The sequence below is a fragment of the Pteropus alecto genome, unplaced genomic scaffold (genome assembly GCF_000325575.1).
Source record: "Pteropus alecto unplaced genomic scaffold, ASM32557v1 scaffold206, whole genome shotgun sequence".
Taxonomy (NCBI): domain Eukaryota; kingdom Metazoa; phylum Chordata; class Mammalia; order Chiroptera; family Pteropodidae; genus Pteropus; species Pteropus alecto.
This window is the reverse complement of record NW_006438906.1, coordinates 3,256,218-3,365,156: the sequence shown is the minus strand read 5'-3', so window position 1 is coordinate 3,365,156 and position 108,939 is coordinate 3,256,218. Positions and strand designations below refer to the sequence as shown.

The following is a 108,939-nucleotide window of genomic DNA, read 5'->3' as shown; positions in this document are numbered from 1 at the left end:
GAGTTTCAAAAATTTTATTGCTTATCGTAAATTATTTTAAACTTGTTGAACTGACATAAATTACATCAAGATCACAGAATAGAAAATGTGAACCAAAATGATTGGTATGATTGCCACCATGAGCCTTTTCATTTTCTTTAATTGCTTTCAAAGTATCAAATGAACATTTAAATTCTAAATCATTAAACAGAGGAATTCTGTATTTCTATGGGCCAAAATTCTATTCTCCACCACTCTCCAATCTCCAGGAAAACTCTCTGCATTGGCCACTTTCAGTGTTTCAAACATGCCCATCTAGTAATTTTTCACTCAGCTGTTGCACATGGACTTTAGAATTTCTACAAACCCTTGTCCATCTATCTACTTCATACCTCCTAATTCACTTGCAACCTGCTGATTCCATCTTATCTGGCATATTTTTTGGTTCCATCTCTTGTGCCATGAGATTGGTATTGGCAGAATCCAAACCAAGTGCTTCTTCATTGCAAGAGAGCCTTGTTTGTCAAGGGGAGCATGAGAGGCAGAGGGCTAGGGAATGAAACAACAATCATTCCTTCACTCATCAAGTAACTTTCCCAAAGACACACAACTAATAAGCATCAGACTCAAAACCAGTGCCTTTAACACCATTTACCTTGAGGTCCAACCTTGGGACACAGGCAAGAACAGAGTGCTTCATGGTTTCTTCCGTACTCGAGCTGCAAGAAGACTTAAGCGGGGTAGGGCGTCATGCCATTTTCGGCTAAAAGAGGAGTTAATTCTCTCCAGCTTCAAAACATGCCCAACCTGAAAATCTGCTCCCTCGCTCAGAGCTAAAGGTTTGTTCCCATCAGCCACACCCACCCATCTAACCTTTCAAAGGTAGTAGAGGGATAGGGCTGGGGACACAAGAAGGATAATAGTTTGTCAGTTTATTTTTCTTTCCTTTCCCAGTGTTTTGTAGCTAAGATATCTTTTTGGAGACCCCAGAAAGTGGTCAAGGAGGAAATGGATCTTTGCCTATACAAGTCACAAAGTAGTATTAAATTTCTGAATAACATTTCTTCAAATGAGGCACAGTAATATTCCAAAAAGAAATTCTAGGATCCCATGTTAGCTTCACCCTAATATAATTTTTACTAAACTGGTTCACTTCCCATCAAGTCAGTTTTTGACAGGTTTTTCTCCAAGTGCATCCTTCTTGGTTTTCCCCACTAGGAGAAGTAAGAGCCATGCTCCAATAGACTCATCAGCCCAGGAAAGTTTTGTTGTTTGTTTGTTTGTTTTATCGCGGAGGTAGCTTTTGTAGATTTCTCCTACAAATAACATACAGATCACACATTAACCAAACAGGGTCTGTCTGGGACTCCAAAATCCATTAGGAATCACCCTTTCCATGGATTTCTTTTTTTAAATACCCTTTATCCAATCCAATGAATCCTTTTATTCCTTCTGGATTTACTGAAGGAAAAAAAGTGACAGATCAGCCTTAGCCAATCATGTTAATGTCCCTTAATATGACATGCGATATCTGAGCTTTTGTGATCATGTAATCATATGTTTCTTTTGATTTTCATTCTTCTCTCCAATGAATGGAAATGGTATGACTCGGTATTTGTATCCCTTCTGCCACAGTGCATACAGATTCTTCAGACATCCGATCTTAATTTGAGAGTCTCCTAAATTGCATATATTTTATAGGAAGAAGCCTAGTATGTGTAAAATAACTGCATGAGAAGTCAGAATGCCTGTTTTAGAATTCTTACTCTCACTTTGGGGCCTGTTATTTAATCTAGATAAAATGAAGATAATAACACCTAATTTATAAGCTTGTAAATCTTAAATAAATGCATGTAAAGTATCTGGCCTTCAACAAACTTCAGTTTATTGAAACTTTTTCATTACTAAACTCAAATGTATACTTGCTTTGATGAAGCTATGGCCAAAACTGTACCATAAAATTCTAAATTAGAAGTATTTTCCCAGGAGTCATGTTTAGGTGACAGATAGATGAGTCAATGAATAAATCGTCTGGCTGATCCCATTCATAACTTTCATGTTGACTCCACATGCCCCTCCATCAACCACCCTGTTTCTTTGCTCCCTTTATAGCAAAATTCCTCTAAAGACTTGTCTGCACTCTATCTTCTATTTTTCCTTGGTGCCTTTTATCAGTTTGGGAACATTTTTGGCCATTATGTAATTAAATGTTGCTACCTCCCCTTCTATATCTCCTCCATCTTGACCATGTGTAAAGGCTTCTGATCTGTGATCTTTCTCTGAAGCGGGTTTTTCCCAAGCTCTAGACTGGGATGGGGGAATCTTTCAAACTTGCAGGGCTTGTGGAAACAGATTGGTGGATCCTACCTCTAGTTTCTGATTCAGAAGATCTGGAGTGGAGCCCAGGAATTCGCATTTTTCAAAAGAATCTGCATTTCTAATGAGTTCCCAGGTGAAGCCAATCTGACTGTTCTAAGGACCACATTCTGAGAATCACTGGAAGGAGTTCAGGACCCTGTCACACCCACACAAGCTAAATTCCCCCACCTAGCTTCGTTAATAACACAGGTATTGTTTTGATAGCTTATCTTCTGACTCAACTGTTTTATTTCCGAAATTATTCAGAATCCACGCAAGAAAGAGAAGTGCTATTTACTGAACCCCTTAAAAGCCCAACAGCTGACACATGACTTAGGTACTGTTCGATGTTATTAGTGACCTGTGTTTATCCTTATGGATGAGGCATAAACTGCTCTCCAAAAGTCATCCGAGTCAACCACAGAAGTAGCTATAGATAATGTTAATGCAAGTCTAAACTCCTCTAAGGATATTATACTGTTGAGCAAATATCAAAACAAATATTAGAAAAGCAATTTGTATTATTTAGATTTCTCTTATTAACAAGACGTTAAAGTTCTCATTCTATAAACATTTATTGAACTCTACTACTTCACACAACTGGGGAATTTTAGGGCATTAATTAAATAGCATACTTTTCCCCAGCCAGAGTTCTGAGTCAATTGAAAAATAGCAAATTAGTTTGCTCAGGCTTCTGTAATTATAAGACATATGAAAAAGCAGGAAAATATGACAGTCAATAGAAGCAGACTCACATATGAACACAATGTTAGAATTAGCAGACAAGGACTTTAAAATAACAAGAGTAGATATGTTAAAAGATTGGGCAGAAAAGATGAATAACATGCAGGGAGAGAATTTCATCTCAAAAATGGAAGCTACAGAAAAGATGCAAAAGGAAAAGTTAGGACTAAAATATACAATATTAGAAATAAAGATTTCATTAATTAGGCTTGATAGTAGACTTGACGGAGTAGAGGAAAGATCAGTCAGTTTCAATACAAATTATCTAAGCTGAAATGTAATGAGAAAAATTAGTGAAAAAAGCAAACAAAGCCTCTGAGACTTGTAGGTCATAATCAAATCATATAATAAACCTGTAATTGGAGTCCAAGAAGAGAGGAGGGATGGGGCAGAAGAAATACTTAAAGGGACAATGGCTAAGAATTTTCCAAAATTAATGAGGAAAAAGTATAGAGTTATATGTATAATGGAAATGGAGATGATGAACTAGAACATTAAATGTCATGTAAGTGCCTGATTTTAAGCTTTTGATTCCCAAGGCATTCATTTCAAAGACATCTATCTTAAATAAACATATTACCTGCTATATGATACAGTTACTAGTAAAATAATTCAAATTAGGATCTAGGCTGCCCCATCCATGAAGTTTCCCTTTTAGAAAGCCCTCGGTAACCTAGATAGCTGACCACTTGAGTGGCCCTACTTCTCCCTTCCTGCACCCTGATTTTGGTTCTTATGCTTTAAATTTACCAGTAAAAAGTGAACTCTTGAAACCCTAGACACCCATCCTGTGGACCCTATAAAGGCAGAGCCCCAGATCCATGCTCTCTCCCTCTCTCTCTACCTCTGCCTTTGCTACATGGCCCTTAGGCCTGCTGTGTACTCTCTAGGACCAATGAGTAATAAACCTTGTTCTTCTAAGGTCCCTGTTGGTTTCTTGCTGAAGTACATTTGTGATCATAGCAAGAACGCCAAGGGCCAGCCCAGCCACAGGTGGCAATGGGAGAATGCCTGCAGCATTCCCTGTGAGGCAAGTGCCTCAGGCATTCTTACCTGAGAATGTCACTACCAATAGGCTCTGACAGCACAACACTAAAACGCAAAACCAAAATCAAGCTGAGTAACCCAAAAGGAGACAGAAAACAAACAGAGGAACAGAGAACACACGGGACAAAAGGAAAACAAATAGCAGTGGTAGACTTAAACTCAAACACATTAATAATTACATTGAATGTAAAAGCTAAATACTCCACTTAAAAGATAAAAATGAACAGACTGGGTTTTCAGAAATGCACCAAACTACTACTAGACTATATTATCATAAACACACCAATCCCATTTTTAGGTATTTACTAAAGAGAAATGAAAATGTATGTCCACGAGCAAATAACCCAAATGTCCACCAATAGAAGGGATAAAAAAAATTGTAGTATAATCATACAATGAAGTACTACTCAGCAATAAGAAAGGATTGAACTACTGGTACATGTGCCAATGTGGATGAATCAAAAACATTACGCTGAGTAAAGGAAGCCAAACTCAAAAAGTACATACTATATGATTTTTTTTATATGAAGTTCTAGCAGAGGCAAGTGTAATCTATTATGATAGAATTGAGAGCCTACTACCTTTGGGGGTGAGTAGGAATTGACTGTGACGAGTACGAAGGAACTCCCTGAGGTGATGTAAACGTTGTGTGGTTTGATATGGATGTGGGTTGCATGTGAGGTTGTGTGTGTGTATGCATTTGTCAAAATGTGTTAAGTTGTGAGATTAAGATTTGTGTATTTAACTCAAGGAGGAATATTCCTCATTTAAGAAAATTTAAGGGCAAAATATATTATAATGAACAAATATCAGGTTTTTAAATAAAAATATTTAAATAAAACTGAACCTTTTATTTAATTTAACAAGTCTGTGCTTGGTACTTTTATGTCAGGGAGGGAGAGTGGCTTTTTTTTTTTTTTTTAATCAATGCCTTTTTAAAAACTGGTATGGGCATATGGGTTATTGGTATGTTCTGATTTTTATTTCTGAAATTTCATAATTTGCATATTCTAGAAAAACCATCCATTGAAAGGAGAACAATATTTGCTGCTTTAAATCACAAAGCAGGTATTTCACACTCTGTGTTTCTCAGAGTAAATCCCTAATTCCGTTATGTTTTCACAACCAAGTAGGAACTGTGGAGGGTCTAATACTAGATTTCCATGGCTTGTCAATAGGCTCAAGAGTTTTCTTAAAATCAGATGATTTCTGGTTGGTTATGTATTGGTTAACCACACATAAGCTGACCATCATATCAGTTTGTCTCAGACAGTCCTAATTTTCACCTATGGTCCTACAATAATTATTAATAGAGCCCCTTTTGTTCTCAAATATGTCCCGGTTTGGGTGAGTATAAAGGAGAAATCTTAGATTTCTTGGTTTTACAGCTTCATCATAGTAGGCAGAAAAAATAGATACTATGACTTATGCCTGGAAATGACTACTACTTACAGAGACTGGATACTATGCCACTACATTTAGTACTGGAATCCCTGGGAGAAATGGATATTAAGAAGTTTCGAAAAATACTTGGTGAGAAAGAAATGCACTTCGAATAAGACCTGGGAACTGGGACTGCTACTGTCGCAGATGTTTACCTTTGCAAGAAAGCAAAAGGTCTCAAACATCCTTGAGGGAAGAGAATGAAGCCATTGATGGATTATGCTACATATTTTTTTCAAATTTTACATTATCGTCAATAATGTTGCAGTCAACATCTCAGGATACTTGCCTCATATTTTAGAAAAGGAAATTTCCCTCTAATTTACTGAGTTTGGGTTGTTGAAAGAATTCAGACTCAGAAGGGGATTTTATAGCAAATCAAAGAAGAAAGATCACATCTTTGAAGGAGATCCCTTTGATCATGGGTCATGGGGATGGTGGTGGACAATCACTGTGGCATATCATAGATCCACTGGAAGGTACTCTGAACCAAATTTTCACTTAAAAAATAACACTGAATTGAGGGATTCTAAGATGACAGTTGATAGCGTAATTTTTTTAATGTCCCCAAACCGTTCCCTAAAAATAGCAACTAGGATGGCAAAACAAAAATACCTACAACAAAACTAGGTGACAAGGTATTCAAAATATGGGTAGATGGGTACAATGTACTGACACGTAAAAGAACCCCGTGGTATTTGCATCTGTGTAGTAGGAAGCAAATGGAAGGCAACCAGGCTTCTGATGGCTCTGAGAACAGAAAAACCCCCAAATCACCAACAGGTACTTACTGGAAAGTGAAATGGACTATCTGAAAAAGACACCAGGAACTGGGTGGAGTTCTTCAGGATTCAATTTGTGGGTGAATACAGGGGAAATGCTATGTAAGGTCACCATTGCTAGAGTAGGCTTGACCCTTTATCTCTTGAAATTGACAACATGCAGCTTCTTTTAAAGACAAATGTCAGCACTGAACAGAATCAGCCGAGAATAAAATACCAGTGGAACAAGGGAGGGTATAGGGGTGTGTGGTGAGGTAAATAATGGCCCCCCACAATATTCAGGTCTTAATGCTTGGAAAGGAATCTGTAAATGATACCTTACATAGCAAAAGGATGTAAATGATTATCCTGGATTATTCAATGTCCCTTAATGCAATCACAAGTGTCCTTGTAAAAGGGAGATTTGACTATGTGAGAAGGCCATGTGTGGGAAGCAGAGTCAAAGAGAAGATGACATGACACTGGCTTTGAAGATGAAGGGGTCATGAGCCTGGTGATTAAACATAATTTCCACCAGCTTCAACTCTCAATCATGCAAGCAGGCAATCTAACTTCATTCCATGTTGTAGTTGGTGCAAAAGGATCGACTGTAGTCAATGGTGTTTCTGGGAGTTGTCCAGAATACATATTTTGCTTGCTTTCAACTGTTTTTGTTTCCTTTTGTCTGCTAAGTTTTGTTGCAGGATTTTCGAAATATGTTCCCCACCACTTGGTTTGGGGAAACATTTATACCCCTACCTAAAACAGTGTTTTGTTTCCCTCATAAACTACCTTTTGTGGTCATGAGTAAGAACACCCACGGCCTCAGATGAATGACTCCTGGCTCTCTTTGCTTGATTGACTCTTTAGAATCCCACCACGGGCTGTGACTTCTCACTTCCCCTTTCCCATGCAACCATCTCCAAGAGGCAAAAGGTAAGTATCTACCATGTATGAGGCATTGTTGAAAATAAATTCTTTATATTCTGTGCTTTCCACATAGGATCTTATTTAATCTTCTCTTTCATGCTCTTCAGTGGGTACTATTATTATCATCCCCATGCTATGATGAGAATTTTCTAGGCATAGATTCTGCCCTCTAGTGCAGTGCTAAGGCATGGTCTGAAGACCAGCAGTGAGGCCTTACCTGGGAGCTCATTGGAAATGCAAAATCATAGGCCTCACCCTAGACTAACTGAATCGGGATTTGAGAAGGGGCAGGACTTCATGTTAACAAGCCCTGAGGTAATTCTAACAGAATTAAATTTGAAAAGTTCTGCTTCAGGGGCTCTCAGTCTAGTAGATGAGTGTGGAAAAACTCGAAAACAAATGTTCACAATTTAATCTGCTAAAAGCAATGCTAATGTCTCCTTACTAGAATAAAAGAGGTACTAATTCACATCACAGCTTTGGTGACTTTCTCATTCTCCTTCCTCGCCCTTCTTCATTTCCTCCTTCTTTTCACTTGTGTGCTGTTCAGAAACCCAGGTAGGAGTCAATTGACATTTGTGAGACACAGGCAGGGATATAAAACTGTTTTCCCACCCAATGAGTTGGAAGGGAGGGGAGATTAGTTTGCACAGATGTGTGTCAGTAAAGCTCCCAGGAAGCAGAGTATGCTTTGTCAGCATAAAGCTTCACAAAGATAGGTATCAGCCTCACCTGGAAGGCTTGTGAAAACACAGATGAGCTCCACCCTTAGACTTTTTAATTGAGTAGGTCTGGGGTGGGACCTGAGAACTTGTGTTTCTAACAAGTTCCCAGGTGAGGCTGAGGCTGAGGCTGAGGCTGAGGCTGAGGCTGCTGCTCTAGGGAGCACACTCTGAGAACCACTGACTACACAAAGTAATAGATATAGAGGCAGGAGCTTGAGTTAGGGAACCGGAGGGAGCCTCCTAGAGGAGAAATGCATGAACTTATGGATATTTAGGGCAATTGCTTTACTTCTGGGTTTGTGTATCATGCAACATAATTTGTGGCATTTTTTCTTGATAGCTCTCCCCACCACCCTCCCCAATAAACCTATTTTTGGTTCCTACTTCAAAAAGTTATCAGACTTCAGCTGACTTTGGCTTACTTTAAAAAGAACTGAGCTGCCAAGAGGGTGGGTTTCATTTTCAGATGGTAGGAGTTGGAGAAAAGTGAGAGTTCACAGAGAAGCTTCTATTTAAAAATTAGATTTTAGCAATTAGAGTCAAAGAGGTAAGTTCTAGTATAACGAAGATGGGTGATGTAAGGAGGGGAAAAACTAATATAAAACTTAAGGACTCAAGCGGAAAAAGAATTATCTAGAAATGGGGTGGGGTATTACTGAAGACTCTGAAATAGTCCTAATGTTTTTAGTAAAACATAATATTTAAGACTATGGCAACTCAGTAATATTGAAATAAAAATGTTGAGTGAATCTCCTGTAGGCCAGAGGGAGAGAACTCCATTCATGTCCTGTCTATAACTTGCTTTTTTTTTTTTTTTCCGCCTTCAAATGACCCAAATGCCTGGAAGGGAAACACAGAGAATTGGTTGTAGCAGTTCTTGAAGCCATTGCTATTAAATAATGTAGAAACATATAAGTATGGAAGTCAATAACATGGCAATATGTGAATTTTGCCTGAAGACCAGTAGTGATGCCCTCCTCTCAATTGCCGAGGAACTATGCAGCAGACAACCAGACAACCGTCCCAGAGTCTCCTATGCCTGCTCCTGTGACCTTTTGTGCATTCTGAAGAAGCAGCAGATGCTGCTTCCTAGGATCAAATGCCATGATGGTTAATTATGGGTCAACTTGGCCACAGGGTGCCCAGACATTTGGTCAAACATTATTCTGGATTTATCTGTGAAGGTGTTTCTGGATGAGACTAACATTTGAGTAGACTCAATAAGCAGATTGAGCTTCACCAGTGAGCTTCACCAGTCAGTTGAAGGCCTATTCAGGCCTATTCTATTCAGAATAAAAAGGCTACCCCCAGCCCCGGTCCCATAAGTTAGGGGGGAACTCTTGCTGCCTGACTGCCTTCGACTAACTGAAATATTGGTTCTTTCTGAGTCTCGATCCTACTGGAACTACACCATCGCCTCTCCTGGTTCTCCAGCTTGCCAACTGCAGATCTTGGGACTTGTCAGGTTCCATAATCACATGAGCTACTAATTCCATAAAATACACACACACACACACACACACACACACACACACACACACACACACACACACACACACTTCTACATCCTACTGGTTCTGTTTCTTTGGAAAATCCTGACTGATAAAACCACAGATGGTCCCCACCACAGCATAGCTTGGCTATAGATGTCTTCTCAGAGGGCACCTGGTGAGGAGACCAGTGAGAGGAAGGTGATTTGAGCTCACCAATTTTAAGGTGACCCTCTGTTTTGAGGATGGACTGGACTTAGAACAAAATCTGAGCCTTGTCTTCAGCATATTAGTGCTCATTCAGCTTAATCCTCACTTTAGGCTAGGCTGAGACTAGATCAGCTAAACTTTAACAGTACAGATCAATGGTTGGGTCCCCCAGTTTATATTTTTGCCAGTTTCCTCTAGAACAGTGGTTCTCAAGCTTGGCTATACATTAGAATCACCTAGATGGTTCCTAGAAATTTCATTACCTTAACCAAACTGCAAATCAAGTAAAACAGAATCTCTAAAGGGGAGAGTTGAACATCAATATTTAAAGACCCATGGATGAGTCCAATGTACAGCCAAGGTTAAACCTCTGAGTCCAGAACACTCCAAATTTGCTAGAAACTAAATATTATCTAAATTACAGTTATGAGTCGCAATATTCCTTTGGCTGTAGTGTATAAATCTATTTGACAAATTGGGTTCAGAAGATAATAAATGTTTTATAACTGATCATTCTTCATGACTGAAGGCCATGTCATTATGTAGATTAAAGTTTATAAACATCTTGATGACATCTTATTTCTTAATCCAAACCTAAAATATTGGTAGTATTACGACCACTTCTAAGCTGGTAAAACTGAAGCTTGGGAATGTTGTGACTTGCAAAATTCACACACTAGTAAATGGTGAAGCTAGAATTAGATCTCAGTGTTAGTGGATCCAAATTCATGGTCATCTCTCCTCTTGACCTATCTATCAATATAGTAAAATAGTATGTTCCTCTGTGATCCGAGAAATCACTACTTTTACTTTACACTAAACCCTGGATGCCTAGCGGGAGGCATGTAATAAGATAATGTAAAATATGACGATTCTCAGAATTAATGGGTTATTGGCAAGTTAGTAATCTGAACCTCAATTTAAAGTAACTTAAATAAAATTAATGAAATAGACATGTTCAAAATACTCATTGAAATTCTACAATCATAAAACAATTATTCAATTGCTGCTTTTTTCCTACATTTATTCCTTCTTGAGAATTTGTCATGTCAATGTCACATCTTATTTAAACATAAATTGCTTCCCCTATCTTGATAACCTATAATTTCATTATGCTTTCTTATCGATCATCAGCGAATATGAAATCAGTCCTCACATAAGTGTTCGCCATCTTTTTTTATCATTATATCTTTCTGTCCTTTCCCTCTTATTCTGTAGACTTTCCTAGGAGTCGGGAGAGTATCCCATTTATCCCTGTGACTTCAGGAGTATAGAAAAGTGATCTCATTTCATATCAAACCTAAAATCTTAAAAAAAAAAAAAAGATGATTTCACAGATGATGAACTTGAGGTTAGCCAGGAAAAGTAACTTTATTACTTCAATATTTAGCTAGTAAGTGGCAGAGCAAGAACTCAAGTGCAGCTTCATGTAGTTCTAATGACCAGGCAGCCTCTACCACTTACCCTTTGGAGATGACCCCTCAAACCTACATTTCTCTGATTTTCCCCTGGATATCCTATTACCTTAAGGACTTGCTTCTAGCCCAGACTGAGAGCATCGACTCACACAATTTAATAACCCGATGGGCTGTCCTAGAATGTAACCCTCAGACTGAATTCCTCCATCGATAGTTTTTTGTTTTCTATTGCCAAGTATGGTACCAATCTTGGATGAGGTACCATATAGTAGACCACATTATGGTATATACAACATTGCTTCTAGGTGCTACTTGGAGGGTTTGGTGGGTGGGACCCCTCTGAATTAGTTGTTGTGAATACCACAGTAGGTAGCTAAGCTATAGTGACCAGCGTTGCAAGTTTGGCCAGAAACTATACTTGTTTTTACCTGTTCAGTGGTCTTATAAGAATCCTGGTGTACTTGACTGTCTAAGAAACCAGGTAATTGGTTAAAGCTCTCCCACCATTGACCAAGGTGAGACATGCCTGGTCTGGATCATGGTACAGTTCTTCCTGCTTTGGAAGCTAGCCATATGGCTATGTTCTGGTCCACATAAGGAGAAGCGGGGAGGGAGCAGAGGCACCAGCTAGATACAGCTCTACTGCTCTGTTTTCTCTCTGACTGTCTAAAAACTATGAACTCTGACTCCTCCTGGAGTTGGGTAGATGAACACCTCCAACCCCAAATGTATTTGACCTATGGAATTCTCTAGGAATATTAGGCCATTTCACCCACTGGGAACCAATCCACTGGCCTCAGATAACTACTGTCTCAAGAACAACTCTAGTGTAAGAAGACATCATGGATGATTATGCTCTGCTGGGAATCTCAATATACATAGAGTTCTGTGCCCTGGAGGCTGAGGTAGGGCTATGAAGAAATGTTCATCTCCACAAGTCACCCAATCTTTGCCATCTAACCATTTGAAAATCAACATACGCCTAGTTAGCTGGAATTTCTGAAATATTATTGCCAATAGCAATGCCTCTGTGCTTGGTGGTCCCAGGCTAACTACAAAATAACACCTTACATGGAGCATTCAGGGAGTATGACTTCTGCTTCAAGGAGTGTGACTGTTTCAGAAATTTGAGTTTTGGCTAAGAATATTTTTTGCCTCTCTGAGCTGGATTCCCAAGGCATCAGAGAGTTTACTTTTTTTTTAAAAAAAAGTAATATTAATGTGTAATTTATATACCATAAATTTCACTCATTTTAAGGATACTTTTCCATTTTTAATAAACTTAGAGTTATGAAACCACCACTATAATACAAGTTTAGAACATTTTCGCCACCTCAAAAACATCCCTCATGACCATTTGCAGTCACTCCCCCATTCTTACCCCCAACTACCCCAAATTCTTTTTAAAAAACAGCTTTATTGAGATTTAACTCATGTTATAAAATTCATCCATTTAAAGGGTACAATTCAATGACTATAGTATATTTAAAGCAACCATCACTGCAATCAATTTTAGAACATTTTCATTACCTCCAAAAAGAACCTCATACCCCTTAGCAATCACCCCACCCCCCATCCTTTATGTCCCCTGGTCCTACACAATCGATAATCTACTTTCTGTCTTTTTAGATCTGCCTATTCTAAATAGTTCATGTTCACTGAATCATATAATATGCAGTCTTTTGTATCTGGCTTATTTCACTTAGCTTAATATGTTCAAAGCACATCTATGTTGTAGTATGTATCAGTACTTCATTTTTTTAACTGCTAAATAATCTTCCATTGTATGTATATATACCATATTTTATTTACCCATTCATCAGTTAATAGACATTTGGGTTATTTCCACATTACACTATTATGAATAATACTGTTATGAACATTCATGTACATGTTTTGTATAGACATAAGTTTCACTTAGGTATATACTAGGAGTGGAATATTTGAGTCATATGGTTGCTTTACACTTAGCCTTTTGAGAAGCTGCTAGACTGTTTGCAAAGCAGATGTACCATTTTACATCCCCACAAGCAATGTATTAGGGTTCCAATTTCTCAATATCCTTGCCAACACTTGTTACCGTCAATCTCTTTTATTGGTATAAAGTGGCATCTCATTGTGGGTTTGATCTGCATTTTACTGATGGCTAATGATGTTAAGTATCTTTTAGTGTGCTTACTGGCCATTTGTGTATCTTCTCTGGAGAACTGTGTATTCAGATACTTTGCCCATTTTTAATTGAGTTGTCTTTTTATTATTGAGTTCTAATAGTTCTTTGTATACTCTACATACAAATTCTGTATCAGATATATGACTTAACAAAATTTTTCTTCCATTCTTTGCATTATCTTTTTTATTGTATTCGAAGCTTCTACCACTGCTGTGGCACCTCACTTCATACTGGCTCATGTTGTAACTAGTTGTTAACAAATAACTCTCTCCCTTGAAATCAGAAGATAATTGAGGGCCATGCCTTTATTTGGTATACCCTTAGAAACCTAGATTGTCCTCTGCACACATAGAGTATAATTGGGATTTGAGGCCTGAATTCTAGGTTATTACCTGAAGTATTTCAAACATCATCACTATAGCCAGAAATTTTATTTTCCAAGTAAAAGCAACACGGCTACCTTGTATCTGGATAAAATAAATGGGTGAACACAATTGATTCCATCCATTCACAATTGTTCCCTTTAATAAGGAAAAATAGCATTGTTACAACAGTCAGCACTTTATAAATAAGTCCTATTCCAAAAATTCATTTGTAGGGCAGTTATTGTAATGCTGAACATATTTTCACCTAGTACTAACATGATAACAATGATTCCACCAAGAACATCATAGGTCAAAAGAGCCCCTTGTGATCTGGACTGGCCTGGGAATTTAAGCATCATCCATTATGTTATTTCTATGGGAAAATGTGATGTAGCATTGGGCGGCAGCATAAACACACATCGCCTTCCTGTGTAAATCCATTAGCAAACTTCAGCAAACCTGAAGTTAAAAAAGGGTTTGGAGGTATAAGGAGTATTTCTTAAAAACTCCAATAAATACTAGTTATTCCTAAGGATGGGAAATGTAATCTTGAGTTTGGGATCTTATTAAAATACCAATCTCAAGAAACAATGAACATTTGAATATTCTGATCTATCAAAATGATGGTCATGAAAATTATACAGTTACATGGGCACATGTTTGTAAGTGGAAAAATGTAGGATTCCATATATTAAATAGTACTCCCCCGACACACACACATACCCAGCAAAGGAAAACAACAACAAAAAATTCTGACTGAGGGAAAAAAAATAATTGGAAGCAAAAAGACCAAAATGCTAACAATAACTACGTTTGGGCAGAATGACTTTTTTTCTGCTTTTTTATCTTCTGAATTGCTTCTAATTTGCTTAGATTTATTTTTACAATAAAAGACCAGAATAACTTATCTTCCTAAATCATAATTTCTGTGAGAAAAGGGATGTTTGTCTTGTATACTGAGATATTGTCACTGCATAGTAGAATACCTGGTACAAAAAAAAAAAAGGCACTTAATATTTGTTGAGTTATATAAATTTCAGAACTGAAAAATATATAGAGTTTGGAATACAGTGATGGACCTGACAACAAAAGAGGTAATTTTTCTTCTTTATAGTTTTCTCATATGAAGTAGAGGCCGGCACCATGTGAAGACTCAAGGAATCATATAATTTTTGGAAGTCTATGTTGCAGAGAAAGATTCCACAACATGAATGCAATCTGCCATTACCTGAACAAAAAGAATGTGCTGAAATGTAAGTTCCATACAAAAATCCTAAGAAATAGGCATTTCATATCTTGCTCAGTCTACTTTCTACTTGAATTTCCAGAAAGGGTGAGCAAATAATGAAAGAAGAGAGGTGCTACAAATACCTTGCAAACATCTTTTCAGTTGTCTGTAACATTGTGTGTATAGAAGGATGTGTCTCATAGCTTAGATTCTTATAGAACCTAGAAGTTACGGTGCTTCTTCAAATTCTTTAGAATAATTCCAAATATTCTAACATTCATGTACTGATATTATATTATAATGTTAACTCTAAATTTCATATGTTGGGATATCTGCAGCAATCCTAGTTCTTGAATGTCCCTAAAGAGAAGAAGGCTAGAGCAATACTGGAAAAGTTACTAATCATAGTTTGTAACAGATGATTATTTCCCTCCTCCATACTTACTAATATATTTATCTGGATTATTTTCAAATTATTGTAGTAATTAGTTTTTAAGAAAGGTTATTAGGTTTCATTTTGGATTCTTCTTTAGCTACTGCATTCCAGTTTTGAATGAATCATGTTCTGAATCTTAATTTCATGTTCTATATTCCCACTTAATATAAATGAACCTAAATCTCATTTGTTTGTACTCAAGCATATTTTAAGAATAACTAGCACAGAACTATGGAAATATACCATTCTATAAATAACAACAGTCTTCTTGTGATCTTCCACATTTGTTTGAGCTGCTCAAACATTTTTTTTTAACTTTAACAGCTCTCCAAGGACTTCAGATGTTTAGAGACTGCAGGTTTAAGTAGCATTTCAAATTTTTTTTCTAAAAGGTAAACGTGATTATTTATAGCTTTCAAAAAGTCATGTCTAAAGGATAAAGAGAGACATTTATAAGATTATGTCTCATGCAAGTACCTATATTTTCGGTTCAATATGGTTTAGAATAAAAGTGGTTTTATATTTCATGTCAGGGCTTACAATCAAAAAAAAGGAGTGAAGTCTAGTCTGAATTCGTGAAAAAAACTATGCATTAAAAATTGTATAAATGCAGTTACCATTACTTTTAAGTCCTGGAACTTGACTTACCAAGTGATAAGAAAAGAACAGAAACCTAGATTGAAGAACAATTGGAATTATGTATAAATAACATATTGTTTTTGATATGTAAATGGTACCTCTAAAATGTTTGAAATAATTTGTTCTCTTAAGCAGATGAACGGTGTTAGCAAGATTTAGGAAACATATTTCTTACCTTAGAGATCAGATTGCTAGCACTTGAATCAGTGAGGCTTCACTGTACATTTATCTGCATGTTAATGTATTTTTGGCATTTATTCTTATGTCCTTTCATGTATGTGTGTTCTGCCTTCCACATTAAACTGGGAAATCATTGGGGGCAGAGATTTGTCTTGTCTTCTGGACGCCAAGTATTTGCAAAAAAAAATCAAAACATTTGTTATCAAACGTTATCAAATCAAAACAAAAAAAGAAACAAAAGAATTTCTTGGTATCAAATATCCAGCCAGTATTCAAATTTGCTCAATAGTTTCAAATTGTTCATGATGTTAAGATCAATTAGGATCTAAGTCAGTTACGACAATTAGTATCTAAAATTTATCTCCTTCATAAATTGTTTCCGAGTATCTCTTTATTCTTTCAATTTCTTTTCCACTTCATTAATTCCATTTTTTTTTTTTTTTTTTTTTACTAACCAACCCAGAGCCAATATCCCTAACCACCACCTCTTTTGTAGGATTCTCACACTCTAGGTCATAAGACTTAATATAAATTTCCAAGCAGCTAAAAGGCTGCTTTTTAGGCAACTGAAATGATTTATTTTTCATCTACACTGAAAAGTACAGTACAGAAGCTGAAGCATAAGTAAAGTACAGAAGCTGAAGCATAAGTGCCCTTACAGTTTTGTAAACTCAAGTTACTGAAATAGTTTTTTGAAGAGATGGGAATATAATATAAAGGTCTTTTTCCTCAAAGATGTTTAAAAAATAGGATAAGCAGCCATGAATCTCAAAGTGCGACAAAAGTGAAGTACTGGAACTTCACTTTCAATACTAGATAAATAGCCTTCTAGACAATGCAGTCGAGTGGTACTAAATAACGGAGATATCAAAAATTTGAGAAAAAGAACTACATTACGTAATTTTACAATTCACTAAGCTCTCATTCTCACAACCTGTAAGTGATGTGAAGTCACTGTTTTATGAACGAGGACACTGGGATTTAGCATGTCCAGGAGACTTGCTCAAGATCCCTTAGCTAGACTTGCTGTTAAATATGGAGGACTGAACAAAGGTATAACCTCCATAAAACAAAAGTGAAAAGGCGCATGCTCACAAGCACAAAAGGAATGAATGAAGAAAAAACAAACAATAACTTTGAAGATAAGAAGCAGATGGGTGGGAATGAACACTTGGCAGACCCAGGAAACTTGGATCAAAGGCCAGTCAGTGGTGGGGAAAGACAAGAAACCACCCATTTTTGTACCACAGAACCACCCAGATGAGCCCAGGAACTGATGCAACCAGCTACCTCTGAAGGTAGAGGTTAGAGTAAGGCTAAAACAGGAGCATATGTTTAAGAAGCACCAAGACCTAACATCTCCTCCCCAATTCCATACGGCTGTGGTTGCCTCTTTTAATTCTCAGTAGATTGGAAACTGTACAAGAGAACTCCTGGAAGGAGAGGCTAGCATGGGGTAGGGTAAGGATACTGGAACAGATGAGGGAAGGGAATATATTATAAAAAGGGGAGATTAAATCAAATGTTATAATGGTTGTTGATACTCTCCTTCTCCCATCTCTCAGCCTTCTCCCTCCACTTCAAGTGGCTGTTCAGCTGGCAGATTTTTAGAGCAAAGTTGCTAAATTGCTCAGATCTGGAAGAGCCTTTCATACACATAGTTTATGTGAATGACACCCCTGGAGTTGTACAGTGCCCAGCTTACATGGATCAAAAGCACCTTCTCTGAGAAATTGGACCAGCCCAAGACACAAGACCCAAAGGTAATGATGTCAGAGATTTACCAACTGAATAGTCCAGTTGGTAAATATTAATATTGAAGGCAACATCTGACAAGCCCCTACTAGAAACACAGAACCTTAGATCCACCCTTTGAAACTCTATGCTTCAATATAAACTTCTAGCCAAGAATCACCAGACTGAAGAAGTCTCTAATATGAAAAATAGACACTGAAATAATTAGGAAAAAAAAACTTAGAGGAAATAAAGTATGCAGGGAAACGAGAAAATGATTATTAATGCTATCAGAAATATGAGAAGATAATGCGTATGCAGAAACCAAAAGGTATTCTATTATGATTAGAAACATTCATGGAATAAAAAAAAACCTTGTAAATCAAAAAGTGTGATAGCTAAAATGAAAACTTGATAGAAAGTTTAGGATATAAAGCTGAAAAACTCCCAGGAAAACAAAACAAAACAAATTTTATTTTTTTTTAAGTAATCTTTTTTAAATACAGTAAAATCGTTTAAAAATTAAGGGACCAGTTCAAGAAATCTGACATCTGAATAGTACTATTTTTAGAATCTTAAGACAAAGGAAAAAAAGGAAGCTACAATAAAATATAACTTAAGAAAATTCACTAGAACTGAATAATGTGTATTTTCACATTTAAAGGATCCACTTAATGCCCAGCAAAATGATGAAAATAAAGAAAATAGATTCATACTTTAGTACATTATGAAATGTCAGTGCTTTAGGATCCTATCTGATTATTAACCAAAAAAGTTAAAAATAGGTAAAGATAAAAATACATAAACTGGTGAGCCCCTCAAAGTTTTAAATACTCTAAATTAACCTTAGATCAAGGAGGAATTTACCGGAGACGAAATCAAGAAATCAACGGAAATAGGAATATGTTGTAAACAAAACCTACAGGAGGAAGCTTCATCTCTCAAATGTCCTCATTATTAAATATAGACAATGAAAGTTAAAGGGACCAACTACTCATCTTATGAAATTAGGAAAAGACTACCGAAGGAGCTCAGAAGACAGTAATATGATAAAATAAAGAATAATTTTTTTTAAATTAGAAAACATACAAAAAGAACAACAAAATAAAAAGCTGGATTTGGGGAAAAATACAAATGAAAAAAATTGTATAAGTTAGATAAACTTTTTACAAGCCTGATAAGGGGAAAAAATTGACAAGATTAGAAATTATGAAGGAGAAATAACCACAGATATGAGATTTTTTAAAATCCTGAGTAGAAAAATACTTGTATGTCTGATGGTTGCATGATAATTTTTATTAATATGAAATATATTAATAATCCATTATGAAAATAAAAATAGAATATAAAACAATATGTACAATGAGGATCCACTTCATAACAATATAGATGGACCTAGAGATTATTATGCTGAGCAAAATAAATCAAAGATAAATATCATATAATTTCACTTAGATGCAGAATCTAAGAAACAAAAAGAATAAACTAATTGAAAACTGACTCACAAATACAGAGGACAATCTGGTGACTGCCAGAGGGGAGGGATGTTGGGTGCCTGGGAAAAAGAGGTGAAGGGTTAAAGAAGCACAAATTAGTAGTTGAGAGATGGTCATGGGGATAGGGATAGGGCGTAGGGAATATAGTCAGCAGTAATGTAATGGCTACGTGTACAGCCAGATGGGTGACAGAGTAATTGGGGGGATTGTTTCATAAACTATATAAATGTCTAACCAATGTACTATATACTTGAAATTAATAATAAAATAAAATAAAATGCACATAAAAACAATATGCCCAGAAGGACCCACTTTTAATTTTAATAAATAAAACAAAATAAAAGCATATGTGTATATTAATAGAAAAATGAATAAAGGTCTTGAATATACTTGAACAAAGGTTTTCTCTTAGCCTAGAATTATGGGTGATTTTTATATTTTGACTTACATGCATGGGTAATTTTTTATATTGGTTTTATAATAAATATACCTACAGGTTATTGTAGTAAAAGTTTAATAAACATTAAAAAAGAATTTAGGTCACTGAACAGTAGTAATTGAAAGAATAAAGAAATACTGAGAAACGATTTATGAATAAGATAAGGTAAGATAATTCTAAATTTCCCAATTTACTTTGCAGTTTCTGCACCAACATGTTTTATTTTGTAGCAACATATTTGTTGCAATGTTTCGTATTACTCATTGCTGAGACTATGGTAATACAGCAGAGCAAAGATCATTTTCTCCTCCAGGGAGATAAAGCCATGAGGGACAGACATTTGGCCATCAATTTCTTTCCTAAAGAAAACTTTTATTATGAAAAAATAAACATATTCTCTCTACAAAAGTAGAGAGAATAATATAATGAACTCTTACATCCATCACCATCTTCCTCAGTTATCAACAAATCTTATTCTATCCGTTTACCTCCAACCCCACTGGATGATTTTGAAGAAAATACCAGATATCACTTATAAATATTTCAGTATGGATCTCTTAAAAAAAATAGATTGTTTTAAAAAAAAAAACACATTACTACGATACCATTATACTACCAAAAACTAATTTCTTAACATCAAATATCCAGCCAGTAATCAAATTTGCTCAATAGTTTCAAATTGTTTATGGTGTTAAGATCAATTAGGATCTAAATCAGTTAGGTCACTTAGTATCTAAAATTTATCTCATTCATAAATTGTTTCTCAGTATTTCTTTATTCTTTCAATTTCTTCTCTACTTCATTAATTTCATATTTTATCTGCAATTGGTTGATAATGTCTGTTATGCTCACTTCCCTTTTGATAGAAGTTTAAGTTTCAATATGTTTTAGACAACTTATTAATGGAATGTAAGAAATCTACATATGTAGTTAATCTTTTTTTAGTAAAAAAATATATTTTTGATAGGTACCAGAAAACTGCTTGAAAATCACTCATAAAAAAGAATTTTAAAAAGATTTTTTACAAAGAAAACAATGTTATAAGTTGTGTTAAAGGGATAAGTGGGAGTTAACATCTCTCTTAGCTTCAGTGAACCACTCTCCTGGTTTTTCTCCTGCTTGTGTATTCTCATTCTTTCACTGGGTCCTCTTCCTTTACCTGATTTCTAAAGTTTTGGGTTCCTCAGGACTCAGTTTTGAGTCCACTTCTCTCTTGACACCATTTTCTTATGGAATGTCAATAATGCCCATGGTTACAAATGGCATCTTTGTTGATAAACTTGACTAAAAAATACCTTCACATAGCAAATGGAAACAAAACAACCAAAAAGGAAGTAAAAAGACAAATGACACACTGGCTTAAAGAAACTGCATCTTAAATCACAAAAAATTAATACACAGAGTTTCTTAAAAGTAAAAAATAACCAATAATCCTATAGAAAAATGGGTTAGAGATAAGAGCAGACAAATCACAGGAAAAGACGCAAATTATCCTTTAAAAAAGTTTTTCAAAAAACAAATGATCTAATCAAAAAATAAGCAGAGGACCTGAACAGACGCTTCTCTCTAGAGGACATACAAATGGCCAACAAATATATGAAAATATGCTCAACATTGCTAGCTATTGGGGAAATGCAAATCAAAACCACGATGAGATACCATCTCACACCTGTTAGAATAGCTATAATCAACAGCATAAGTAATAAATGTTAGAGAGGATGCGGAGGAATAGGAACCCCTATACACTGCTGGTGAGACTGCAAATTGGTACAGCATAGAGGTTCCTCAAAAAACTAAGAATTGATCTACCATATAATCCAGCAATTCCTCTACCTGGTATTTGCCCCAAAGACTTGAAAACTAATATCCAAAAAGATATTTGCACACCGATGTTCATAGCAGCATTATTCACAGGGGCCAGGACATGGAAGCAACTGAAGTGTCCTATGATAGATGATTGGCTAAAGAAGCTGTGGTACATATATACAATGGAATATTACTCAGCCATAAGAAGAGACGAAATACTGCTATTTGCCGTAACATGGATGGACCTTGAGATAATCATGCTAAGCGAAATAAGCCAGACAGAAAAAGTTGAAACTCATATGCTATCACTTATATGTGGGATATAAACCTAAAAGCAACAAATGAGCAGGATAGACAGAGACTCATGGACATGGACTAGAGGCTAGTGGTTACTAGTGGGGCGAGGGAGGAGGGAGAAGTACACAGGGTAAAGGGGGTTAAATATAGGGTTTAGGGGGAGGGTGAAGTGTGTAAAGGGGATGAAATATATGGTAGCTGAAGGAAACTGGACTTTGGGTGGTAAACACACAATAGAATATACAGATGTCAAATGATAATGTACACTTGAAAATTATATAATTGTATTAACCAAAGTTACCCCAATAAACTTAATTTAAAAAAAAGATGTTCTACCTCATTTATTCATGATAAGAGAATACACATTAAAACTACACAATGATACCATTTTTATCACTTACCAGGTTGGCAAAATTCCAAAACTTGGACCACATACTGTATTGATGAAGTTATAGGAAAGTGAGCACTCATATGTTGCTGGTGGAAATATGAAATAGGAACAAAGTTATAAAAGGGAATTTACCAATAGCAAAAATACATATGCATGTATACTTAGACACCAAATTCTGCTTTTAAGAATTTAGCCCAAAGATCACAGGCAAAACTATGAAAAGGCACATGCACACAGCTATTCATGGTAGCACTATTTATAATGGTAAGCCTTGAAAACAACCTAAATGTCCATCAACAGCAGACTGGTTGAATAAATTATGGTACACTCACTCAGTGGAGTAGGGTGAATAACTTAAAATGGTCAATTCAGAACACAGCCATACAAGGGGAAAAAAGATATGTAATAAATATACACGTCTTATTACTTTAACCAAAAATGAAAAATAGATGTTTATTTGAAATTACATATTGTATATTTAATTGTTATTTAAATGCAGTTATTTAAACAATAGAAATAGTTAACAGTGATAATTATTAGTAAAAGCAACTAATGAAAAATATGTGTGAGAAAAATATAACTATATTTATAATGATATATTATGAACAGTGTACAGAGGACAATTATATATTGTCTTCTAATACAGGAGTTTAACTTTTTTATAACTTTACTGGATTACTGCGTATTCTTAAGACACACATGTAAGATTTTTTTAAAAGATAATGTAAAAACATTGAAGTAAATTGAAATTACCTATACTTAATAAAAAAAAAAATGGTTCTTTCCATCACATGATACAGTAGGATATCTTCCTATTTCCTTTTCTGAAAGCATTTCTCTGAACTGTCTGCAGCTTTTAGGATATACTTAATTTCTTTATGTAGTGGTAAAACTGAATACAGTCAAATGTAAAATTCACTTCGACAGCTGGTTTTATCAAACCCATGTTACAGTAGTTTCTGGTGTCAGTACTGTATGATGACAACAAGCTAAATTTCCTCTCAAGTGTTTAAGCATGGAATACTTAAAATTTTACTAGTCAAGATTTAGACTCCTGTAAATTAGTTTCCAGCTCTTCAAAAGTATCCATCAACTATGTATCTATACAGGCTTGTTTAGGGAGACCAACTATTTGTCAATCAATTCCTGTGCATTCATTTATTCATCAGGTAGTCTATCTAATGTCTAAAATGTCCATCATTTTCAACACTATGAAGCATATAGGATGTCAGACATTAAACTCTCTTTCTCAAGGAAAAGGGTTTCTATAGCAGGTTATTAGAATTTGTGAAAATTCCAATTTTAAATAAATTACAATTTTAGTAAAAAAATTAATAAAAACCTGCTTCACTTGACTGCCTTATTCAAGTGATTTCTTTCTTCCTTCTTCCCTTTCTTCTTTTTTCTTCATCTTTTTCTCCTTTTGCTATATTGGTTTCTGTCATAATCTACACATAATACTTAATACCTTAGACACAGTCATTCCATCCTTTTCTAGATTTTGTAAAGATTATCAAATGGTTTTCGAGAAACAATATAAATTTCTGTTGTAATTCTTTTCCACATTGTCATTAGTGTATTTAGTGAGTACCTACCATATGCCAATCACTGCCCTAAATGCTGGGGATACAGGTTCAATCGAAATAGTTCCTGCTCTTAGGAAAATTATTTTGTGAGACATAAAGATGTATTTTTTATATTTTTAAAATTAATGTTATTGAGGTTTGACTTGCAAACAATAAAATGCACACATTGTAAGTGTATATTTCAATAAAACGTTATGAATGTACTCACCCATATAACTATCACCATAAACAAGATACAGAACATTTCCATCCTTAGATCACCTAGCTCTATCCTTCCTTGACTCCCCACTCCAGCCTCCAGCAGTCACTATTTTCTAGCAGTGCAGTTTAGATTTGTCTTTTTTAGTTCCATATAAATAAAATCATACTTTCAATCACACTTTTCCTCTGCTCAACAGAACTTTTTTGAGACTCGTGGTTTTGCATACCAAGTAGTTCATCCTTGTTCATTGAAAATTACTTTTCATTATATTATATGGATATGCTCCAAGTTCTTTACCTATTCACCAGCTGAACATTTGGGTTGTTCCCAGTTTTTGACAATTAACAACAAAGCTATTGGACGTGGTTCCATAGCATAGCAGTTAGCACATCCGCTTTACATGCAGAAGGTCCTGGGTTTGTGCCCCAGTGGAGCCACGGTCCATGGTCTTTGGCCATGCCACCCTGAAACAAGCCCCATGTCTGATCGCGAAAGCTAAGCAGGGTGGGGCCTGGTTAGTACTTTGATGGGAGACCACCTAGGAAGACCTGGTGCTGTAGGCATAAATAATAATAAATAATTTTTAAAAATCTATGAAAATTAATGTACACTTTAATTCCTAAGGAAACACCTAGAAGTAAAATTGCTGGATCATATAAATGCATTATTAACTTTACAGTAAAAGACAAGTTGTTTACCAAAGTGGTTGGAACCATTTTGCATTCCCATCAGAAATACGAGAGGTCCAGGTGCTTCACATCCTAGTCAACATTTGGTATCCTCTTTTAAATTTTAATGGGTATGTAATGGTAAAGATGCATTTCTTACCTGCGCCAGTCTACTTAGTAACTCCACTTTAAAACTAATCGTTTTATTAATAATTTTTTTTTAAAATCTAAAACATTTAAGAGTTTGGTAGAAAATGGCTGGTTTGACAATGCAGATAATTTGTTTCTAACTTTTTCTCACGAAATCCCCACGCACTCTCCAGTAAACATAAATCTGGTGTTAGGCAGCTCTAGATAGGTAGAGAGCTCTAGGAGCCTGGCTCTTCATTCAGGACTATAACTTCTAGAGTCTACACTTACTTCCATTGTTTCCTTGAACCCTCACGTCACATTTCTAAGAATTTCCCAGGGAGCCGCGCGGGGCGGGCTCTACAATCCCCGAGGCTCCGCCCCTTACTGGGATCCGCCCACTACCCCAGGACGCGGCCCGAGTCTGCAAAAGGAAGAGAGCTTCCGGTCTCGCGATTGGCTTTCCTCCCGCGAGAAGAAAAGACGGCTGCCATCGGCCCAACGTTGGCGGAGGCGAGGGAAGGGGTGTGGCCGGGGAGTGTGAGTCCCCCGGAGTGAGGGAGAGGGGGCGGGGTCGCGCGCGCACCGGGCGTACGCATGCGCGCACGCTGCCGGTCGGACTGAGCTGATAGGGGAGGGGGCGGCGGCGGCGGCTAAGGAGGCGTCGTTTTTTCCGTGGTTTGGAAGGTGCGTGGCGGCGCGGTTGGCCATGGGAGAAGTGGGTAGGGACCGCCCGTGTGGAGCCATTGATACTCCCTCTTTTCTGGCTCTGAAGGCTTCAGCCCCCCGCGCGTGTGGCGGACCCTAGGGACGTCAGGTCACCCTGCGGCCCCGGCCCTCCTGCCGCGCTTCAGGTAGGAGCCTCGGGCTCCTGAGTGCCCTCTGCCCGCCAAGGCCCTCGCCTTGACCGATGTTACCGGGGCGACGACCCGCACCCAGCGTGCCCACCCTCTCGCTCGACAACAGTCTTGTCCTTGCTTTCGCGCCCTGTGGAGCCGGGAACAGGGCCGGGTCGGTCGGCCAGGGTGGGACCCCGCCTCAGGTGCGCTCCGGCTCTGGGCCTGGCGGGTGGGACCCTGCAGTGCGCTCCCGCACGCCGTGCCCCTCGGCGAGGCTGTGCTGGGGTCCTGCCCAGTCTGAGACAGGTTGGCCCAGCAAGCTCCTGGCAGGTGAGGGACCACTTTGACTTGAGTAGTTGGCTGCATGGAGTACTGAAGAGTGCCTTGGTCACTTGTGGCCTCTGTTGAAAGTTGGAATCTCTGGAGTTGGTTTTGTTTGGGCCAGTGGTGAGGTGTTTTGTCATTTTTCTTAAATAGTGGGATGGCAGACTCTTTATGAGCTCTAATGGGTGGTGGGCTAAATAAGTAAATAAGCAGCAGTAGTGTTACATTAAAGTGAGATTTAATTGCAGTAAGGTATGTTTTTCCAGTACGAGCCTCAGACTCGGAAGAGTTCTGCTTAAACAGTTCAGTAAGATTTTCATCCAGCGCTTGAACACACTTGGTTTGCAAATACCCTTGCCCTGAAATGTACATCCTCTATTTTACACCAGTATTAATTTTATAGGCATAATGGTTATGAAAGCTTCTGTAGAAGACGATGATTCAGGATGGGAGCTCAGTATACCAGAAAAGATGGAAAAAAGTAATACAAACTGGGTGGACATAACCCAAGATTTTGAAGAAGCTTGTCGAGGTGAGTTTGAATATTTGGATTAGGAGTTCAAAGTCTGGGAAAAGATAAAATAAAATCTTGATTGTGATTTCTGAACTGTCTCAATAAATTAAATCAATAGGTAAGTGTGGTTTATTGAGTTTATTAACCATATTTATTCATTCTCTACCCTCTAATTTTAACTTTCATTTAAAGCCAGGATATATGAAATATAGCATTAAATACAAATGTTGAGGCAATTTCTTCTATTAAATTTTCCAACTTTAAAGATTAGAGAGTACATAGCAATAATTTTAAATTGTGGAACCAGGAATTCTGTTGACCTAAAGATGGTTATATTATTGTATATTTAGGATTCGAAAATGATCAGATTATGCGACTCTGCTTGAGATCCTCTAGTGGCTTCTTGTTGCACATGGAATAAAGTCCAAACTTATTCTCCAAGTCCTTTATGATCTAGTTTCTGCCTACCACTCAGACTTCATTTTCTTACCACTGACCCACTAGGCTCCCTGTGTTCCTCACGAGTCCTTCCTATCTCATTAAACACTCCAAGGTGCATATTTTGTTTACTCTATCTTAAATTGCTTTGCCCCTAGGTCTTCACAAAGCTCTCTCCTTCCTGACCATTTAAATGTTACCTCTCCAGAGAGGACTTGTCAGAACAACCAGTCTAAACAGAGTCACCCCCTCATTTTCTTCTTTTTAACTCCAGTTCAGTTGAATCACCCTGCTTATTTTCTTCATAGCACTTATCTATTGTCAGAAATCATCATTTTCAATTATTTCTTTTTTATTGTCAGTTTCACCCACTGAAATGTAAGCTTTGAGTGCAGAGATCTTATCAGTTACCTTAGCATGCAGAACATTTCCTGGCACATAGTAAGTGTGATAAATGATTGGAGAAATGAACACGTTTGTTGGTTTGAGGTGAGAGTCTTAGCAAGGGGGAGATTGAAGAGGAAGGAACAAATGATAGAGTGAGAGCTTGAACTTTTAGAGAGGATGGGATCAAGAACATGATAAAGAAATTAACTCAGGGGAAAAGAATAGGGACATACTGAGACTGGAGAAACAGGTTAGGATGGTGAAGATACAAGTATATTTTTAAGTAGATAGGGAAAAATGGTGGAGGGATTCTACCTTGATGGCTTCTATTTTCTTAGTGAACAAGAAGGTTAGGTCTTTGGTGATGGTGAGGTACAGTATATTTAGACTAGTGCTGTTAAGGAGCGGAATAAAGACTTGGAGCAGCTTCAAGTGGAAAGAGCCAGTTGAAGGAAAGCAGAATGATAAATCATGTGCCTATCCTTCTATTCTTTTAAAGTACATGTCCAATTAAAGTATGCCTAAGTGAGATAGTGGAAGAAACATCAGTCTGGGAGTTGGGTGACTGCCCATTTTATGTCTGTTTAAGAGAGAGAGAAAGAAGTATAAGTTGCAGTGTAGTTTTTGTGCTCAGAGATCTTAGACTATTAAGTGGATCATACCTATCATCTTGCCCTGATTTTAAGTGATCTGTATGAGAAGGCTGTCATTATGAACCTAAATAAGAAAGGTTTTATGGCTTGAGTTAGGCCTTAAAGAATGGTCGAGTTTCTCTTAAGTAAATGTGAGACAATTATTCTAGACCGAGATGAACCATCAGAGCCAGAATAAATTCATTGAGAGTTGTATATTTGAGGAACAGTGAATACTTCTTCCTTCTCCATGGAAAAAGTTTAGAGTAGGAGATAGGATTTAATCTCTGCTTCATTGTGGATTGAGAGAGGCTGGCATGTCATTTTGTTGTCAACATCAAACAATCCTATTAACTTCCATAATTAGCACTTGCACTGTTTCAGGTGGCACAAATGTGGAGTATACTTCTTGAGATTAAAAAGTGGATATAGAATTTTTCCTTTACGTGTAGATTTAGGACTAAAGGATTTTGGCAGCTCTTGAACTTGTGGTTATTAATAATTTGTTTTCCTCTGTTGAAATAATCAGATTCATTGCCTAGATTATAGTTTAGGTTTCTGTTCTAGCAACTTTCTGAAAACTAAATTTAAAATAGAACTCATTGCATCTTTTTCTTTAACTATTACAGTGGTTTCTCTTCAGTGACAGTGTAATGGCATTTGGGTAGACTTTAGTGATTTGGTGCAGGTATGGTAAAATAATCTGCATATGGATGGCAATATTTTTTCATACACATTTCTATTTATTCTTTTAGTGGCTCTTCAAAGTACTCTGGATCAAATTCTGATTTTTATCATTTATTTTCTACTATGCAGATGGCACACATTCCCCTCCACGCTTCCTATAACCAAGTTTTTTTCTTTGCAAATTATTTTGAATGTGTGGCGCCATCACTGTTATTTTGCCTGATATGTAATATATCATTTATCTAAAGGACACCTCTGAACTTTGCTTCTCTAGGAAACCTTGCTTAATTAAAACCATCTCATTTTGCTCCTGTAAAATAGTCTCTGTGCTTCATATTCCATTTGGTTGTCTATATTTAGGTACTTCCTGAATTACTAACCCACAGTTTAGAATTTTCATTTAAACATAAATGATCATAAAATATACACAGCTCCTTCTTCCACCTGCCAGATTCCCTTCTTCCACATGCTCCCAGGATAGCCAACAACCCCTCCTAAACACCATTAAGTGTCTAGAACTCAGAGGTGATCCAAGGTCAGCTAGCACTGCTTCCATTATTTTTAAGCTCTAGTCAAGGAGGATATGGACCCTTCCTCTTATCGCATTTTCTTCTCTAATGGCTTAGTTCATTCTTCCTTAGTCAGTCTTTATTACAGGTACCATTGTTTAAGACCCCCATATACATCCAGTTTCTTCAGCTCTTACCCAGTACTTTTGGAAAACTTTTATTCTCTTCCTTCTTTTGAAATCTAGGTTGCTTAAGCTTCTTATTTCTCTTCCTTTCTCTTTTGTCTTCTCTCACCCAGAACTTTTATATATATTAATACAAATATATATATTTGTTTTAAGAATAAATGAATATTATAAGGCCATGTTTCTTCAAACCAGAAAATATCTGGATCTTGGACTTTAGAAATTTGAGAATCACTGCATTACATTAAATGCTGTCATTTTGGGTGACTTCTTGGAATCAGCATAATGATGACCACAGCTTGGGCACTCAAATTGTAGCAATACTTGATTATAACGTTATTATCCAGTTAGTTTTAGAACATGTTTCTGTAATCTTTTTAAAAGATTATCATTGAACTGATTACATAACATTTAACAATTATAGAAGAAGTATAGATTCTTGATAAAACTTTAATGGACTTTTGGTCTTTCATCCCCATCCATGAACACCATTTTTAGAATCATTGTTTTAGGAATTTTCTGTTAGCGCTTTATTCTGAGAAGAGAAAGATGGACAGAAATTGTCCTGGCGAAAGATCTGGGCAACTTGAAAAGTATTTTAAGTGATTATGGTTTTAGAAGTGAAAAGTGTTTCCTTCGTTCCCTGCTGTCAAGAATATTTTCAGTGGTGGGCATGGATTGGGTAGGCAGCTGGTAATTGTGGATCACTGGTGGTAATTTTGGATACGCTGTTAATTGTGGATCACTTTAGATCTATGGTTTTCCACCGGGAGTGATCTTGACCCTCAAGGGACATTTGCCAATGTCTTGAGATGTGTTTGGTTGTCACAGCGAAGGTAGGGAGAGCTACTGGCATCTAGTGGGTACACACCCTAAGGATTCTGCTAATCATCTGATGCACAGGATAGCCCTTATGAAAAAATTATTTTGTTCAAATGTCAGTAGTGCTGCTAGTTCATTTAGATTACTTGTAGAATGTTTAGTTAGCATTTAATGTCTGTGACCCTGGATTCCTCAGGAATGGAACATACAGATGTTGGATGTCTTAACACCTCTAACAACTAGCATTAACATAGAGCAAGCAGTAGAAGGGAATGGGACCTTTGATGTACTTTGAGAGCTCTTCTGCATTGTCAAGTTCAACTTACCAGGTTTTCCCCGAATCTCGTATTGTGTATTCTGCTTTATGTTAGGAGTTTTGGTCAATAGAGAAGGTATCCTCAGAAGTCACCACTTTCCTCCTTTCAGCTGGTTATTTTGCTATTCATGATTCTAGATAGTATGCTTTTATTGCTACTTCTTGATTCCCCCCACTGCCAATTTAGGCATTATCTATGGACTTTCCCTCCAGTTACACTATGGATATACAGATTTTATTCATAGTTGAGCCCACGAGTAAAACTTATTACCTTACCCTTCCTGCACAATTCTTCTGTTTTACACAACTTTTTTTTTACCCAAAAGCTATGTACTTATCATTAATTTTAACTTAGACTTTTTACAAGTTGTCCAAATCTCAAGATATTCATACACATCAGACATTCTATCATAATTATCTCCATTATTATCCTGGCTGCTTAATTTACTCCAATATGGATGTGTTTAGCTCTTTGTACCTAGTGTTATCCTGAGATCTTTTTTCATCATCAGCCTGGGGTTTCTGTTTTCCTCATTGTTTTGACTAGATATCTTTTTTATCTTCCTGAGTAAAGTACATGGGAGATACAATTTGTAGAGGCCCTGGATGTCTGAAAGCGTCTTTATCCTCCCATTTTATTGATAATACATTTTGGTATTTGAGAATTTTAGGACCTTGCCCATCGATGTATTGTTCTGATGTTACTATTAAGAAGCTTGATGACATTCCGATTCCTGAGCTTTCATATGTAACCTTTTATTATCTTCTGTGTGTCCTCCATGTCCAGAATTTTCACAGTGGTTTGCTTTGTTGACAATTCTGGAGCCCTTACACTTTATCTGATCTCCAGTTCTGGGAAACCGTCTTGAATTACTCTACTTCCTCTTTGTTTTCTCTGTATTCTCCTTATAGAGTGTCTTGTTTTGGGGTTATTGAACCTCCTAGGCTGATCTTCTGTGTTTTTCCCCCCTTGTTTTTACTTGCCTTTTTCCATCAAAAGTGCTATGGACTGAATGTTTGGGTCCCCTAAAATCATATATTGAAACCTAATGCCCAGTGTGATGGTTTTAAGTGAGGCCTTTGGTAGATGCTTATGTCATGAAAGTGGAGCTCATGTGAATGAGATTAGTGGTCCTATGAAAGAGATGCCGCAGAGCTCCCTAGTTCCTGCCACCATGTGAGGTTACAACAAAAAGTTGGTTGTCTAGGAAGTGGGCCTTCACCAGACACTGAGTCTGCTAGCAACTTGATCTTGGACTTTCCAGCATCCAGAACCATAAGAAAAAAGTTCATTGATCATAGGCCACCCACTTTATGATATTTTTGTTAGCAGCCTGAATGGACTAAGACTCAACTTTGTCTTCCAAAACTTCTACTGAATTTTCCATTTCTGCTGTAATGTTTTTAATTTCTAAGATTTTTTTCCTCTGAATATTCCTTTTGAAAAAAAAGTAAAGGGTCCTGTTTTTGTTTTCAGAGTTGCACTGTTTTATCTATTTAAGGATAATAGTTCTTTTGAGTTTTTGTTTCCCCATATAGTGTCTTTCCTCCAACTTGCTATTTTGTTTATTTTCTTTGGTTTCTATCTTTACTATTTGGACATTACTTCAGATATCTATGAATCCTTTGTTGCCAGAGTGTAGGGGACAAAAAGCTGATTGGAAGCCCTGAATTTTTGAGTTGGACTCCTCGACTATGAATGTCACTGTCAGGTGATCTGACTTGGCTTTTGTATTGGAGATCTTCTGATGTCAGTTATTTAGCACTGTCTTCTTGGAATGATATATTCTATAGAGAATATTTGTTTCATCTCCTGCCTTGAGATTGAAGATCTAATTGTCTGCCTGTGATATAACAAGCAGGAGAGGAAGTCTAGGGTTTTCAGAACATACTCACTTAATGCTCTCTCTTTCCAATACTGTACCCTGGCCTTCAAATAACCTTATGTGCCTGAGACTTTTTGTTTTATCGTAATCAGAGAAAGCCTTCAATATTATATAGGGTGAAGGAGGAGCAGTTATCCCTGCTTTGTAAATTAGGGCAGGGCTGAGTCCTCCATATTTTAGTCCCCCTTTGTCCCCACTTTCAAAGGTAAAGTGGTAAATCGGGTTGGTTTTTGGCTTTCTCTGCTGCTGGATTTATTTTTCTTGGATTTGCTAAGAAACTATTTGCCTTTCAGTTTCCAAGTTTCCTAGTTTTGTTGTATTATTTTTGCACGTGTTTTTCCTCTTTGGGGTTTACACCTTTCTTTCAAAACATTTTTTTTCTAGTTATTTTAATGAGATTTCAGGAGGGAATTAAAAGTAGGAGCACCTTTACCCAGGGGTAAACTAATTGATCTGTTTAAATATCACTATTATAATGGTGTTGGACTTCAGCTTTATTACAGATTCAGTAGAGCAAGGATCCCTAACTCCCGGGCCGTAGACTGGTACTGGTTGCGTGGCCTTTTAGGAACCAGGCCGCACAGCAGGAAGTGAGCGGCAGGCGAGCTGAGCGAAGCTTCATCTGTATTTGCAGCCTCTCCCCATCGCAAGCATCATCACCTCAGCTCCACTTCAGGTCATCATGCATTAGATTCTCATAGGAGCACTGGTCCCTGGTGCCAAAAGGTTGGGGACCACTGCAATAGAGCCTTCATAGGGACCGAAGCTGGGAACTTAACCATTATTTATAATCTTATATGTCGAAATCTATCGAAAGTTCTATAACACCAGTTTACAAATAACCTCATTTATAAGATGGTAAAATGTGTTTGCATTGTTGCATAGTTGCATGTTTTCTCTGTCCTGTTAGATGACATTTCTTCAGAAGAATGATCATAGTCTTCAAATGCTTAGCACTGCTGCATTCTCAAGCTCCAGTCACAAGTTATGATTCAGTGTTCATTTCCAAGGCAAAGGAAGGATGTTCTCAGATGCCATGAAATTCTATAATTGAAAAATTAAGTTAAATTTTCTCTCACAGCGTATCTATCCACAGCTTATATTATTAGAGGATAAAATAAAAAGGTGGTTTATTGTCAAGATTTTTAAAAAAATTATGAGTCAACTTTTTCTTGTATATATAATTTTTTCCTTTGCTCTGAGTGGTTTAAGCTATATACTATTGTACCTACTTAGAAATTTACATAAAAGTAGAAGTAACTTTATTCAAAATTATTGTTTTAATTTAGTTCAGTGGTTTGGTGTGGTCTGTGATCCCTGGGATCCCCAAGACTTTCATGGGGTGTGCTAGGTCAAAACTGTTTTCATGGTAATAAGACATAAACTTATTTTGACTCATTCTTTTGTTAGTGTACAGTGGAATTTTCAATATTGCATGATGTGTGATGATGTCATTGCTCTGACTGCTAATGATAAATATAAAACATCCTTCTCACTAAATTTTTTTGAAAACTGCTGCCCACTTGGATAAGACCCAAGTAACTTATGTCTGTAGTGCTATCTATACAAGATCATGATTCTATATCCAGTTATTGATTATGCAGTGAGAGTACTGGTACTCTGCTTAGTGAGTAAATTTTAAAGTTTACTGCTTATAGTAAACTAGTGAATGATCTGATAACTAAGGGACCGAAGAAGAGTCATCTAGTTCAACCCTTCATTTTATAGATGAGGAAACCAAGATTTCTAGGTCTGTGGAGTGTTTTTATTTTTAAGTTTGGTGTAGCTCTTTGGTACCCAAATCTATCCTGAGAATATGATAAATTATTACAGCAGTTCTCAGAATTTTTTGGTCTCAGGACCCCATTATGTTAAAAATCACACTCTTCATTATTGTTTGTGTAATACATATGTTCACTATATTAGAATTTAAAACAAATTTAAAAAACACTTATTCACTTGAAAATGTTAATAAACTCATTGCATGTTAACATTTTTACAATGAAAAATATATTTAAAAAAAAAAAACCTTAGAACTTAGTGGAGTTGTTTTATATTTTTGAAAATCTCTTTAATGTTGACATAGTATAGGGCACCTGAATTCCACGTCTGCTTCTGTATTCAGTCTGTTCCTGCATGTTATTTTGGTTGAAGTATATGAAGTAATTCTGACCTCAGTAAATATGTAGTTGAAAAGTGGATGAAACTTTTCAGATAATTAAGAATATTCTTTGATACTACACTAAAACTTTACATGCAATTTCTTAAAGATTAGTTATAATGTGGAGTTGGAAGCCATATCAGTGGACTTTTCATGCTCTGTTACATTGGTCTATCTTAAACTTTGAATGGATCTTTTATCAATGCCTAATTTTATAACGTGTTGCCAGTTGCAAAATATAAGTATTAGAAAGCTGTCAGGCTCACAGTTGGCAGATACATGTTTTCCAAAATCTCAGTTTTTTCTTGAAACCTCAAATTTTATCATTGGCAACGTTGTCAGTTTTTTTTTCCTTAAAGCGACAAACATTTATGTTTAAGAAAATGCCATATTCTCTAGTATAAGTAACTATAGTTTGTCAGTTGTTCTTTCAAGTAAAAATGGTGATAATTGTGCAAAAGCTTTTCCTCAGGACAGCCTCTTACTCTGGTATGCAGTGGAAGTTAATGTATACTTCCCATTTGTCAAATAGAATATTAAAAAGACATATACTCAAAGATTGAGATTTAATAAGATAAATCAGAGCCAGCACTAAGGTGAAACAAATAAGGCACCTAGAGTACAAAATTTAAAGAAACACTATCTGAAAGCAAGTGCCTCCTTAAATTTTGTACTGTGGATTCCTCAGTTGCTCACCCTAGTGCTGCCTCTGAGATTAATAATTTTTACATTCATCAAGGACTTCTTAGGTGAAATTTTAAAAATATTTTTGTCTTTTTTAACTGCAAATGTGTGGAGTTGAAGAATATACTATTTAGCATGAGGCCACTGTCTTGATTTGTGCTGAAGCTACAGCAGGTTTTTCCTCTTTACATTATTGCTTTTGCATTATCAGTGCAAATGTCAACACAATGAAAAAGACAAAGAATGTTTTAGTCTTACTACAAACATAATTTTAAAGTCTCAGACTCCGGGGTTCCCAAACCATCTTTGAGAATTGCAGTATATTCTGTTATGCTTTAATGTAGTATTTTGACCTATTCTTCTCATTGATTTATCTGTTTTGGTACATGGAACTGTTAAAAATGATTGTTATTTAACTTATGATTAGCTAGGATGATGGGTAAAGTTCTGGAAACTGCTTTTTATACCTTCCACAGGATTTGACCATTAATGTCTAAGCTACTTGAAATGTTAAAGTAGTGCTTTTCACCTTATCTTCATATTGAAATTACCTGGACTGCTTTAAAACCTTTGCATAGATCCCACGCCTTAGAATTTAGTTGATTTGGGATGCTGCTTCGACTTTGAAAATTTTAAGTTTCCCAGTTAATATTAATATGCAGCCAAGGTTGAGAACTGCTTTGTAGGAGGTGAACACTGCTTTGATTAGCTGTTTACGCATGTTTTATATATTATCGAAATAAAATATAATTTAAAAAAATAGTTTTGATACTGTATCTGGAACAAAAAGATTAGATTATGACACCAAGTGGTTTACAAACAGCTTGAGAAGTAGCAATCAATTCTATGGAAAAGTTTATTTAGAGGAAAATTTACTAGTGATTTTTTTTTTTTTATTTAAATGAAGTTGGTAATTCTGATTGGATCATGTGGCCCATGATGGGCCACTTGTTAATTCTCAAAAGTTCAATATGTGGTTAGTATCTAAATATTCACTGTGTAGAACAGGGGTCCACAACCCTTGGGCTGCAGACTGGTACTGGTCCGTGGCTTGTTAGGAAGTGGGCCACACAGCAGGAGGTGAGCTGAGCCTTGAAGCTTCATCTGTATTTGCAGCCCGTTCCCAGCACTAGCATCACCGCCGCAGCTCCACCTCAGATCATCAGGCACTAGCTTCTCGGGAGCTCCAGTTCCTGGTGCCAAAAAGGTTGGGGACCGGCAGTAGAAGGTATTATATTAGAAATTGAGTAGAAATAATATAACCGTTTCTTAAAAAATGAAGTTAGAAGGAATGCAAGCATATTTTTCAGGTGCTAATATTTTGTTTCATTTTTTCTTAACATTAAAAATTAAATGCAGATATTGTATTGTTCAAAGGATTTTTCTCTTTGTTTCTTTTAGAATTAAAGTTGGGAGAACTGCTTCATGATAAGCTGTAAGTATTTCTGTCCTTTGAAATAGTGTGGTGTGATATTTCCATCTGTTTTTTCTCATGTGCAGTAGTGTTGCTTGAAGTCTGATTATTTCACCTTTCAAAGCTGTAAAAAATAATAGTACTTATAAATATATTTTTAACCTTGGTGAGCAGTTTTGGGGCCAGTGACCCTAGTTGTGATATGAAATGTTTGTTTGTGACTTATGGTCCTTTCCTTGAGGGTAAATATACAGGATGTGGAATTCTTAAAGAAAAGATATCTGTAGTATGTCATATGTGATAGGCTGGTTGATGACCAGAGATAGGTGACTAAGCACCTGGGTTAAAGTAGATTGAGAATCCCTGGGAAGATAAAATAAAGGGAAGTGCTTAATTATATTTTTACTCCCATTGATAGCTTCAGTTCCCATACTGCTATACTCAGGCTCAGTTTTCAGGGTTAGGAATATGAAATTTTAAATTAGCAGACAGGATTGGACATTTGGGGTGGGGGAGTAGAACCTGAAATTTAGTTCTTCTCAAACTTTAGTGTGCATCAGAATCATCTGAAGGATTTTTTAAAATGCAGATTGCTAGGCCTAACCCCTTATTTAGTAGGTCTGATGTGAGACCTCAGAAGTTGCATTTTTAACAAGTTCCCAAGTGAGATTGATGCTGCTGATCCAGGTATCACACTTTCAGAACCATCCTTTTGATGCCGAGGCATTTTTAGGAAGGATATAATGAAATCACAAGCTAATGCAGGAAAGCTATGAGAGAGCACAGTTAAAAAGACCTAGCCCTCTTTTATTTCCCCAAGGTTTTAGTTTCAGCCCAGAGAATAGCAGCCTACCCTGACCATCTATTAAAGTTCTATCTTTCCAATTCATATCTTCTTTAGCTATCTTTTCTCCCTGGCATGTACAGTCTTCTGACATACTGTGTAACTTACTTACCCTTATGGCTTATTGTCTCTTTCCTTCCACTAGAACATAAGCTTCATGAAGCAGGCAAATTTGTTTTGCTTACTCATGTATCCCAAGTACCTAGCATATAGTAGGCACTCAGTAAGTATTTGTTGAATGAATTAAATAGCTACCTACAAACTTACTTTTAGGCTTTTCTTCTTCCTCTCTCATTTCTTGAGGCATATCTCAGTTAATGGTACACTTAATCTGTCCACTGTGTCGCAACTATCTGCTTTTATGGCTAATAAGCCACAAATACCAGACCATCAGGATTTCTGCATTACTTTCCATCATGTACTTGCCAAAACTTTGGGCATTGTAGAGTGTAATGTGGTAGATTGTTGGATTTTCACAATATAAAGAAAATGAAAAAATCTAAAAGTTACATTTGATAATGATTATTCTGAGCATGACTTTCTGAATATTAAATAGAGAAACTTAAAGACGGCAAAGTACAATCTATTATAGATCAGTTAATCCCCTTTGTCCAAAAATTTCTAACACACAACCTTGTTGAAGGTAGCACCAAAATCTTTTGTTTTCCACAATGCATGTAAAATAATTTCAGTCACAAGTACATGGAAAAATTGTTAAGTTAAAAGAAAGTTATTTAATTGAAGTAGAAGTGTTAGCAAGTTGGAAGGACTTACAGAGAATACTGTAGTTATTTGAAATATGATTTTATACCATTGTGGGAATCTGGATAAGCTGACTAATTCAGAAACAATTTGTGAGGTCCATTTTTTTATTTGCAGGTTTGGTCTTTTTGAAGCCATGTCTGCCATTGAAATGATGGATCCCAAGATGGATGCTGGCATGATTGGAAATCAAGTTAATCGAAAAGTTCTCAATTTTGAACAAGCTATCAAGGTAGTCAGCATTGTGCTTTTTGTGTTTTCTTTTATCATTTGTTATTTATATTATAACATTCTGATTAATAATGGAAATCAAACTTAATACATTAACTTAAAGTTTAGTTATTTTCTGTCTATGGCCATGCCATCCTGAACAAGCCCAATCCCGTCTGATCTCGGAAGCTAACCAGGGTTGGGCCTGGTTAGTACTTGGATGGGAGACCACCTAGAAAGACTAGGTGCTTTAGGCGTAAAAAATAAATAAGGGATTGTAAGCTGACAAGGTCTTTGCAATCTGTGAGGTCAACCAAGAGTTGCCTCACCTAAAAAAGAAATAAAAAAATAAAGTTTAGTTATTTTCTAAAAGTATCTCAGGTATATAAACAAGAATTAGTTATAACCTTTACATATCTCTTTCTATTGAAATCTGAAAATTTATTATATTAGGTCTTCATGAAAAGGTTGCTCTAAATTTGTGTGTGTGTGTACATTTTTAAAATTGGATTTTGAAAACATTTAAGTATGTATTCAAATACCAGGGAAATTAGATATATTCAGATACCAGTATAATTGGCTTAGGGATTAAATTTTATGTATTAATATATTAAGTATGCTTGTAGTAGCGAATTTGAAATTTGCTCATTGAGAATTGATTTAGAAATTCATTGAAAGTTGCCAGAGTTTAATTTTGCCTATTTTATGAAGAAAGATTTGCTAAGTAAATGGATATTGTAAACAAAATTTACAAGTAGTATAGTTACTCAAGGGAAGTATTTTTTTTAAATGTTTATTTTATTCTTTGTAAATTTCTGTTCTTTAAAATGATTCATATTCATTCTTAAAACTAATTCACACTGTGCTTTTAAAATACCTGTTGGTTTGGCTTTTCATTTCTTTATAAAAGCCTTTATTCTGTTCAAATGAGAGGCTTTGATTTTTTCTTAAGATACACTATTTTTAAGAATACAGATTTAATTTGGCATCTTAGTTTTATCAGATGACGAGATAGAGATTTCCTGGAATTGCTGTTTTTAAATATTTAATTTTTGAAAGCCAAAATTCTACTGTAGATAGGTTCACTATAACATTTGCAAAATGCTACTCTACATAAATTTTTTAAAACTTTTGCTTATATGTCATATTTCCCCTTCTTTTTAGGATGGCACCATTAAAATTAAAGACCTCACTTTGCCTGAATTGATAGGGATAATGGATACATGTTTTTGCTGTTTGGTAAGAGTTAAAATAACACTGTTGGTTAATTTAAAAATTATGACTTATATGTGAATTTTTAAATTTAAAAGTATACACTCCAATGTTGAGTATGATACATATATAATGCTTAGCCTAGTAAAATTAGTGGGCCAAGTTATGCTATAGGAAACAGCGTTATATCTTCTCATCTGGGTGATTGTAGGTTCTCATTTTCTGGGTAAGGGGGTTATTTTCTTCCTAGTGAAGATAATAATATGGCCATCACTCTCAGTTCCCACTTCATTCTCAAGATACCAGGGAAACAAATCTGTAATTGGAAGTTTCCATAAATAAGCATAGAATTGAAACAAAGAATTTTGGATTGCCTTTGGAGAGATATTTTTCTTAATCTAGGGTAGATTGTAGTAAACTGGCCATCTTTTTGAAAATGAAGAAAACTTTTTAGTGCTTTCTGTGCGGTAGATAGGTTGTCTTCCGTATGCAGTGTTGGTTAATTGAGGGAAAATACTCATTTGTATTGCCTTTTTTTTCTTTTTTGCTTTTTTCCTGACTGCCCCTTTCTTTTTAAACTTTTAAATCATTGTCCTTAAAAATATGTAAAATTTATTCATTTAATCATTTAGTAAGCATTGATTGCTAGTATATTTGAAGTACTCTATTAGGGATTTTACGTGTATATTTTTCATTTAGTTCTTAAATCAGCTCTATTCGATATATGGTATCTTATCATTTGTCTAGGATTACATTGCTAGGAACGGGCATAGCCAGAATCCTAATCCTGATCCTTCTTCCTCCAAAGTTTCAAAGATATTGTTATTACACTTTAGCAGTTTACAGTCCTAGTAGAATAGGACAAACAGAGGCTAGAGGGAGGATTTTTGCCAAAGCTGAAGAACCATTGTATGAGACTCTAGAGATTGTATCTGAGAATTTGGCCTTTAATAGACACATAGTTTTTAGTCTAGAAAGTCTTCTGCACGCTGGTTATACAAAACACATACCTTAATTGTAGTAATTTTTATGTGCATTTCTCATTTTGTAATTCTTGCTCTATTGCAGAATTCTTGGACTTAGTATAAAATGTAACTATATAAATTTGGGCAAAATTATTTGCACCCTCAGATTTTTCTTTTTTTTTTTTTTAATATGTAAAAGTTGAAAGATACCTCTCTCCTCGAGGTGTTAGGAAAAATGAGATAAGATATGTGAAAATACTTAGCATAGCACTTGGGACATAATTACTCAATTTTGGCTGCTATAGATATTCTCAGGTTTTAGCACATGGTACCTGGCCTGTTGTAGCTACTCAATAAAATAGTGTTGAATGATTATTTTCATGTTTTAGCAAGATTCCTCTGGTTGAGAGTATTAAAGATGGGAGGCGATAAAATCATTGTATAGTTTCTTGCAGTAATCTAAGTGAGATGTGTTGCTCTTCACTGGGTTGGTGGTAGTGAAGATAAAAAATAGAGTTGAATGAATGGCTGGGATGTCTAGTTAGTTCTGAAATTGTAAATTCCGTAGTTGATGGATTTTTTTTGACCACATGTAGAATTGATTCCTTTTGGATGCTATATAAGGAGGTACTCTAATTTCATTAGTCTCCAAATATATTATAAACTGAATTATGTATATGAATGCTTCCCATATTTATATCTTTCAGCTAATCTTATTTAAGGTATATGATTCTTGAAAGACTTTTGTCAATGAAAGTGAATTCTAATTTTGTCTTTCCTGACCTTTCCTTTAATCACTTTTTAAATCTTATGCTTACTATTATATTTATTTGGGTCTGTGGCACTCTGGTTTTGACTGTTGGATCAGTTGAGACTTTGCAGACTCTCTGTCACCTTAAACATATACATTCTTTTATTTCTTTTCTAGATAACATGGTTAGAAGGCCACTCTTTGGCACAGACAGTATTTACATGCCTTTACATTCATAACCCAGACTTTATAGAAGATCCTGCCATGAAAGCTTTTGCTCTGGGTATCTTGAAAATCTGTGACATAGCAAGGGAAAAAGTAAATAAAGCTGCTGTTTTTGAAGAGGTAAGATTTTGTAATATAAGAATTCTTGAAGCTCATTGGCCGCCTAATTATTCACTGTGATGGTACATATTTTTGTAACATATATAGTTAAAAACAGTTTTTAAAACATGCTATTGCTATTTACAAATACATTGGCTAAAGTAATCTAGTTCTCTTCAAGAAAGAACCTTCATCTTAGTGTATGTTCTTTCTGTCAGTATTATTCATTAGGTATCCATTATGTGCAGAGTACTTTGTTCTGGATATTGTAGGGCTACACAAAGAAAATAAGTGCCAGCCTCTGCCTTCAAGTCTCTTATAAAGCACAGAGTGCTTTACTTTCAGTCTTTGGATAAGAGAGAGCTAAGGAAAACAAAGGTATGAAGAATAGTTAGGGTATAAACATTTTTTTCCAGTTAATACTAAGCACCTCACCTTAAGGAAGTGTTGTGAACTTTAGACATAAAGATTTTTTCTTCTTATAGAAAATAAAGTTTCAGATACAGATAAGTGATTATTTAATTCTTTCCTTTGTTGAAACTGATTTTTTGTTAACATTGGTGTTGATCCAAAGTAGATATCTTAAGCTCCTACAGTGGTCCAGTATATAAGTATGTAAAGTTTTTCTAAATTAATGTTACGTATCCGATAATAATAAATACCTAACATGATTTTCCACATTTAAATGTATGGCTTGTGAGTTGTTTATGAAAAACTGTTTACTTATATACACTTGTTGGTTATTTAGCTGCATATTTGAATTGATATAGATGTCATGGAAAATCTAATCCATTGGGTAGAATTTTTTAAAAGATTAGTTTAAGTTAATAAGTTAATAGTTTAAGTTAAGAGAAACAAATTACTTTAGATACTTAGATTCTCAAAGTACACCCAAAAGACATCAAAAATCAGGCAGAGAAAAAATTCATTTAACAATAGTACTGGAACAATTGATTAGCATCCTTGAAAATTAACTTATCGTTTTACATCTGCTTTAGTCCCTTTGGGTTGCTATAACAGAATACCATATACTAATTGGCTTATAAACAACAGAAATTTATTTCTCAGTGTTCTGGAGGCTAAGTCACCCAAGATCAAGGCACTGGTGCTTCAGTGTCTGGTGAGGGCCCGCTTCCTGCTTCATAGACGGCCATCTTTGTACTGTGTCCACACTTGGCAGAAGTGGGAAGAGAACTCTCAGGGGTCCCTTTTAAAAGCAGAGATCTCTGCCTTTATGACTCAATCAATCACCTCCCCAAACCCCACATACAAATACTATCACATTGGGCTTTAGGACTTAACATATGAATTTTGGGCGGACACAAACATTGTTTATAACATAAAAATAAATTCCCAAAAGGTGAAAAATTTTAAATATAAAATGTTTTTTTAAAAATCAGAAGACAGTTCACTGAAAATAAAATGGCTTTCAAACATAAGATGCTTAGCCTTAAGAGAAATGCAACTTAAAAGTGTAAGACACCATTTTTTATCCATCATTGACAAAGGTTAGAAATTTTTTATAATATCATGTTGAGGAGAATGAGAAAACAGGCACTCCTCATATGCTGTGTGGATTTATCATATGAATAGTCATTGTTTCCCTCTAAACTTCTCCAATTTTCCAGATAAGTTTGTCTCAGATTTATAATTAGAAAAAATTTTTGATTACCTAGTAAAAATCCTTAAGAGATCTAGTAATGAATAAATGAGAATGACTTATAATAAATCATTTCTTTGTTTGAAATGGATGCTTCTGAAGTTCCTAAGTGCTAATATATTTTGTTCTCATATATATGTCTGCTTTGTTTTAACTCCTGAACTAGATACACTTTCAGCTACCTAAAGATGTTTCTTAATTTCTTAATATCTGCTCACACATGCAAAATGGGAAACACAATTCCCCCATCAAACCACTTTTCCTCTTGCATTCTGTATCTTGCAAAATCGTATCTAGAGTGTTTCCTTTGATGACCTTTTGTTTTTAAAGACTCCTGCATCCAGGTTCTTTTATTTTTACCTTGCAAATACCTTGAATCTGGGCAGTGTTTTTTCTTCTCTCATTTTTCCTGCTTTAGTTCCTGCCTTCGTCAGTTTTAGGTTTAGGCAGAACTCTTCTTTCTGGCCCAGGCTTTACCTCTAGTCCATTCCCCACTTGACACCAGTTACCTTCTTAAAAATAGGTTATCTGGTCACATTCGATTTTGCTATTTGAACATTTTCCCTGGGGTATGTGTTTTAATAAAAGTAATAATACTTTTACATAGTATAAAAATCAAATAGTTCATAAGACTTATAATGAAAAATTATAATTCTCTTTCCTTATCCATTCCATAATAATATTTAATTCTTTTGGTTTTTTTCCTACTATTTCCTTTCATATTTCTGGATACTAGGCTTATATTCTGATTTCTGGATTTAAGGATTTAACAGTTTTCAGTTATCAGCACACCTTTAGCATGTATTTAGCATTTATATATTATCCCCTCCCTTACCCCAAATAGTAATTCAGTTTTTGGTTAAATCATTATTCATTGCTGACATTATTGTGATTATATAAATATTAATGACAAATGAGCCAAAGTAGTGTGCGCTTACATTTTCTTTCTCCTACAAATTTTTGTTTTTCTCCTTCTGGCATATTATTTTTTTAGCTGATCCTGAGTGTGTGATTCTCTTTCATCCTCTCATGCTTGTGCACAGGATGTTCCTTGTGGCTCTTATGCCTTTTCTCTTTTACTTACCTTTTTATGGCAAAGTCTTACTTATCTTTAAACTTGGATCATACTCTCTTGACTTGCCTAGACAGACTTCACTTTTCTTCTCTGCCCGCCCTTAGCACATTCTTCTGTTACAGTTGGTGTCTGTACATACTGATTTGCATGGAACAGTTCTCCTTGGTACCTTTTGTCCTGGTGTGATTATTAATAGCATCCTCTTCTTCTCTCAATAGTATCCAATTTGAATAATAATAGTATGGTCCACCCCTTCTCCTATCATTATCCTTGAACATGGATGTGATGTTTAAAGATACTGCTTCATCTTGTAAACATTAAGTGACAAACATGAAAATTGAGGACAATCCAAGCTTAGGGTGATGGAGCTGAAAAAAAGTTACATATATTCTAATGTTCATGTTATTTGGCATGGTATAAGTCTCTGTCACTTAAGTCACTGGAGCTGTTTGCAACCAAACATTTCTAATACAAAAATAAATAAACTAATTGAAACAGTTCTGGTTGGCCTGGTAGAGGGTAAACACTTTTCCATTTGCTGTGTACCATTCTAAGTATTTTTTATAATACCTATTCTTTATGTATACATATACATTATGTACACAATACATAATGTATATTTTATTTAACATGGTGGAATTATATAAACCAGCAGTCCCCAGCCTTTTTGGCACCAGGGACTGGTGCTCCTATGAGAATCTAATGCTGATGATCTGAGGTGCAGCTGAGGTGGTGATGCTAGCTCTGGGGAGCAGCTGCAAACAGATGAAGCTTCGCTTGCTGTTCTGCTGCTTACCTCTTGCTGTGTGGTACCAGTCTGTGTCCCAGGGGTTCAGGACCGCTGATTTTTTTTTCCTATGGACAATAGAAAATAGATTTCTGTACATACTGATACATACAGGTAGATCCACCTCATTGTTTTTATTGGCGGCATAGCATCATGTTAACAGTACAGGTTTTGAATAATTAGTTCCAGCAAGAATTATCAAAGGTTGCTAAACTAGTACACAAAATAACTTTGGCCGGTTGTACTTTTCTAAAATGTCAGGGCATGAGAGGCAAGGACAGAAGACGTGCTCTAGATTAATGAGACATGAATTTCCTGATTTGTTAATTATACTGTGGTTTTATAAGAGAATGATTTTTATTTTTAGGAAATCACATTGAAGTGTTTAGAGGTAAAAGAGGCATCAAGGTCAGCAACTTATTCTCAAATGTTTCCAAAAAAAATATAGAGAATAATAATGGAAATATAAAATGTTGTTTGGGAAATCTGGCAAAGGGAATATGGGACTTCTTTTTACTATCTTTGTAATCTGAAATTTTTGGAAAATAAAACTTAAGAAAATACAACCTCTACGAATTAAGGCCACCTAAGTTTGTGTTCTGTCACTAGCTTTCTACTTTTTGAGAATTTAACTTTTTATGCCTCAGTTTCCTCACTTATAAAACATAATTGATAATAGTACCCACTTCAAAGCATTCAAAGGTTAACGAAGTTAATAGAAGTAAAATGTTTAGAACAGTGCTTGGCACATGGTAAACATTTAATAAATGTTAGCTATTGTTATTAGTAGTATTTTATCTATGGTAAGTTACAAGCCACTTACTAATGGACATTTAAATTGTTTTAGGTCTTAATCTGAATTATCTATATGTGTATTTTACCCCGTACCCTAAGTATGTTACCCAGTGTTTTGTCTGTAGATGGTACTTGGATTTTGGTTGAGCGAATCATTTCAGGAGCTTTTGAAATCTTTATGCAAAGTATTCTATCTGTAAAATGAATTTTTAAAGTAATAATGTACTGCAACCACTTTTGCAATTAAGTTTTAGAAGAGGTTGAAAAAATTTATTAGAATATTACATTATTAGAACAATCAAGATTACTGCTCTGGTAGAATCACATTCAATACTGGTATTGGATATTCTGTTACACAGTAAAGATTGTAAATATTTTACCATTCTAAATTTCCTTCTAAGGTTGCATTGTTTTAAATACTATGTTTTATAGAACTCTAAATATCTCTGAAAACTTTCTGCAATTATATCTTGGCAGTATTGTAAAAACATCATAAAGACAATAAAGAACATGAGCTTTACCTGCCAAGATATTTTACTTCTCTCACTGGATAATAGACTCTATAATGGCAGCGATTGTATTTTACCATTGTATCTCTGGTTATCTAGCCCATACCAGCCACCATCGGGTACTCAGAAAATGGTTTAGGAATGAGTGAATAAATGAAGAAAATATTTTCCCTAGTAATCAACTCACCTCCAAAATCTTGATTTCAAGCATACTCCCCTTTGATCGCTACCACTTACTTTCTTGTTTATTAACTCTGATTCCCCTACTCCCACTCTTCTTCAAGTTCCCTGGAGACCTCCAGTTTATACAAGTTGCTGCTTTATTTTTCTCTGCTATTTTTGTGTCCTCGTTTCTCTGATTCTGTACTGAAATCACTCTTTTTCAGACACTCTTAACTCCCTTGCCCCTCTCATTCCATCATGATGAATCTCATCTGGCAAAACCCCAACCATCTGTCTGCTCACTACTTGCACCCAAACAGCAGAAGGCTGCTAGAGAAAACCCACATCTGTGTGTCTGTTCTCACTTTAATTTTAGGACTGCAAATCTAAGATGGGCACTCAACACTAGAGACAGTCTTATTCTATAACACTTCTGTAGTGAATTTGCTTTTTCAGTCTCTAAGGTGACTTTTTTTTTACTTCTCAAACCTCAGTGGCAGCCCTTCTATCAACTTGCTTTGTACCTTAATGAAATGTTAGATGGAATCAGATGTAATTAGAAGTACCACATCTTCTCACTGTCACAAATGCTAGCCTGTGTTAGTACCTATGTGCTCTGCCTTCTGTCTTGTTAAAGTGAAAGTATTCCTGTGATAGTCTAAGCTCAGCCCCTCCACTTGTGTTCTAGATTCTGTTCCCTCTTGCCTGCTGTAGTTATGAATCCTGTTTTTGTATTGCATTACTAGTGTCTCCTTCATGGCTAGATTATTTTTATTGGCATAAAAACATGCTTTAGTATCAATTTAAAGAAAACAGTAGCTTTCCTTGAATTTACAGTCTCATTTCTTTGTATTTACAGTCTCATTTCTCTTCTATTCTACACAAAAATAAGCTGTTAATGTTTACTTATTTTACTTTGTCTTTCTGTCTCTTCTCACCTACTTGGATATTTTCCAACTGGACATTCTTTTCTGCTACTACACAGAAACTGGTCTTAACAAGGTCATCAATGATATCCATCTTACTAGATCCATTGTTTTCACCCCTCCCTCTTCAACCTATCAACATAAGTTGACCCAGAAGATCACTCTTTGACATACTTTCTTCAACTTGTCTTCCTGATACAGCAGTCTCTTGGATTTCTTTCTTCCTTACTGGTTAGTCCCATTTCCTGTGCTTGTTTCTCTAGATACTAGAGTACTCCTGGGCTTTCTCCCTTCTCTATACCTTCTCCTTCAGTTGATTTCCTCTGGTTTGGTGTCTTTTAATACTCTGATGAAGCCCAAATTTATATCTCTAGTTCTGATTCCTCCCCTGACTTCCAGACTCAAGCAAGTGCCTTCCTGAAATCTTCATTTGGATGACAAAAGAAATTGCAAACTTTATATAGCCAAAATTGAACTTCATCTCTGCCTTTAATCTTGCTCCTCCCAAAGTCTGGCCCATCTCAGTAAATGATACCATCATTTACCAGTTGCTCAGACTGAAAAATGATCCTTGATTGTACAGTTTACTTCATACCCCCATATTCTGTTCCTTAGCACATCCTGTTGGCTTTACCTTTTAAATATCCTGATTTCAATATCTTCTCACTTTTAATTATAATGTCGATCTAAGTCACTATAAGCTCCTGCTGGGACTATTGGATGGTATCCAGTATCTGTTTTCACTTTGATTTTTGTCTTCTTTAAGTCTACAAAGTTTCAAGAGTGATCTTTCATGGTAGCATCTGTTTACGTAACTCCTCTGCTTGCTTCAGTCCTCCGATGGCTTAGATTAAGTTCTTGTTACTGAGGCTTGTATTTATTACACAGACCTGTGATATTCTCCCAGATAAGTGTTTTCCCTTAGACCCCTCTTGAAAACACAGTTCACCGGTAGGGCTCATAGGTGTCTTCCCAGTGTTGGCCTACTTAATTTTTTAAAAAATTGGTAACATTTAGAAATTGGAGAATTTTATGTTAAATTAAGTTTTGTTCTGAAAAATTAGACCTTGCCACATTATTCCTGCATTCATTCATGGCCAAAATTGGGTAAGTAGTAGCTGACTTCTTTAGATGAAGTATTATTCCTGCATTCATTCATGGCCAAAGTTAGGTAAGTAGTAGCTGACTTCTTTAGGTGAGGTATTATTCCTGCATTCATTCATGGCCAAAATTAGGTAAGTAGTAGCTGACTTCTTTAGATGAAGTATATGTTCTTCAGTTTGTCACAGTGTCTCCCACTCCCCAAGGTATTTTGTAACCAGCCTGATGTACTTAGGAAGGTTACCAGCTGTTTACATTTATGGCCCCTGCCTTACAGTAAGTCATTATTTCTTCAGCAAGTATATTGTGAACAGTACTTTGTGCAAAGCACTGTTCTAAGCTCTGGAGAAAAAGTAGTGAATAAAGCAAAGCCCTGATCTCATGGATTACGCATTCTTTGGGACAAATAGTCAATGTGTAAGTAAACAAATACATATATAATGTGAGGTGATGATAAGTTCTATGAAGAAAAGTAAAATGGGAGGGGATAGAAAGTGTTGGAGGGTGCTATTTTAGAGAGAATGCACAGAGGAAACCTCTATATGAGGAATTGATATTGGAACAGAGTGGAGCTTTGTAAATCTTTTGAAGAAAATCATTTTGGGTAGGGGGTCAGCCAGTACAGAGGTACTGAGAAGAGAATGTTTGATGTATTCAAAGGCTACAAGAAGGCCTGTGTGACTGCAGTGCAGTGAACATGGAAAAGAGTGGCAGGTAGGAAATGAGGTTGGAGAGAGAGACCAGAGCCACATGCTGGAGGGCTTTAGAAGCCATGGTGGGATTTTGGATTTTTACTGTGAGGAAGGAAAGTAGGTTTTGAGTAGGAAGTAATGTGAAATGACTTATTTTAAAACAACCTCTTTGACATTGGTAGCCACCTATAATTTAGTGGGGGACCTGTCTAGAGACGGTATAGAAGTGAGAGATGATGATGACTTGAACTAGAGACAGCTGTGAAAGGAGCGAGATATGATTAGATTAGAAATGGAAGAGAGAGCCTACAGGGTTTTTTGATGGATTTGATAGGGGCTGTGGGAAAATGAGAGGGCTTGCAGTGCAGGTTTTCAGCTTGAGTAACTGGATAGATGGAGGTGTCATTTATAAGCGTGATAAACACTCAGAGATTTCCTTTTTTCAGGCATGTAAAATTTGAGAATCCTATTTGAAGTTCAAGTAGAGATAGGGTATATTACCTAAAAGATAAGCTTATAGCTCTGTAACCCAACCTAAGATTTCCCAATCCTCTGAGTCATGTAATACCATTGAGTTTTTTGAAACCAGAGACATAATGTTTGTTTGTTTTTCTTTCTTTTTGTAAGATACTAGTACCTGGCATGAATTGCATAGTCGCTGATATTTTTCTTAAGAATTCAGAAATTTTGCTAGTTTCTATCATTGCTGAAAATACCTTTTATTCCATTATATTAGGCTTTTATGTACATTTTTGTGAGAATTGTGATGACGGAAACACTCTAGTAGAGCTTCTGATTCCTTAATCAGACCAACCAGATGATATTAGATGCATAGTCTTCAAGTGAGTCAACAAGTCACTTAATTTGTTAATGTCTCAGCAGGGTTTTAAATGATTTTGGGGAGTGGGAATCCATGCGTAAGTGGGAATTATTACCATGTGGTAATGTCATAAGCATTAGCTTTATTTTGCAAGTGAACATATTCAATGCAAGTATATTTAAGTCACCTCAGGACAAGCAGTTGAAATTAGAATACAGTGTTTTAAGAGTACACCAACAAGGTAATGACCTTCCATTACTGTTTTCTTATTAGCAAATAATGATTTTGTAAGAGAAATGTTATGAAAGGTTTTGCCACTACTTAAGGGCCTAATTATTCTTTTTCTGTATAGGAAGATTTTCAGTCAATGACTTATGGATTTAAAATGGCAAACAGTGTGACTGATCTTCGAGTTACAGGTAAACCATTTATAAAGATAACTCACAAGTTTAATGTTTGGATTTGTTTTCTTTTAACCTCATCGTCTCTCTTTCTAGGCATGTTAAAAGATGTGGAAGATGACATGCAAAGAAGAGTAAAGGTATATATTTTCCCTTTTCTTTGGTAAAGAGTTTTTGTTTTCTATGTGTTGGGTTAACTTTAGCTAATTACAAATAGCTAATGTTGGTAGGTCCATCAACTTTATATATGCTGTGCCTTTTTAGTAATGACTTTGAAGATTGCTAGAGGAGTTTCTGATAAGTTAAAGTCACTTTCAGTATTCAAAATTTACAGTTAATTTTTTAATTTTTGGCCATTGTTTTAGAATTTTCATATGCTATTTTAAGAGTAGCATAATATGTAAAGTTTTAAGCTACACAAAGGTAAGGACTATCTTCTTCACCTGGCGTCTTTAATAACTAGTACTATGTCTACAACACAGTAGAAGAGCTTAGTTAATAGCGGTATCCCAAATCTGTGAAAGCCTTCTATGAATGACTTCCTTCAGCCAGATGACCCTGACGATTTGGTTCTCATGGAGATTACACAAGAGAGAAAGTTAATATTTCCACTGTTTTTAAAAAACATATAGCACAGCATGATTGTCAGAGCACTTTTACATTATTGTCTTATTTGATATTTACAATTATTCATGGAATTAGGCAATACAGTGCACACAATGCCCCACTTTTACATGAGGAAAAGACAGCTTAAAGGACTTTAGTAACCTGTATGAGTCTTACTGAAGGACATGCCACTAGTAAGTGGCAGCTCCAGGGCTAGAACTTGAATCGTCCACCAGATCTTCCTGTGCTACTGCCCTGGAACTTCACCATAGTCAACCATCTAGTACTCATGTATTAAGATGTTTTGTAGTGTACTGCAAAACAGATTAGTATTTACTATGTGACTTTATTTTTATGACATGGTGTTGTAAAAGTTACTATTTGTTTCTAACAGGGCTAGTTTTGAAAGCATCAGGAATTTCAATTAATAGATTAGTTTTAAAAAATGACCATGTTCCGTGTGCTACTATTTGTTATTTCACTGTTTTGCTTTTGCTGTTTTTAAAACCTTATATAAAAATTTATATAAAAATGGACTTTCTGTATATATTATTAATAGGAATATAAATACTAAATACAACTTTTTTCCCCTTCACAAATGTTTTTTTTTAAAAATAGCTCTTACATATATTTAATAAATTTAGTGCTTCACCTTGTTATACTCTAACATTTCAACAGGTTTGTGTTTGTTTTAATTCGCCTTTTTTAAAATTTTAGAGTACTCGAAGTCGACAAGGAGAAGAAAGAGATCCAGAAGTTGAACTAGAAGTAATTGAACTTATTTTCTGGTAGATAATATCAGAGAAGTCTACCTCTTAATGTTGTAGTTTTATGAACTGCGTTATAATTTATGGAAGCCCTTTTTAAGGTATTTCTTTAAAAATTGGACATTGCAAGGGATTTTATTTCCCTTGTATTTATTTTGATAGAATGATAATACGCCTCTTTCAAATACATGATTTCAAAGCTGAATCTCCAGTATTCCTGTGAGGTAGGAAGAAAAAATGGCTTTTTACAGATGATACATCAGAGCTTGGCAAAACTCAAGAACTTGAACAGTATCAAAAGTTGCCCAACGTTGAGATCCAAAATTTTCTGACTCTGTTTAAAGTACTTTTTTAACAGTCCTTTTTAAAAATGATAATTAAATTAGTTTTGAGATAATAGTGTAATGTTTTTGTTAGGAGAAAAATCAGTCCTGGTGATATAGAAGCTTTACTTTATATTTCTATTTTAGTAGAATAGGCTTGTTATGTTTTCTGTAGCTCATTTTCAGGCATTTAAAAGTCTATAAGTGAAGGTGTTTGTAATGTAGTAAGTTATTAACAGAGATTTAGGACTCAAATACCTTGAAAATGAAATTCCTTTGACAGACTTCGCATCTTTTAACTTCGAGTTCTTTTTTATTTTTTAGCACCAACAGTGTTTAGCGGTATTCAGCAGAGTGAAATTTACTCGAGTGTTACTGACAGTGCTTATAGCCTTTACTAAGAAAGAGGTAAGGGTATTTACTATAATCTCTCTATTTTAGTGGAGGTTTTTTGGTGTGGAATGCTTTACTGAAGTAGTTCTGAAACTTTCCATTGAAATGTGCCTGATCGCACATATATAGCACTCAACATTTGATGTCTTTACATCAACATAGCCCTGATGATTTTTTCAAAGTCACATGAATTTTATATTCTCCATAATATATGCAGGTGTGTTGTTGATATAAAAATAATATTTTTTATTAGTGGATAAAATAAAAGAAGGTGAAATTGCTTGCGGGTAGTCATATTTTGTGAATTGAAAAGGAGAAAGTAAAAATAAGACTCTTAGGACATTTTCTTTCTTTAATTAATTGTTAGATTTGTGTAGACCCAAGAGCAAGCCCTTGATGGTGAATATTTTTTTCCTTTGTGTATATTTGTATTAACTCTATTACGGATTAATTTGTGAATAGTTAGTAAGTGGTAAGTAAAGATCCAGTCTTCATCATTGATCTAACTTCTGTAATACTGTTTTTTTCTTTTTTTTTTTTTTTTAATTTCACCTTGATGAATGACAAATGTTGAAATTTTTCAGTTGGCTGCATCTCTCTCTCTTTTTTTTTTTATACAAAAGATTAACAGAACAAACTGGAAATGTTTCCCATTGGTTTTTAATGACTTCTACAAAATATAGATATGGGTGAAAAAATAATTTCTATCCTAACAGGATCTGTTCATCCTGTATTAAGTGAATAGTTTGTGAAAACCAGTGTCATTACAATAAGCATTTAATTTCATTATTGTTTATAGGACTTTCCTATTTAATGTATATCTTTCAGTGAAAGAATATGTAAGAATGTTTTTGGTGATTTATTTGCTAGACCAGTGCAGTTGCAGAAGCTCAAAAATTGATGGTTCAAGCAGCAGATCTTCTTTCTGCCATTCATAATTCATTGCATCATGGCATCCAGGCTCAGAATGATACTACAAAAGGAGGTAATTATCTGTTTTGCTCCTACTCTTTTTTCATTCTTTCCCATCTACAGTGTATAGGATCTGGTTCTAAAATTTCATTTAATTCAATCAATCTGGACCTTGGAATGTTTTGCTCCATAGAGTATAGAGTATATAGAGTATTTATGCCCCCTTATTTTAAATTTTTTTGTAGAACAAAACAATACTACAGAACATGGCCCTCTCTTGAGTCTTGCTGTTTGGGCTCGGAATATTTACCTTGTCTTGTGATCGATCATGCTGTAATGTCAGCAGTACATTCTTTTTAAGTCACCTCTCCCCTTTACTTTTTTGAGAGATCATTACCTCCGTTAGTCTTCCTTGACTCAAAGCAGGCCTAGATATTCCCTCTTTGGCCTCACTGTACTCACACACACCTCTGTTACAACAGAATTGATACTTTTAGGCTAGAGACTGTTTTATTTGTATATCTGTATAGTGCTTGGCACATTGTTGATGTTCAGTAGATTTTATTTATGAAATATGCCTTAAAAGGAATAGTGTGCTTCTGTTGTAAAAGTTGCAACTGATTTAGCATTTTAGATAATGTGTAACAATTTTGATTATGCATAAAACTCATTAAAATGAGATATTTATACTTTTATAATTAGTTTTTCCCAGTTGTTGGTATCGTGACCAGGAAGGCCAGTTTTTACTGATTCACTGCTTTCCTTTTCCACCCCACCCCCGTCCTTTTAGGGACAGCAGTTATGTTCCCCTTCCCATGAATTTTTTTCTTACTCAAATGTTAGATAGTGGAACAGTGCAAAAGTCATTTGGTTTAAGAAATTCGTATTATAATCTTTATGTATCTAATAATTATACTGAATTTATTAATTCATTAACATTTTTTCATTTTCCCCAGGAGGGGGAATGTGTATATGAGATGACTGACTAAGGTGGCATTCTGTAACCATGGGACATGAAAAAAAAAAGATTGTTAATGCATAGCACACTATCTAGTACATGTTTACAAAGAAGTGTAACATGTCTGCAGCTCTTCAATAACTTAAAATACTAGTGCAAGGATACTTTTGTGAAAACCATTCTATAATAAGTTATTTCAAAGTAATTTGTTGGGTTATGTGTCAGGAAGATACTAATAATGTAAAACGAGTCTTCTTGATGACTGGATCTGATTCTCCTTTTTGCTGTATCCTGAATACTGTGGGCTGTTCTGGTCTATAACTAAGGATAATAATTGCCGTAGGATCGTTAGTTAGTTGTCCATATGGTTTGTGGCTTCTCTATACTTCAGACTAGTCATTGCTAAAAAAAAAAAAAAAAAAATTATTGCCTATGTATATATTTCCCACCATTTCTCTGGTTTTATGGTTTGCTCACAAGTAAGCTTCAGGAAGATGGTTTGCATAAAGTTAACTTGAAGAAATTTTTTTTTAAATGTAATCTTATGAATAAGCAAGTAAAGTTTTAAATTTAAGAGGTACTCTATGCTTACTTTTCTGTTTAATATCTTTAGCTGGCTTAATTTAACTTTGTAATTATCTTTTAAGCATGAAGCTAAACAGTTCTATAATTTTAAAAATAATGCCTTCCCAATGTCTGTTCTAAGAAAAATGATGTCAAAACAATAATGTGGATTAGTTTTCATCTCAGATTACTCATTTTGCCTTCTTAATGTTATTAGAACTCCAACTGGTGACAAATTGGCTATTTAAAGTTTGAAATCACTGAGCATTCATTTTAGCTTCTCATCGAAAGGTTTATAATCAGTAGGACTTGGTGGAAAAGCCTTTGTTTTCACAGAACTCTTAGGGGTTTTTTAATCCTCTAGGTTAAAATCTTACTACTGTATAGTCAAGGGTGGAAATCTCTATCCTCAAAGAAGGAACAAAACAGGCAAGCAAACCGCATACATTAAAAAAATGAGAAAAATCAGTGCACATATAAAACAAAATATAAGATGTTATACAAAAAGAAAAAATATATTCTTTGAGATGCAAAATATAAGAGCAGAAATATTAAAAATAAATAGAACACATAGAACAGAAAGTTGAGGAAATCTTACAGAAAGTAAAGTAAAAAATGAAAAGATGGAAAATAAGGGGGAAAAAAGATCAGAATATTACAGGATCAGTCCAGAAGGTCCACTGTCCAATAAGGATAAATAAAGTAAATGAAGGATAAACTAATAAAAGTTATTCCAGAAATAGAGATCAGAAAGTAGAAGCAGTAGATTTATGAAAATCTCCTGGAATTGAATAATGCAAATATTTAGAGTGAAAGAGCCAATAAAGAGCTGCCCAGCACAATCATCGTGAAATTTCTGATTAGTGGGGAAAAACACAAGGTCCTAAGAGATTTGAAAGACAAAAACAAATTACATACACAGAATCAAGACAGAATGTCATTAGACTTCTCAACAACACTAATGGAAACTAGAAATCAATGGAGCAAAGAAGCAAGTTGAAGAAGTCATACTTCCCAATTTCAAAACTTACTACAAAGCTACGGTAATCAAGACAGTATGGGACTGACATAGAAATAGGCATAGATCCATGGAATAGATTTAAGAATTCAAAAACTATCCCATTTATAGTCATCTTAAACCTAATAATACTTTATTTGGAAAAAATTCTATGCAAATGTGATTAAGTACAGATTGATCTTTTGATGAGATAATCTTGGACTATCTGGTTGGGCCCTAAATACCATCCTAAATGTCCTTAAAAGAAAGGCAGAGGGAAATTAGACACATTAGGCCATTGTTCACTAAAAGTAACTGGGGATGAGACTCAACCAATATGGTGACATAGGAGGCTCCTCAGCTCTCTTCCTCCCATGGACACAGTGAATATATAGCTACATATGGAGTATTTCCTTCTGAAAGAGATCCAGAAACTAGCTGATCATCTCCTACATGTTATCAAAATAGCTAGGAAAAGGCTGAGGCATACTCTTGCCATAAACTCTCACACCTGATAAGTGCCATAAAACCAGGAGAGAACCCCCAACTCCCAGCTTCTACCTCGGGAGTGAGAATTTGTACCCCATAGCTAGTGCCCCAACTTTTAAGACTCCTATAGAGACAGGCTCCCAGAATTCCTAGCTTTGAAAGTCAGCAGGGTTTGCGTCCATGAGATCCATAAGGCTATAACAATCAACGAAGCAATTCTTAATGGACTCTTGAGCACTTGCCATGGCTATGCAGAGGTGAGTGCAAAGGGAGCAGGCAAAATTGTCCCTCTACCAGTCTACCCCTAAAAGAGGTTCATCTGTATGTTTTAAAAGCTACTGCCTGAGGGCCAAGCTTCTTACTTGGTACTAGGAGCTGGATGAGATCTTCCTCAGAGACTGGGAAAGCCAGCGGGCATCTTTCTCTCCTCCACTTTGTTGCAATATAAAACCCAGTTGCCAGTATCTCCCAGGAAGGAGCTTGTACACACAGCTTGCGCGCAAGCTTTTGCAGCTGTCACCCAAGGGACAATCTTCCAGATCACCTGGCTCTAATAGCCAGCAGGTCTTGCATTTAAGAGTCCCACAGGACTGTATCAAACAGCCAGTTAACAGGTGTTGGAGCACCCTTATCCTACAGATATACACCCAGGCCCAGCACAGAGGGTTTAAGTAAAAATGCCTATCTCCTAGTTTCTCCCTGGGAGGGCCCTAACTGTATACTTCCCCAGCTTCTACCTGAGAGTCTGGCCTCTAATTGGCCTGCATCTATGTGCTGACTTTGGGACACTGATGGGTCTTGGCACACTCTTAACTACTAGGAGCCACTAAGAATAGAGGAGGAGGCATGGACAGTCCAAAAGTTTGAGAGGCAACTAGCAACTTGGGCTAAGCTGAAAACAGGAAAGTATAAAACCGCTAAAGGTAAATGTATACTGTCATCCCTCAGTATCAGCAGGGGATTGGTTCCAGGACGCTCTGTGGACACTCAAGTCCCTTATATAAGATAGTGTAGAGCAATACATACAGTTGGCCGTCCACATCTGTGGATTCCCAACTTCAGATTGAAAATATTGTTTTTGATCCATAGTTAGTTGAATCTGTGGATGCAAAACCTTTTGGATACTGAGGGCTGACTAGTTTAATTTAGAATAGTCTAATGTTGTAATGGTAGTGGGTAAAGCACTTATAACTCTTGTATGAAGGTAAAAAGACAAAAATATTTTAAAAAGCTAATTACAATAATTTTAATGGATACACAACATAAAAAGATGCAAATTACGACATCAGAAGCAAAATGGAGGTAGCTTTCGTATGTGTTTGAAGTTATTATCAGCTTAAAATAGACTATTATAAATGTAGTTTATGCAAAACCTCATGGTAACCACAAAGCAAAATCCTGTAATAGATATACAAAAATAAAGAGAAAAGAACCAAAGTGTAGCATTAGAGAAAATCATCAAATAAGGAAGAGCAAGAGAAGAAAAGAACAAAGGAATTATAAAAGTTATAAAACAACCAGAAAACACTAAAGCGACAATGATAATTCCATATTATCAATACTTATTTTAAATGTAACTGAACTAAATTCTCCAATCAAAAGACAGAGTGTAGCTAAAGGTTTGTCAATTTTGTTTTATCTTTTTGATAAGCCAACTCTTTCACTGATCTTTTTTGTTGTTTTTCTGGTCTCTATTTCATTTATTTCCCTTCTGATCTTTATTATTTTCTTTCTTCTGCTAACTTTGGGCTTAATTTGTTTCTTTTGTGTAGTGCCTTGAGGTATAAATTTAGGTTATTTGAGATCTCTCTAATTTCTTAATACAAGCTTTTATTGCTATAAACTTCCCTCTCAGAAGTGCTTTTGAAGCATCCTGTAGGTTTTGGTATGTTGTGTTTCCATTCTCATTTGGTTTGAGATATTTTTTGATTTCTCTTCTGATTTATTTTTTTACCTAATGGTTATTCAGAAGTGTGTTGTTTCCACATACTTAGAGAATTTCCGTTTTTCTCTTGTTGATTTCTAATTTTATACCATTATCGTCAGAGAAGATAGCTGTTAGGATTTCATTTTTAAAAAATTTGTTAAGACTTGTTTTGTGTGCTATGATAATCATCTGTCCACTTGAAAAGAATGTGCATTCTGCTGCTATTGAACGGAATGTTCTGTATATGTCTTTAGGTCTATCTGGTCTAACGTGTAATTTAATTCATTGTTTCCTTGTTTGTTTTCAGTCTGGGTGATTTATCCATCTTTGAAAGTGGAATATTGAAGTCTCTTCCTATTATTGCACTCTATATCCTCCTTCATATTTGTTAATATCTGCTTTATATATTTAGGTGCTCCTATGTTGGGTACATAAATATTTACAATTGTTATATGCTCTTGATGAATTGACTCCTTTAATCATTTGATAATGAACTTGCCTCTTGTTTTAATGTCTGTGTTTTAAAGTCTGATTTAAGTGTAGCTGCCCCTGCTTTCTTTTGGTTCCCATTTGATGGATGACTGGATAAAGAAAATATCACATATATACAATAGGATATTATTCAGCCTTAAAAAAGGAAATTCTGTCACTTATGACAATATAGATGAACCTAGAGGGCATTATGCTGAGAAAAATAAGCCAGACAGAGAATGATGAATATTGCATATTATCACTTATATATGAAATAAAAAAAAAAAAAACTGTTGCTCAGGACTGGGGAGAAATAGGGAGAGTTTGGTAAAAGCTATAGGATGAATAAGATCTGCAGATGTAATGTATAACATGGTGACTGTATTTGAGAACATTATTGTATAATTGAAATTTACTATGAGAGTAGAACTTAAATGTTCTACTTAAACCCAAGTGGGGGAGTGGAGTAAAATATGTCAGGTGATGTATATATAAATAATCTCAGTGAGGGGAATCCTGTCACAATTTATACATACATCACATCAGATTGTACACTTTAAATATCTTACAATTTTATTGTGAATCATACTTCAGTAAGGCTGGAAAGAATACAAAAATAAAAGGAAGTAATAGCACATCTTGGAGAAATTGGTGATTCCAGGACAAGGGCAGGGAAAGATATAAGATGAGCCTGAAACAGCTCATCATGCCAAAGGTTAGTCAATGTTCAAAGAATGACAGGGACATATAAATTGTACACAGAAAACAGCTGGAAGCAATATTCACACAGGCCAAGTTGGGGACAACTGGAGCATTAAAGCAAATAATTCTTATAGATCATAACCTATTGAATAGAAGAAGTCATTACATACCAATGTAAGTAAATGCATTAATGGAATTTGGTGATGATGATGGGCATGTTTAGGTTTTCCCTCCCTTGCCCGTCCCCAAATATTTATTAACTACGAAGGGAAAATGAGTGACTACAATGAAGAACCCTGTCAGACACCAACTTAATCAAGTGATCAAAGTTAACATTACCAGTAGTGAGTTAAATTATCGCTTTGCTGATAGGGTGCAATGAGAGGAATATAACATTACTTCTGTCATAGTCCAAAAATTAATATTCTGAATCTAATCATGAAGAAATAAGACAAACTCACAAAATTACTGGCATGTTAGTCTTCAGAGTTATCAAGGTCATGGAAGCCAAGGAAAGACTGAAATAATGCTCCAGATTGAAGGTCACTAAGAAACAATGAAGTTAAATTAAATGCAACTATGATTCTAATGTGGATGTGAAGAATATTATTGGAATAGTTTGTAGAACTTGAATGAGATCTGAAAATTAGATGATAGTAATCAGTCAATGTTAGTTTCCTAATTCTGATTGTAATATTATGAATATATGAGTATGTCTGTAGCAGCAGCATTCTCAACATATTTGAGGGTGACTCAGTATTGACTATGCTTGCATCATTTACTGTAAGTTTAAGATTGTTTCAAATGAAAAAAGTTCACCTTAAAAAAACAATGCAAAACAAATCAGCATATATTATGTGTTGATGTTTTGGTTCAAAAAAGGAATTTATGTGACTGGATGAACTATGATATATTCATACAATGAAATACTTTTCAGTAATAGAAACCAATGAAGTACTGATATACTGAACATAATACATAAATCTTGGAAAAATTATGCTGAAGGAAATCAGATATAAAAGATTACAAACTGTATGATTTCTTTTTGTATAAAAGTAGGAAAGACTATATTTAGAGAAAGCAGTTCCATGGTTGTTGGGCATGTTTAGGGTCACAGGGAACTTGTTGTGGAAATAGAAATGTTGTATACGTTGACTATGGTGGTAGTTACATTATTTTTCAAAATAATGAACTATAAGCTTAATATTTGCATTGCATTATTTGTAAATTATACCTCAATAATGTTGAAAAAGGGATGTATGTACACGTGAAAGAAAACTAGTAGTGGTTAGTTCTCGAGATTAACTGGAGTCACAAGTGGGCAGGAAAATGCTTTTCATTGGATACCCTTTTTTTTAGTTTGAAACATTTTAATCATTTGCATGTATACCTATTCAAAAATATACACCAAAAAATTTCTAAATATGTGGATGTGCATATGTTATACCTTAAGTTATTCTGACCGGTAATTAGGATAGAATATTTATTGAAGCCCCGTACCTTTTGATTTTAACAGTTATATTTTAATGCCTTTTTAAACATTTTTTTATTGTGATGAAATAGACATAACATAAAATTTGCCATTTTAACCATTTTTAAGTGCAAAATTCAGTGCCATTAAGTACATTCACGTTGTCATACAACTGTTACCACTATCCATCTCCAGATCCTTTCATCTTCCCAAACTGAAACTCTCCATTTCCTGCTCTCCCCCAGCCAGTGGTAACCACTCTTCTATGTTCTGTCCATAGGAATTTTAATATTCTAGTTACCTCATACAGTTGGAATCATATAATATTTGTCCTTTTGTGTCTGACTTAGTTCATGTAGCATAAGTACAATATTGTATAAAAGGAAATCAAGTATCCAAAAAGTACAGAATAACATAACAAAACCTCAACAGCATTGTTTTCTAGAACTTCTTGCAACTTCAGAGATCCAGAACTCATTTCAATAAGTCTAACTGTAAATTGCATATGTAATTTGGGAGAGATGTGTTGTCTAAAAGTGTCTGCTTTGTTTTAACTCCTGAACTAGATACACTTTCAGCTACCTAAAGATGTTTCTTAATTTCTTAATATCTGCTCACACATGCAAAATGGGAAACACAATTCCCCCATCAAACCACTTTTTCTCTTGCATTCTGTATCTTGCAAAATCGTATCTAGAGTGTTACCCATTTTTCATTAATATTTACTTCTTTCCATGGTAATACAGATTTTCATGAGTGGCTAGTCTCTGTTTTCTACTTATAGTTTAAAACCTAGAAATATATGTATTAAGAATAAAAGAATATTCCTGGGTAATAATTTCAGATGCATATTAAAATGCTTAAGGAAAAATAAGGTTAACATACTATGTAAGTATTTAGATTACTGTGTGTTTATCAGTTTAGCCCCAGATATATTCATGTTGGTATGGTAAAGCTTCTTACAGTGTTGCCACTACTACTATAATTCTAAATGAAGTGTTATAAATCAGAAATTCAGACTTTTATTATAGTGGCCACAGTCTTTCATTTTATTTTGAGCATGCATATCTTGTCATTCAGCACACATATCCAGTGCCTGTTTAGGTGTTTGGGACACAAGCCAGTTCCTGCTTTCAAAAGAATCTGAGAGAGAGGAACAAATGATATAACTCCACACAGACAGTGCAATAACGTAATTATGAAGAAGTAGGAGAGGACCTAGGATGAGAGGGAATTTAAGCTGTATCAAGTCTCCCAGGCTAAGAACAAAAGGGTAGTTTTTACAGGTAGAATAGTTTGCATAGAAGAGGATAAAAGAGTATGCTTGTAAGTTACTGTGCTTGCTTATAGCTTATAGTGTTTAGGGAATATTAAAAGATGATTTAAAAAAAAAAAAAGACAAAACTATGACTCACACAAATATAACATGTGTTAAGGATTTTATTAAACTCATTCAGTGACCAGACATCAAAAATTTTAAAATGTACAAATTGTTATGGAGTATTGGAATGTTGAAATAAATGGTTAGTGGAGGCAAAACTATCTTTTTCTATAGAGTGAGGAGGAAGTCCATTGAATCTATGCCAGGCAAGACAGAATTGCTTGTCTCTCAATTATTTATAATTTATAGATTTTTTAAATAGCTCCCATAGGATCAGTCTGACAGTACATAGTTTTTCATTGAAGTACATTTTTTTCTATAGAAGTGGAAGAAAATTGTAAAGCATCTTTCAATGCCCCACTGGAGAATTTGTATGATATATAATAGGGACTCAACAAATCTTTGGATTAGTGGAGTGAAATCAGGTTGTAATTTAGATAAAACAATTGAGGTGGCAATATTCAGGATTAATTTAACAAGAGAGCAGTCAGTGCAGGTAAACCAGGTAGGCTTTGCAGTAAGAATGAAGAGGAGGAACAGATTGGATAGATGGTAGGAAGTGGAAAACTTAAGACTTATGGACCAATTAAATAAAGCAAATGGGGAGGTGAGAAGAGACAGGCAGGTTTCTGGCTTAAGCATTCGTAAGGACAGTGGGTCATTTTACAGACAAAGGGCCTATAGGAGCAAAAGCAATGTTTGGGAAAGATTTAAGGTAGTTTTGGATATTTGTGCCTTTTGAGGTGATGTAGAATACCAAAGTGGAAGTGTTTTTCATTATGTAGTCAGAAATAATAGGTTTGGAACTCAGAGAAGAAAGGTTATGGATTTTAATCTGGAAATCTCTAGCTAAATTAGAATTTGTATGAAAATAAATAACTTCAATCAGAGAGAACTTTAATACGGAGAAGAGGAAGAAGGCCATGATCCTCACTAGTAATAGGATGTATGTCTCAGGAGCATTATTGTAATTTGATTAAGTATCAGTCTTGCTTTTAATTCTTAATAATGAGACCTGCTCAGCTTTAATTTTTCTTTCATTGACATCCAAATTTTTTTTTTAATTCTTGGTTTGTAGCCTGTTTATAATTCAGCAAGAGAACTTTGAGTCCAAGATTTTTAATCATTTTACATTTCAGGGATATATTTCTTCATTTTAGATTTCCAGTTAAGAAAGACTGATTTGGAGCTTTGCAATAGTGTGAAAAGTGAGATCACCAGCAGAGAATGAGAACTCACCCTTAGGTCTCTCGTAATATTTTATTTTGATTGTGAATTTCTGTAATTAAATTTTAGTACCAAATGACTTCCAGACTCATGGGGGCGGAATGGAGACTTTCCTCCTCTGATGTTTTGCATTATTATGTAGCTAAATCTGAATTGATTCTTCTCCTCAGTAATTGAAAGGAAGATAGTGTGTTCCCATTTTACCTTTCTTCACAATCTCATGGTAATGCAGCATTTCCCCTCGCCTTTTTTTTTTGAGGAACTATGTTAACCCTATTTTATCCCGTTCTTGGCTTGGAGTTATTTTGAGGTAGAAGCTCTTTGTCAGCACTACCACCACCATGCAGATAGGAAGTACAATTTTAGGTTATTAAATCTGCTTATCTCATTTTAAAATGTGTGTATATATTTTATTATATATTGTAAATTATAAAATCCATTTAGAGAATATTGTGATTAGATATTTGAAACTGACCTTTTTATATTTAGTAGTACTCGAGGTTTAAAATTCAGAGGAACATTGAAAATCTCTTTTTTTTCTTTTTAGATCATCCAATTATGATGGGTTTTGAGCCCCTTGTTAACCAGAGGCTACTTCCACCCACCTTCCCTCGCTATGCAAAAATAATTAAAAGGGAAGAAATGGTCAACTATTTTGCAAGATTAATAGATAGAATAAAAACTGTGTGTGAGGTGGTCAATTTAACAAATTTACATTGTATCCTGGTAAGTAGAAGTCTCTATTCTGGAATATAACTATTCATTTTAGAGATTAAGAAATTTAAGTTTAGAGTGGTTAGATAATTCACTAAGTTTTACACATCCAGGGAGTTTCAACCCTGGATTCTATCTTCAAAACCTTTTATGTAAGTATGTACATGTGTATAAATTTTCATGCAAAAATTAGATCATGGTGTTTGGTAACCTTTTTCTTTAATTATTACTTTCTATATCATGAACATCTTTTTATGTCAACAAATACATATATTTCTGTATTATTTTAATGGCTACATCGTATTCCATTGTAAGACCTTTCATATTGAACTACATTTAGGTCATTTTCAGTATTTTATTGTTATAAACAATACTAAGGTAAACAAATGTCTTTATACATAAATCTTTATATCAGAGTAAATTCCTAAACAGTGGAGTTGCTGGGTAAAAGAGTATATACATTTTTAAGTTGGCATATTTTGAATTAATCTTTATGGGTTAAAATATAGAAAAAGTATAGGCTTATTTTGGGAATATTAAAACATTCAGAGATAGAGTTTTGTTCATTGGTAAGGTTATAGTGACATAAGGTTAGTAGGAAGTTAGAGAATATGCAAAATAATACTGTTAATATTTAGACATAGTACACTAATTTATTTTGTATGGCTCTGTATAGATATCCATTTGATTTGTTCCTCCTGCATGCTGAGGTATACAATTTCTAGCCCCATGTCATTTCCTCTGTGAAGTTTTCCTTGTTTCAGGGTTTTTCTGTAACTATGTTCTTTGAGATGACAAATTAACCAATTTATATTCATAGAACTGAGCAACAGCCTCTGGGATATAGTTGATGGTCAGTGAAGATTTGTGCTTTTGTTCTCTGTCTTGTGATAACTTTATTTTCCCTTCCACTAATTCTTTGCTTTAAAACCCAGCTTAAGTCTTCGTTCCTTAGTGAAACTTTAAATGATTATGACTTTATTACTTCCTTTTGTTTACTTTCTTTTTAGTAGTTTGTCCTATTCTGTCATAAGAATCATAGTATCTAAAGGTAGAAAAGATCACAGTCATAAGCTAGTTCATTTCACAATTCACTGTATAGCTAACACAAACTAAGGTTTAGAGGGCTTATAACTAAATTAGATTATTGGTTAGTGGCATATCAGGATAATGAATAGAGATTTTCTTACACCTCTGCTGTATCTGCTTTTCTGATCTTTGTTACATGGATATATATTTGTGTTCACCAGATTAATCGTAGGATTTTAGAAAAAGAGATCAATGTGAACTGGAATTAGAAAGTATGATACAACAGTTGGAATTTGATAATCTGGCAAAAGATTACGGATTGCCTTGTCAGAGGCATGAATGCATGACATACCATAAGAGAGGGGGCTGGTGGAGCCAGTCCTGGACTACTGGCATTGGACATGGGAAGACCATAGTAGGAGAAAAGTCTGGATCCCTGGAAGACTTGGGACAGAGGAATAGGTAGTAGTAGGAGGAGAATGTGGCAGAGGCCAAGAGTAGAGGAAACAGTTAAAGTTAAGGAGAATAAGAGACCAAATAGTCTGGTAGATCTGCATAAGAAACCTGTTATTAGGGTAAAATGCCAGATTATAGAGAATGCTGACGTGTCAATAAAATAAAGCATCCAAGTGAAAAATTAGGAAAGGACATGAGCAGACAGGTTGAAAAAGAAATATGAAAAATGTTTAACCTTACTAATAACTAAAATGCAATTTGTAACAACTAGATTGAAAAGTGTAGTAGTATTTATGTTGATAAAGGGAAATAGTCATTCTCCTATACTCCAGTGGCTCCTGTACTTTGACCCAGCAACTCCCCTTCTAGATAGAGATTTAGGATAAGAAAATAATCTGAGATATATGCAGAGGCACTAAAACCTTTTTTAGTTACATCATCCTTTGTAATATTGAAAAACTGGAAACAGTTTATATGCCCAATGGTGACACTATCTTTTCTATGGTATGTGTCAAATAGTCATTAAGAGCATGTTATAGAAAAATATTGACATGGGAAAATGTTTATAAATGTCAAGCTGTGTTTAAAAATATGTGATCCATTTATACATTGTTGCATACAGAAAAAATTGTTAGAGATAGAGCCAAATTCAGTTTTAAAAAAGATGGGAAAATATTAATTATGACTATTTCTAAATGGTAGAATGCTGGATGATAGTTTACTCTTTGCATTTTTCTACATTTTAAAAAATTTTTGGTATTTGGCATATAGGGAAAAAATATAATGGTAAGTTATAGGGTAGAGAAATTAGTGAAGGGAAACTTGTGGATTAGGAACCCAGAAGATGACACTTTTGACAGCTGTGGAGTAGCTGAGTTTAGAGGAAGTAAATAATGGACTTCATAGAATATACCATGTTAGCGATGTGTACTAGCAATAGAAATGTAGTACGAACTGTGGGAGTGAATGTACATACATTCATCAGTTCACCCAACATCTTTGAGTGTTTTTTTTATGCTAAGCACTATTGGCTATGGCAAGTATACAATGATAAGCTAAAGCTTATCTATCTATGCTGCTGTAGGGCTTACACTTTAGTGTGAGATAGAAACTAATCAAATAATAACACTGATTATAGAATTAAAAACCAAAGTAAGTGATATGAAGGAAAGGAACATACGTAATCAAGGAACTGACCTAGGTGATCAAAGAAGGCTTTCTTAGGGAAGTAAAGGTAAAGCTGAGATTTGAAGTTTAGATAGACATTCATTGAGATGGTGAGGAGGAGGCCGTTCCAGATGAAGGAAGTTGAATGCCCCTCCATGATACATTTGAGAAACTAAAAGAAAAGTATCAGAGTAGATCATACTGTGATGGTGATGGGGGATTTGGTGAGGCTAAAAAGGTGTAAGGCAGGTCAAACAGGTCCATTTAAGCCACATTAAGGATTTTAGTCTTTATCATAGGGCAAAGGAAAACCATTAGAGTTATGTAAGATCAGTATGGATAGAGTAGTGACGTAATTGGGTTAAGAATTTGCAAAGATGTGGCTGCATTATTGAAAAAAGAGTAGAAGAGGACCAGAATAAACACAGGGAACAAATTAAGAAATCATTATTATAGTTTAAGGGAAAGAAGATGACAACTTGGACTAGAAGGATGGCAGGGAGATGATGAGGTAGTCAGGAGAGCTATGTGTGAGCTAAAATTGGTAGAATATTGATGGTGTTTTAAATATAGGGCATTAGAGGAGCTCTCAGGAAGGTCTCCATGCTACTGACAGATTTGGCACTGTTCACTGAAATGAGGAAATTCTCAAAAGGGACCTTTGAGAGTCAGTTGAGTCGTAGGAAGTAGTTTGAGGTGTGTTTGAAATGTTTAAGTAGATAATAGAATAGATATTGGCTATATGGATAGAGTTTAGAGCTCTGTGCTAGAATTATTATTTTAGAATTATTACAGTATAGATAGTAATTGAAGCATGAGTGTGGATAAAACTACAAGGAAAAAAAGATATATAGATTAAGGAAGGAAGGTAGTCTAGAACTAAACTGTGAACCTACAGAAGAAAAGGCCAAAGAGGAAGCAACTCCTGAAAGTCAATTAAAAGGTTTTTCAGGAAAGAAGTCATGTCACATGCTGCTGTGAGAGGTCAAATGAAAGAGATGAATAGAGGTCCAAAACTAATGTTCATTGGATTTAGTGATGGGAGATAATGGTGACTAGAACAAAGAGCCAGGTAGTGGGCAGTGAAGATGAGTGGGAGTTGAGTAAATAGAGACAGGGGGTGTAGCTAACTCCTTTAGAAAGTTTGGCGGAGAAGGCAGTGGTTGAGAGGGAAATGTGGGATCATGTGACAGTCTTTTTTTTTTTTTAAATGGGAGAAACTTGGCTGTTTAAATGTAAATGGGAACAATCTGCTAGAGGGAAAACTTTACTATCTGGGGGAGCAAAGGATGGATAATTGACAATGTATAATAATCTTGAAAAAGCAGGAAGGAATGGAGTCCTTGGTACAAGTTAGAGGACTTCTGTGGTTAAAGTAGGCAAGGAAAAGATCTGGTACAGATGTAGGGTACAGTAAGAGGTTGAGAGGCTGAAGTTGAGGAATTTCCTGTTGGATAGATGAGTTTTAAATTTCTTTGTAATGTGGAATGGGAGAACATATCTCTGGTAGAGAATATTTATTTTGAGCAGTGTGTGTAAGGTGTAACAGTTAATTTTAAAAAAAGAATTGATTAGCGAAACTTGGTAAAATTTGGCAGAATACCCATTTAAATTTAGGATCATGAGTCTGAGGAATAAGTGTAGAAAGAAGCAGACAGGGGATATCCATACTTTAAATTTGGGATGATGAAGAGCCAATAAAGAGCTAGAATGAGTGGTCATAAATAAAGTAATTGTAACTGAAAATTACAAGGTTTGTCTCCTCTAAAGAGGAGAGGACTTAAAACATTGTATATGGCTATTCAAAATGATGAAGAAACTTGAAATGATAACTCAAAGAGTTAATAGTTTGAGGAGAAAAAGAAAACCTTTAAAAAAATAGGTGGGACTTCAGTGAACATATTTTAACAGCCCTTGAAAAACATGTTTTTTCTCCATTCTTCTCACTACACCTCCTACCACTCTATGTCCCCACCACTGCTTTCCACTCCCACTCTCTCTTCCTCAGTCATCTCCTTCCCACTTTCACCCCTCTAATTTAAGGATATTACATATAAAAGGACCAGGATTTTTTCATGTCCGGCAATAGTATTGCCTTTCTTGGATGGAGTTGGGTGGCAGAGAGGTTCCTCTTGAATACCAGATCTGAGTCATTGATGAGAACTGTACTGAGGGGAATCCTTAGGCTACAATCGAGAGCTCAGTGGAAAAAAGTGCTGCCTATAATTGTTGAGGGATGTTTTCCACGGTGATAGACACTTGGGCAACAACTGTCTCTGTTTCTAGGAGAGTTGTAGAGTGTATATATTTTATTCTCACTGCCAGCCTATAGCAGTGCCACAGGTGTTTCCAAACTCTGATACCTGTCTTTACCCAACAAATATTAATATACATACATTCTTACTTAACTATAAAATTTGGAAAATGCAGAATATGAAAATGATAACTACTGTCTTACAATATACATGTTAACGTTTCAGAATATCTTTTTTTCTTATCTGTGTATAAACCCATATATAGTTTTCTAAGCATATCTTGATGTTTGCCAGTTTGAACAGTTGGTAATATGAATCCAGTTGGCCTGATTACTTGGTATTTCTGTGAAGTAGGAAGTAAACTCTTACGTTAGTAAATTATTGATACTGTTATTTTCATGGTGTATTAATATAATATGGGTATCCACACAGTACAATTATTGATCAGCTTGTTTTAAAAAAAATTGATGCTCTAAAATTATCCATTGTTCCATTGGTACAATTAGATAATTCATGTAGAAATGATCTTTAGCTATTTGTCATATTCTGACTCTGGTAGTGTATAATTCCCAGAGAGTCTAGTAAAAATTACACTCTATATGCAGACATTTTCAGCTTTTATTTAATCTATTAATGACATTACTTATTCTCTGTGTCTCTCAGGATTTTTTTTGTGAGTTTAGTGAACAGTCACCTTGCGTTCTTTCAAGATCCCTTTTACAAGTAAGTTCAACTTCATATTAAAAATACTTCTTCAAATATTGAGTTATATGTTGACATTGTTTTATTGAGATGGTTTTAAAGTGTATTCTGCAGTTAATGTTATATTTTATTAATAGAAGTATTGACTTAGATTGTTAGACGTTCGTCAAAATTATATCCTGGGCCAAATATTTGGAAATTAACACATGTGAAAAGAATACATGGATCAAAGAGGAAGCCTGCAATTAGAATGAAAATATTACATATCAGAATCTGTGGGATACAGTTAAATCAGAACTTAGAGGGAAATTTATAGCCTTAAAATGTTTATATGAAAAAAAAGATCTGAAATTAATAATTTACGTTTCCACTTTAAAATACCAGGAAAAGAGGAGCAGGTTAAACTCAAAACAAGAGAAGGAAGGAAATAACAAAAATAAAAGCAGAAATTAGTAAAATAGGAAACAGATAAACTATAGAGAGAAAATCGATGCAACCAAAAGCCACTTCTTTGAAATTGATGAACCTTTAACCAGACAGAGCAAGAAAAAAAGTGAGAAGTGAATATCAAGAATATCAAGAATGAAAGAGAGGATGTCACTATAGATCTTACACACATTAAAAGGATAATGTGGGAATATTATAAACAATTCTATGTCCATAAATTTAAAAACTTAGATGAAATAGACCAGTTCCTTAGAGGACACTACCAAACTCACTCAAGAAGAAATAGATAACTTGACTAATCCTATATCTATTAAAGAAATTGAATTAATCATTAAAAACCTCCCAACAAAGAAAATTCTAGGCCATATCTACACAGTCTCTTCCTGAAAATGGAAGAAGCAAGAACACTCATATGAGGCCAACGTTACCTCAGTAGCAAAAGCAAGGACATAACAAGCATAGAAAACAATAGACCAATATCCCTTTTGAATACAGGCACAAAAGTCTTATTTTCAGATTGAACCCAGCAATATATTTTAAAATATCATGACCCAAGTGGGTTTTATTTCAGGAATTTAAAGCTGGTTCAACATTTGAAAATTAGTGTAATTCATCTCAATAGCTTCTCAATAGAATCTCAGTAGATTCAGGAAAAGCATTTGACAAAAGTCAGCATCCATTCATGATTTAAAAACTCTCAGCAAAACTAGGAATAGATGAGAACTTAACCTGATAAAGGACATGTATAAAAAACCCTACAGTCTGCATCATACTTAATAATGAAAGATTAAATCCTTTCCTCAGATTGGTAAGAAAGCAAGAATGTCCACTCTCATCACTTCGTTCTTACTCAGTGTAGTACTAGAACTCTTAGCCTGTGATAAAAGGCAGAAAAAAGAAAAGGCATACATTTGAAGATAAAGGAGGAAATATTTTCTACTTACAAACCACATGATTTTCTGTGTAGAGCACCAAGAAATCTATAAAGTTCCTAGACTGATGGATGAGTTTAACAAGATCTTAGGACGTGTGGCCAGTATACAAAAAGCAATTGTATTTCTACATACTTGAACAATAGGAAATCAGAATTTGAAAAACAGAACTATTTGCAATAATATCAAAATGAAATGCTTAGATGTAAATCTAACACCTGTTTGTAGGACCTTTGTGCTTCAAAACTACGAAATACTGATGAAATCAAAGAAGACCTAAATAAATCAAGAGATATACCTTGTTCATGGATTGGAAGAATTGATATTTTTAAGATGTTCTCCCCAATATTGATCTATAGATTCAAAGCAATCTCAATCAAAATTATAGCAGGAATTTTTATAGATGTCAACAAGCTGATTCTAAAATTTATATGGAAAGGCAAAGGAACTAGAACAGCCAAACAATTTTGTTGAAAAAAAAAAGGACAAAGTTAGGAACTCAATCATGCTAACCTGACTGCAAGATAGGTATGGTATTGGTAAAATGATGAATGTATGGATCAGTGGAACCAAGGGGAAAGTCCAGAAAAGTCCTGTTTTTAAATTAGTCCTAATATAGTTTTATATTATACAGTCCTTTATTAATTGACTGATGTTAATCATTTGATCAGTAATTAATATTGTCAATTTTTGACAAAGCACAAAGGCAAACCAATGGAGAAATAAATGGTAGTCTTTTTCAATAGATGATGCAAGAACAATTGGACAGGCATATGCAAAAAGGAAAAGTTGACTCAGAATACATCATAAACCTAAATGTAAAATGTAAAACTATAAAACTTTTAGAAGAAAGAATAGGAGAAAATCTTTGTGACTTTGGAAAAGGCAGAGAATTCTTAGGTGTGACATCAAAAGCACAATCCTTAAAAAAATGATAAATTGATAAATTTAAAACTTTAATTCTGTGGCATACACTTAAGAAAATGAAAAGAAACTACGCAGTGGGCGAAAGCATTTGCAAATCGTGTCTGACAAAAGACTTGAATCTAGAACATATAAAGAACTCTATAAATATAATTTAAAAAACCCATAAAATCCAATTTTTAAAATGGACAAAAAATTTGAACACTTTGATATGAAAAAATATTCAGCATTATTAGTAATAGGGAAATGCCAGTGAAAACCACAATGAAATAATACTATACACCTTTCAGAATATCTTAAGTACAAAATACCAAGTGCTTGTAAGGATGCAATACTGATGAAAATGTGAAGTGCTACAGCCACTTTGGAAAACAATTTGGCAGATTCTTATAAAATTAAATCTACAAATCCTACCCTTGTTTACCTAAGAGATGTAGAATCTGATGTTCTCCTGAAAAACCCATATGTGAATATTTATAGCTGTTTGGTTTATGATCATCAAAAACTGGAAAAAACTCAGATGTGTTAGGAAATCAAGTAAGGTATAATGTACTAAGGTTAACAACCCCTGAGGTTGTTAAGGGGAGAAAATTAAATGCAAGTTATTAAATAATTATTTTAAATTTAATACTGTATGTATTAATCATTTATTTTTTCCAAGTTTGGAAAGTTTGTATGCGTTACAAAGTGTTCATTAGTGATAAAAATTGTTGACTGGCTTAATATTTATAACTACTTAATATTTCATAACTCAGGGAGCTCTACCTTATATATTAGTTCACTTGACATAGAATAGTCAGTTCATTTTGACTAGTTCAATATTACTTTTGGGAGATTTTTTTCCTGCACATTTTTTATTCTGCATAAGAATACACCTTAAATAGGGATTAATAAGTAATACCCATTGTGGAGGCAGTGATTTATAAAAATTTTCCACCAACTTTGTATATTTTAATCTCTTTTTATTCTGTGGTATTTATAAGAGGTATGCTCATGTCACACGGTATGGCAGCTATACGTACAATATGTCAGGATCATGACAGCATTACTAATATATAACTTTTGTTTTAAGACCACTTTCCTGGTGGATAACAAAAAAGTCTTTGGAACTCATCTCATGCAAGACATGGTGAAAGATGCACTTCGGTCTTTTGTCAGTCCTCCGGTGCTTTCCCCGAAGTAAGTATCATAAGACATTATAGCATATGTATTTCTTAAAAGCCCAAATTCTCTGTCTTCTTTCTTTATAGCTAAGGCATAAAAACTGTTGGAATCAAGTCTCTGTATAAAAAACATTCATAAAATTGATTTCTGTAACTGAAGTTTTTGCGAGGTTAACATTAGGTCTATTATGAAAAGCAAAACTTCCAAGGAGTTATCAGAAATTCAGTAAGTTTTATTGACTCTTACTACATGCAAAGCACTGTATTACGTGGGCACTATGGGAAATAATTATAAAAATAAGGTCTCTTCTCAATGATCTGAGTTTACATAGAAATAGAAAATGCAGGTAATTGATTTTTAAATTATGTTCAGATAGTGTCACTAACCTGAAAACATGCTGTCATAAGAGCTGGAAGGTATTTCAGGCAGAAATAATCATCATTTGAGTTGGCATTTTGAAAAATAAGTAGAGTTTCTCCAGTGTAGAGGGAAGAAAAGTCTTTATTTCTTAAACGAACATAGGTGAAGACTGTATGAATTTATGTATTATTAGAACAGTTTTTAGTGATTCAGCGTTCAATTTGTTGAATAAGTCATGCCACGTCTCACATAGAACTCCCTGGTAGCTTTCTTTCTTAGGTTGGGTTCCACAGAAGCAGACCCTGAGACAAAGATTTATGTATACATAATTATAAAGTGTTCCCAGGAAAACCCGGTAGAGGTGTGGGCAAGTGAGACATGAAGAGTAAGAAAGCCACCCAAAGGTGTGCTCCATGGAAAGTTCCTCTGGTTCAGTCCTGTTAAGGAGCTCTGGAGACAGTGTAGGTTACACCTCAGAGTTGTCCTAGTCAGGGACAAGGGAGTTTGAGAATTTACCCACACACCTGTCAATTAAGAACTGCCCCTTAACTGGTAGGAAATAAATTCACAAGCATCCTCAGTGTTAGTTAATATTTGTCATTTCATTCACAGTAAAAGCCAAAATCTTTATGATTGAACCTTCAAGGCCCCATGTGCTCTAGGCTAGACCCCGTCCTGGTGCCTCTCTGACCTCATTCATCTCTTAGTTTTTCCCTTCACCGGCTTTGCTTCAGCCACACTGGCCTCCTTGCTATTTCTAGAACTTACAGGCTCTTTCTCATGGCCTTTACACAGGTTTGGGGGTGGAGGGCATTTTCCTCAAAAATTATCAGGGCTGACTCCCTCACTGCCTTCAAGTCTATTCAGTGTAAGGTATGTATTTTTTAATAGGAAGCAAATCTGTAGTGATAATAGAGGTAAAGTTTTTAGCTAGGCTGATTCAGTAATACAAGTGAGAGATGAGGAAGGATTAAACTCTGGGAATATAAAAGAACAAATTTCAGTAGTAAAATTAATAGAAATAATTTCACTAGTAAAATTAATAGGATGTGACACCTAATTCAATAGGGAAAAGAAGGTAATTAAGTTGCTTTAAAAAAAAAATGATTATAGTAGTCCCCCCTTTCCCATGGGGGACCATTCTAGAACCCCCAGTGGACGCCTGAAACCGCAGATAGTCCCAAACCCTACATTTTTTCTTATATATACTTACCTTTTCACTTAAAGGATGCATATTAAACTATAGTTATCTGTGATGATAGCTCCCTTCCTGGAATTCTTTTAAGCAGTTAGGGGGGAAGTCGAAGTTTCTTCTTGAGTCTTTTGTTTCTTAAAAGTAACCGGCTTAAAATAATATCTCAAAGAGACATATTTTGGGGTGGCAAACTCTGCTCTCTCTTCACCAGACTCACTGTTCTTGAGCTTTGGGACCATTAAGTAAAACACAGTAGTTCCCACACCCCCACCCCTGCCCTTATCTGTGCCTTCATTTTCCACAGTTTCAGTTAGAGAAGTCAGTTATAGTCTGAAAATATTTAATGGAAAATTCCAGGAATAAAAAAATTCATAAGTTTCAAAGTGTGTACCGTTCTAAGTGGCATAATGAAAACTCAAGCTGTCCTGCTCTGTCCTGCCCAGGACATGAATCATCCTTTTGTCCATTGTGTCCACACTGTATATGCTACTCTCATGTTAGTCATTTAGTAGCCATCTCGGTTATTAGATCAACTGTTGAGGTATCAGTGCTTGTGTTCTAGTAATTCTTATTAAGTGGAAAGGGTCAATACAGTACAATAAGATTTGAAAGAGAGAAAGAAACCACATAAACTATGAATTTTTTATTTGTGGAATTTTCTATGAAATGTGTTTGGACCACTGTTGACCACAGGAACCATAGAAACAAATTGTGGATAAGGGGGGACTGCTTTATGTAAATAATATGTGGTCACACTTGAAAATTTAAACAATGCAGAAAAATATGTGAAGAGTCATAAAAATCACCTGAAATCTTACCTCTAAGATAACTACATTTCGATGACCATCACCGTATATATCTTTGTTTATAAAGATACATATATGGCTTTATATAAATATGATCACATTAAACAGACTGTTTTTGTAAACTTTTATTTTGTGGATTGCTTTTTTAAATTAAATTATTTTTATTTAAAAATTATCTCTTTTTCACTCAGAGATACATCATGATTTTTTCTCATATTACCTGATATAGATCCAATTCTCTTTAATGGCTGCGAAATATTTCCTAATATGAATGTATTCTAAGGAGTAGCATTATTGAGTGGAGGGGCATGTGTAGTTTTAATTTTAATAGATATTGCCAGCTCGCATTCTAAAAGATCGTAACAATCATATTTCTACTAACAATATATGAGATTATACTTTCCTTGCGTACTGACCAGCAGTAGGTGTTATTCTTTTTTTTTCCCTGTCTTTAATTCCCCTACACACAGTTCCACCCCTGCCATATGGATGTTGCTGTTTCCCCTTAAGAATTGAATCTTTGAAGGCGTTGCGTCTCCTCCCACACGCTTGCGGCGTGTACCTGGGGCCAGGTGCCCTGGGGCCTAGCGCACCCGTGGTATGGTCCGTGGCTCCACCGGGGGCACGAACCTAGGACCTTCTGCGTGTAAAGCAGATGTGCTAACCACTACACTATGGAGCCACTCCCAGGTGTTATTCTTTTTTTTTTTTCCAGTGTGTTGTGTAAGAAGCGATACCTCCTTGGAACTTTAATTTGAGCACCAATACAATATTGATTGGACATTTAAATTTTTTTAATTGCTTATTCATATCTTTTTCCCATTGACTTTTTTTGGAAAATTTCTATGAACATATATTATGGGAGGTTAATCCTTTATCTGTGATAGGCACTGCAGATTTTTTTTTCTTAATCTTTCTTTTGCTACATTAAAATTTTTGCTTTCTGTAGTGATAATTTTTTATGAGTTTTGTTTTGTTTTTTCGATCCTATGTAACTTTCAGCTTTCTCCTTTGAGATAATTTTCTCCAGCCCATATGTTGTACCACTAAATCTTTTAGATATGTTTAGGGCTTTATTCTGTACCTTAAAAATTTTAATCCTTCTTAATTCTTTTCCTATAAATGATATGAAGATAGAAATTCAACTTGATTTCATTCTAGATAGACAGCCAATTGGGTGAGCACCATTTACAATATAAACCATCATTTCCCACTGGATTAAAAGGCTATCTTTGTTATACTTAAACCGTTATGTTTTGGAATTTATTTCAGTTCCAGTGGTAATATATATTTTCTGTATTGTGGCTTTGTCTTAAGTTTTAATATTTGTTAAGACATATTCTCCTGCATCATTCTTTTTCATTCTTTTGCAAGTAGCCGTCTAGTTTTCTCAGCACCATTTATTGAAGAGACTGTCCTTTCTCCATTGTATATTCTTGGCTCCTTTGTTAAAAATTAATTGGCCATATGTAACTTTACTGAATTAATTTATTCTAACCATTTGTTGGCGGGATCTTCAGGGTTTTCTACATGTAATATGTCACCTGCAAATAGAAACAGCTAAAAATTATTTAAATAGTGTTATGATTGAATATATCAAATATTCAGGTGTATAAACTGACAGACACCTGTACCACCATCCATTTAAAGCAACATTTTTATTACTAATTTTGTTTTTTATATATTTCCTTACTGATAAGAGAATTGATAAAATTTTATAAATACTGACTATATATGATTTAATACATTTTATTCTCTTATTTTATAAATATAATAAATTAGTACCTGCTGTTGCCAGGTGCTTTTCTGGATTCTAGGGTAAGGAAGGATACACCTGCTGAAAAGGAGTTTACCTTTCAGTAGGAAAGACTAAACAGTAAATAAATTTCATAATGTCAGGTCATGATAAGTGCTATGTAGAAAGATAAAGTAAGATACAGGGATAGATGGTTCTCTTAGATATGAGAGTTGTGAAAGGCCACTTGGAAGTGGTAATATATGTGAGTGAACAGAGGGAGTGAGCCATGTAAGATTAGGGGGTGGAGCTACCTGACAGTCAACAACTGAAAGGTCCCAGAGTAGGGCTAAGTTTAGATATGAAGGAGCAGCTAATTTTAATGAATTAAATTGGTAGAGATACATAAAGCAGCAGTTCTCAAGCTTTTTTGTCTTAAGACCCTTTTACATTCTTAAAAGTTATTAAGGAACCAAATAGCTTTTATTTGTAAGGGTCATATGTATTAACTCTTTAAAAAATAACAATAACCCATTACATATTAACATAAGTAACATTTTTATGGACAATAACTATGTTTTTAAGAAAAAATAGAAAAGTGGCATTGTTTTACATTTTGCCAAATCTCTTTCATGTCTGTCTTAATAGAAGATAGCTATACACTTGTGAGAGAATAAGTGCAAAAGGCAAATAACATCTTATTATTATGAAAATAGCTTTGACCTTGTGTTCTCCCCTGGAAGCATCTCAAGGACAGCCCTACCACTACCACGAGGGTAACCTAGGCCACATTTTGAAAACTGAGTAGACTTTCAAATCCTCTTTTCTACTGTATTCTTTCTTCTCACTCCAGTCCTTAAAGTTTGTATATATCACTCTTATGAATGCTTGTTCACTTTACCCAGATATATGTGTCCTTACACAATATATCAGTTTATTTTATGTTTTTAAATTTCACTTAAGTTTTGTCACTTAAAAAAGTGCGACATCCTTTTGCAGCATTTATTTTTCAACTTTAATGTTTTGGAATCAACCAAGTTGATCCATGCAGACTTATTTCATTCATTAAAATCTACCCTTCGAAGATACTGCACTTCATTTTGCCAGTTCTCTACAATTAGATGTTTAACTTGTTTCTAATGTATCACTACTGAAATCAGTGCCGTAATGAACATCTTTGAACATTTCCCCTTATGCACATAGGCTATATACTTAGAAATAGAATTGCTGAACATAGGGTATGTGCATCTTCAACTTAACTAATTGCGCCAAATTGCTTTCCAAAACAATTGGACCAATTCATACGCCAGCCAACAGTGTATAAGGATTCCAATTTCCCTGTAGTCTAGGCTTTGGCATTATTAGACTTAAATTTTTGACAATCTGATACATGTGAAATAGATCTGTATCTTAATTTGCATTTGCCTTTATTCAACAATCTTCCGTTAGCAATTAGATTACACATTGTCACTCATTATTATCCATTTAGATTTAACTATGGTCCATCTCATTATTTGTGGATTCCATATTTGCAAATTTGCCTACTTGCTAAAATGTATTTGTAACCCTCAAATCAGTTTTCACTCTGCTGTCGTCATCTTCGTGGTCATGTGCAGAGTGGTAAAAAATTCAAGTCTCTTAACACATAGGTTGAACAAGGCAACCTTCTTCTTGCCTTCTTGTTTCAGCCCTTATATTATAAATAACACTGTTAGCTGCCATGTTTTTGTGCTTTTTGTTAATGATTCCATAGTTTAAAATGTCCTCTGAGGGTAGTGATGTGGTGTGTACTGTTCCTTACCACAAGAAGACTGTGGTGCGCCTTACAGAGAGAATGTGTGTGTTGGATGCATGAGTTCAATGCTGTGAATCAACAACATACATTACGTACGGTGTCTTGAAACAGAAGTACACATAAAACAAGGTTATGTCTTGATCAGTTGATGATGAAAATGTGACCAGAGACTGGTAGGAACATAACCCCCATATTTTACCATAGCAGCAGTGTTTCAGAGTTCTCTATTTCAGTGTCCATGGCAACTTTATAGAAGAAAACGATCACAAAACTATACTGAGAATGGACTATGTATATAGCAAAATTCATTGCATGGTATCCTGTAGATGGTTTTAAAAATTCCAGTGTTACAGATAAGACATCTGATGCTGATCTGATTCTTTTTCCTTTGTAGTGATTTGATACTTTTTTTCTGGAGGATTGTAGTTTCTCTTTATTTTAGAAGTTCAAGAGTTTTACCAGAATGTTCATGTGTGATTTTCAGATAATCCTATCTGGAACTAAGTTATTAAAGTCTCAAGTCTTCAGTCAGACCATGTTTCCTATATTTTTATTTGATTATTACTTCACCTTCATCTCTTTTCCTCTTTGTCAGAGCTCCTTATATACTATGTTCTTAAAATCTCTTCTCCATATCCCTCATGACATTTATTTGTTATTTTTGCTGTTTCGAGAAAGTTCTTCTTCTTGATCTTCAAGGCTACTTAGTGAGACTCTTTCATCTACTAAATTTTTAAATTTTTAAATTGTAGTTTTTAGATCCAGAAAACCTTTTTTTTTTTTTAATTGCTGTATTTTAGTCTCCTTCAGTAATTTTCTTACTGTAGAGATAAAAATGTAATGGACCTTCCAGCACTTCTATTTTGTGACCACCTATTTCAAGTGTTCTGCTTTTTCTTTCTCTTGGCTCCTACATGCACTGTAATTTTTCACTGCATCATCGTGGCTCTTTATCTTTGAGGCTCTGGTCACATTGCTCAGTTATGGCAACCTCTTAGGAGCAGCAAGTTGTCAGCTCCTCTCAGTGCACCAGAAGATTGTCTGCTTCTCCCTATCTCCTTAGGTGCAAAGGCTACTGACCTCCCATCTCAGGGATAAAAAAAAGAATATCTTTCATCTATTAAGTCCCTGTAGTTCCTCTAGAGCCAGAAAGGTAGAAGATCCTTCCAGACTGCTCAGGAAGGCTGTTAGTCAGAAGCGATACTTTTAACTGAGATAAGGAATGCCACAGGAGAACCACTTTGTGAGGATGGAAGATGATGAGGTGCCCAGAGTCTAGATGATGATTTTGGCCAGTAGTTGGAAATGTAGATACATCTTGAAGAAATGAGGATTCTGTGTAGTGCTTTCTTTGTAAATTACTGTTATGAGCACAGTCCCTGAGAGTATCAGTTGTAGGAAAAATGACATTGGAGTAGGGTCAGGAAGCATGGAGCCTTGGAATTTTCCTTCTCTCATTGTTAATCTGATCTTATGCAATTCAACTCTAATTGTCCAACATAGTAATGTGAAATATTTCTTAATCTGATGCTACCAGTCTTCAACTTAGCAATGTATTTGATTCCATTTTCTCTTTTTTCCACCATCCCTGTCTGTTGGAGGCACCTACAGTAATCACTGCTTCTTTCTGTAGGCCAAATAGTTTGATTTTAATGACATGACTATTATCTTACAGGTGCTGCTTATATAATAATCACCAGGCTAAGGACTGTATTGACTCATTTGTTACTCACTGTGTTCGGGTAAGAACTAAAATTTTAATCATTGTGAGGATACTTTAAAAATTGTGGGGCGTGATTCTTTCAATAACTTTAATTTGTGCTGTTTTCCATCTAATACTTCTTATTCATTTTCACTGAATAAATAGGAGGTTTCTGTCTTATGCTTGAGTAGATAGCTTCAATAACCCACAGTCTTCCTGGCAAGATTGTCAGATATGGAGGCATATTTGATGCCCTCTCAGAACCACACAAACAGGATAAATTATGACCCCCATCTGGGAAAAGAGCAGTTGTTCATTTTTTTTAAATGGACTCAAAAACTTTACTTATTTTGACGTTATAAACAAGGAGTATTTGTAACCTCCCCAGGCAGTTACTTTTGTACTACCTTAATAAGATTATAGTAAAATTAAAATTATTAATTTAGATGAAATCAAACTTTTTTCAAATCTCAAATAATTAGGAAAAAATTACAAACCTTGTGTTGGATTCAATTAATTATAAGTCATTCCTATTTAATTATAAGTTCTTTATAGAGAGCTATTTTGGGCCTGATTCCAGTATTTGCAGGCAGCATGGTATGGTGAAAGGAGAATCAATAAAAGACCAGATTTCATTTTTTATCATTAATATTTTATCATAGGCAGATCACTTTACTTTTCTATAAATTTCTTAGTCTTTAAAAAGGTGAAATGTTAATAGCACCTCTATACCTCTTAAGAGGATAGGCTAGTTATTGATCAAATGAGATAATATCTGTCAGAGCATACCATTATAAAACAATATTATAGTTGAATTCATAATTCATACTTCCTAAATCAGAGCATCCTACTTTTCATGTGTATTATCTCATTAGTGACATATTATAGTATTTCATATGAGAATACTGTATAGAGAAAGTAGGAATAGAAGAATTTTTGTCAGAACTTATAGGTATTAGCCATTACTCAAACGTTATAAGGCATTTTGGTATATTTAGAGCAACACAGAAATGTCAGCCTTCAATATTGCTTTTTGGCTTGAAATAAGCAGAAAAGGAAACTGTCCTCTTGAAATGGTGGGAAGATATCTAAAGATTGAAGGAAGATATTTTTGCTATAAAAACAAGTTTCATAAACAGTCACTTTCTTCTAGCTATTGATAAATACTGGTGTTGAATTCCTTAAAAAGAAACACCTATGTGAAAAATGACATAGGCATAATTCTTAAATACACAGCATTTTTTTCTTCCTAAAGCTAGATTTTGGAAACTTGGAATGTTAATTTTCTTTAGTATCAGGAAATTTCATATTGACAGTTAATAAATTGTATTTGTATTGCAGCCATTCTGTAGTCTTATTCAGATCCATGGACATAATAGGGCTCGACAGAGAGATAAGCTTGGTCATATTCTTGAGGAGTTTGCTACCTTGCAGGATGAGGTAAGAGCCAACAAGTTGCCATCCTTATAATATTAAGCAGTTCATATACCTCGATCAGATTTTTAAGAATAGTTGTTTGGAACAATATTTTGACTATTTAATTTTTCAATATAATGAATTTTCTTTTCATTTACCGTGTAACAGTTTCATACCAAAGTAATAGTTTAGAAAAGGAAATAAAACAATCATCCAAACCGAGAAACAACTTAAATTATTTCTTTCGATAATCAGGATAAATTATAAAATATTTGTAGAACTGTAGTTCTGTAGCAAGTTCATATTATAGTAAAAATATATTAACCATAAGTAAAGTTGTGAACATCAGCAGTATTAATAATATAACTAAAGACCTGAAGTCAATTATTTGGGGGGTTTTTTTTGTCATATAAATTGGATGTCTTTTTAGTTTAAAGAGTTTTAGCTAAATGTTATCCATTGTGAAATGAGAAATTTGGGTAAACCTAACTAAAATGTATTTGAAAGTATGAATTCTTTAGGTGGCGAGACTTACATTTTCTGCTCATGCTATTTTTAGCTGTTTAATTCTCTCATTACCTATAAAGGAAAGTAAATGTTATATTTTATTCTGATAGGCAGAGAAGGTGGATGCAGCCCTTCACACTATGCTGTTAAAACAAGAACCCCAAAGGCAACATTTGGCCTGTTTAGGTACCTGGGTCCTTTACCATAACCTTCGAATTATGATACAGTATCTTCTAAGTGGCTTTGAATTGGAACTCTACAGCATGCATGAGTACTACTACATATACTGGTAAGAGAAAAATATGAGTTAAAATTGGTAGTAGCTGGAGTAGAAAAGATCTGGGAGAGTATCTGTAGAGTATAATTTCAAGGTACTTTTTCATTTGGTGTATTTTAACATTAGTTGTGGGACGATTGGAAAGTACTGAAAAGTAGATCTACGTGATTTTGAACATCTTTAAGTACCTTAACACCACACAAATTTTTTTTCAGCCATTGAATATTTTCTTAAAAATTACTACTAAAAGTAGCACCAAGGTAACTGGATTAATTGAAGAGCTCTTATCTGTTTCTAGGGAGAAAAACTAACAACATATTTTGCCCTAACTTCAGTGAACTTAGATGCTAGCTGTGTAATGTACTTAAGTGAATTTAAGTTAAAAATTTGAACTAGATCTTCTGAGAAGAAATCATGGCTAAGATTATCATTGGGAGTATAATTGTTGCAAACTGTGGCCCTGAGGCTTTGTTTCAGGAGCTTTGGAGCTGATAAGAGATGATCCTCAGCAGAGTAGTTCTGTGCTTTCACTTGGAGATAAGGTAAAGAAACCTAGTAAGTGGATGCTTGAGAATATTTCAGGCATAGAAAAGCTGTTATAGAAAAAATAAAATTGTGCACTAATAAATTCAGTTATCTTAAATCTTTCTTAGTCTGGCAGAGTGTGGTGGTCATTTAAAAATAATAATGACCTATTGTTCATAACAAACTAAGTTTAGTATATTAGATATTAATATAGTTCATCTTTTTAATTCATTTAAATTATTTACATGAGTAAGTAAGATACTGTATGTTGGAATAACTTAACGGAGAAAGGAAAGTAATTCTCTTCCACACTGTTGATGTGGTCTTGTTATCATGGTTGCTGGGGTTCTCAACAGATAACTCTTAGCTATGAAAATTGAATTTCAACATCAACTATAGTAATATGAGAAAAATATTATTTGATATATTCTCCAACATTTATATAGATAACAAATAACTCTTAACCAGAAGGTCTTGATAAATTTTGTTAACCCATAGTAGACACTGCTATTCAAAGAAGACAGTTGATGGGGGAAATGTTCAAGTTCATTCTTTGTGGTTTGAGGCAGCTCATTGGAAGCTTTTGCGCTCTTGATTGGATTTATTGGCTTTCTTGTAATTAACAGGAAAATAAAATATTTACTTAATAGGTTGAGGTGAAACGCATTCTGATATAGTGAAACCAGTGTAATGGACATTTGTTCCATGCATATATGATTATGAAGAAATCTTTTGTAAAGTTGTAAAACCATGTTGTTGTAGGAAATTAAACAAATTTTTCAGTATTGTATGGCAACATGGCTACAATAAAGGTCAAGTTAATTCCTTGTAATGCTCATTTCTTATATAATCTATCCGTTATCTGATTGGGTAATCTGTTTTTAAAAGACTTTATAGCATTATGGAAAATAACTATTAGTACCAGTACATGTGTTGATAAAGCTATCTCATTTATACATTAACTATTAACTAACATTTTTTATCCTTTAAGGTATCTCTCTGAATTCCTTTATGCATGGTTGATGTCGACATTAAGTCGTGCCGATGGCTCTCAAATGGCAGAGGAAAGAATAATGGAAGAGCAGCAGAAAGGCCGTAGCAGTAAAAAGACAAAGAAAAAGAAGAAAGGTGCTGTGGATTACTTTTAACCTTAAGAAAAAAATAACATTGCAGTACACTTTAATTTCTACAAATAGATGAAGAGCTACCTCTGCCTCATAAGGGGTGAATTACTCATAATTTAATTCTCCCCTGTCTTCTCTTTGGAAAGTAGAAGGTAGAAACCGAGCCCCAATATTAATGATACAAGTTTTTTGGCTTCCATTCCTTATTTTGCTTTACTGCTTTGCAATTCCATGTGTCAGAGGACCTTAGGACAAGAAATAGGCACATGGAGTGTGTAAGCAAGATAGGTTGAGGAACAAGACAGCAGGAGACCTTTGATCTTTTGACAGAAGGCTGACAGCTCAGGAGGGAAGTAGATCTGGAGTTGTGCTTTTATAGTCCGCGCAGAAAGATGATTACAGCGCGCCTCGATGCACCACTCAGGGACCATGAGGAGAAAGAAGTGTTTCTGAAGGACTGCCCTACTGATCACTTGTGGAAGGGAACAGATATTCCTACATTTGTTAAAAAATATTTCGTATTTACTTAGGATTTCAATACTTTGAGTGGACTATTCAATAACCTTTCATGGGTTCCCTATTTAAGTCTCTGTATGATGAATTCAGAAGTTAAAATTACTTCATACTAGAATTTTATAGTTTTAGCTATTTGGGGAACATGATTTTTGTTTAGCCTTTCAGTTATATTTTATTATTTGTAGATTTGGCCATAAAATAATGTTTATCCTGTAAGAAAAAAATGTTTAGAATTTAGTAAACAAGATAGGATTTTTTTTTAGATTTTTTCCTGCAATAATGCAAGAGGAAAGGGGAAAGCGTATGGATGATTTTCTATTACAGTTCGCCCACTGAGCCGAGAGATCACAATGAGCCAGGCATATCAGAACATGTGTGCTGGAATGTTTAAGGTTAGTTGTTGACATTGAAGTTCTTTTTACTTTTTAGCTACATTACATTTAAATAGTTTAATTAAAATGAACTCTTTTCTGTGATTTTCTTTTCTGGATTCTAATTTCAACTTTATTTTTACTAACCATCGTTTGTAGTTAACTTTTTTCCAAGTCTAGTTGTTTTCATTAATTTGTTTACCAAACTTTTTTATTAAAAAGTATTGGGGTGACATTATTAAAATCAAGTTTCAAGTGTACAATTCAACAGCATGTCATATATATATATGGCATTGCGTATTCACCACCCATAGTTAAATTTCCTTCTGTTACCAAATATTTGACCCCTTTACTAAATATTTGAACCCATGTGGTGTGCCATATATCTTGTACTGAGTACACTACAGGATACCAAGTCTAATCAGATGTGATCCTTGTCTCAGGTGCCTAGAATGACAGGCCAGGTGGCATATGTGTGACACAGGTAATAGGAGAGGGAAGAGTTTACTTCTGATTGATGATTAGGAAAGGTTTCTTGGAAGAAATGGGGTTTGGATTTTTTTAGGAGTATATTACGAAGGAGGTAGGCTCCACGATGAATGGCTTAAACAAAAGAAGACATTTTCAAGGAGGTGTAGTATTAAGTTGTACTTGGCAATTCAGGAAATGATTTGAGGCACCCTTATGTTAAAATATATAGAACATGGACTCCTTGAAAAACAAGACCTATGCTTTTCTTACAAAAATCATATGCTACTTGTTTCTTCAGAAGTTTTTACTTGAAAGTTTCAAAGCTATTGTAAAGCATGAGGCATGGAAAAATAATGTGCATGTGGTATAATTTCACTGGGAAAAAAACAGTAACATAAACACTAGACCTTGAAAAGTTTTAATATAAAAGATGACATAACACAAAAAGGAATAGTGAAGCCAGTTTTTCTCTTCCTATTTCTGTACCTTAAATTGTTTTAGCTATGTGTAAATTGCTGTTTCTTATTTTCTTTTCTGACTTAAGGAGGATGTTCACTTTTTCATATTGATACCATCTTTTTTCTTATTCTCTTTTTCCTTTAGACCATGGTAGCATTTGACATGGATGGCAAAGTACGAAAACCCAAGTTTGAGCTGGATAGTGAACAAGTTCGATATGAGCACAGATTTGCTCCGTTCAACAGTGTAATGACACCACCACCAGTGCACTATCTACAGTTCAAGGTGAACCTGCTCATTAAAAACACCATAAAATATTTAGTCTTAGACCTTCTCAGAGATGTTTATACCTAGCCATTTTTTTAAAATAGTCAAACTATTGTTGGACCAGTGGGACAGGGCGATAAAATAGCAATTTAAATAATGTGAAAATTTTTCGGCTTCTTTTTGGATGCATTCATTATGTTAATAGTTATTTAAGTATGAATAGTATGAAGTAGTATATGAAGGTTGAGAATTTAATATTACACAGGAAAAAATAGGGACATGATGAGTGTTTGCTTCATTGTCTATATATGACTGGATAGTCAATGTAGAATTATTTAAAAATGTGTATTAGAGTTCATATAACATGTTTTGAATAACAATATTTCCCCCTTTGTAGGAAATGTCTGACCTCAATAAATACAGCCCTCCTCCTCAGTCTCCAGAACTGTATGTGGCAGCTAGTAAGCACTTTCAGCAGGCAAAAATGATATTGGAAAATATCCCAAACCCAGACCATGAGGTAAGACTGCAGTCACATTAATTCTAGAGGAAAAGCATGGCAGGAAGTACATATCTTAACTACTAGATGATAGTTTATAAAAATGAACTTTATAGTATTAATGAAGCCTATCATGTTTCTGTCAAGGATGTCATATGGCTTTGCTAACCTAATCTTGTCATACTTAAAATTTTTTGATGAAAGAGCCGACATAAATACATCTTTTGTCTAAATTTGGAAATGAAGGCAAAGAGAAATTAAGACAGAACGGTGAAGTATGAAGAACAGAAATAAGATCCAGATTGATCCACGGCTCACAATGTTAAAAATTTTTATTTTAATCTATCATTTACTTTATTAAAATATAATTATATAAATCTTAAATCTAAAAAATGATCTGGTCAGTTATCACAGGCAGTAAAAACCACCTTATCCACTTGACCATTTAAAATAAATGTTTTGTTTTTTATGACTTTGAGATAACATTTTACAGAGGTTAGAACTTGCAAAATATTTTTAGGCTTTCATTATGTTCACAATTTGCTATATATCTAATCTTATTGAAATGCATTTATTCTTTAAATGAGAGTTAACTGTAATGCATACACTATTTTGGGGATTATATCTTGGTACGACCGCCATGGAAGAGCTATCTTTCAAAAATCACAAATGCTCAGGCAGTTGTTTCTTAGGGTTTTCTTATAGATACATGTGCACATGTGGGAAGTGAGGGAAATAATAAATATACAAGAATATTCACTGCAGCAGGATTTCTGATAGAAAACAAATGAAGAAACTTAAGTGTTCATTAACTGTTAAATTATGGTATATCACACAAGGGAATACTATGCAGCCTTTAAAAGAACAAAGGTCTTCATGTACTGTAATGGAACGTTCTTCAGGATACAAGAAATGCAAAAAGCAGGGTACTAAACAGTGTATATAGAATGCTGCCATTTCAATCAAAAGGGGCGTGTATTTTCTTATATATTTCCAGAAATATATATAGAAAGACATGCATCTTGGGAGGGGAGCTGAGTGCCTTAAGGAATAGGGATAGGAGAGAAATGACTTTTTTAAAATCATATATAACCATGTAATAAATAAAAATGAAAGGGAGAAGTATAAAAATTAGACGAAGGTACTTATTCTAAGTGGCATGTTTCTTTTAGTGGACTTCATTTATTCAACAAATATTTGTTGAGTGCCTACTATGCTTTCAACACTGTGGTAGATTCCAGCAGTGAAAACAAATCCCAGCCCTCCTGAAGGGTTGGGGAGAGTGGTAGCTTGCAGTGATAAGTAAATGAATGAATAGATAGGTAAAAATAAAATAATATATTAGAAGATCACAAGTATTATGAAGAACTATCAAACTGGGAATGGGGATAGTGGCTGCTACAGGAGATGGAGAGGTAGAAAGGATTAGGCATTTGTAATAAAGTGGCCTTTGAGCAAATCTGGGAAAGTGAAGAAGGAAGTCAAGTGGCCGTCCATGGATGGAGCCTCCTAGGGTATGGGATGCACATGTGTAAAGGTGCCGAGGCAGGAGTGTGCCTGGAGTAAAGAACAGCTAAGGACTAGTATGCTGGAATGGGATGGAAAAGGGTGAGCTCCTGGAGAGTTTTGAGTAGAGTGACCAGATCTATATTCTAAAAGACCATTCTGGCCACTTTGCTAAAAATTTTTCTCAGAGCACAACTCAATGCCATTATTTTTCTCAGAGCACAACTCAATGTTATCATGGACGTTGATAGTAAAATAGTACTTGCTTCAGTTAACTGTCTCATGATAGTTTCTTGGAGTACTGTTGCATAAGTGAGGGATGTTAGAGATGTTAGAGGGATGTTTGCTAAAAATAGACTGTGGCGGGGCTAAGGGTAGAAGCATGAGAACCATTTAGTAGGCCATAGTAACCCAGATGAGAGTTGGTGACAGTAGAAGTGATCAGAAGTCATCATGTTCTCTGTATATTTTAAGGTCAAGCCAACAGGGTTGATGGATGGATTGGCTTTTGGGTAAAAGGAGTCAAATATGATTTCAGAGTTTTTGGCCTGAGCACCAGGATGGATTGAGTCATGTGGGGAAAACTGCCAGTAGAGAGGCAGGGCTGGGAAGGTCAGAGCTCAGTTTTGAACATGCCTATTGGATGCCCAGGTGGAGCTGCCATCTAGGTGGGTGGATGTGTGATCATAGTCGAGGAGGAATGGTTCATGAACTTGGTATGTTTTTCAGAGAGAGGTCAGCAAGAAAATAACACTAGGAACTTTCTTACTGCAAATTGCACATTACTCCCCTCTTAAAGAGAAATGCAGTGCTCCATTATTCGTGTGTTCAAGTGAAGCCTTTTAGACAAGTGGTAGTCAGAAATAACAACAGTTAACACTTAAAGGATCCTACTACCTGCCAGGCCTGGTTCTTAGCCCAACATATATGAACTCATTTATTCCTCACAACAAATCCTTGTGGGGTAGGTTAAAATTATCTCCATTTTTACGGATGAAGAAACTGAGGAACAGAGAGGTTAGAGAACTTGCCAGAGGTTTCAGAGGTAGTTAAGTGGCAAAGCTGAAATTTGAAAGCAGACACCAACTCCAGAGTCCATGCCCCAAATACTCTCTTACAGTGCTGCCTTTGCAGGACTTTGCAGGCTCATGTTTTGTTTGTATGAGAGCGAGATACCATAACCCTTTCAAATTTTCAGGGTCGACTAAAATAGAGTTCTTTGTTACTGAAAGAAGTACGATATTTGTTCATATTTTTTATTCGCCTTAAAAAAAAATCACCTTAAAATGTGCAAAGTTCCTATTAGTATCCATAATAATGACATTTTGATTCAATTTTATGTATGTTTGATAGCTAAATGTTGCTCATTGTTTAGGTCAATAGAATTTTAAAGGTTGCCAAACCCAACTTTGTGGTTATGAAATTATTGGCAGGAGGACACAAAAAGGAATCTAAGGTAAGTACATTGTGGGGAAAATAAATGGTCCAAAATTATTGTAAAACTTCACTTTTTTTCAATAAGATGTATAAGTATAATTACAAAAATTTTGAACACATAAAAATGATCACCCTAAAAGAGGTTGAGCAGCAGAAATTAACTAGAGCTTGCCATTTTGCCTTGAGACATGACATACATTTTGTCAACTAAAAATTTCAAAAGTCTGCCCTTCTGTTCCCCTCCATCCTCTTGTGTAAATTACTGATTGACTTGGGATAACAAAAAAATGTGTATAAATACATTTATGGGAGAGATATTTAAAAAGTCATCTGCCTTTAGAAAGGTGAATGCTTCAGTAATTTTAAGACATTTTTAATGGTTCGGGAGATGAAACATTCCTTGAGCTTCCCTGGTAATGTTATATCATCAGTGCTATATAAACATTTGACACAGAAGTTCTGCATTGGTTGGAAGCCAACTGCTGAGGCGTTTCTGGTGGCATATGCCCATTGTATGTATCTTTATTTGTTCACTCCCATTGTTTTTCTATCTTATCTCCTGCCCTGCTTTTTACCAGTGACTCTCATTTCATTGGTCAGTACTATCAGTGACTGGAAGTAAAAAAACTTGCTGACCCATGATCTTTTCCTGTAATTAAAGTCTATTTTCCTGTGTTAACTGTACTCTGAAGGTAAAAAACAGATGGTCAGAATGTTTTCTAATGAACTTCATAAATCCAGAGATAAGCTAATTTTTTCCCCTCCAGGTTAGTTCCTAACTTAATGGTTTTGTCATTAAACCAGTTTTTATTTCTGTGCTGCCTTGTCTTTAAAAATATAAAATTCTAAAATAAAAATTATCTTTATGTCCACATATTTGTTGGATACATTGATTTTTCTGATTTTCTCTATAGGTACCTCCCGAATTTGATTTCTCTGCTCACAAGTACTTTCCTGTTGTGAAACTTGTTTGAGACTGAAGGGTGACCATAAAAGGGTAAAATCGAATTTCAGATTCTATCCATCCATCAGTCTTACCACATAACATGAAGTGAAATGGATTTCTTGGATAACAACCCATTATAAGGAATACTTTTAATTTGACAGCGACATGAATGAAAACTGCTGTTTTAAAGTGGTTTATTATGTCCATGGATGAAACTGGTCTTGTTGAATGCATTGATGAGTGTTATATGGTTTTATTACAGATTTAATCATAAATCATTTTTTATGAATAAGATTGAGTGAAAATAGTGTTTGTAAAGGTTAATAAATTTCTTGACAAAAATGCACTACTGCATATGAAAAACAGTACTTTGTTGACACATGTTAAGAACTGAAGGTGTTTACTCTAACATTTGAGTAATTCAAACAAATCATCCAAAAGAAGTTTTAAATCAAGGGATTTATTAAACACTTGTATGGGATTTTGGCAAAATACATTTAAAAGGGATTTGGGGGGACCTCTAAGCTATTTAGGGAGGCTAAATTACATGGGATTGTGATTTTGTGTAATGACATCTTAAATTATATATCCATAAGAATATAGTTTTTAAAAAACATCCTTTAACTGTTACCTTTGGCACTTTTAAAAGATTGTTTAAGCCAAGCCCCTAAAAGTACCTGGTACGTTTGATACCAGCAATCAGGTGGCAGCACTGTAGGGAGTCAGGAGCTCAGTCCTTGGGTCCCCCACGAAAGATTTACATGGAGGTCCAACACTCAGAAGAAAGAGCTGACGAAAAGTAGCAAACAAGTGATTTTATTAAGTAGCCAGAGTGAAGTACACTTGGAAGAAAGTCCAAGTGGGCACCTCAATAGAGGATTGAGGGCCCCGAGAAGTTGAGGGTCAGGGTTTATATGGGCCATAAGGTTTCTTTGTTTTTCCTCTGTCCATACTACCTCAAATGGTGCGAATTTTCTGTTCCTCCCTTAGACCTTACAAGCTGGGTCCTGCGCAGTGTGCACCCATAGATGGGAAGTCATACACCTGCACCGTGGGAATTTTGAGTAGGCACATGCCCAGTTAAGTAATTTTGCCCATACCAGTTGAGTGCCCCCGGAATAAGGCTGTATAATGGTCATTTGCAGTTAACTGACTGGGAGAAGGGCAGGAAAAGGGAGAGCCAGGCACTACTAGGATTTTTTGCCTATCTGGCTTCTGACCTTGGGGGAATGAGGGAGACTCTACAATTCTGTTAGACCCCTGGTTGTGTATTTTCTTCTGTGGGCTGGTCTCAGGGCCTGTTAACCCTTCACTGTCCTCTCCCTCCGGCTCATATCAGCCTATCTACCTACCTTTTAGTTTGTTGTAATTTAAGTAGTTGTTTCTATCTTCCCAACTGTAGTATAAACTTGAGAAAAGGGACTTCATCTTTCCAGAACCTGCTTAAGATGTAAAAGACATCCTGATGGCATTGCTGCTAACCTGGGGAAAACAAGGCCCCTAAGACAGTAGGTAGGCTAACTTTAGTAGTAGAAACACTTGAAGGTGACAACACAGGAAGGCTGGAAGTACAGAAGGTATTGAAGGTGGCCTTGCCGCTCCCTAAACAGTTTGCCAAAGCTGATGAAATTGGTTGATTTGTCTGAAAATTGCAAATCAGTCTAAGTACAAGTTGGTATATCAAATACTTCCAAATAAAAGTAGGGAACCAGAACTGTTGCTTTTGCAATAAGGAACCATTAAATAAAACTGGATGACTGAATGTTTTTGTTGTTCTACAGCTGCCAAAGGTGTTTTCAAAATTTGCTTTTGAAGAGATATAATGACCTGAGATTTTGAACCAGTCCACGTATGCATTCATTTACATTGTAAGATTTTTTTCTGTAGTCCTATGTTAATATTGCTTTTCATTCCTTCCATTTAAAAAGAATGTATCCACTTTTGGAAGATCATGTAAAGTTATTGTACAACAACTCTGAATTTTAAACTATTGCAAAGAAACAGATGCAGTACTGGGAACCTTCTGTTTACAATTCATACATTAAGCCAAGCTTAAAGCAAAGTGGGGTGCTTTGTGTTGATCACAGACATGTCACCATTGACTTCCAGAATAATTTGAGCCGATCTCAAAAACCCAGAGCAAGATAGTCCTTTATGGGAAAAGAACTGGCAATTGTAGGCCACTGGTTAAGGTCACAGAACTACGCTTTAAAATGATACTCAAATGTTAAACATTGTCATGCAGCAGCTTTTTGGGAGAGTTAAACATTTAGGTGAACCCTTATATATGAGCATATGAGTTCTGGATAAAGGCATACATGGTACATCACCCTGGAGGTTCCATTTCTGTCATTTCACTACAGCCTTGAGAGAAGCAAATTAGTGAAAAGCAAGCTAACATCAGGAACACCTTCACAAAGACTCTGGCTTACCTCTTAAGGCTAAGTGGGTTTCATCCTAATTCCCGTGTATTTACCCTTCATTCAAAAGGCATTTGTTCATCTAAATTTGCTTATAAAGGTTCTAAAGGGCAAGCTTCAGTTATATGGAAAATGAGGTTATCTAGGACCACATCTCTAATCAATCACAATCATTTATTTGGACTTAACAGTCAAGTATTCACTAAGCACCCATCACAGTACTAGAATCTCTGTAGGAGTATAAAGTTGTATAAGCAAGGTATGGTCTATGTCACTCAACTCAGGACAAGGTATAATTTTATTCTAAGGAGTAAAGATAAACATTTGTCTCAACTAGTTAGGGCCTTGGTTTGTAAAACTCATTATCTTAAGTTTACATGTATAGTTTAAAGATGAGACTATTTAAAGTCATTTGATTTTCCCAATGCTGCACACTACCAAGGATAAAAGCCTCTTAGTTTTAAGTACATGGGAAGATACTTTAAGTAACCATTCAGTGTATACATTATCACAATTTTACAAAACAGTTTTTAAGGGACAGTGGCTTAGTACATTTTAAGAAAGTGTTGCCCTGAGCTGATAGCACACAAACATTTACACACACAAACTATTTTGCCATCTTTCTGACACTAATGAACATTTTCAAAGTCTAACCATATGAAAAAAATTAATCCACAGTTAATGGAACCTATTTTAAATATATTTTTCCTAAAATTCATTTCAGGCAACTGTTAGAAGTTGTTCAGTGTCCCGCAAACTATAATTATTTATAATTAAGAATCTTTTAGGCTAAAACAATGTGAGTAGACTGATCCCCTGGACCTTGACGTAAATTCACAATTCTCTTCCACCATCATAAATGGATAACCAGCTATTACCAATTAAAACAATCATGCTAATTATCAATCTAGTCATTTAATGACAGCATACTAAACAAATAATAGTTTATTTCTCAAGTTTCATCACACATGCATTATGAGCCATAGTTACTCAGGAAATCTAATCCAACATTGCTTAGGGAACCTCCACCTAGTCTTATCTTCAGGAGAAAAGATCAAATGATTCATCACTCCTCTGTACACTTGAGAAAGTGAATTAGAGTTTACATCTCTTAAAAACTGAAATAACTGCTGATTTAATTTTGGACACCAAAAGATAAAGGTCAGAGGTTTGATATCTACTTGATGCTCATTACACAGGTTGTTTTTTTAAACAGCCACGATACCTCTGAATTGTTGCCTCAGAATAGGTGCCTGTGATTCCAAAGGAGCCAGTGGTAATAAAGCATGACTGCCTGGAGAAATAGCTCAAAGTATACACCTCCTGAACAAATGGCCTTTTGATGCCTCTGCAAATGAAGATGAAATCATCATGGTTTTAAATTATATTGATATCCCATCTCCACGATCTAAAAGCTGTTTCTTTAGCGAGCAAATGGGGGATAAAGGGAAAACTGAAGGCACAGTTTTAAAAGCTAAACAGAGAGTATTTCATTTCTCAGCAACTCTCTGCACACTGATTAAACATGAGATGAACCGAGGCTTTATTTATTATCTGAGAAAGCAAGGGAAAATATCAACCCTAAGACTGAGAGAGGTTGGACAAGGAATTAGATAAATCTTATGCTTTAATTTTATGCTCTCTTCTGAGTGAAAAATTTAATCTTAGTGATTAGGTAAAAAGATAAACATACATGAGTAACAATCAAGTTGGTGATCTTAACCTGAATGCAAACCAGGTCCTGCCTCCAGTGACTGCCAGGGATATACAGCAACTCCACAGTGGGTGTGAGGCCAGGCTTCAGCTCCTTAACTTCTCTGGGCCCCCGTTTTCTCTCTGAAACGAGAGTTCTACCAGATGACCTGAGGAGCCTGCATCTCAAATTCTCTAACTCAAAATATGTTTTCATAAGCATCACCACCCACTTACCCTTTAGAGAGCCTCGCTGAAAGTCATTAGTGTGACTGCCTGTCATTTGCAAATGACAAGCCTACTTACCTGAAACAGTAGCAACCAACTCAAATCAAACCTAACATCGCTTACCAATGTAAATTATGATTAATCATTTTCCAATTTAACTTTTCATTTTTAAATCAGTTTTGATAGTCATTTACCACAAGTGAAATCAGTTTTGATAGTCATTTATCACAAGCGACATACCACTGTGACAAAACACTGTTGCCATTTTTCACGCCTTTCTGAACTTTTCCAACTTGTAACATCCTTCAACATCAATTTTCTCTTCTTTTCCTCTAATGAAGTAGGCAGTTTCTCCACAAGAGACCTACCCCACAGTGCTGTGCTGCCCTCACTGCTCTGCTGCAGGCACCTGGGGGGTCACCTCTGCTCTGGCCTTGTATCAAGCCGAATCCACTTGTGGCTTTTCTTGGAAACATGGGCTTATTACAGAAGATTTTGCATTTCCCACACATATTAGCAACGTAAGTATAGGTCACAAGTGTTCAAATTACAAGTCACTTAACATTAATGACAAGGGCTATTATACAAGTAGTCTCCTTGAAAATTCTCCCACAAAACACCTTTGTATTTAGACTCACTTAAAACTTACTAGTGGTGTTTGTGCTAACAGTCGGTGCTGTAGGCCCTTTGAGTGTCATAACTGGAAGAGAGCGCATGAGGGCAGTAATCCTTCAGTGCTGACGAGGGAGAACAGAAATAATGGTTGCTACCATCACTCGCCACAGCATGTGGAGAAGAGAATGACTCCAGAAGGAACTGAGAAAAAGGAGTTCTCTTAAGTGCGGCGGGTCTCCTTCATGTCAGAAGGTGGATTCTTCCTACAGGCTTTTGTTTTAAACAAAGTCAGACTGTAGAATAAGTGCCACTGTCGCTATGCTTGAAGGAGAACTTGTGTTCTACTTTTGCTGTTGATCTTTTCATGAAATACCTATTAACCAACAAATTTTAACATCTTTAATACAGACGCTTCAAAAGTACCCCCAAAAAACCATCTAAAAGACAATCTCATTTTCCTACGTAGAGTACATACTAAAATTCCACAATAATCATCTTTAGATATATATTTTTTACTTAGTACATTTCACAGTATTCAACTCCTCGTGAATATTTTGTAGTGATCTGTTGAATCCTGACACGAAGTATGTGATTCCAGTTTGATTCAGAGTGTGTGATTCCTCTTTTCACGTTGATCAAGTAAGTTTATCATGTCTCTTTTCTGATTTTCCACATTAAGATCTAAAAAGGGGGGAAAAAAAAACCCCATAATATTCTTGTATCGAACATTTTAAGAAGTCAGCCCAGGCAGGTCCCACTTGACATTGTCTAGAAACTCTCATAAAGAGGACTTTATCTCCCATCGCGACATTATAATGGAGAATTGCATTCCTAACCAAGGACAGGATACCAAGAGACCATGTGTATGGCCAACAGGGTGCCATGAAACAAAGCTAAAACATCTGAAAACTCCATAACTGTTTGAAACAGTGAAATAATGCCCCATGTTCTATAAAATGGATAATATAAAATGCACTCTGAGAAAATTTTTGATACTATCACAGCCCTGCATGCTGTGTGAATCCCTGTTTACTGCACTTCCATCAGGAAGCACACTGCCTCCTGAGAGCCACTTGCAGCTTTGGTCAGCTCTTGCTAAGTGCTTCCTTGATAGAGCTTAAATTGATTGTGGCTTCCACCATTCTTACTCTGTTCTCGGACACACAGATGACATAAAAAGACACATAACAAATAAGACCTAAAATCAATATCTGATTTACAACTACATTAAATGGTTAATGATTTTATTAATTAAATTACTGCCATAAAGTACTACTATCTTTTAAAAGTTCTCTAAAAAAGTTGGAGTTAATGCCTTTTTTCTTCTAATGTTCCTGGAGCAAGCAGGGTCTTAAACTGTTTATTTCAATGACATAATCTTAAAATTATGTTGACATTTCATCTTAAAACTATTTCTTACAAGAGCTGACAGCATTTATCCTACTTTGCCTACTTCCTCACTTTTTTTAAAGCCTTGCACAATATCAAATCCTTAGAAAGACACTTGGGTGTAAGGGATGAAAGATCACACGCCTTCACTGCAAAGCTGAACAATTAATAGGACACTGGCCTCATTTAAAACAGGGGTCCCCAAACCCTGGGCCGCAGACTGGTACTGGTCCATGGCCTGTTAGGAACCGGGCTACACAGCAGGAGGCAAGCGAGCAAAGCTTCATCAGTATTTGCAGCCGCTCCCCAATGCTAGCATCACCGCCTCAGCTCCACCTCAGATCATCAGGTGTTAGATTCTCATAGAAGCACCGGTCCCTGATGCCGAAAAGGGTGGGGACGCTGAATTAAAGGAAAGGTAAAGAGATGTAATACTCTAACCACATCTGAAAACATGCTATTCAAGAATTGAGATATGACAACACAAATAAGTGGAGTCGATGAACAAAAAAATGGAGACCTTGTATTTGCTTAAAATTCTGACACTAATGTGTGAATCTACATTTTAAAAAATATTACCTAAATAGCCTGGAAATATGTCAAAAATCATGTCAGGACTCCCATTTCTAAAACCCTCAAACAGCTCTGCCAAATGTAATAGCTGACATGGGGATAAAATATATGTTTTAAGAATGCACTTTTGAATCAAACACTTTCTACCAAATAACTGGCCAGAACACTTAAAAATATCAATGTCATAAATGATAATGACAAATGGCTCCAGGTTAAATTGTTAAAAGGCATAACAATTAATGTAATAATGATCCCGGACCAGAAAAGGTATTTGTTGGACAATTCACTAAATTTGAATAATGTCTACTGGTCAGACAATAGCATTGTATCAATATTAATTTCTTCATTTTGATCATTGTACTGTGGTCACATAAGATGTTCACCTTTGGGGAACCTGGATGAAGGATACAATGGAAATTCCTTTTATTATTTTCTAAAAATCTAAATTATTTTTAAATGGAAAGTTAAAAGAATTTTAAGAAAAAAGTTAAGAAAAATGCATTGCCTATAATGGTAATAAAAGGACTCGGTGAGGCCAAAAATGAAGTGGAAGTAAGAACTCCTACACGTAATGAAGTATCAAAGCGAGCTTCTCCCCTGAGGACTTCTCCTGAAGCCTGAAGACACTAGGTTTCAAAAGGTACAGGAGTACAAAAACCAAAAAGACTAGGGCTTCACTCGAGGTGAGGAGTCATGAAGGGGACCCCTATACAAAGCTGAAACCCCAAAGGCTCACATCCTTGGTTTAAAGGTAATGAGAAACTGACTTGTAATAAAAATAAGCAAGAAAACCTAGTGTGTGAATGGAGGGGATTCTTACCCACATGAGATGACCATGCCAGGTATATAATCTTAACTCATTTCCTGTGTGATCCAAAAAAAACTTAAAGAAGAGAATTTATTAAAGATGCTGTGAGTTTGTGGTGCCTGCCTTGAGATTGGTAGAAGCAAACTACCTATTTCAGTGGAATACACCTGTAACTCAGTCCCCAAAGACTTCCCACAGATTAAGTTCCCAGAAAACAGTTCACAGTTGAAAAGCACAAAACACAAGGAAACAACTGGAAGAAGTGGAATATAAAACAACTCCGTGTGATATATTTTAAGAAATAAAAGATGTCTAAGCATGAGCAAGGAATAATGGCCCAAAGAATGGCCAAGCAGAAAGTCTAGAAATACAAAAATAATTAAGATTAAAAACAAAGTATGAATTAAAGAATAGGTAAGGCAGAGGTGAGAGAAAACTTTGAACTAGAAGATATTTCTGAGGAAATTATTTTGAATGTAGATGAGAGGCAAAAATGAAAAATATGAAAAAGGATAAGAAATATGAATAGAATGAGATCTAACACTTCTGAGTTCAAGAAGGAATCAAAAAGGGAAGAAGCATTATTCAAAGATATTGGCTGAGATTTTCTTCCAGAGGGACTGGCCTTGCCAGATATTTAAAATAAAAAAGGCTGCTAGACAGTGTGGTACAGTGTGAATAAACAGAGAAACCAATGGAACAGGAACAACCCCTAAATTAGACCCAAGTACATGTGGAAATTTACTATTTGATGAAGGTAGCATGAAATTACTGGCTTTGAATGGTGTTGAGCCAACTGGACAGCCCTTAAGAAAACTGTACCTATAGCTAGTTCCATATACCTGAATACATCTGAAATGAATCGAGAGGAAAATAAAACATAAAAGCAGAAGAGGATTCTGGAAAGATGGTGGCAACAGTAGCATAGTTTTTGAACCTCTCAGAGTCCCTACATAAAGCAACTGAATTAAAAAACTCAAAAACCATAGACATTTACAAGACTAGATGACAAAGAATCCTGCAGTCCCTATACAAGAGCATCTGATGGAGAACCCCACACAGCCAAGAGATTTGCACCAGAGAGTACCAGAGAGTTCCAGCAGTGGGTGAACTGCTGGAAGTGAGGGAGTTTCTGCTGCAACCATAGCAGGTGCCCCACAAGGTGACCATGGTGAGGACCAGGGGGCAGGTGGAGGCTGAGCCCCATGGACTTCTAAAACTGATTTGCCAGGGCTCCTTTCGAGAGCTCCTTCCCAGGAACGGCCCATGGAGAGACTCAGAGCGCTGAGTGTAGAGTGAAGCAGCAGCCAAGCAGGACAGGGACAAGAAACAAAGGAATCTGAAGGTTCAGATAAAAGAGGAAGGGGGCGGGGGAGGCCCCACTGGCCAAAGATGGGACAACGTGAACTTCAAAAAGGATAAATACAACTGAGTGAAACCCATCAAATGTTTAAATCTATGTTTATAGTTATATTTTTTAAATTGTCACCTTCAGAAGATGACAATTCATTATTGTGAGAAGTAAATAATTAAGCATTTATCCTGCCTACACTAAAAGAAAATCACTGACTTGTCTATAAAAATACTCCGATTAACAAATGAAATAGAAAAGGCTGGATTAGAATATCACCAATGAATTAATAAAGGCACTTAGCATCAACTGCTGCTCACATCACAAAATATGCCAGACGTTATGTGCTTCCTGCTGTGCAGCAAGAAGAACACAACCACAGCTACAAAAATGTCCAACCTGAATCTAATCACAAGGAAACACAAAGCCAGAATCTGATACACTCATTGGCCTGGACTCTTCAAAATCCAAAATAACAACAATACAAAATGCTACTATAAAAAGCTGCCTTATAGTGGTGCTTTTCATAAGTGCTGTAGAGCAGCAGTCCCCAACCTTTTTGGCACCAGGGACTGGTGCTCCGATGAGAATCTCATGCCTGATGATCTGAGGTGGAGCTGAGGCGGTGATGCTAGCGCTGGGGAGTGGCTGCAAATGCAGATGAAACTTTGCTGGCTCGCCCGCCACTCACCTCTTGCTGTGTGGCCCAGTTCCTAAGAGGCCATGGACCAGTACTGCTCCACAACTCACGGGTTGGGAACCCCTGCTGTAAAATGATCAAGTGGTGAACTGACAGACCATTTTGTTAAGGAAATCCCTAAATGTCACCAAAGACAAATGCACCAACTGATTCCTGAGGGCTTGAGCCCCACTGAACACCCAGACTTCATCTTGGGCACTTAAACCCTGTACCTCCCTCCACTGTCCCTGTGCTCAAAGGCTTCTGAAGAAAAGAAAATGTCCTTCAAATGACAGACCATTTATAATGTTTCTGCTGGGATTCACTGTACGGTCACTCCAAAAATGAAAGAACACAAAGTAGATTGTTACAACTGCACCTAGAATGAGGTGACCCCACCAGTTATTACCATTTACATTTCTGTCATTCCCTGCAAGGGCTGCCTGCTTGTCTGTCTCAGATTCTGCCTCATTTTCATCCATGTTGTACTCATCGTCTCCTCCCAGTTTCTGGTTTCTCTCTGTAAAATTAGTACAGACACATCAAACATAAGCTACATCATTTCTCTCTTGATGCCACAGGAACACCAGAGCCCAGGTACCGGGATTATCTCAATCCTGGTTTCACAGTCAGATCTTTTTGCTGCATCTTAGGAAATGACAGGTATTGTGTGCTTGCTTCCAGTACACATACCAAATAGGAGTTCTCTGTGTCCATCCACTTCGACTCTAAATCTATATAAAATTATGTAACTAGCAAGCTAGCTAAACCAAAGTCCCAGTTTTTAAGAGAGACAGTCAAGGTTAAAAGCAAACACCACTGCTTTTGGAAACAACAGGTTTCTAGTTAACGACAGCATCTCTTGAGGATGTCTCATTGCTCCAAAAGGTCATGAAGTGGCTATTGTGAGCCAAAGGGTAAAATTTTCCATCATACATACAGAATTAGATCATTCATCACTACAATCATCCCTGAAGAGAACAAACCAGAAAAGATCAGGACAAAATGCATTCGACAGACATATTCACAAGGTTTAATGTGAACATTTTATATATGTCTCCACGTAAGTAAACAAAATCTTTTTTAAAGCATGCCTGGAAAAGTCAGATCCAGTGATATTTCTCTGCACACACTGCCCGAACTGGAAATGAAGCACAGGCTTGTGTGCCCTGTATTTTATTCTGCAAAGTAGATCATTACAGCCACACCTAGAACGAGGTGTATCCCTCACGCCCTGCAGGGCCACAGGCCCCTCAGGAGCTTTTACACTTTGTGACCTGCTAAGTGGTCTGAAACCTGAGTGCCACTGGATCAGCCACTGAGGTTCCCTTTTTTTTTTTTTCTTTAATTGTTGAACTGAGAACTTGTGAGAACACATTCTTCAGAAGAAGAAACTTGAATGAAAATTATATTTAAATGGAATCCAGATAACTTCTGCAAATAAGCACAGTCCCCAATTTCTGTTACTGGTCATCCCAGAACACAGGTGTCCCCATAAGTGCTCCTGGCTCGGCTAGGATTGAAACTTTTCACATCTTTAAGAAACCAGAATACATCCCATAATATTCTGTTGATCTCAGTTTCCCATATTTTCCTTTAAAAAAGAAAAATGTCAACCAAACCAGGAAGGTGGGATTCACATGTCCTTTTTCTGCAACACTCAAATATGCACAAACCTCCATCTGTCCAATCCTTCCTTCCTCCAGTCACCAGGCACTGACTGGTGACACTGTGAGGAAGTGGAGAGACAAAGACAAGGCACATTGTCTGCCTGCCAGGAGGCCCACCTTTACCCGATCTAAGCACCCATCAAGGTCTGCCACCTGAAAAGCCCGCTCGACCCTGTGAATATTATTTCTGAAACCCCCAGGTGCTGGTGAGTGCACTGCTCTTCTCTCCTGCCTCCTACTTGATAATGGATATTAAATGAAGGAACAAACAAAATGAACCACCAGATTGTGAACTGCTGTTTGGTAAACTTCAGGGCGAACCCGTCCCACATCAGGAGGGAGACTAGGGGAAGGCAGCCCCCAGACCCTCTCGCTCACCTTGTTTGTCAGCATCCTGTTCCTCCTCCTGCCCATCCCGGATGACAAGCTGGTCTTGCTCAAGGTCCTCCGCATTCTGATTTCCATGGCTCACCACGAGGGCAGCTGGCACCTGTGGGGTCAGGCCAAGGCCACCAGCATCTCCCATGCCTTTTCCACCTGCATGTCTATCTTCTTCCACAGCCTGTTCTTGGTCTGGCGCTGGTGGCAGCCCCAGGCTGTCCCTCCGAAGCTCTCCCTCACTGAGGACCTGAATGTCACTGGTTTCCTCTGTGCATAGAACAGAGTTAGCTGTGACCCCATCAGCATTTAATTTCATTAAAACAAAAACAAAAATCCTAATACCGCTCAACTCCCAGAGCCTTCTCAAGGACTGTGCACGGGTGGGACAGCGGGGTAATTTATTTTGTGACATCAGCAGAAGACTCTAGTCTTCTCTATGCCTGCAGTTCATCTTCAGAACCACAAGGAGGAGAAAAGTGGTTAGAAAAAAAAATCTAGACAGAGTTATCATAATTACAGAGACAACATACAAGGAGAAAAGGGTATATTGCTGAGGTTATCTGATCATCATATCTGTTTGAGACAAATTCTTGGGAGCCACTGACAGCGCCCAGGACTCGGGCACCTCTCCTAAATCCCACAGTCCCACCAATGCCCAGATAAAGGCACAGCTTGGACCTTTCTTTACACAGCTACCAAAGAACAAGGCACTTAGTTTACAGGGATGTGACCAGTAAGACAGAAAAAGCCCTGTGGCCCCAGTTCCAGGTGCCCAGAGAGACACTCACCTGCCACCTGTAGCCTCATTACCAGGTTCACCGACTGCCTCCAGCAGCGCACTCTGCCCTCCAAGTATTTGTACGGAGTAGAGGGCATGAACTGCCACTATGTTTTTTATTTGAATGGGGCTCTGAAGAGGGTTTAAATGTGTAATTATCAAGCTTCACTTACCTTTCTCAACCTGTCTTTTCAAATCCAAAACGGTCTCAGAACTGGGGACTGGTGTCTGAGGCTCGCCATTACTGGGTATGTTTGCTTTTGCTTGTGGCTCCTCTGACTGGGACAATGCTGCTTCCTGTGACTTCAACTTAGGTTCACTGGGAGCCTGGAGCTGAAACAGGAGCACAGGATGGCCAGGCCAGGGGCTCCATGATCAGAAACCTTCCAACAACCCCGAGCAATGCAATGGACCACCACAGCCTTCTGACAAATGAGAACATTGAAACCCTGAGAAATGCCACAATCTGCCCTAGTTGTGCCTTATCACCTGACATAAATCAGAAGATCTGAGTTTGAGTCAAGATCTCCCAGAAAGTACTTTCAGTAATGGATTAACAAGCAAGCAAAAGAACAACAAGGAAAAAGAAAATCTTAACAACACTACAAATCAACTAAACTGAACAGACATTGATTCGCTCTACTCAACAAGAGCAAAATACACATTCTTCTCAAGTGGACATTGAATATTCTCCAGGACAAACAGATGCTAGGCCACAAAACAAGTCTCAACAAATTTAAAATGACTGAAATCATACAAAATATGTTTTCCAGTCACAGTAGAATGACATTATTAGTCAGTAGCAGAATGAAATTTGAGAATGAAATTAGGCAACATACTTTCAAAATAACCAATGGGTCACTGAAATCAGAAGGCAAATTAGAAAGTATCCTGAGAAAAATTAAAACAAAGAAACACAACAAACCAAACTTATAGGAGGCAGCTAAAGGATGCTTAGAGGGAAATTTACAGACCTATATTCAAAAACACAAAGATCTCAAAGCAATAACATGATCTTCCACCTAAAGATATTAGAAAAAGAAGAGCAAACTGAACCCAAATCAAGGACATCATAAAGATTAGAGAAGGAATTAATGGCATAAAGAATAAAAAAAAAGAATAGAGAAAAACCAATGAAACTAAGTTACTTCTTTGAAAAGATGAACAAAATAGACAATCCCTTAGCCAGATTAACTGAGAAAAAAGTATAGACTCAAATTACTAAAATCGAAAATGAAAGGGAACAGCACTACCAACCTCATACAAATAAAAAAGTAGTATTATACAGAAGGGAATACTACGAACAACTGTTTGCCAACAGGTTTAACTTCGATGAAATAGACAAGTTCCTAGAAAGACATAAACTACCAAAACTGACTCAAGAAGAAGCAGAAAAATTTGAGTAGACTTTATAAATATTGACTCAGTAATTTAAAATTTTCTCCTCCAAAAAAGCCTGGACCCGCAAAGTGTCACGAGTGAATTCTACCAAACATTTAAAGTTGAATCAATACCAAATCTTCACAGACTCTTGCAAAAAAAAAAAAAAGAAGATGAAGGAATACTCCCTAACTCATTCTATGAGCTAATATTACCCTTATACCACAGCCAAAGACATTACAAGAAAATAAAACTATAAGCCAATATCATAAATATAGACACCAAAATCCTCAACAAAATACTAGCAAATCAAATCAAAGAGATTTTATACACCATGACTAACTTTGTTCAAGAAATGCAAGGTTAAACATCCAAAAATTGATTCATGTAATATATCAAGAGAATGAAGGACAAAAAAAACACACGATCATGTCAATAGATGCACAGAAAGAATTTGACAAAATCCAACCCCTCTTCTTGATAAAAGCACTCAACAAATTAAGAATAGAATGGACTTCCTCAACTTGATAAAGTCCATCTATGAAAAACATACAGCTAACAATAAACTTAATGGTGAAAGACTTAATACTTTTATCCTATGCTCAAAAACAACGATGTCTGCTCTTTCCATTTCTATTTAACACCGTACTGGAGGTTCTAGACAGGGTACTAAGATAAGTAAAAGAAATAAAAGACATACAAATTGGAAAGGAAAATGTAAAACCATATCTATTTTTAGATGACATAATATAGTATATAGGAGATACAAAAGAATCACGAAAAATATTATTGGACCTAATAAGTTCGGCAAGGTTACAAGATACAGGATAAAAATTAAAAATGAATTGTATTTCTGTACACCTAGCAATAAACCACTTGAAAATAAACCAATTCCATTTATAATAGCATAAGAAATACAAATAAACTGAATGAAAGAAGTGCAAGGCTTCTGAAAACTACAAAACACTGTGGAAAGAGAATTATAAAGGACTTTAAGGGAAAAACATCCCACATTAGAACAGAAGACTTAATGTTAAGATGGCAATACTCCCAAACTAATCTACAGATTCAATTGTAATCTGTCGAAATTCACCTGGATTTGAAGAAATTGACAAGTGGATCCTAAAATTCATACGGAAAGAATAGCCAAAATAATCTTGAAAAAGAACAAAGTTGGAGCACTCACATTTTCTGATTTCAAAGCTTACTACAGAGCTACAGTCATCAAGACTATGTGGTATGACATACAAACAGACCAATGGAACAGAATTGAGAGCCCAGAAATAAAACATCATGCTTAAAATGATTTTTGATAAGGATGTCAAGACAATTCATTGAAGAAAAGAATAGTTTTGGTCTGTTTGTTTGTTTTCAATAAATGATAGAGACTGAATATCCATATGCAAAAGAATAGTTGGACATCTACCCCCACACCATATACAAAAATAGAATTAACTCAAAATTGATCATAGTACTAAATGTAAGAGCTAAGAACTTTAAAACTCTTAGAAGAAAATACAGTAAATATTCATGACCTTGGTTAGGCAAAGCCTTTTCAAATAAAACACCAAAAGAACAAGTGACAAAAGAGAAAACTGATAAAATGGACTTGATCAAAATTTAAAACTTGTTCTTTAATGAATACAATGAAAGAAAAAAAAATGGGAAAAAATATTTGTTAATCATCTAATATCTTTATATATATGACTATATAAAGAATTTACGACTCAATAATAAAATAATTTAAAAATGGACAAAGGAGCCAAATAGACATTTCTCCAAAGAAAATATACAAATGGCCAATAAAGCACACGAAAGGATGTTCAACATCATTAGTTATTAGGGAAATGCAAATCCAAAGCACAATGAGACACCTAACACCCATTAGGATGGCTATAATGAAAAAGATAATAAGAGTTAGCAAGGATGTGGAGAAATTGGAACCCTCATAAACAGCTGTTGAGAATGTAGAAGAGTATGATCACTTTTTGAAAACAGTTTGGCAGTTTCTCAATACATTAAGTATAGAGATACCATATGACCCAGCAATTCCACTCCTAGGTACACACCTACGAGAAATGAAAACTTAGGTCCACACAAAAGTGTGCATATGAATGTTCATAGCATTATTCATAATTGCCTATTATTCATTATTCATAAATATCTGTCAAGTAACAAATGAATAAACAAAATGTGGAACAGCCATGCAATGGAATATTATACAGCCATAAAAAGGAATAAAGTCTTCATACATGCAACATGGATAAACCCTGAAAAGCATTATGCTAAGTGAAAGAAGCCAGACAACAAAAGGCCACATATTGTATGATTTGATAAGGCAAATCTACAGAGATAGAAAATAGATTAATGACTGTCTAGGGCTCTGGGGGTTGGGGAGTGAGCAAATAGGTATGGAGTTGCTTTGGGCGTAATAAAAATGTTCTAAAATTGATTGTGATGATGGTTGTACAATTCTGTGAATATAATAAAAACCAGTGAATTATAAATATTACATAGGGTGAACTGTATAGTATATAAATTATATCTTGATAAAGCTGCTATATTTAAAGACAAAACTAAAGATCTCCCAGAAGGCTTCAAGCAGCAGTTTCATGGGCTGTGTTTTACGAAGAAGGTAGCCTCACAGCATAGGCTCTGATCACTCCATCACTGACCAGGTGGTATGACCCTGACCGTAGTACTTAACTATCTCCATGGGCCTCAGCACCTTCGAAACGAGAAAACAACAGCAACTCTCTCCCAGAGTGGCTATGTGCTTCAGCTGAAGTGATCTTGGTGAAGTCTCAAGCACAGGGACTGAGGCCAGAGTCTAGCCTTCCAGGTCAGAGTCCCATCACCCTGGGACCAGGCTGTTGTGTCTCAGGGAACCAAACCCACAAGGGAGAGCAGCGGAGAGTAAATCAGACAGCCGATAAGAAACAAATGCCTGAAGAAGGGATAGGAATACCTTCTGGAAATCCTTGGCAAAAAAAAAAAAAAAAAACCCCAGAGTTACCTGCTGGCCTTGGTTTTTTTTCTCACTCAAGTCTCTGGAAGCTACAGCTTCGTTCCCCTTTTTGGTGACTTCTTCTATCCGCTCCTCACACTGCTCCTTCACCTCTTTCATCTGATTGATGCACTGGCTCCTTTGGGAAAGGAGGGAAGAACAAATATCAATGGATGTGTCTATATACCAAGTGTGTCCCTGCTGTGACTGTGGAATCCACGTCAGTAAAAGACACACTCGTCTTTTTCCTGCACCAAGCACTTTATCTGAAGAGGACATAGGGCAGGGCAATGTGTGTTCTCGACTATTATATTACAAGGAAACTGTAGTTGATTGAAACTTACAAAAAGGAAGTCACATTGTTCTAAAACAGGTAAACTTTAGTGATTAGAAAAAGCAATTTTTTACATA

At 35.6% G+C, this 108,939-nt stretch overlaps 2 protein-coding genes and 1 pseudogene across 4 annotated transcripts in view; 2 read left to right on the top strand and 1 right to left on the bottom strand.

The window, feature by feature from the left end:
* Nucleotides 1–25,435: 25,435 nt before the first annotated feature.
* NAA35 (N(alpha)-acetyltransferase 35, NatC auxiliary subunit) lies at nucleotides 25,436–91,903 on the top strand. 3 transcript variants are annotated; one of them, XM_006916080.3, is made up of 23 exons: nucleotides 25,436–25,558; nucleotides 26,438–26,566; nucleotides 36,657–36,690; nucleotides 38,393–38,507; nucleotides 39,650–39,724; nucleotides 41,591–41,758; nucleotides 50,617–50,683; nucleotides 50,762–50,805; nucleotides 51,989–52,039; nucleotides 52,686–52,769; nucleotides 53,625–53,739; nucleotides 64,401–64,579; nucleotides 70,138–70,197; nucleotides 73,552–73,658; nucleotides 81,210–81,276; nucleotides 82,578–82,676; nucleotides 83,270–83,448; nucleotides 84,953–85,089; nucleotides 85,926–85,993; nucleotides 87,047–87,187; nucleotides 87,567–87,689; nucleotides 90,550–90,630; nucleotides 91,526–91,903. In XM_006916080.3, exons 2-23 carry the CDS (start codon nucleotides 26,443–26,445, stop codon nucleotides 91,583–91,585), a joined length of 2,178 nt encoding a protein of 725 aa, XP_006916142.1. In that variant the 5' UTR covers nucleotides 25,436–25,558; nucleotides 26,438–26,442; the 3' UTR covers nucleotides 91,586–91,903. The 3 variants fall into 3 exon arrangements, with proteins under 3 accessions (XP_006916142.1, XP_024905503.1, XP_015448125.1); XM_025049735.1 differs by having other exon boundaries at nucleotides 25,505–25,558; nucleotides 26,424–26,566; XM_015592639.2 differs by lacking the exon at nucleotides 25,436–25,558 and adding an exon at nucleotides 25,589–25,725.
* On the top strand, nucleotides 38,624–38,742 carry LOC112483164 (annotated as a pseudogene).
* Nucleotides 91,904–94,132: 2,229 nt separating the features above from the next.
* The window catches only part of GOLM1 (golgi membrane protein 1), a 43,715-nt gene continuing 28,908 nt past the window's right edge, over nucleotides 94,133–108,939 (bottom strand). Inside the window, exons 6-9 of the mRNA XM_006916079.2 lie at nucleotides 104,315–104,474; nucleotides 103,361–103,630; nucleotides 101,722–101,832; nucleotides 94,133–97,193 (exon numbers count right to left, since the gene is read on the bottom strand). Of these exons, the coding sequence (XP_006916141.1) occupies nucleotides 97,117–97,193; nucleotides 101,722–101,832; nucleotides 103,361–103,630; nucleotides 104,315–104,474 (618 nt within the window). The 3' untranslated portion in view covers nucleotides 94,133–97,116. The remainder of the gene's footprint in view (nucleotides 97,194–101,721; nucleotides 101,833–103,360; nucleotides 103,631–104,314; nucleotides 104,475–108,939) is intronic.

Bases quoted from the DNA above. Each gene is read 5' to 3' on its own strand.
- NAA35 (XM_006916080.3), top strand. From the start codon at position 26,443: ATGGTTATGAAAGCTTCTGTAGAAGACGATGATTCAGGATGGGAGCTC. The intron at 41,759-50,616 runs GTAAGATTTTGT...TTTTCTGTATAG, and splicing joins AAGCTGCTGTTTTTGAAGAG to GAAGATTTTCAGTCAATGAC. The intron at 81,277-82,577 runs GTAAGAACTAAA...TTTGTATTGCAG, and splicing joins TTGTTACTCACTGTGTTCGG to CCATTCTGTAGTCTTATTCA.